Source organism: Procambarus clarkii, chromosome 91 (genome assembly GCF_040958095.1).
Source record: "Procambarus clarkii isolate CNS0578487 chromosome 91, FALCON_Pclarkii_2.0, whole genome shotgun sequence".
Taxonomy (NCBI): Eukaryota; Metazoa; Arthropoda; class Malacostraca; order Decapoda; family Cambaridae; genus Procambarus; species Procambarus clarkii.
The window spans coordinates 15,117,290-15,261,468 of NC_091240.1; the positions used below are offsets into that span (position 1 = coordinate 15,117,290).

Consider the following 144,179-nt stretch of genomic DNA (forward strand, 5'->3'; position numbering starts at 1 on the left):
CATGACCGTCCTGGTGGTAGGGAACACGGGCCAGGACAGCTGCCCCCCCTGACCGTCCTGGTGGTAGGGAACACGGGCCAGGACAGCTGCCCCCCCTGACCGTCCTGGTGGTAGGGAACACTGGCCAGGACAGCTGCCCCCCCTGACCGACCTGGTGGTAGGGAACACTGGCCAGGACAGCTGCCCCCCATGACCGTCCTGGTGGTAGGGAACACTGGCCAGGACAGCTGCCCCCTGACCGTCCTGGTGGTAGGGAACACTGGCCAGGACAGCTGCCCCCCCCTGACCGACCTGGTGGTAGGGAACACTGGCCAGGACAGCTGCCCCCCCTGACCGTCCTGGTGGTAGGGAACACTGGCCAGGACAGCTGCCCCCTGACCGTCCTGGTGGTAGGGAACACTGGCCAGGACAGCTGCCCCCCCTGACCGACCTGGTGGTAGGGAACTCTGGCCAGGACAGCTGCCCCCCCTGACCGTCCTGGTGGTAGGGAACACTGGCCAGGACAGCTGCCCCCCCTGACCATCCTGGTGGTAGGGAACACTGGCCAGGACAGCTGCCCCCCCTGACCATCCTGGTGGTAGGGAACACTGGCCAGGACAGCTGCCCCCCCTGACCGTCCTGGTGGTAGAGAACACTGGCCAGGACAGCTGCCCCACTGGCCAGGACAGCTGCCCCACTGGCCAGGACAGCTGCCCCACTGGCCAGGACAGCTGCCCCACTGGCCAGGACAGCTGCCCCCCTGACCGACCTGGTGGTAGGGTACACTGGCCAGGACAGCTGCCCCCCCCTGACCGTCCTGGTGGTAGGGAACACTGGCCAGGACAGCTGCCCCCCCTGACCATCCTGGTGGTAGGGAACACTGGCCAGGACAGCTGCCCCCCCTGACCATCCTGGTGGTAGGGAACACTGGCCAGGACAGCTGCCCCCCCTGACCATCCTGGTGGTAGGGAACACTGGCCAGGACAGCTGCCCCCTGACCATCCTGGTGGTAGGGAACACGGGCCAGGACAGCTGCCCCCCCTGACCGTCCTGGTGGTAGGGAACACTCGCCAGGACAGCTGCCCCCCCTGACCATCCTGGTGGTAGGGAACACTGGCCAGGACAGCTGCCCCCTGACCATCCTGGTGGTAGGGAACACTGGCCAGGACAGCTGCCCCCCCTGACCATCCTGGTGGTAGGGAACACTGGCCAGGACAGCTGCCCCCCCTGACCATCCTGGTGGTAAGGAACACTGGCCAGGACAGCTGCCCCCTGACCATCCTGGTGGTAGGGAACACTGGTCAGGACAGCTGCCCCCCCCTGACCATCCTGGTGGTAGGGAACACTGGCCAGGACAGCTGCCCCCCCTGACCATCCTGGTGGTAGGGAACACTGGCCAGGACAGCTGCCCCCCTGACCATCCTGGTGGTAGGGAACACTGGCCAGGACAGCTGCCCCCCCTGACCATCCTGGTTGTAGGGAACACTGGCCAGGACAGCTGCCCCCTGACCATCCTGGTGGTAGGGAACACGGGCCAGGACAGCTGCCCCCCCTGACCGTCCTGGTGGTAGGGAACACTGGCCAGGACAGCTGCCCCCCTGACCATCCTGGTGGAAGGGAACACTGGCCAGGACAGCTGCCCCCTGACCATCCTGGTGGTAGGGAACACTGGCCAGGACAGCTGCCCCCCCTGACCATCCTGGTGGTAGGGAACACTGGCCAGGACAGCTGCCCCCCCTTACCATCCTGGTGGTAGGGAACACTGGCCAGGACAGCTGCCCCCCCTGACCATCCTGGTGGTAGGGAACACTGGCCAGGACAGCTGCCCCCCCTGACCATCCTGGTGGTAGGGAACACTGGCCAGGACAGCTGCCCCCCCTGACCATCCTGGTGGTAGGGAACACTGGCCAGGACAGCTGCCCCCCTGACCATCCTGGTGGTAGGGAACACTGGCCAGGACAGCTGCCCCCCCTGACCATCCTGGTGGTAGGGAACACTGGCCAGGACAGCTGCCCCCCCTGACCATCCTGGTGGTAGGGAACACTGGCCAGGACAGCTGCCCCCCCTGACCATCCTGGTGGTAGGGAACACTGGCCAGGACAGCTGCCCCCTGACCATCCTGGAGGTAGGGAACACTGGCCAGGACAGCTACCCCCCCTGACCATCCTGGTGGTAGGGAACACTGGCCAGGACAGCTGCCCCCCCTGACCGACCTGGTGGTAGGGAACACTGGCCAGGACAGCTGCCCCCCCTGACCATCCTGGTGGTAGGGAACACTGGCCAGGACAGCTGCCCCCCCCCCCTGACCATCCTGGTGGTAGGGAACACTGGCCAGGACAGCTGCCCCCTGACCATCCTGGAGGTAGGGAACACTGGCCAGGACAGCTGCCCCCCCTGACCATCCTGGTGGTAGGGAACACTGGCCAGGACAGCTGCCCCCCCTGACCGACCTGGTGGTAGGGAACACTGGCCAGGACAGCTGCCCCCCCTGACCATCCTGGTGGTAGGGAACACTGGCCAGGACAGCTGCCCCCCCCCCTGACCATCCTGGTGGTAGGGAACACTGGCCAGGACAGCTGCCCCCCCCCCTGACCATCCTGGTGGTAGGGAACACTGGCCAGGACAGCTGCCCCCCCCCTGACCATCCTGGTGGTAGGGAACACTGGCCAGGACAGCTGCCCCCCCCCCTGACCATCCTGGTGGTAGGGAACACTGACCAGGACAGCTGCCCCCCCTGACCATCCTGGTGGTAGGGAACACTGGCCAGGACAGCTGCCCCTCCTGACCATCCTGGTGGTAGGGAACACTGGCCAGGACAGCTGCACCCCCTGACCATCCTGGTGGTAGGGAACACGGGCCAGGACAGCTGCCCCCCCCCCCTGACCGTCCTGGAGGTAGGGAACACGGGCCAGGACAGCTGCCCCCCCTGACCATCCTGGTGGTAGGGAACACTGGCCAGGACAGCTGCCCCCCCTGACCGTCCTGGTGGTAGGGAACACTGGCCAGGACAGCTGCCCCCCCTGACCATCCTGGTGGTAGGGAACACTGGCCAGGACAGCTGCCCCCTGACCATCCTGGTGGTAGGGAACACTGGCCAGGACAGCTGCCCCCCCTGACCATCCTGGTGGTAGGGAACACTGGCCAGGACAGCTGCCCCCCCTGACCATCCTGGTGGTAGGGAACACTGGCCAGGACAGCTGCCTCCCTGACCGACCTGGTGGTAGGGAACACTGGCCAGGACAGCTGCCCCCCCTGACCATCCTGGTGGTAGGGAACACTGGCCAGGACAGCTGCCCCCCCCCTGACCATCCTGGTGGTAGGGAACACTGGCCAGGACAGCTGCCTCCCCCCTGACCATCCTGGTGGTAGGGAACACTGGCCAGGACAGCTGCCCCCCCCCCTGACCATCCTGGTGGTAGGGAACACTGGCCAGGACAGCTGCCCCCCCCTGACCATCCTGGTGGTAGGGAACACTGACCAGGACAGCTGCCCCCCCTGACCATCCTGGTGGTAGGGAACACTGGCCAGGACAGCTGCCCCCCCTGACCATCCTGGTGGTAGGGAACACTGGCCAGGACAGCTGCACCCCCTGACCATCCTGGTGGTAGGGAACACGGGCCAGGACAGCCCCCCCCCCTGACCGTCCTGGAGGTAGGGAACACGGGCCAGGACAGCTGCCCCCCCTGACCATCCTGGTGGTAGGGAACACTGGCCAGGACAGCTGCCCCCCCTGACCGTCCTGGTGGTAGGGAACACTGGCCAGGACAGCTGCCCCCCCTGACCATCCTGGTGGTAGGGAACACTGGCCAGGACAGCTGCCCCCTGACCATCCTGGTGGTAGGGAACACTGGCCAGGACAGCTGCCCCCCCTGACCATCCTGGTGGTAGGGAACACTGGCCAGGACAGCTGCCCCCCCTGACCATCCTGGTGGTAGGGAACACTGGCCAGGACAGCTGCCCCCCCTGACCATCCTGGTGGTAGGGAACACTGGCCAGGACAGCTGCCCCCTGACCATCCTGGTGGTAGGGAACACTGGTCAGGACAGCTGCCCCCCCCTGACCATCCTGGTGGTAGGGAACACTGGCCAGGACAGCTGCCCCCCCTGACCATCCTGGTGGTAGGGAACACTGGCCAGGACAGCTGCCCCCCCTGACCATCCTGGTGGTAGGGAACACTGGCCAGGACAGCTGCCCCCCCTGACCATCCTGGTGGTAGGGAACACTGGCCAGGACAGCTGCCCCCTGACCATCCTGGTGGTAGGGAACACGGGCCAGGACAGCTGCCCCCCCTGACCGTCCTGGTGGTAGGGAACACTGGCCAGGACAGCTGCCCCCCCTGACCATCCTGGTGGTAGGGAACACTGGCCAGGACAGCTGCCCCCTGACCATCCTGGTGGTAGGGAACACTGGCCAGGACAGCTGCCCCCCCTGACCATCCTGGTGGTAGGGAACACTGGCCAGGACAGCTGCCCCCCCTTACCATCCTGGTGGTAGGGAACACTGGCCAGGACAGCTGCCCCCCCTGACCATCCTGGTGGTAGGGAACACTGGCCAGGACAGCTGCCCCCCCTGACCATCCTGGTGGTAGGGAACACTGGCCAGGACAGCTGCCCCCCTGACCATCCTGGTGGTAGGGAACACTGGCCAGGACAGCTGCCCCCCCCTGACCATCCTGGTGGTAGGGAACACTGGCCAGGACAGCTGCCCCCCCTTACCATCCTGGTGGTAGGGAACACTGGCCAGGACAGCTGCCCCCCCTGACCATCCTGGTGGTAGGGAACACTGGCCAGGACAGCTGCCCCCTGACCATCCTGGAGGTAGGGAACACTGGCCAGGACAGCTACCCCCCCTGACCATCCTGGTGGTAGGGAACACTGGCCAGGACAGCTGCCCCCCCTGACCGACCTGGTGGTAGGGAACACTGGCCAGGACAGCTGCCCCCCCTGACCATCCTGGTGGTAGGGAACACTGGCCAGGACAGCTGCCCCCCCCCCTGACCATCCTGGTGGTAGGGAACACTGGCCAGGACAGCTGCCCCCTGACCATCCTGGAGGTAGGGAACACTGGCCAGGACAGCTGCCCCCCCTGACCATCCTGGTGGTAGGGAACACTGGCCAGGACAGCTGCCCCCCCTGACCGACCTGGTGGTAGGGAACACTGGCCAGGACAGCTGCCCCCCCTGACCATCCTGGTGGTAGGGAACACTGGCCAGGACAGCTGCCCCCCCCCCCCTGACCATCCTGGTGGTAGGGAACACTGGCCAGGACAGCTGCCCCCCCCTGACCATCCTGGTGGTAGGGAACACTGGCCAGGACAGCTGCCCCCCCCCCCTGACCATCCTGGTGGTAGGGAACACTGGCCAGGACAGCTGCCCCCCCCCCTGACCATCCTGGTGGTAGGGAACACTGGCCAGGACAGCTGCCCCCCCCCCCCCCTGACCATCCTGGTGGTAGGGAACACTTGCCAGGACAGCTGCCCCCCCTGACCATCCTGGTGGTAGGGAACACTGGCCAGGACAGCTGCTTTCCCCCCCCCTGACCATCCTGGTGGTAGGGAACACTGGCCAGGACAGCTGCCCCCCCCTGACCATCCTGGTGGTAGGGAACAGTGGCCAGGACAGCTGCACCCCCTGACCATCCTGGTGGTAGGGAACACGGGCCAGGACAGCTGCCCCCCCTGACCGTCCTGGAGGTAGGGAACACTGGCCAGGACAGCTGCCCCCCCCTGACCATCCTGGTGGTAGGGAACAGTGGCCAGGACAGCTGCACCCCCTGACCATCCTGGTGGTAGGGAACACGGGCCAGGACAGCTGCCCCCCCTGACCGTCCTGGTGGTAGGGAACACTGGCCAGGACAGCTGCACCCCCTGACCATCCTGGTGGTAGGGAACACGGGCCAGGACAGCTGCCCCCCCTGACCGTCCTGGAGGTAGGGAACACTGGCCAGGACAGCTGCCCCCCCTGACCATCCTGGTGGTAGGGAACAGTGGCCAGGACAGCTGCACCCCCTGACCATCCTGGTGGTAGGGAACACGGGCCAGGACAGCTGCCCCCCCTGACCGTCCTGGTGGTAGGGAACACTGGCCAGGACAGCTGCACCCCCTGACCATCCTGGTGGTAGGGAACACGGGCCAGGACAGCTGCCCCCCCCCCCCTGACCGTCCTGGTGGTAGGGAACACTGGCCAGGACAGCTGCCCCCTGACCATCCTGGAGGTAGGGAACACGGGCCAGGACAGCTGCACGCGGCTGGTGCACAACGAGTCAATAAACAAGATGGTGGGTGTTTCTCGCCCTTGTCTGCGTCACGTCCCGCCTCTTCCATGATATAAAATAAACTGTAAATAAAAAACTAAATTTAAAATAAAATGCCCAACCACTTGGGGAGGACGGTAGAGCGACGGTCTTGCTTCATGCAGGTCGGCGTTCAATCCCCGACCGTCCGAGTGGTTGGGCACTATACCTTGCCATATTCAAATCCTTATCCTGACCCCTCTATCCTGACCCCCCCGTCCGTCCAAGTGCTGAAGATGACCCCTGTCCGTCTCCTGCCTCCCCTTCCCTCTAGCACACCTCTCAACCCCCGCCCGTGACCCCACCCGCCCACTCACACCCACGCCCGTGACCCCACCCGCCCACTCACACCCCCGCCCGTGACCCCACCCGCCCACTCACACCCCCGCCCGTGACCCCACCCGCCCACTCACACCCCCGCCCGTGACCCCACCCGCCCACTCACACCCCCGCCCGTGACCCCACCCGCCCACTCACACCCCCGCCCGTGACCCCACCCGCCCACTCACACCCCCGCCCGTGACCCCACCCGCCCACTCACCCCCCCGCCCGTGACCCCACCCGCCCACTCACACCCCCGCCCGTGACCCCACCCACCCACTCACCCCCCCGCCCGTGACCCCACCCGCCCACTCACACCCCCGCCCGTGACCCCACCCGCCCACTCACACCCCCGCCCGTGACCCCACCCGCCCATACACACCCCCGCCCGTGACCCCACCCACCCACTCACACCCCCGCCCGTGACCCCACCCGCCCACTCACACCCCCGCCCGTGACCCCACCCGCCCACTCACACCCCCGCCCGTGACCCCACCCGCCCACTCACACCCCCGCCCGTGACCCCACCTGTTAGAAACAAACCAACATATAATCACCATTGTATGCTAGTCATGGCATTTACTAAACCTACTAATTTGTAGAACTAACAGAAATTAATATTTTCCTATGTACGCGTCATTTACCAAATTCTTGCTACTGAGAATGGCGGTATTGCGTCAGATAACACCCAACAGAGGTATAAATACCATCAACATGCCAGACAATTGAATAATAAACAACTACTAATCTAATAACAACGTGTTATCAGCTAAAGGATCACTACATAACAGTTTATCTGTTATCTTAAGTTGACATGGAGGAATTAGAAATTTCTCTCTATTTCTCGTTTAAGATGTCAGGGGGGAGGAGGTTATTACCGGTGTCTCAAGTTTCTGGAGGTGTAGACTCTGCCACATGTCCTGATAAGCCACTATCTGTATTCATTTAAGCTGCAGGAGAACCTAGAGTTGTTTTGGGAAACTACTGAGTGGGGATATAGAGAGTGTTCAGGTGTCCCTAATATATTCCCATGTGACTCTCAACACTAACCATGCCTGTGTGATTACTCCTTAAACCTAACATTATCAGAGTAACGTGTTTAGGCTTAATATCCTGCCTATGTTACTAGCGACCCGCAAACCACATTGGTGACTCTGAGTGTTAGTGTGTTAGTGCCCAGGTACATGAAGGATATGCAGAGTTTCCCCTGAATAACTAATCATGTTAAATATTTTTATTAAATTATAAAAATATATTTATTTTATTACTCGATCTAGGTGTTTCTATGCTTCTTTAGGGATTCCCCTGGGTCTTACCAGCAGGTTAATATCCACCACACATCCCTAGCCACACTCATGACGGGACACTAAGGGGCAGGCCGTGACACCTTCATCAGTGGGTTTACCATACATGTCTGTCATGACTCTACTAGAGCAGTATTCTCTCTCCTACACTTTTCTCGAAGGTGATCCTCAAGCTTGAGACTTCTCGAAGCTTGCTTCGAAGCCTCTCTAATATGTTATCATCATCTCCACATATGAATATGTCGTCGATGTATCCACAGTATAAACTAGGGGTCCATGTGTGTGGGTAAAAATGTCGGGATTTATGTATGAAGAGAACTACTTAGGACTTGAACTGCACTAAATTAAAAATTACTGTATGTAAAATTAATACAAATAAAAGTCCTTAACCAGGGTTGCTCTTCTTGTTCTAATGACCACGGACTGTTGGGGGCAGGTGGGACTCTAAGGGTGAATGGTGTGGCTGATTGGAGATCGTCATCCACTTGCAGACATTTCAACACATCACCATGTTTTGTTATATAAGGATAAGATCAAACAACTCAGTACTATAACTGAACACTGGTTCTGTTCAAGATCAGGGATCTGAACAGGTACATAGTCTAGCCAAGCACTATTATTATTATTATTACAACAGCCAATAATCACTTTAGTATTAAACAACAATTTGTATGAATTATTCAATTATGATATATGTAAATATGCAATTAAAGAACCTTAAATTTGGTCCAAGTACTGTTATCTAGGTACAAGAGATTATATTCAGTAAGATCAACTAATATGATTTAGTTAACATTTGTTAACTTAATGCATGTGATCAATTGTATATATACAGATATATACAAATTTATATCAATAGGTTCACTCAAGCATTGAATGACTTTCAATGAATGAGTGTCCAGATTCAAGAAAAGATTCAGTTGCTGAAAGATTAATCAAAATTTACTGAAATTTGGGGCTTTGCCCCCCCCCCCCCCAGTGTAACGATTAACAATTTATATGGACATATTAAGGTTATGTTATAATGCATGTAAATTGACCAATCAACATACTACAAACAATACCCAATACTCATCTTAAAATTGAGAATCGGTGCATGGCGGTGTTGCCAGACTGTATAATCTCTCTTGTAGAGTTTAGGAACTTTATTTTCATGTCACAGCTTTGCTGTTTAGTATTCTGGTATCTTTGCTAGTGGATAGTGTCCTTACTTGCGTTTACAGTAGGATAAGATTGTTTGCATGTAGACAATAAATGAATGTGAAGTGATTCTGATATGATTTTGATAATATTTTGATGTGATATAGAAATAATACATTTCTCGGATAATAATGTTGATAAAGTGGGTAAAGTTTCCCCACACCCTGAGGATGGCGGACGACTCAACATGCTACATAAATGTCTGGGCGAACAAGACCCATAATGGGGACGCCATTGTCACACCATCAAGCTGCAGGTAGAGTTTACCCTCTGGGCACAGAAAAGGAGCTTCAGTGGTGCTGGCCTTATCCTGCATGATTACTCGAGGTACCTTGTGTGTGTGGGGGGGGTGGGGGGGGGGGAGTGCTCTTGTTGATACACTAGTCCAGTACTGTATTGATGGTCCGTTCCACTGGTACAGAATTGAACAGATTTTCGAAGTCAAGGGAAGCTATAATCCCACCGGGTTCTCTCATTTTAAGAACATCGATGAATTCATCTCTTGATTTAGGAGAGAATTTGGTGGGGATTAGCTTTTGTACGAAAATATTATTTAGTTCAATCTCTGCCAGTTTAAGTAGGCGTGGGGATCCGCGAGATTATAGGCCTAAGGGGGGCATCCAGGTGTGTGGGCTTCACGTTACTGTAGAAGTAACCTCGTTTAAAAATCACCTGTTACTATTTCGAATTTATTTATGACCTTCAATTCAGTGTTTTTTTAAGCCTGTCGATGGTCGGGTTTCTCCTGATAACCACTAATTTCAATGTGTCTTTTTGGATGGTTTTAACTTTCTTATAATAGACGAGTATGACATATGTGTTAAACTCTTCTGCTCTCCTCACTGTTAGGTTAATATTATTATGCAAGTCCTGAGCTGCTTGGTTCAATTAAGGGGAGTTATGACTTATTATTATTGTAGAATATCCAAAATCTAGATGAGAACTTGCAGTAATAAATAATTACTTCAGGAATGAATGGAGAGCTTTGTGAGGGAAGACTTGGTAACGCCCAGAACACTGTAGGGGGCGCCGGGGCCGCTACCTGCAGCTCGATACTCTGTATTTACACCTCCCACCATTGTTCTTATTAATTAAACCCACGTGTCAGCCAATTAGCGTTATGCTTTCACAACACTTTGTAAAGGCATCGAACCCTCGCTGCTTTCCACCGTCGGATTCGTCGGGCTCAGTGTTTTATTGTAGGTGTGCCAGAGTTAATGCCTAATCCTCGTACGCTCAATAATGACCCTGTTTCGGAGGACATTATGTTACTTTGGGAGGCGTATTGCATTCGATTCCCGGCGAAGAGTGGCCGGACAAGTATGAGATCTTTTCGTAGTCTGTGTGCTTGCTGTGTGTTTGGTGTGTGCTTGGACCTGTGGTTTGTTTGTACTGTGTTGTACCTATTGTGCGCCCTTCAGGCTGGTGTTATGTTTGTTCTCTTGATCGTTGTTTTGTTGTATTTTTCATTTGTTTTTGTTGTCGGCCCTTCAGGCCGGTGTTTAGTGTCTTTGTATGGATGTGTATTGATTTGTTTTGTGCTGAAGTGTCTTGTTCTGTTTCTTGATGTACTTGTTTCATTCTCGGTCCTTCAGGCCAGTGCATGTATGTTGTTGTGTTTGTGCCTGTTTTGTTTACAGGTGTGCGTGGTTTGCTTGCTTCTTGTTACTGTTTATTTTGGCCTCGCCTTTTGTTTACGGGGCGGATGGCTTGGTGTGTGTTTTTTGTTAATGTATTGTTTTTATATTGCTTTACCTGTTGTACGTGTTTGTTGTTTATGTTTTGTTTGGACAGTATTGTGTTTGTCCTGTTATGTTTACTGCTATGCCTCTTGATGTATGTTTTGTTTGGACAGTATTGTGTTTGTCCTGTTATGTTTACTGTTATGCCTCTTGTTGTATGTTTTGTTTTTCTGGAGGTGTTGTTTTTTGATGTTACTGTGATTGCTAGTTTGCCAATGTATTCTGTTTTGTGCTTTGATGTATGCTGTATTTTTCATGTTTTTCTTGTGTATGTGTTTTGTTGTGCTATGCTGTCGGCCCTTCTAGCCGGTGGTCTATTGCTTTCCTTTATGTATTCTGTATTTTAATTGTATTTAAATTGCATGCTTTGCATGTAAAAATAAAAAAAAATAAAAAAACACTACTGCAATCATTTTCGTTTTGGGAAAGATTGTTCGTAGCCCCAAGAGTTTTTAACACACTTGGAAGTGATTGCTTGTATTCCAGTTTTTTTACGAACTTGAGAGAGAGAGATTGCTCGTAGACACAGTGGGTTTTTAACGACCTTGGGAGAGATTGTTTATAGCATGAGTCGTTTTTAATGAAATTGGGAGAGATTGGTTGTAGCCCCAGTTTTTTAACGAGCTTGGCCAAGATTGCTAATAGCCCCCAGGGTTATTTAATTACCTCACCAATTAGGATGAAGGAAACTGTAGAAGGCGTATTGAGATATAAAGCCACAAGTCATTGTGACCAATGTCTTGACCACACTTGATTCTGGAAATTGACTGTTATCGACACTGCACTCGAAAGAAACTAATCACATTCACCCAGAATGTATTTGTTTCTGGGCGACTTTGATAGTTTTACTTATCAAAGTTTCTGGGTTCACATACTGGGTCAAACAAGCACAAATTCAAACATACAGGAATGATTATGTGAATCTCCTGCCAAAGACCATTCAAGACTTTGGTCTTTGGATCGACCCAGACAATATCAACATATTGCGTTGTAGGTGAAGATGGCTCGTGAAACATCCCTGGTTCGTCCTCCGATGAAATCACTGGGCGAGTAGAGTCCTTGTGTTGCATATAGATGAACACTGCACACATTACAGTGGTGTTCTTGATGCTCTAACCTCATTAAGACAACAGTACTAACTTCCACGGGGACCTCAAACTGTTAAATCCCTAATTAAATCATATGTTGTCTGTAGGAGGTATGATGATCGGGTGTGCTCTGACCCAGGACCTTCACCACTCCCGAGTAGTGAGCCTTCGAATTTTTGAGACCATTGTTATGGACTTCACCGGTTAATAATATAATTATTATTGGGCTGATGTAATTCTTTCTCTAGATGTCGTCAGCTGTTAACATGTCACCACGTGTAACTGATATAATGTGCTTATATCTCGTTAATGAACTAAGGTGCGGAGATTAAATCCAATATCTTATATATCAATCAAATTAACATACTTAACTCAAATTCTGTAATAATTCGAATTTAAAGGCCCACCTTCCAATTTATTAACTATTTATTCCCACTCGAATGAAAATGTGAGTGTGGGAGGGAGACGACGCCATGTGGTGTGGACGCAAGAGTTGGAGCAGAACCTCCGCCGTGTTTACCATATATCAACAACCACAAATTCCTGCTTAAGCTGCCACAAAATCAACGGACTTAGTTCAGGCCAGCATTAATGTCTCTTTCTCACAGTTTAGTCAAGTACCTCATGAAATTAGTTGTTATTGCCCATTAACAGTAATAAATGCGTGATAATGAGATGTTAGTTTGGGGGATAAACCCACAACCCCAAGTAAGAACCCAGATTTATTCAGAGTTCTTGCTTGTTGACATTGTGTCAACACATGTGTCAAAGGTGAGGTGGCCAGTTAATCTAGAAGGCTGCTCTGTTTTATGGATACCCATCCAAAGTTTAGGCTGTTAAAGAAGTCCTCTAGACAACTAAGATAGAATATATTTACTAATCCCAATTCAGATAGCGTAGGGAAATTAAATAATAGTTATGATATGATTATATGAAATCCGCATTAACCTTTAATACAAATTTAATTTATAATTAAATAATCCTGTTTTATCTTAGCTCTAATTAAGTAAATCCCCCACTGTGGGAATTGAGAAACTGGTCCGCTGGCCGCTAGAGAGAGCGGACGTTTTTACTGTCGGCTCCTCAGTTGGTGCACACACCTAGGTGGTGGAGGTCGTGCGGATGGGTCGGGCCTGGTTTGGTGCCCTCCCTGCATGGAATGGGAGTCCTCTAACATGGAGTCTACCTCGTTACCCTTGAAGAGGGTTGCTTTGGCTAGTTTGGAGTTTTTCTCACCTGTGGACCACACGTTGCTTGGAACTGCGATAGTGGATGTGGTATGTGTCCAGCTACCCGACGTAGTGAGCGTTCGGCCCCTTCAAGACCATCCTGCGGTGGTGGAATTTATACATCAAAATGTGTTCCTCGGTCGGTGTAATGAGCGATTTTTCCCTCTGCCTGACGGTGCGGGCACCGTTTGCGTCGTCAACCTGAGTGACATTAAGGAATGTGAGTGTGCATGGAACTCCTTTTGAAATAACTGATGGGCTGTTGATCCGTTTTTTGGGCAGTTTGGAAGTCTTAAGCATTCGATGGAATAAGGTCTATGCTGGCCACTGTCAGGGGATGATTGCTGGAATCGTCACAGACTGTGACGATGTCCCTGGAGCGGAGTGTCCCATCTTCGTTATCCCTGATGGGGTTAACACTCCTCTTTCTGTATGAAGGTCAGCCCCATACTTGTTACAAATGTGGTCAGCAGAGTTATCTGGTGGCAGCTTGCTCCGTGGGGGACCCCATCCCCATCCGGCCCGTTGGAGCCATCAGGGGGCTTAGTGGACGGCTACCGGAGTGTGATGCTCCGTGGGACAGTCCTCTGTCCTTTAGTGGTCTTGCACTCCTGCTGCTGTCTTCTCTAATTGTGCCGGATCGCTTTTCCTTTTCCTTATGTTTCGTTTTTCTCTCCCCTCTTCTCCTATCTGCTTGTCGTTTCCTGCCGACCTTTTGCTTGTTTTGGCTATTCCTTTGGACTTCTTCTCTTTTGACGCCCGGGTGCTTGAGGAGGCATACTCTTGCACCCGTAGAACTGTAGTACCCAACGTCTCGAGCGAGGGGAACCTTTTATCGTCAATCCCCCTTTCATCGCTGAACCCGATCTCGACGGACTGACGGTTCTTAAGGTGGCGTTTGTGGGGCGTATACTCACGACGCACCCCTGAGGGGGCCCCCGGCATGATCGGCGATAGCTTCCTGTTGGGTGTCCTGCCTCTAATTGTGGCTCCATGGTGGGTACGGGGGCACATTCGTGGATGAATTTATCACTCTTCGTCTGTATGTCATTGAATGTTTCTGTTGTACCCTCTCGGGTGTTACGTACTCCTAGCAGAATACGTATATAAATGTAAAATAACTGGTTTTATTTTATTATATCATTGCCTGTATATGTACACACATTGTGTTTTAGTAAATTATCGTGTGGTGTGGCAGCGTTAGTGGACAGGAGCGCGGTTGCTTTTACACACGTCTAGTACCTGTCAGATACGGGAAAGCTGGACCTGTTCAGTTTGGGAGTTCCAGATGTCACTTTTATTTAGTTAGGTAATTGTTTATATTCTGTAATTAAACAGGTGGCATTATACTTATATATTTTGTAAGTAACTATTATATGTAATTTGCAGTCTTATGTGTTTTGAGAACAAGTGGTTGTTCAATTAGTTTTAAATACTAAAAAGTCCTTAGTTTCCATCCCTCATCCTGGGATGAGGCAGATGGGAGGTGAGAATGTGGGTAGCGACAGAGCGTGAGTTCAGTAGCTTCGGGGAACCAGGAGGAGTAACATGTGGGAGATAAGTCTGTTACTTCTTGTTGTGCCATATTTTATTTTGTTATATTTAGTGATATGACAATACTTTCGTTTGTTGTATAAGTTACTTGACCATCTGTATTTTTATATTATACTGTCTTGAATATATATCTATATAATATTTTGTATCTATTCTTCAGTCCTAAAGGAAGAGTTTTATTTATGTGCTCATTACTTATCAAGGGGTTATACTGGTGACGCGCTTTAGAGAGCAGCAGTGGTATCCCTAGACGTAATTAAAGCTTGGCTGCTGTAGGGTCACGAGCCGTAACGAACGATAGGTAACAAAGAGTTATGGGGGCCTGTGCCGGGAAATATTGTTCCCACTTAACCTTAATTATGCTAATCTAACCTTGCCTTCCTAGGTAACAGTGTGTTAAGTGTCTGTGTGTTTCTTAAGGACTATTCCATGTGCCAAGCAAGCCTTCCTGTGTGTCAAGTAACAACGTTTCACGATTTTGAGGTAAGTCATCCTATATATTTTGTTTGTGCAGTGAGGCCAAGCGAATTTTCAGTGTGGTGACAATTTTACAGTGAAGTGTAGTGCACTGCCATTGTTTTTAATTATTGTTGTGAATCAAGTGCCAAGTGTTAGTAACGATGGAGGAGAAAGTTGCAGCGTTGGTGGCTCACCCAGACTTTGAAAGGATTCAGAGCCTTAAAAAGACTGAGTTAATACAAATGGCAAATCAGTTGGATTTGACCGCCAACAATAGAATGGTTAAAGCCCAAATATTGAAAGTCATTGTGACACATTTTGTTGAGAAGGGAGAGTTAGATGAAGAAATTCTAGAAGAGTTAAGAAAGGAGTCGAGTGATCAGATGACGTTAAAGCGTCTTGAGTTAGAAGCTCGCCAATTAGAGCTTGAAGCTCAAAAAGAACAGAAAATATTAGAGGCTGAAGCTCGTCAAAGAGAATTTGAAGCTCAAAAGGAACAGAAACAATTAGAGCTTGAAGCTCAAAAAGAACAGAGAATATTAGAACTTGAAGTTCAAAAAGAACAGCAAATATTAGAGGCTGAAGCTCAGCAAAGGGAGCTTGAGACTAGACGTTTAGAAATTGAGGCACAGTTGCAAATAGAAGCCACAAAAAGGCAACAATTAGAGATTCAACAACAAATGGCTGACACTAACTTCAGGCTTGAAACACAGCGTATGGCAGCTGGGCATGGAAATACTAGTAATGTTTCAATAAATAGTGATAATAATCCCATCAGGATGCATAAGTATATAGAGTTACCAAAGTTCAATGAGGAGGATCCTGAGGTTTTCTTTGCACATTTTTATAAAATTGCCATCAGTATGAACTGGCCAAGGGATCAGTGGGTAGCCATTATGCAGTCTCAATTTAAGGGGCGTAGTCAGGAGGTTTTCACATCCCTACCTGACGCTCATAGCTTTGATTACGAATTTGTAAAGAAAAGCATCTTAAATGCTTATCAGTTAAATCCAGAGGCACACAGGCAAAAGTTTAGGAATCTAAGGAGGATAAGTGATCAGACAATAGCAGATTTTACTCGTCAGAAGACGAATTTTTGCAACAGATGGTTAAAGTCACTTTCAGTCACTGACTTTGATGCTCTAAAGAATCTTCTTATAATGGAAGAAGTATTGTCATGTCTCCCAGACCAGTTGTCTACTTTTATGGCAGAACAAAAGAATGTAACAGACATTTATGAGCTGTCAAAGCTCGCGGATGAGCATGAGTTGTTGACTAAGGCCCAGTTTACGGCCACTTCACCTAAGTCTAGTCGTAGAGTAAATTATAATGCTCACCGAACTCCTTATCAGAATCCATCCCGTCCTAGTGCTCCAGTTACTCCCATGAGCTCTTCTCTTACAAAACCTAATCCTGTTACTTCCTTGTCAGGAATGTCAAATAATAATAAGGTTATTTCTAAACCTACAGTTGGTTCTACCAGTGTGTCCACTGTAAGGTTCTGTTCCCATTGTAAGAGAAAAGGCCATGGAATTAATTCCTGTTTTATATTGCACCCTGAGTTACGACCAACTGGTCTCATTTATTGCAGAGGTGTGCAAAATAAACTTACTAATAAACATGTAACTGTAAACCCCAATTGGGTGAAACAGTATTCACCATATATGTCTTCAGGTGAAGTTTTGTGTATTAATGGGAAGTGGAAGCCAGTGGTTATTCTTCGTGATACAGGTGCTTCCCAAACCATAATTTCATCCAGTATTCTTTCTGATGTTGAAAAGAAAGAGACAGGAAAGTTTGTTGTTCTTCAGAGTGTTGCAGGATGTAAAACTGTACCTCTAATAGACATTAATTTCAGATCCACCATTACACCACGTTTATGCACTGTGGGTGTTAGTACACAGTTGCCCATCCCAGGTGTGGATGTTATATTGGGTAATGATGTGGCCATAAATCATGTTGTGGGAGAGATTGATCCCCGTTTGTGTAAACAGCCAGTTGCAGACCATGTTTATTCTACCTGTGCTGAAGTTAGTTCTATGAATGAACCTGTTGTAGAAGATGGTTTTGTCCATTCTACCTGTGCTGATGTGAGTACTAATATAAATCCAGTTGTCAGTTCTGATGTTGTTACTCAAGCATTTGTGCCAGTAACCAGTACCCCTTCAGTGGAGAAGTGGGATGTGGTTGTTCCAGATTCCTGTGTGGCCGATTTAGTTGTTGAGAGTAAGCCTGATACTATGACTCTGCTTTATTCCAATAAATTGGGAAAGGATGTCCATGTACCATTGTCTTGCCCGCTCACTACGAACGTTGTGCCAGGAGTTGAGAGAAACTTAAAAGCCACGACTCTGTATTCCAGCCAAGTGAATGGTTTAGGACAAGATGTTGGGTTGGCAGAAGTATTCCCGCTCACTCCAAGTTTAGAATCAGTTGTCGAGAGTAAGTCCGTTGTAGAGGCCCCGCCTCACCCTAGTCAAGGTGATAAAATAGGGGAGGAGGTCAAACTACCTGTTACTTGCCCGCTCGCTTCAGATTCCCTTCATTTAAGTGCTTTGAGTAGAACTGACCCTAAGATTTCAGAGAGAAGCAAGGAGACAGTCTGTACTGTAGATCCAGTTTTGGAGAGTGTGGGAAAGCAGCCAGAGGATCAGCTTCTGTTGAGTAGATGGAGACCCATTGAGCCTCCCTCTTCAGTTGTCTGTGAGGATGTGACCCAGCTTGGTAGTGATATTATTGATTGTGAGCAGACAGTACTCCAAGCAGCTCCAGAAGTCATGGGAGGAAATTTTGGTAAAATCATTAAGAGTGGTAAAGTAGCATTTGGATCTAAGTTGCGGAGTTGTGATTCTTATTCTATGTGGAGTAAGTATTTCTCATTGTGTACATTGAGTCAGAGTGTGTGTAGGATGTTGAAATCTACTTTTGTTCTGCAGGAGCCATTTTCTTGTGAAGTAATGGACTGTGGGACATCTTTGTCAAGCCTTGTGGTGGAGCAGAGAGAGTTTACTCAAGTAGGTTGTGCATCCAGTTCTGAGGAAGTGGTGAGTTATACTAGAGCAGTGTCTCTATATTCAGATCCAGTTCATTTTGATGCACGAGTGATAAAAGTGTATGTTCCACTCAAGTGTGGTGTTGACTTTCAGAGTCATATTGGAGTTGATTTTCAGAATCATATTGTGGGTGAAGGATTAAATCATACTGGGGAGCGGATGTTTGAGGCTCCAGAGGTGTATTTCATGTTGGAGGATAAGGTTATCCTACCTAGAGCTAATCATTGTGAAGGGTTTCAGATTGTCCTTGGGTGTTTCCCAGGTAATCTGCTGTTCATCTTCAAGATGTTAAGACCCTTAAACCTCTTGGTTGATTGGTTGTCATCAGACGTAAATCACTTGGGAAGTGATGGTGAGGGTTGTAAAGTTTTCGGCATGTTTTATTTAGTCTTTTGGAAGACTAGACGGTTGATGAAAGTGTGTGTTGTGTTCAAGTTCACCATCAGGGGGTGTGAACTTGTCTTGAGAGTTCTGATTGAGATGTGGTGCCTAGGCATATGCCTGTTTTCTTTCACTGATCGTTATGACAGAGTTATGAGGCAATTGATTTCTGTGTTCCTTATGGATCATCTGAGTCAGTTCGATCAGGTAGTCTTTGCACTTATCTTGGGTTGTATTTCTTGGTTTGAAGGTCAAAGGTTTGCTAAGTCGGTGTCTTGTGTTTTGGAAGGTTCTATGAAGGGGAAAATCTTATGCATAATTGTGAGGTTTAATGCTAATTTCTCTAATTTTAGTATCCATTGGGCGAGAGTATGTGTTCCACAGAGGATCAAGAGTGATGAAGAGCAGATGTCTGTGTCAGAGCATACCCAGGAGAAGTCCCAAATCTACTCAACATCCAGTCAGCTTCAATTAAGCAGTTCAGCTCCAGAAAAAGGGAGTAATGGAAAATGGAGTCTGTCTTGGAAAAATTCACCATGTGGAAAAGGAATCACATGGAAATACGGAACTGATCTTGGAGAAATAGTAGAAACAAATGAAAAGCTAAATTGCCATGATAACTGTGTGAATGCAGCTACCTTTATTGACAATTCTATTCATGCTAATAATGATAATGTTGTAGATAGGAGTGTGAAATATGATCTGAAACAAAGTGAAATAAATGAGATAGTACCTTGGAGAGATAAATTTGCATACTCCAGTGACACATATGTAGAACATAGTCAAAAGACTGAAATTTCTGAGTTTCCTGTAAGACTATATTTGGAGTGTTTTCATATTTGTCCAGAAATGTGTTCTTATTACTTATACATGTTTGGTGTAACTAATACCATAAATCTCAAGTGTCATACCTTTTACTTTGAAAAAATGCCATTGATCTTCAATCTATTGCATTTTTTTCTTGGAGGTGGAAGTGTTACGTAATCCTAGCAGAATACGTATATAAATGTAAAATAACTGGTTTTATTTTATTATATCATTGCCTGTATATGTACACACATTGTGTTTTAGTAAATTATCGTGTGGTGTGGCAGCGTTAGTGGACAGGAGCGCGGTTGCTTTTACACACGTCTAGTACCTGTCAGATACGGGAAAGCTGGACCTGTTCAGTTTGGGAGTTCCAGATGTCACTTTTATTTAGTTAGGTAATTGTTTATATTCTGTAATTAAACAGGTGGCATTATACTTATATATTTTGTAAGTAACTATTATATGTAATTTGCAGTCTTATGTGTTTTGAGAACAAGTGGTTGTTCAATTAGTTTTAAATACTAAAAAGTCCTTAGTTTCCATCCCTCATCCTGGGATGAGGCAGATGGGAGGTGAGAATGTGGGTAGCGACAGAGCGTGAGTTCAGTAGCTTCGGGGAACCAGGAGGAGTAACATGTGGGAGATAAGTCTGTTACTTCTTGTTGTGCCATATTTTATTTTGTTATATTTAGTGATATGACAATACTTTCGTTTGTTGTATAAGTTACTTGACCATCTGTATTTTTATATTATACTGTCTTGAATATATATCTATATAATATTTTGTATCTATTCTTCAGTCCTAAAGGAAGAGTTTTATTTATGTGCTCATTACTTATCAAGGGGTTATACTGGTGACGCGCTTTAGAGAGCAGCAGTGGTATCCCTAGACGTAATTAAAGCTTGGCTGCTGTAGGGTCACGAGCCGTAACGAACGATAGGTAACATCGGGCTCGTGGGGTGGGCGACCAAGCCCCCGAGTCGGCCTGTATTGGAAGACCGGGCTCTGTAGCTTCCGCTGCGTTGGGCCCCGACCTTGCTCCTCCTTTGACTCTCCTGACTTCTTCCCCCAGCTCCCCTCTCTCCTCTGTGGTTGGGTCGAGCCTCAAGCCCCCAGTGGTGACCACTTCGTCCCCTGGTGCAGCGAAGTCTCTCGTTGTGACTACTGCGCCCTTTGACCCCTCTCTCTCTGGGGGTTCTCAATGCCGTCTGCGCCACGGCCGCACTCGCTTGATTCCTTCCCGTACTGATGCGTATCAGGCCTTGTTTGGTCCCGCTTCGTGGGCCAAATACTTTGCTCTCCTCCCTCTTGATTCTGCGCCTCCTGACGATTTCTCCCTACATCGGCAGCTTGTTGATTCCGAGGATGCGTCTGTTACCTTCAACCCCACTCATCCTGGCACACGTGTCGTTGCTGCTCCTTCTCAGGATGCAGCTTCCCGCTTGGCTGCCTTATCCTGCCTTGGCGAGATCCCTGTTCGGGTCTCAAAGAACGCTCGGTTGAATGCCAGTGTTGGCACTATTTTGCTCCCGCCCCATGTTGCGACCGGTGTTCGGAATCTGCAAGGACTGCCGCGATGACATTCGGCATATCCTTGATGCCCAAGGCCATTCTGTCCTCCAGGTAGACTCGTTTACTCGTCCCCGTCGTGGTCGTCGCCGTCAACCCCTTCGGGTTGTGAAGATCACCTTTGATGGTAGGACCCTTCCATCCTCTGTCATTCTTGCTGGTGCCAGGTGCTCTGTCCAGGAGTATATTCCTTCTCCTCGGCATTGTAACAAGTGCTGGAGGTTTGGGCATGGTGCCCTCCGCTGCTCTGGGACTGTCTCTCTCTGTCCTTTGTGTGGGGCGAAGGCCACTCTAAGTCGGAGTGCACTTCTCCCCAGGCTCGCTGCCTCAACTGCGGTGAGGCCCATCCTACCTTCTCCCGTGCGTGTATTCATTACAAGCTTGAGGCAGGCGTCCTCAACTTGAAGCACCGGGAGCGTTTATCTTTTCCTGAGGCGAGGCGCCAGGTTCGCCAGCTCCCGCCTTATTCTAACGTCTCTTATGCTCATGTGTTGCGCTCTTCCTCTCCTCGTCCTTCCCACCTTCATCAGACTCACAACCATTTCCGGGCCTTAGACCCAGACACGCCCACCGCCACAACCACTGTTCCTTTGAGTTCTGTCCCGAAGGGTCCCCCTCCTGGTCCTCTGTCTGGGGTTCCCCTTCTTTCTACCCGGTCTGTCATGTCTCCTGTGTCTTCTTCCTTGTCTCCCTCCGATCCTCCTCCCCATCCTTCTCCTCCATCTATTGACTCTCCCCGCCGCCTGTCGGTGCAGGCAGATGTCCATCGCTCTCCTAACGGCCGTCGTGTGTGCTCTCGTTCGGCTTCTCCTGTTGAGACGCTAGAATCCGTTGCCCGGTACTTAGATGCTGGGACACCTGTCTCAGAAGCGTGTCAGAAGCGTAAGCCTGGCTCCTCTCCTCCCCGGCGGGTAAGAAGGCTTCGCTTTCTTCCTCGGTCCTTACTACTGGCTCTATTGCTCCTTCCCATCCCATTTCAGTGGTTGCGCCCCCTGTTCCTGATATGGAGGTTTCATTGGCTCCCGCTTCCCTCTCGGTTGCTGCCATTGCTGAGGTGCGCTCCCCTCTTTCTACTCCCCCTCTTCCTGCTGCGGTCTTTGACTGCTCCTCTCCGTTGTCTCCTCCTTTTCCTCCTCCTCCGGACCCCGCCCGCCCACCTCTGGTCTGTTCTCCCGCTTCCTTCCCTCCGTCTTTGCTCAGTTTACCCATGCCCCCTAACCCTGACTTTCCTGACCCTGATCCCGACCCTGATATTCTTTAATGTGCTATGATGCTCTTTCGCCTTTGATTCTTCCTTGTTCTCTGTTGTTGTCCTCCCTCTTCTCGTCGATGTCTATTCTTCAATAGAACGTTCGAGGCTATTACGCAAATTTCCTCGAACTCCAACTTCTGATTTCGCGGTTTTCACCCCTTTGTGTCTGTCTCCAGGAGCCGGTGCTTGGTGTGCTTCCTGGTCGCTTTTGTGGCTATTCCTTTCTCTCTCCTAATTCTTCTGCTCTCTTGATTCGCTCTGATGTTCCCCTATGTCCCCTTACTTTTTCCTTTGCCTCTCCATTGTTCTACTGCTCGTATCTTTGTGGAGAAATGGTACACAGTTTGTTCCATTTATCTCCCCCTAAGTGTCCTGCTTTCTCTTCCTGATCTGAAACACCTCTTGGACTCCTTGCCGGACCCTGTGCTCCTGCTGGGTGATTTCAATTGTCGTCATTCTCTTTGGGGTGACGTTCTGACGAATCCCCGAGGTCGCCTTCTTGAGCCGTGTATCCTCTCTTCTTCCGTTTCTCTTCTGAATTCTGGTGAGCCCACTCATTTGGACTCTCGGATTCGCACCCTTTCCTGTCTTGATCTTTCTCTTTGCTCTTCTTCTCTTTACTTAGATTTCACGTGGCAGGTTCTTGATGACCTCCATGGCGGTGACCATTTCCCCATCCTTGTTTCCTTTTTCTCTTTTCGCCCTTCCCTCTCCTTCCCTAGGTGGCAGTTTACTAAAGCGGATTGGAACCTATTTACCCTCAGTGCTGCTCTCTCTGACCTCTCCCTCGCGCTCTCCTCCTTTTTCATGACACTGTCTTCGACGCTGCCCTCCGCTCTATTCCTCGCTCTTCCTCTCGGGGCCCACAGAAGTGCGTTCCCTGCTGGAATGCAGACTGTGCTCGGGCTGTCCGCTGTAAGCATGCAGCCTGGAAGAGGCACCGCCGTCGGCAGACGGCCGATTCTTTTCTTTTCTTTCGGAAAGCGAGTGCGGTGGCCCGAAGGGCCATCCGTACGGCTAAACGTGAATGTTGGGCATCTTATGTCTCCACCATTACGTCCAAAACTCCCCTGCCGCAGATATGGAAGCGTATCTGCAAGATAGGGGGTAAGTTCGTTCCCGATGTTTCACTGGTCCTTCACCTCCATGGTACTCTTGTGGCGAACCCGTTGCAGGTTGCTACCGAACTGGGTTCCCACTTCTCTTCTGTTAGCTCTGGTCTTCATCTTCCCCCAATCTTTCCTTCTTCGTAAAACTGTCCTTGAGTCTCGTCCTTTAGATTTCTGCACTCGTCTTCGACTTCCCTATAACGATCCCTTCTCTCTCTCTCTCTGAACTTCGTTCTGCCCTGGCCCTCTGCCGTTCTACGGCGGCGGGCTCCGATGGTATTCATTATGAGATGCTTTGCCATCTCCCTCCGTGCACATCTCAGTATTTACTGAGTCTGAATAATCGGATCTGGGAGTCGTCGTCAGTCCCTGAAGACTGGCTCGATGCCGTTGTCCTCCCTGTTCGCAAACCGGGGTCTCTGGGAACATCCCCTAAGGACTTTCGCCCTATTGCCCTCACAAGTTGTGTCTGCAAACTCTTTGAACGCATGGTTAACGTTCGTCTGATGTGGTTCCTGGAACACCATCACCTCCTCTCCCCTTCTCAATTTGGTTTCCGCAAGTGCCGCAGCATGACAGATGTCCAGGTGAACTTGGAGGTCTATATTCGTACTGCTTTTGCTGCGAGAACCTCCACTGTTGCCATCCTTTTTGACCTGGAAAAGGCTTACGACACCAATTGGCGGTATCACATTCTATCCCAGCTTCATTCTTTTGGCCTTCGTGGTCATCTCCCTCTCTTTCTCTGCAGCTTCCTCTCTCGTCGTTCCTTTCGGGTGCGCCTTGGTACCGCTCTCTCTGCCTCTTTTCAGCAATATGAAGGTGTGCCCCAGGGTAGTGTTCTGAGCACTACTCTTTTTCTGGTTGACCTCAACGGTCTTCTTTCCTCTCTTTCTTCAGGTGTCTTCTCTGCTCTCTATGTCGATGATCTTGCCCTTTGCTATCAGGGTGATGATTTGCCTCTTCTTCAGCGCCGGCTTCAACTTGCGATTGATGCCGTGTCGTCTTGGGCCACCGATCATGGCTTCAAGTTCTCTACTTCTAAGACTTGTGCCATGACTTTTACTCGGAAACGGGTCGTTCTTCGTCCCTCTTTGTCACTTTATGGTCATCCCCTTGAGTACAAAGATTCCACGAAGCTTTTGGGGTTATTCCTTGACACTCGTTTGTCTTGGTCTCCCCATATCTCTTACCTCCGTGTTGAGTGCGCTAAGGCAAGGCCCTTACCCTCCTCCGGGTATTGTTCCATACTTCTTGGGGAGCGGATAGGCGCACTCTCCTTGCTTTACATTCCTCTCTTGTCCTGTCTAAGCTCAATTATGGTTGCCCTGCTTACTCGTCTGCTTCTCCTTTTACTCTTCGTCGTCTTGATGCTTTGCACCATACTGGGTTGCGCCTCAGTTCTGGTGCCTTTTGTTCGACTCCCGTCCTTAGCTTGTATGTTGACACTGGCTTCCTGTCCCTCCAGGACCGCCATGATCGGTACTGTCTTCGCTATCTTGCGAAGATAGGGATGAGTTACTGTGTGGGATGGGGATGTTATGGGGATGAGTTACTTTGTGGGGGTGTTCTGCTGGTGGAGATGGCCGTGCATTGTGTGTGGTATTGAAGGAGGAGCTTGTCGCCCCCTACGCTAGGGGATTCCTCCCTTCTTAAGCCATCCCCCCCCCCTGAATGTTCAGGGTTCGGCCAGTGATTCCCAGTGTGAGTATCCGGTACCTTCAGGGCTGCCGCCACACAGATGGACTTGTTGATCCGGAACTGTTGAACCATTACTCGCCCCCTGGACGTGTAAATGGTTTGTGGGCTGTGTTACGAACCCGATTCCATCGTCGGAGCATGGAGCAGCGACGTCAACGCCATCTGTGAGTCCGCTCCCGAAACCCCCACAAAAATGGACGATGCCATCTAGTGGTGGCAGGAAGATACCAGCAAGAGGCACTAGATTCCTGTCATGGTCAGCTCGAGAGGTCGCTGGTGCTGACCTCTGGTGAGTTGGCGCCCAGAAAATCAGCGCCATCTGTTATAGGAGGAGTTGTATGTCTATGTCAGAGTACGTAAGTGATGTTTCCTAGTGCCCCCATGTACTTTCCAGTGTACTGATGACGTGTCTGTATCCACAGAGTCAACGTAGGGCTGCTGTGGTACGTGGACAGTCAGTCTACCCAAGGCAGCAAATAGCTCTCTACTTCATTCTGCTTTACGGAAGCAGTGAGACGCCGCCGGAGAAGAACTGTGTAGTGTTCTACTGTCTTCCTGTGAAGTGACAGTGACAGAATTCGGCGTACCCGGGACTGGCTAGAGGAAGAGACGACTGACAGCAAGGTGCTACGGAGGAGTGTAACCAGCGAGTTGCAAGAAGTTCCTGCCAGGGGTTTGCTACCCTTGTATTTGTACGTGAAGAGGCCCAGCAGCGCGAGGCTGATGTTCTCTGCCAGCACCAGGCTGGAGAGTGGTTGTGGGCGTGCACGAAGAGCACCTGGTGAGACTGTAGACAGGCTGGCCCATGGCTAGGGTAGAGTCGTTGGTGTTTCCCAGTACTGGTTGAGGATGGTACTGTGTGTTGAGGAAACACGGTAGCTGACAAGACTGCATCGATTGAGCATCGAGGAGCGCTTAGTGTCCTATGAGAGAGACACTTGTGTACATATTAAGTGTAGTAATACTTCCTTTAGGATTATATATGAGGTGATGGGAAAGTGTTTATATGTGAATATATTGATAATTGATGAAGTGTTGCATTCAATGCACTGCCCCCATTGTGTTTTACTTGCATTACCGAGCTCACTCCTTGAAAGCCACTACTAACTTGGGGCCGAATACCAGAACTTTAGTTCCACCAGCAAAGAACCCGGTTGCGACCCATTGTGGTCGTAACAGGCTTGAACTGCAATTTTGCTTGGGCGTGCTTGTGTGTATTCTCTAGTGTTTGTTGTAAAGTTTGAATGTTTGTGCATTTGTTGATTGCGGTTCAAATGTATTTTTATGTGTTGCCTTTGTTCTTGTCGACCCCTTCTGTTTATGTGGGCCTACTGTGTGTGTGTGTGTGTGTGTGAGTCTTGTAGCAAAGTTCAGAGGAGTCTCCCCTCCTTGCTTGTGCCGATTGTTTTGGGTATGTGTTGTGTGATGGGTTCCGTCTGAGAGAGAGAGAGATAGAGAGAGAGATCTTTGTCTCAAAGATAAGCTTAATTGTCGGTCGTTGGTATATATATTTTTTATTGTTTTAAAGATTGTAACTGATGTCAATGTTGAGTTCTCTCAATTGCAGATGATGAGTCACAATAACGTGGCTGAGGAATGCTGACCAAATCACACACTAGAAGATGAAGAGATGACGACGTTTTGGTCCGTCCTGGACCATTATCAAGTCGACTGTGACGAGACGAGGGAGGCACAGGTATAAGTAAGTCAAGAGAAAGGTGAGGAGGGGGAACACCTCCGAATTAAGTTTATCAGATATGCTGTCAAGTGTGTGCTTAGCAAAGATTAGGTTGAATCTTTTAACGAAAATCATCCAATCAGCTTGATATCGATCAAGTGGGATAGGGACGAGGTTGACTTCCCATTGAAAAAGAACTTTTTGTGGGTTTTCCAGGCTGTGGCAGAGAGCTTGGCGGTGCAGGATGAGGACACCGCCATTGGTGAGAATGATCTCCACGAGACACTCCTGCCAGTCTTACTACAGTGTTAGTCACTTACTGATGCTCTTTCTCTTAAACAACATTTTCCCCCCATCCTCTTGCAGGAACACCATTTCTCAACCACAGTCCTGCCACAGTCACACCACAGCCCTGCCACAGTCACACCACAGTCCTGCCACAGTCACACCACAGTCCTGCCACAGTCACACCACAGTCCTGCCACAGTCACACCACAGTCCTGCCACAGTCACACCACAGTCCTGCTACAGTGACACCACAGTCCTGCCACAGTCACACCACAGTCCTGCTACAGTGACACCACAGTCCTGCCACAGTCACACCACAGTCCTGCTACAGTGACACCACAGTCCTGCCACAGTCACACCACAGTCCTGCTACAGTCAAACCACAGTCCTGCCACAGTCACACCACAGTCCTGCTACAGTCACACCACAGTCCTGCTACAGTCACACCAGTCCTGCTACAGTGACACCACAGTCCTGCCACAGTCACACCACAGTCCTGCCACAGTCACACCACAGCCCTGCCACAGTCACACCACAGTCCTGCCACAGTCACACCACAGTCCTGCCACAGTCACACCACAGTCCTGCCACAGTCACACCACAGTCCTGCTACAGTCACACCAGTCCTGCTACAGTGACACCACAGTCCTGCCACAGTCCTGCCACAGTCACACCACAGTCCTGCCACAGTCACACCACAGTCCTGTCACAGTCACAACACAGTCCTGCCACAGTCCTGCCACAGTCACAACACAGTCACACCACAGTCCTGCCACAGTGACACCACAGTCCTGCCACAGTCACACCACAGTCCTGCCACAGTGACACCACAGTCCTGCCACAGTGACACCACAGTCCTGCCACAGTCACACCACAGTCCTGCCACAGTCACACCACAGTCCTGCCACAGTCACACCACAGTCCTGCCACAGTCACACCACAGTCCTGCCACAGTCACACCACAGTCCTGCCACAGTCACACCACAGTCCTGCCACAGTCACACCACAGTCCTGCCACAGTCCTGCCACAGTCACACCACAGTCCTGTCACAGTCACACTACAGTCCTGTCACAGTCACAACACAGTCACACCACAGTCACACTACAGTCCTGTCACAGTCACACTACAGTCCTGTTCCAGTCACAACACAGTCATACCACAGTCCTGTAACAGTCACACCACAGTCCTGCCACAGTCCTGTCACAGTCGCACCACAGTCCTGTCACAGTCGCACCACAGTCTTGCCACAGTTACACCACAGTCCTGCCACAGTCCTGCCACAGTCACACCACAGTCCTGCCACAGTCACACCACAGTCCTGTCACAGTCACACCACAGTCCTGCCACAGTCATACCATAGTCACACCACAGTCCTGCCACAGTCCTTCCACAGTCCTGCCACAGTCACACCACAGTCCTGCCACAGTCACACCACAGTCACACCACAGTCCTGCCACAGTCATACCACAGTCCTGCCACAGTCACACCACAGTCCTGTCACTGTCCTGTCACAGTCAAACCACAGTCCTGCGACAGTGACACCACAGTCACACCACAGTCGCACCACAGTCCTGTCACAGTCCTGCCACAGTCATACCATAGTCACACCACAGTCCTGCCACAGTCCTTCCACAGTCCTGTCACAGTCACACCACAGTCCCGTCACAGTCACACCACAGTCCTGTCACAGTCACACCACAGTCCCGTCACAGTCACACCACAGTCCTGCCACAGTCACACCACAGTCCTGCCACAGTCACACCACAGTCCTGCCACAGTCACATCACATTCCTGCCACAGTCACACCACAGTCCTGTCACAGTCACACCACAGTCCTGCCACAGTCACATCACATTCCTGCCACAGTCACACCACAGTCCTGCCACAGTCACACCACAGTCTTGCCTCAGTCATGCCACAGTCACACCACAGTCCTGTCACAGTCACACCACAGTCCTGCCACAGTCACACCACAGTCCTGCCACAGTCCTGTCACAGTCACACCACAGTCCTGCCACAGTCACACCACAGTCCTGCCACAGTCACCACAGTCCTGCCACAGTCACACCACAGTCACACCATAGTCCTGCCACAGTCACACCACAGTCCTGCCACAGTCACACCACAGTCCTGCCACAGTCACACCACAGTCCTGCCACAGTCACACCATAGTCCTGCCACAGTCACACCACAGTCCTGCCACAGTCACACCACAGTCCTGCCACAGTCCTGTCACAGTCTCACTACAGTCACACTACAGTCCTGCCACAGTCACACCACAGTCCTGCCACAGTCCTGCCACAGTCCTGCCACAGTCACACCACAGTCCTGCCACAGTCACACCACAGTCCTGCCACAGTCCTGCCACAGTCCTGCCACAGTCACACCACAGTCACACCACAGTCCTGCCACAGTCCTGCCACAGTCACACTACAATCACACTACAGTCCTGCCACAGTCCTGCCACAGTCACACTACAGTCCTGCCACAGTCCTGCCACAGTCACACTACAGTCCTGCCACAGTCCTGCCACAGTCACACGACAGTCACACTACAGTCCTGCCACAGTCACACTACAGTCCTGCCACAGTCACACCACAGTCCTGCCACAGTCACACCACAGTCCTGCTACAGTCACACCACAGTCCTGCTACAGTCACACTACAGTCCTGCCACAGTCACACCACAGTCCTGCCACAGTCACACTACAGTCCTGCCACAGTCACACCACAGTCCTGCCACAGTCACACTACAGTCCTGTCACAGTCACACTACAGTCCTGCTACAGTCACACCACAGTCCTGCCACAGTCACACCACAGTCCTGCCACAGTCACACTAGAGTCCTGCCACAGTCACACCACAGTCACACTACAGTCCTGCCACAGTCACACCACAGTCCTGCTACAGTCACACCACAGTCCTGCCACAGTCACACTACAGTCCTGCCACAGTCACACCACAGTCCTGCCACAGTCACACCACAGTCCTGCCACAGTCACACCACAGTCCTGCCTCAGTCCTGTCACAGTCACACCACAGTCCTGCCACAGTCCTGCCACAGTCACACCACAGTCCTGCCTCAGTCCTGTCACAGTCACACCACAGTCCTGCCACAGTCCTGCCACAGTCCTGTCACAGTCACACCATAGTCCTGCCACAGTCACACCACAGTCACACTACAGTCCTGTCACAGTCCTGCCACAGTCACACCACAGTCCTGCCACAGTCACACCACAGTCCTGCCACAGTCACACCACAGTCCTGCCTCAGTCCTGCCACAGTCACACCACAGTCCTGCCACAGTCACACCACAGTCCTGCCACAGTCACACTACAGTCCTGCCACAGTCACATCACAGTCCTGCCACAGTCACACTACAGTCCTGTCACAGTCCTGCCACAGTCACACCACAGTCCTGCCACAGTCACACCACAGTCCTGCCACAGTCACACTACAGTCCTGCCACAGTCACACCACAGTCCTGCCACAGTCACATCACAGTCCTGCCACAGTCACACTACAGTCCTGCCACAGTCACACTACAGTCCTGCCACAGTCACACCACAGTCCTGCCACAGTCACACCACAGTCCTGCCACAGTCACACTACAGTCCTGCCACAGTCACACCACAGTCCTGCCACAGTCACATCACAGTCCTGCCACAGTCACACTACAGTCCTGCCACAGTCACACTACAGTCCTGCCACAGTCCTGCCACAGTCACACTACAGTCCTGCCTCAGTCCTGTCACAGTCACACCACAGTCCTGCCACAGTCACACCACAGTCCTGTCACAGTCCTGCCACAGTCACACTAGAGTCCTTCCACAGTCCTGCCACAGTCACACCACAGTCCTGCCACAGTCACACCACAGTCCTGCCACAGTCACACCACAGTCCTGCCACAGTCACACCACAGTCCTGCCTCAGTCCTGTCACAGTCACACCACAGTCCTGCCACAGTCCTGCCACAGTCCTGCCACAGTCACACCACAGTCCTGCCTCAGTCCTGTCACAGTCACACCACAGTCCTGCCACAGTCCTGCCACAGTCCTGTCACAGTCACACCATAGTCCTGCCACAGTCACACCACAGTCACACTACAGTCCTGTCACAGTCCTGCCACAGTCACACCACAGTCCTGCCACAGTCACACCACAGTCCTGCCACAGTCACACCACAGTCCTGCCTCAGTCCTGCCACAGTCACACCACAGTCCTGCCACAGTCACACCACAGTCCTGCCACAGTCACACTACAGTCCTGCCACAGTCACATCACAGTCCTGCCACAGTCACACTACAGTCCTGTCACAGTCCTGCCACAGTCACACCACAGTCCTGCCACAGTCACACCACAGTCCTGCCACAGTCACACTACAGTCCTGCCACAGTCACACCACAGTCCCGCCACAGTCACATCACAGTCCTGCCACAGTCACACTACAGTCCTGCCACAGTCACACTACAGTCCTGCCACAGTCACACCACAGTCCTGCCACAGTCACACCACAGTCCTGCCACAGTCACACTACAGTCCTGCCACAGTCACACCACAGTCCTGCCACAGTCACATCACAGTCCTGCCACAGTCACACTACAGTCCTGCCACAGTCACACTACAGTCCTGCCACAGTCCTGCCACAGTCACACTACAGTCCTGCCTCAGTCCTGTCACAGTCACACCACAGTCCTGCCACAGTCACACCACAGTCCTGTCACAGTCCTGCCACAGTCACACTACAGTCCTTCCACAGTCACACCACAGTCCTGCCACAGTCACACCACAGTCCTGCCACAGTCACACCACAGTCACACCACAGTCCTGCCACAGTCCTGCCACAGTCACACCACAGTCCTGCCACAGTCACACTACAGTCCTGCCACAGTCACACTACAGTCCTTCCACAGTCACACTACAGTCCTTCCACAGTCCTGCCACAGTCACACTACAGTCCTGCCACAGTCACACCACAGTCCTGCCACAGTCACACCACAGTCCTGCCACAGTCACACCACAGTCACACCACAGTCCTGCCACAGTCCTGCCACAGTCACACCACAGTCCTGCCACAGTCACACCACAGTCCTGCCACAGTCACACCACAGTCCTGCCACAGTCACATCACAGTCCTGCCACAGTCACACTACAGTCCTGCCACAGTCACACCACAGTCCTGCCACAGTCACACCACAGTCCTGCCACAGTCACACTACAGTCCTGCCACAGTCACACCACAGTCCTGCCACAGTCACATCACAGTCCTGCCACAGTCACACTACAGTCCTGCCACAGTCACACTACAGTCCTGCCACAGTCACACTACAGTCCTGCCTCAGTCCTGTCACAGTCACACCACAGTCCTGCCACAGTCACGCCACAGTCCTGTCACAGTCCTGCCACAGTCACACTACAGTCCTTCCACAGTCACACTACAGTCCTGCCACAGTCACACCACAGTCATGCCACAGTCACACCACAGTCCTGCCACAGTCACACCACAGTCCTGCCACAGTCACACCACAGTCACACCACAGTCCTGCCACAGTCCTGCCACAGTCACACCACAGTCCTGCCACAGTCATACTACAGTCCTGCCACAGTCACACTACAGTCCTTCCACAGTCACACCACAGTCCTGCCACAGTCACACCACAGTCACACCACAGTCCTGCCACAGTCACACCACAGTCCTGCCACAGTCACACCACAGTCCTGCCACAGTCACACCACAGTCCTGCCACAGTCACACCACAGTCACACCACAGTCCTGCCACAGTCCTGCCACAGTCACACCACAGTCCTGCCACAGTCACACCACAGTCCTGCCACAGTCACACCACAGTCACACCACAGTCCTGCCACAGTCACACCACAGTCACACCACAGTCCTTCCACAGTCCTGCCACAGTCACACTACAGTCCTGCCACAGTCACACCACAGTCCTGCCACAGTCACACCACAGTCCTGCCACAGTCACACCACAGTCACACCACAGTCCTGCCACAGTCCTGCCACAGTCACACCACAGTCCTGCCACAGTCACACCACAGTCCTGCCACAGTCACACCACAGTCCTGCCACAGTCACACCACAGTCACACCACAGTCCTGCCACAGTCACACTACAGTCCTGCCACAGTCACACTACAGTCCTGCCACAGTCACACCACAGTCCTGCCACAGTCACACCACAGTCCTGCCACAGTCACACCACAGTCCTGCCACAGTCACACTACAGTCCTGCCACAGTCACATCACAGTCCTGCCACAGTCACACTACAGTCCTGCCACAGTCACACTACAGTCCTGCCACAGTCACACCACAGTCCTGCCACAGTCACACCACAGTCCTGCCACAGTCACACTACAGTCCTTCCACAGTCCTGCCACAGTCACACTACAGTCCTGCCACAGTCACACTACAGTCCTGCCACAATCACATCACAGTCCTGCCACAGTCACACCATAGTCCTGCCACAGTCACACCACAGTCCTGCCACAGTCACACTACAGTCCTGCCACAGTCATTCCACAGTCCTGCCACAGTCACACTACAGTCCTGCCACAGTCACACTACAGTCCTGCCACAGTCACACTACAGTCCTGCCACAGTCACACTACAGTCCTGCCACAGTCACATCACAGTCCTGCCACAGTCACACCACAGTCCTGCCACAGTCACACCACAGTCCTGCCACAGTCACACTACAGTCCTGCCACAGTCACATCACAGTCCTGCCACAGTCACACCACAGTCCTGCCACAGTCACACCACAGTCCTGCCACAGTCACACCACAGTCCTGCCACAGTCACACCACAGTCCTTCCACAGTCCTGCCACAGTCACACTACAGTCCTGCCACAGTCACACTACAGTCCTGCCACAGTCACACTACAGTCCTTCCACAGTCACACTACAGTCCTGCCACAGTCACACCACAGTCCTGCCACAGTCACACTACAGTCCTTCCACAGTCACACTACAGTCCTGCCACAGTCACACCACAGTCCTGCCACAGTCACACTACAGTCCTGCCACAGTCACACTACAGTCCTGCCACAGTCACACTACAGTCCTGCCACAGTCACACTACAGTCCTGCCACAGTCACATCACAGTCCTGCCACAGTCACACCACAGTCCTGCCACAGTCCTGCCACAGTCACACCACAGTCCTGCCACAGTCACACCACAGTCCTGCCACAGTCACACTACAGTCCTGCCACAGTCCTGCCACAGTCACACTACAGTCCTTCCACAGTCCTGCCACAGTCACACCACAGTCCTGCCACAGTCCTGCCACAGTCACACCACAGTCCTGCCACAGTCACACCACAGTCCTGCCACAGTCACACCACAGTCCTGCCACAGTCCTGCCACAGTCACACTACAGTCCTGCCACAGTCCTGCCACAGTCACACCACAGGCTTGCCACAGTCACACCACAGTCCTGCCACAGTCACACTACAGTCCTGCCACAGTCACACCACAGTCACACCACAGTCCTGCCACAGTCACACCACAGTCCTGCCACAGTCACACTACAGTCCTGCCACAGTCCTGCCACAGTCCTGCCACAGTCACACCACAGTCCTGCCACAGTCACACTACAGTCCTGCCACAGTCACACCACAGTCCTGCCACAGTCACACCACAGTCCTGCCACAGTCCTGCCACAGTCACACTACAGTCCTGCCACAGTCACACCACAGTCCTGCCACAGTCACACCACAGTCCTGCCACAGTCACACCACAGTCCTGCCACAGTCACACTACAGTCCTGCCACAGTCACACCACAGTCCTGCCACAGTCCTGCCACAGTCACACCACAGTCCTGCCACAGTCACACCACAGTCCTGCCACAGTCACACCACAGTCCTGCCACAGTCACACTACAGTCCTGCCACAGTCACACCACAGTCACACCACAGTCCTGCCACAGTCACACTACAGTCCTGCCACAGTCCTGCCACAGTCACACTACAGTCCTTCCACAGTCCTGCCACAATCACACCACAGTCCTGCCACAGTCACACCACAGTCACACTACAGTCCTGCCACAGTCACACCACAGTCCTGCCACAGTCACACTACAGTCCTGCCACAGTCACACTACAGTCCTGCCACAGTCCTGCCACAGTCACACTACAGTCCTGCCACAGTCCTGCCACAGTCACACTACAGTCCTGCCACAGTCCTGCCACAGTCACACTACAGTCCTGCCACAGTCCTGCCACAGTCACACTACAGTCCTGCCACAGTCCTGCCACAGTCACACCACAGTCCTGCCACAGTCACACTACAGTCCTGCCACAGTCACACTACAGTCCTGCCACAGTCACACTACAGTCCTGCCACAGTCCTGCCACAGTCACACTACTGTCCTGCCACAGTCCTGCCACAGTCACACTACAGTCCTGCCACAGTCCTGCCACAGTCACACCACAGGCTTGCCACAGTCACACCACAGTCCTGCCACAGTCCTGCCACAGTCACACCACAGTCCTGCCACAGTCCTGCCACAGTCACACCACAGGCTTGCCACAGTCACACATGAACACCAAGGCAAGAATAAGCAGCATGTTGCTATCTATCGAAGTAAGTATTGAGGGTGAACCATCGCTTGTGTGGTAGAGAGGCCAGACTCCTGAGTGGCAAATACATCGGCTCCCAGTCCTCTGAGTGCACATCCTCCCCGTCCATGACAGCTCCCAGTCCTCTGAGTGCACATCCTCCCCTCCACGGCGGCTCCCAGTCCTCTGAGTGCACATCCTCCCCGTCCATGACAGCTCCCAGTCCTCTGAGTGCACATCCTCCCCCTCCACGGCGGCTCCCAGTCCTCTGAGTGCACATCCTCCCCTCCACGGCGGCTCCCAGTCCTCTGAGTGCACATCCTCCCCGTCCATGACAGCTCCCAGTCCTCTGAGTGCACATCCTCCCCTCCACGGCGGCTCCCAGTCCTCTGAGTGCACATCCTCCCCGTCCATGACAGCTCCCAGTCCTCTGAGTGCACATCCTCCCCCTCCACGGCCACTCCCAGTCCTCTGAGTGCACATCCTCCCCGTCCATGACAGCTCCCAGTCCTCTGAGTGCACATCCTCTCCTCGGCGGCTCCCAGTCCTCTAAGTACACATCCTCCCCTCCACGGCCGCTCCCAGTCCTCTAAGTGCACATCCTCCCCCTCCACGGCCAGAGCACACACAAAAAATCGCAAAACCTCGCACAAAAATGTCTTTTTGTCGGAAATGTGAATGCTTCTCTCTCTCATTCCTGGTCCAGGCCGCGAGTGAGACGAGAGGAGGAGAGAGGGTGGGAGTGGGAGAGAGAGGGGATAGATAGGGGGAGAGAGAGGAAGAGCTGGAGAGTGGAAGAGAGAGGGGACGGGTAGATAAATGGAGGCGAGGAAAGAGAGAGAGAAAGAGAGGGTGAGAGGGAGATGGAGGGAGTCGAGAATAAAAAAAACGAAAGAATAAAAATCAGTTGGAGAGAGAGGTAGAGGAAGAGAGAGGTAGAGGGAGACGATGTGGTATATGCGAGAAGGAAGACGGGGATGTGGGAGAATGGAGAGGAAGGGTGGGAATGGGAGGGATGGGTGAGGATGTAAGGATTTTAGTAAGGATGGGTTGGGAGGGAGTGGGGGGGGGAAGGATGTAAACAATGATTGTAAGGATGTAAGGATGGAGGGAGGGAGGGGTAAGGATGTAAGCATGGGGTGAGAGAGAGGAAGGAGAGAGGATTTAGGAAGTGTGGAGTAAGGATCCGGGGCTACAAGATAGAGACGCTTGGTAAACAGCAGTGGTCCACCTCACCACTGTGGTTGGTAAACAGCAGTGGTCCACCTCACCACTGTGGTTGGTAAACAGCAGTGGTCCACCTCACCACTGTGGATGGTAAACAGCAGTGGTCCACCTCACCACTGTGGATGGTAAACAGCAGTGGTCCACCTCACCACTGTGGTTGGTAAACAGCAGTGGTCCACCTCACCACTGTGGTTGGTAAACAGCAGTGGTCCACCTCACCACTGTGGATGGTAAACAGCAGTGGTCCACCTCACCACTGTGGATGGTAAACAGCAGTGGTCCACCTCACCACTGTGGTTGGTAAACAGCAGTGGTCCACCTCACCACTGTGGTTGGTAAACAGCAGTGGTCCACCTCACCACTGTGGTTGGTAAACAGCAGTGGTCCACCTCACCACTGTGGTTGGTAAACAGCAGTGGTCCACCTCACCACTGTGGATGGTAAACAGCAGTGGTCCACCTCACCACTGTGGTTGGTAAACAGCAGTGGTCCACCTCACCACTGTGGATGGTAAACAGCAGTGGTCCACCTCACCACTGTGGATGGTAAACAGCAGTGGTCCACCTCACCACTGTGGATGGTAAACAGCAGTGGTCCACCTCACCACTGTGGATGGTAAACAGCAGTGGTCCACCTCACCACTGTGGATGGTAAACAGCAGTGGTCCACCTCACCACTGTGGATGGTAAACAGCAGTGGTCCACCTCACCACTGTGGATGGTAAACAGCAGTGGTCCACCTCACCACTGTGGATGGTAAACAGCAGTGGTCCACCTCACCACTGTGGTTGGTAAACAGCAGTGGTCCACCTCACCACTGTGGATGGTAAACAGCAGTGGTCCACCTCACCACTGTGGATGGTAAACAGCAGTGGTCCACCTCACCACTGTGGTTGGTAAACAGCAGTGGTCCACCTCACCACTGTGGATGGTAAACAGCAGTGGTCCACCTCACCACTGTGGATGGTAAACAGCAGTGGTCCACCTCACCACTGTGGATGGTAAACAGCAGTGGTCCACCTCACCACTGTGGATGGTAAACAGCAGTGGTCCACCTCACCACTGTGGATGGTAAACAGCAGTGGTCCACCTCACCACTGTGGATGGTAAACAGCAGTGGTCCACCTCACCACTGTGGATGGTAAACAGCAGTGGTCCACCTCACCACTGTGGTTGGTAAACAGCAGTGGTCCACCTCACCACTGTGGATGGTAAACAGCAGTGGTCCACCTCACCACTGTGGATGGTAAACAGCAGTGGTCCACCTCACCACTGTGGTTGGTAAACAGCAGTGGTCCACCTCACCACTGTGGATGGTAAACAGCAGTGGTCCACCTCACCACTGTGGATGGTAAACAGCAGTGGTCCACCTCACCACTGTGGATGGTAAACAGCAGTGGTCCACCTCACCACTGTGGATGGTAAACAGCAGTGGTCCACCTCACCACTGTGGATGCCTTAACGACTATAATGCTGTGAGTGGCTGTTACCGGAGGCTGGTGACTCCTCCTTCTGCATACTGTTGTTCTGGCTGTTATTTAGAATTGCTTATTTAGTGTATATTGCTTGTTTAGTGGCTGTACTTGTTGGGTCTGTATCAAGGTTGACGTCTTCACTGCTCTCAGCGTCGTCCGTACGGATCCTTAATATTAGATAAGTTATCTAATATCTTTTTCCTGGGTATAGGTGTTGATAAAGAGTGGTTCATGCATGCTTCAGTGGTTGAGGTGGTTGTCTGATTCACTTTCTTCACTTGTTCTTGTTTCACGGTGTGGCAGTAGAGTTCTGTAGGTATGGGTGGCTCAGCTAAGACGCCTGGAGAAGGCGTCATTGTATGTGCTTGATCTGTGTGTTTGAGAAACCACTGAGACCTGGTAATCTTGGGTCTTGTTTATGATCTTCCTACATTAGTCGAGTCTTTTGCTTGTCGGCACTTGTGACCGTTGTAGACCTCATGCGACTAGTATCTGGCGCTCATGACTCATGGACTTGTGTTGTGGCTGCCAGACTGTAGACTCGGGTGCGGAAAGGGTTTCTCTACGGAGATGGACTGCTGGCTGTTGGCTCTCGAGGCTCTCAGTTCCAGTTGTGAGTCGAGGATGCCTGTGTTGGTGCTGTGGACGGTGCTACGACATCCTCCTGAATGTCTGCCACCCCAAGATTATGTGTCAGTCAGAGATTATTCATTGTCTGGATGAGTGTTGGGTCGCTTTTAGCGTTTCTGTCTGTGATGTCTCTGAGCACTTGTGCTGCATTGGTTGAAGTGTTGGTAGTTGTGGATGTCGTCTGAGGCACAGCCGCGTTGCCCGAGTAAATACAATACATGCCAACTTCTGTGTTATTGTTTGTAAAGTGGTCCCGCTTGAAACACCTTGAACATTTTGTGCATTATAAATAGCATCCACTTTGATATTTGGGTCGGTATAATGTGATACCGGAGCACTGGAATTCATTTTACTCAGCTTGCCTAGCTTATTCTCGGGCCTCAAATGTTAGTTGGAACACGGGGGCGTTTCTTCCCTCATATGGCCATCTGGAATCCCAAAATTGCATTTAGGTTTGATTGGTTTTAGTGATAATGGTTTTGTTAGACATGCTAGGTATTTAGGATGAGTCATTTGACAAAGACTGGCTTGTTAGGTCGGAATCCAATAAAGGTAAATTGGTGGTATATTGACCCTCATCAAGTGAGGCCAGATTTACCCTGGTTATAAAACATTAATAGATCATCACTGGAGACCATTGTTACCAACTCATCATTGGAACTGATGACGTTAACATTACCGCAGCCTCTAGAACATCCGGTTCATTTAGTGCGTCGGCTCCTCGGACCCAGACTATTATCTTGAGAATGATACTGGTGACATGACCAGGACCCACACGGAGCTCAGGCTGGCCAGGGCCCATACGGAGCTTAGGCTGGCCAGGACCCACACGGAGCTCAGGCTGACTAGGGCCCACACGAGGCTCAGGCTGACCAGGACCCACACGGGGCTCAGGCTGGCCAGGACCCACACGGAGCTCAGGCTGACTAGGGCCCATACGGAGCTCAGGCTGGCCAGGGCCCATACGGAGCTTAGGCTGGCCAAGGTCCACACGGGGCTCAGGCTGGCCAGGGCCCACACGGGGCTCGGGCTGGCCAGGGCCCACACGGGGCTCAGGCTGGCCAGGGCCCACACGGGGCTCAGGCTGACCAGGACCCACACGGGGCTCAGGCTGACCAGGACCCACACGGGGCTCAGGCTGACCAGGACCCACACGGGGCTCAGGCTGACCAGGACCCACACGGGGCTCAGGCTGGCCAGGGCCCACACGGGGCTGAGGCTGACCAGGACCCACACGGGGCTCGGGCTGGCCAGGGCCCACACGGGGCTCGGGCTGGCCAGGGCCCACACGGGGCTCGGGCTGGCCAGGGCCCACACGGGGCTGGGGCTGGCCAGAGCCCACACGGGGCTGAGGCTGGCCAGGGCCCACACGGGGCTCAGGCTGGCCAGGGCCCACACGGGGCTGAGGCTGGCCAGGGCCCACACGGGGCTCAGGCTGGCCAGGGCCCACACGGGGCTGAGGCTGGCCAGGACCCACACGGGGCTGAGGCTGGCCAGGACCCACACGGGGCTCTGGCTGGCCAGGGCCCACACGAGCTCAAGGGATGTCTTCCTGATTGCCCTTCCTTCCTGGTGGCTCTTCCTTCCTTCCTGGTGGCTCTTTCTTTCTTCCTTGTGGCTCTTTCTTCCTTGTGGCTCTTTCTTCCTTCCTTGTGGCTCTTTCTTCCTTGTGGCTCTTTCTTCCTTGTGGCCCTTTCTTCCTTGTGGCTCTTTCTTCCTTGTGGCTCTTTCTTCCTTGTGGCTCTTTCTTCCTTGTGGCTCTTTCTTCCTTGCGGCTCTTTCTTCCTGGCGGCTCTTTCTTCCTTCCTGGCGGCTCTTTCTTCCTTCCTGGCGGCTCTTTCTTCCTTCCTGGCGGCTCTTCCTTCCTGGCGGCTCTTCCTTCCTTCCTGGTGGCTCTTCCTTCCTTCCTGGTGGCTCTTCCTTCCTTCCTGGTGGCTCTTCCTTCCTTCCTGGTGGCTCTTTCTTCCTTCCTGGTGGCTCTTTCTTCCTTCCTGGTGGCTCTTTCTTCCTTCCTGGTGGCTCTTTCTTCCTTCCTGATGGCTCTTTCTTCCTGATGGCTCTTTCTTCCTGATGGCTCTTTCTTCCTGATGGCTCTTTCTTCCTGGTGGCTCTTCCTTCCTGGTGGCTCTTCCTTCCTGGTGGCTCTTCCTTCCTGGTGGCTCTTCCTTCCTGGTGGCTCTTCCTTCCTTCCTGATGGCTCTTTCTTCTTGGTGGCTCTTTCTTCCTGGTGGCTCTTTCTTCCTGGTGGCTCTTTCTTCCTGGTGGCTCTTTCTTCCTGGTGGCTTGTATACTTGTATACCATGACTTGTATACCATGCAAGGTGATGGAGAAGATCGCGAGAAAACCCTAGTAACACATCTGGAGAGAAGGGACTTCGTGACAAATCGCCAACTTGGTGATTTGTCGCGGTGCAGACTGCATATTTTTGGATTGCCAGAATGCCTTTGATACAGTACCACAGAAGAAGCTAGTGAAAGAGGTGAAGGTGCAGGCTGGAGTGAAAGGGAAGGTACTCCGTTGGATAAGGGAGTATCTAAGCAACAGAAGACAACGAGTCACTGTGAGGGGTGAGGTCTCAGATTGGCGTGACGTCACAGGTGGAGTCCCGCAGGGGTCAGTACTTGGACCTATACTGTTTCTAATATATGAAACGATCTTCCGGAGGGTATAGACTCGTTCCTCTCAATGTTTACTGATGACGCAAAAATTATGAGAAGAATCAAGACGGTTGAAGATAGACAGAGACTAGAGGATGACCTGGACAAACTGGAGGAATGGTCTAGAAAATGGCTGCTAACGTTCAACTCAGGAAAGTGTAAAGTAATGAAATTAGGCGAAGGGCGCAAGAACCTGAACACAAGGTACCATCTGGGAGGTGAAATCCTGCAAGAGTCAAATAGAGAAAGATCTGGGGGTTGATATCACACCGAACCTGTCCCCAGAGGCCCACATCAAAAGGATATCATCAGCGGCATATGCTAGATTGGCCAACATAAGAATTGCCTTTAGAAACTTGTGTAAGGAATCGTTCAGGACCCTGTATACCACTTATGTAAGACCAATCCTGGAGTATGCAGCTCCAGCCTGGAATCCATACCTAGTTAAACACAAGACAAAGTTAGAGAAGATTCAGAGGTATGCAACCAGACTAGTCCCAGAATTGAGCGGTATGAGCTACAAGGAAATTCTACTGGAGCTAAACCTCACGTCCCTGGAATACAGAAGAGTAAGGGGAGACATGATAACCACCTACAAAATTCTCAGAGGATTTGACAGTGTGGACAAAGACAAACTCTTTAGCACGGGTGAAACTCGAACCAGGGAACACAGGTGGAAACTTAGCACCCAAATGAGCCACAGAGACTTTAGAAAGAACTTTTTCAGTGTTAGAGTAGTTAACAAATGGAATGTATTAGGAAGTGATGTGATGGAGGCTGACTCCATACACAGTTTCAAATGTAGATATGATAGAGCCCAGTAGGCTCAGGAATCGGTAGACCAGATGATTGACATTTGAGAGGCGGGATCAAAGAGCCAGAGCTCAACCCTCTCTAGCACTACTGGATGAGCACAACTAGGTGAGTACACACACACTAGGTGAGTACACACACACACACACACACACAGGGGCCTCGTAGCCTGGTGGATAGCGCGCAGGACTCGTAATTCTGTGGCGCGGGTTCGATTCCCGCACGAGGCAGAAACAAATGGGCAAAGTTTCTTTCACCCTAAGTGCCCCTGTTACCTAGCAGTAAATAGGTACCTGGGAGTTAGTCAGCTGTCACGGGCTGCTTCCTGGGGTGTGTGTGTGGTGTGGGAAAAAAAATAAAAAAAATAGTAAGTTAGTAGTTAGTTAGTAAACAGTTGATTGACAGTTAAGATGCGGGCCGAAAGAGCAAAGCTCAACCCCCGCAAAAACACAACTAGTAAACACAACTAGTAAACACACACACACACACACACGTACCTCCCCCCTCAGCATAGAAACCCTCCCTTCCCCTTACCCTACATGCCCCCACCCAACCCCCCTCCCTCCCCCCCACCCCATTTTTCCTGTCACCCCTTCCCCATTTCCATCATGTCCCCCCTCCCACCTTTCCCCCGCTGTCCCCCCCTCCCCCTTCATCCCATACCCTCCCTATCCCTCCCCCCCCCTCACCCCGTATCCTCCATGTCTCCCCTATCTCCTTAACCCACACCCTACCTGTCTCCCCCTTCCATTAAACCCCCACCCCCCACCCCAAAATCCTCTGAGACCCTGCAAACCACCTCACAGATCTTCTCACCCACGAAACAGCTTCCCACACCAGCAGAATGCTCGCCAAGAAAGGGACAAGAAAATGAACAGAAGAAAGTGAGCTTCAAGGCAATGTACACTAACACAGATGGGATTACAAATAAAACAAGTGAACTCGGAGAATGGGCACTAGAAGAAAACCCAGACATAATAGCACTCACAGAAACAAAGCTTACGAAAACTATAACAAACGCAGTGTTTCCACAGGGCTACTATGTAGTGAGGAAAGAGAGAGAAGGGAGAGGAGGAGGTGGTGTAGCTTTGCTACTAAGAGAAGGTTGGAGTTTCGAAGAGATGGTAATTCAGAACTGTGAAGGTTTCAGTGACTACATATCAGGCACCATAGCAACTGGAGGACAGAAAATTATAATAGTAGTCATATATAACCCCCCACCGAATGACAGAAGACCCAGACAGGAATATGATAGAAACAACTTGGCCACCATCAATATAATAGAGAGAGCAGCTTATGTGGCTAGCAGGAACGGATCCAGGCTACTAATCATGGGAGACTTCAACCATGGGAAGATAGATTGGGGGAACAGAGACCCACATGGAGGCCCCAGACACATGGAGAGCTAAGCTGCTGGATGTGGCAACAAGAAACTTTCTAAGTCAACCCGTCAAGGGACCGACACGAATGAGAGGAGGGGATGAACCAGCCTTGCTTGATCTGATATTTACCCTAAATGAATCGGATATAAGGGAAGTTAAGTTGGAAGCCCCGTGGGAATGAGTGATCATAGTGTAATGAGCTTTGAGTACCTGGTTGAGCTAGGAATTATCTCCCCCCAAAAAAGAACTGGGAAACAAAGGGCTGGCGTACCGAAAGGGAAACTATGAGGAGATGAATAAATTCCTATGGGATATACATTGGGACACAGAACTCGGAACCAAGTCCGTACAAGACATGATGGACTATGTCACCCAAAAATGTCAGGAGGCTGTAAGCAGGTTTGTCCCAGTCCGATAGGAAAAAACAGAGAAGCAAAGGAAGAATCCGTGGTTTAATAGGGAATGTATGAAAGCAAAGGAGCTGAACAAAAGGGCAGAAGAAGACTGCTAATGTAGTACCAATATACAAAATGGGTGATAGACAAGAGGCACTGAACTACAGGCCAGTGTCCTTAACTTGTATACCATGCAAGGTGATGGAGAAGATTGTGAGAAAAAACCTAGTAACACATCTGGAGAGAAGAGACTTCGTGACAACCCATCAACATGGGTTCTGGGAGGGTAAATCTTGCCTTACAGGCTTGATAGAATTCTATGATCAGGTGACAAAGATTAAGCAAGAAAGCGAAGGATGGGCGGACTGCATTTTTTGGGACTGTCGGAAAGCCTTTGACACAGTACCCCATAAAAGGTTGATGCATAAGCTGGAGAAACAGGCAGGAGTAACTGGTAGGGCGCTCCAGTGGATAAGGGAGTACCTAAGCAATAGGAAGCAGAGAGTTATAGTGAGGGGTGAGACCTCAGAATGGCGGGAAGTCACCAGTGGAGTCCCACAGGGCTCTGTGCTTGGACCTATCCTGTTTCTGATATACGTAAATGATCTCCCAGAGGGTATAGACTCATTCCTCTCAATGTTTGCTGACGACGCCAAAATTATGAGAAGGATTAAGACAGAGGAGGACAGCTTGAGGCTTCAAGAAGACCTGGACAAGCTGCAGGAATGGTCGAACAAATGGATGTTAGAGTTTAACTCAAGCAAATGTAATGTAATGAAGATAGGAGTAGGAAGCAGGAGACCAGATGCAAGGTATCACTTGGGAGATGAAATACTTCAAGAGTCAGAGAGAGAGAAAGACCTGGGGGTTGATATCACGCCAGACCTGTCCCCTGAAGCTCATATCAAGAGGATAACATCAGCAGCATATGCCAGGTTGGCTAACATAAGAACGGCCTTTAGAAACTTGTGTAAGGAATCTTTCAGAACATTATATACCACATATGTCAGACCAATCTTGGAGTATGCGGCTCCAGCATGGAGTCCATATGTAGTCAAGCATAAGACTAAACTGGAAAAGGTTCAAAGGTTTGCCACCAGACTAGTACCCGAGCTGAGAGGTATGAGCTACGAGGAGAGACTACGGGAATTAAACCTCACTTCGTTGGAAGACAGAAGAGTTAGGGGGGACATAATCACCACATTCAAGATTCTCAAGGGAATCGACAGGGTTGATAAAGACAGGCTATTTAACACAAGGGGCACACGCACTAAGGGACACAGGTGGAAACTGAGTGCCCAAATGAGCCACAGAGATATTAGAAAGAACTTTTTTAGTGTCAGAGTGGTTGACAAATGGAATGCATTAGGAAGTGATGAGGTGGAGGCTGACTCCATACACAGTTTCAAGTGTAGATATGATAGAGCCCAATAGGCTCTGGAACCTGTACACCTGTTGATTGACGGTTGAGAGGCGGGACCAAAGAGCCAGAGCTCAACCCCCGCAAGCTCAACTAGGTGAGTACACACAGAAGTGAAGCGAAGAAAAGTAGAGAAGCAGAGAAAAGTTTTGAAAATGATATAGCAAACAAAGCCAAGACCGAACCAAAGCTACTCCACAGTCACATCAGAAGGAAAACAACAGTGAAAGAACAGGTATTGAAACTTCGAACAGGCGAGGACAGGTATACAGAGAATGACAGAGAGGTGTGTGAAGAACTCAACAAGAGGTTCCAGGAGGTCTTCACAATAGAACAAGGTGAGGTCACTGTGCTAGGAGAAAGGGAGGTAAACCAGGCGGCCTTGGAAGAGTTCGAAATTACGAGAGAGGAGGTCAAGAGACACCTGCTGGATCTGGATGTTAGAAAGGCTGTTGGTCCAGATGGGATCTCACCATGGATATTGAAAGAGTGTGCAGAGGCACTTTGCTTGCCACTCTCCATAGTGTATAGTAGGTCACTAAAGACAGGAGACCTACCAGAAATATGTAAGACGGCTAATGTAGTCCCAATATACAAAAAGGGTGACAGACGTGGTCCTGGACGTGGCCCTGGACGTGGTCCTGGACTTGACCCGGGACGTGGTCCTGGACGTGGCCCGGGACGTGGTCCTGGACGTGGCCCGGGACGTGGTCCTGGACGTGGCCCGGGACATGGTCCTGGCACTGAACTACAGGCCAGTGTCCTTGACCTGTATACCATGCAAGGTGATGGAGAAGATCGTGAGAAAAAACCTGGTAACACATCTGGAGAGAAGGGACTTCGTGACAAATGGCCAACATGGGTTACAGGAAGGGTAAATCTTGCCTTACAGGCTTAATAGAATTCTACGATCAGGTGACAAAGATTAAGCAAGAAAGAGAAGGCTGGATGGACTGCATTTTCTTGGACTGTCGGAAAACCTTTGACACAGTGCCCCATAAGAGGCTGATACATAAGCTGGAGAAACAGGCAGTATGATCACCACATACAAGATTATCAGAGGAATTGATAGGGTAGATAAAGACAGACTTTTTAACACAAGGGACACACGCACTAGGGGACACAGGAGTAAACTGTGTACCCAAATGAACCACAGAGACGTTAGAAATAATTTTTTCAGTTTCAGAGTAGTAGACAAATGGAATGCATTAGGCAGTGATGTGGTGGAGGCTGACTCCATACACAGTTTCAAGTGTAGATATGATAGAGCCCAGTAGGCTCAGGAACCTGTACACATGTTGATTGACGGTTGAGAGGCGGGATCAACGAGCCAGAGCTAAACCTCCGCAAGCACAACTAGGTGAATACACACACACACACACACACACCACGGCATGTGGGGGGCCGTGGCTGAATGAACAGCGCTTGGGTCTCGTAATCCCAAGGTCCGGGTTCGATCCCAGCCGCAGGCGGAAACAGATGGGGCAAAGTTTCTTTTACCCTGATGCTCCTGTTACCTAGCAGTAAATGACGTGGCCCTGGACGTGGCCCTAGACCTGGCCCTGGACGTGGCCGTGGACGTGGTCCTGGACGTGGCCGTGGACGTGGCCCAGGACTTGGCCCGTGACGTGGTCCTGGACGTGGTCCTGGACGTTGCCGTGGACGTGGCCGTGGACGTGGTCCTGGACGTGGCCCGGGACGTGGCCCGGGACGTGGTTCTGGACGTGGTCCTGGACGTGGCCGTGGACGTGGCCCGGGACGTGGCCCGGGACGTGGCCCGGGACGTGGCCCGGGACGTGGTTCTGGACGTGGTCCTGGACGTGGACGGGGCCCGTGACGTGGCCCGGGACGTGGTCCTGGACGTGGCCCGGGACGTGACCCTAGACCTGGCCCTGGACGTGGCCCGGGACGTGGACGTGACCATGTCGTGGCGCAGTGGCCTATAGCAACCCGTCTTCGACTCAAGTCCATTCCATCCGCCTGTCGACCCCACAGACGCATTCATCAATTTTTACATGCTGTTCAGTCAAACCTGGAATTTTCTCAAATGTAAATTAATATTATAATATATTAGCATATTGTGCATATATAGGCATATGTTAGGTTAAGGGCTTTGTATTTGTGGCACGTCGGTGAAGCAATTCAACCCGTCCTCGACTCAAGTCCATTACATCCAGCGGTCAACCCCACAGACGCATTCATAAATTTTAACATGCTGTTCATTAAAAACGGGAATTTTCTCAATTATAAATTAATATTATAATATATTAGCATATTGTGCATATATAGGCATAGGATAGGTTAGGTCAGGTGTTTAGGTTCTGTTGGCGATTATTTGTATTTGTAGTACGTGGGTGAAGCATTTACAGCGTTGTGATTCGAACAAAATTCGTCAGTGAAGCACTTGTTCCGGATATGTTCGAACGTCAGCAGTTGTGAGTCGTGTGTAAAGCGCTTTTCATTCATAAACAGGGGGTTTGGCGGGTGCATGGAATCACTTTTGGATCTTTGTTTGGAGGACGGGCTGCATTTACAACGTTGTGGTTCGAACACAAGTCGTCAGCGAAGCACTTGTTCCGGAAGTGTTCGAACTTCATCAGTTGTGAGTCGTGTGTAAACCGTTTTTCATTCATAAAGAGCGGGGTTGGCGGGTGCATGGAATGGTGTTTGGGGCTTTGTTTGGAGGCCGGGCTGCAGGCGGAGAACCCAGCACACAAGACTCCAGTCCGCCTCATTACTCATACTGGTTAATGACTTTCTCATTATTGTTAATTATAATTAGAACTCGATTTTTACATGTAAAATTTATATTTCAATAAAGTTACGACTCACAAAGTGTTCTAGCGATGACGTCTACGAGCACTACTACATTTGTTTACATCCGTTAAGGGGGACGAGCCCCCCCCCCCCAGGTACAGTCCGGGGCGGCCTTGGCGCCAGTTTCGAGTCCCACTTGGCTCAAGACACACTTAAAGGATTTTGCAACACTCAAAAAGTATTAGAAAAGTGAGGAGGATGAGGGCGAGTGGTGGAGGAGTAGGTGGTGGAGGAGCAGGTGGTGGAGGAGCAGGTGGTGGAGGAGCAGGTGGTGGAGGAGCAGGTGGTGGAGGAACAGGGGGTGGAGGAGCAGATGGTGGAGGAGCAGGGGGTGGAGGAGCAGGTGGTGGAGGAGCAGGTGGTGGAGGAGCAGGTGGTGGAGGAGTAGGTGGTGGAGGAGCAGGTGGTGGAGGAGCAGGTGGTGGAGGAGCATGTGGTGGAGGAGCAGGTGGTGGAGGAGCAGGTGGTGGAGGAGCAGGGGGTGGAGGAGCAGGTGGTGGAGGAGCAGGGGGTGGAGGAGCAGGTGGTGGAGGAGCAGGGGGTGGAGGAGCAGGGGGTGGAGGAGCAGGTGGTGGAGGAGCAGGTGGTGGAGGAGCAGGTGGTGGAGGAACAGGGGGTGGAGGAGCAGGTGGTGGAGGAGCAGGGGGTGGAGGAGCAGGTGGTGGAGGAGCAGGTGGTGGAGGAGCAGGTGGTGGAGGAGCAGGTGGTGGAGGAGCAGGTGGTGGAAGAGCATGTGGTGGAGGAGCAGGTGGTGGAGGAGCAGGTGGTGGAGGAGCAGGGGGTGGAGGAGCAGGTGGTGGAGGAGCAGGTGGTGGAGGAGCAGGTGGTGGAGGAGTAGGTGGTGGAGGAGCAGGTGGTGGAGGAGCAGGTGGTGGAGTAGGTGGTGGAGGAGCAGGTGGTGGAGGAGCAGGTGGTGGAGGAGCAGGTGGTGGAGGAGCAGGTGGTGGAGGAGCAGGTGGTGGAGGAGTAGGTGGTGGAGGAGCAGGTGGTGGAGGAGCAGGTGGTGGAGGAGCAGGTGGTGGAGGAGTAGGTGGTGGAGGAGCAGGTGGTGGGGTAGGTGGTGGAGGAGCAGGTGGTGGAGTAGGTGGTGAAGGAGCAGGTGGTGGAGGAGCAGGTGGTGGAAGAGCAGGTGGTGGAGGAGCAGGTGGTGGAGTAGGTGGTGGAGGAGCAGGTGGTGGAGGAGCAGGTGGTGGAAGAGCAGGTGGTGGAGGAGCAGGTGGTGGAAGAGCAGGTGGTGGAAGAGCAGGTGGTGACGGAGCTGGAGGTGGAGGAGCAGGTGGTGGAGGAGCAGGTGGTGAAGGAGCAGGTGGTGGAGGAGCAGGTGGTGGAGGAGCAGGTGGTGGAGGAGCAGGTGGTGGAGGAGCAGGTGGTGGAGGAACAGGGGGTGGAGGAGCAGGTGGTGGAGGAGCAGGGGGTGGAGGAGCAGGTGGTGGAGGAGCAGGTGGTGGAGGAGCAGGTGGTGGAGGAGTAGGTGGTGGAGGAGCAGGTGGTGGAGGAGCAGGTGGTGGAGGAGCATGTGGTGGAGGAGCAGGTGGTGGAGGAGCAGGTGGTGGAGGAGCAGGGGGTGGAGGAGCAGGTGGTGGAGGAGCAGGGGGTGGAGGAGCAGGTGGTGGAGGAGCAGGGGGTGGAGGAGCAGGGGGTGGAGGAGCAGGTGGTGGAGGAGCAGGTGGTGGAGGAGCAGGTGGTGGAGGAACAGGGGGTGGAGGAGCAGGTGGTGGAGGAGCAGGGGGTGGAGGAGCAGGTGGTGGAGGAGCAGGTGGTGGAGGAGCAGGTGGTGGAGGAGTAGGTGGTGGAGGAGCAGGTGGTGGAGGAGCAGGTGGTGGAAGAGCATGTGGTGGAGGAGCAGGTGGTGGAGGAGCAGGTGGTGGAGGAGCAGGGGGGTGGAGGAGCAGGTGGTGGAGGAGCAGGTGGTGGAGGAGCAGGTGGTGGAGGAGCAGGTGGTGGAGGAGCAGGTGGTGGAGTAGGTGGTGGAGGAGCAGGTGGTGGAGGAGCAGGTGGTGGAGGAGCAGGTGGTGGAGGAGCAGGTGGTGGAGGAGCAGGTGGTGGAGGAGTAGGTGGTGGAGGAGCAGGTGGTGGAGGAGCAGGTGGTGGAGGAGCAGGTGGTGGAGGAGTAGGTGGTGGAGGAGCAGGTGGTGGAGTAGGTGGTGGAGGAGCAGGTGGTGGAGTAGGTGGTGGAGGAGCAGGTGGTGGAGGAGCAGGTGGTGGAAGAGCAGGTGGTGGAGGAGCAGGTGGTGGAAGAGCAGGTGGTGGAAGAGCAGGTGGTGACGGAGCTGGAGGTGGAGGAGCAGGTGGTGGAGGAGCAGGTGGTGAAGGAACAGGTGGTGGAGGAGCAGGTGGTGGAGGAGCAGGTGGTGGAGGAGCAGGTGGTGAAGGAGCAGGTGGTGGAGGAGCAGGTGGTGGAGGAGTAGGTGGTGGAGGAGCAGGTGGTGGAGTAATTGGTGGAGGAGTAGGTGGTGGAGGAGCAGGTGGTGGAGGAGCAGGTGGTGGAGGAGCAGGTGGTGGAGGAGCATGTGGTGGAGGAGTAGGTGGTGGAGGAGCAGGTGGAGGAGGAGCAGGTGGTGGAGGAGCAGGTGGTGGATGAACAGGGGGTGGAGGATCAGGTGGTGGAGGAGCAGGGGGTGGAGGAGCAGGTGGTGGAGGAGCAGGTGGTGGAGGAGTAGGTGGTGGAGGAGCAGATGGTGGAGGAGCAGGTGGTGGAGGAGCATGTGGTGGAGGAGCAGGTGGTGGAGGAGCAGGTGGTGGAGGAGCAGGTGGTGGAGGAGCAGGGGGTGGAGGAGCAGGTGGTGGAGGAGCAGGGGGTGGAGGAGCAGGTGGTGGAGGAGCAGGGGGTGGAGGAGCAGGTGGTGGAGGAGCAGGTGGTGGAGGAGCAGGTGGTGGAGGAGCAGGTGGTGGAGGAACAGGGGGCGGAGGAGCAGGTGGTGGAGGAGCAGGGGGTGGAGGAGCAGGTGGTGGAGGAGCAGGTGGTGGAGGAGCAGGTGGTGGAGGAGTAGGTGGTGGAGGAGCAGGTGGTGGAGGAGCAGGTGGTGGAGGAGCATGTGGTGGAGGAGCAGGTGGTGGAGGAGCAGGTGGTGGAGGAGTAGGTGGTGGAGGAGCAGGTGGTGGAGGAGCAGGTGGTGGAGTAGGTGGTGGAGGAGCAGGTGGTGGAGGAGCAGGTGGTGGAGTAGGTGGTGGAGGAGCAGGTGGTGGAGGAGCAGGTGGTGGAGTAGGTGGTGGAGGAGCAGGTGGTGGAGGAGCAGGTGGTGGAGGAGCAGGTGGTGGAGGAGCAGGTGGTGGAGGAGTAGGTGGTGGAGGAGCAGGTGGTGGAGGAGCAGGTGGTGGAGCAGGTGGTGGAGGAGTAGGTGGTGGAGGAGCAGGTGGTGGAGGAGTAGGTGGTGGAGGAGCAGGTGGTGGAGGAGCAGGTGGTGGAAGAGCAGGTGGTGGAGGAGCAGGTGGTGGAGGAGCAGGTGGTGGAAGAGCAGGTGGTGGAGGAGCTGGAGGTGGAGGAGCAGGTGGTGGAGGAGCAGGTGGTGAAGGAGCAGGTGGTGGAGGAGCAGGTGGTGGAGGAGCAGGTGGTGGAGGAGCAGGTGGTGAAGGAGCAGGTGGTGGAGGAGCAGGTGGTGGAGGAGTAGGTGGTGGAGGAGCAGGTGGTGGAGTAATTGGTGGAGGAGTAGGTGGTGGAGGAGCAGGTGGTGGAGGAGCAGGTGGTGGAGGAGCATGTGGTGGAGGAGTAGGTGGTGGAGGAGCAGGTGGAGGAGGAGCAGGTGGTGGAGGAGCTGGAGGTGGAGGAGCAGGTGGTGGAGGAGCAGGTGGTGGAGGAGTAGGTGGTGGAGGAGCAGGTGGTGGAGGAGTAGGTGGTGGAGGAGCAGGTGGTGGAGGAGCAGGTGGTGGAGGAGTAGGTGGTGGAGGAGCAGGAGGTGGAAGAGCAGGTGGTGGAAGAGCAGGTGGTGGAGGAGTAGGTGGTGGAGGAGCAGGTGGTGAAGGAGCAGGTGGTGGAGGAGCAGGTGGTGGAGGAGCAGGTGGTGGAGGAGCAGGTGGTGAAGGAGCAGGAGGTGGAAGAGCAGGTGGTGGAAGAGCAGGTGGTGGAAGAGCAGGTGGTGGAGGAGCAGGTGGTGGAGGAGTAGGTGGTGGAGGAGCAGGTGGTGGAGGAGCAGGTGGTGGAAGAGCAGGTGGTGGAGGAGCAGGTGGTGAAGGAGCAGGAGGTGGAAGAGCAGGTGGTGGAAGAGCAGGTGGTGGAAGAGCAGGTGGTGGAGGAGCAGGTGGTGGAGGAGCAGGTGGTGGAGGAGCAGGAGGTGGAAGAGCAGGTGGTGGGAGAGCAGGTGGTGGAAGAGCAGGCGGTGGAGGAGCAGGTGGTGGAAGAGCAGGTGGTGGAGGAGCAGGTGGTGGAGGAGTAGGTGGTGGAGGAGCAGGAGGTGGAGGAGCAGGTGGTGGAGGAGCAGGTGGTGGAGGAGCAGGTGGTGGAAGAGCAGGTGGTGGAGGAGCAGGTGTTGGAGGAGCAGGTGGTGGAAGAGCAGGTGGTGGAGGAGCAGGTGGTGGAGGAGCAGGTGGTGGAGGAGCAGGTGATGGAAGAGCAGGTGGTGGAGGAGCAGGTGGTGGAGGAGCAGGTGGTGGAGGAGCAGGTGGTGGAGGAGCAGGTGGTGGAAGAGCAGGTGGTGGAGGAGCAGGTGGTGAAAAAGCAGGTGGTGGAGGAGCAGGTGGTGGAGGAGCAGGAGGTGGAAGAGCAGGTGGTGGAGGAGCAGGTGGTGGAGGAGCAGGTGGTGGAAGAGCAGGTGGTGGAGGAGCAGGAGGTGGAAGAGCAGGTGGTGGAGGAGCAGGTGGTGGAGGAGCAGGTGGTGGAGGAGCAGGTGGTGGAAGAGCAGGTGGTGGAGGAGCAGGTGGTGGAGGAGCAGGTGGTGGAGGAGCAGGTGGTGGAAGAGCAGGTGGTGGAGGAGCAGGTGGTGGAGGAGCAGGTGGTGGAGGAGCAGGTGGTGGAGGAGCAGGTGGTGGAAGAGCAGGTGGTGGAGGAGCAGGTGGTGGAGGAGCAGGTGGTGGAAGAGCAGGTGGTGGAGGAGCAGGTGGTGGAGGAGCAGGTGGTGGAGGAGCAGGTGGTGGAGGAGCAGGAGGTGGAGGAGCGCCGTTTCTCATTCTTCAACAAACGATGAGAAAGAACAGTGAGATATGAAGGAGGAAAGAGAGAAAGGAAGAATAGGAAGGGAAAGAACGGGAGGATAGATGTGGTCACCACTATGGACATGAGAACACGTGTGGTGGTAAATGATATGGTGGAAGTGCTCATAGTCAAAATACAGATCCTAAATGTAGTTGTTGTCCTTGTATATAAGTCACCGGAGGCAAACCCTCAGCAGTTTAAAGACCAACTGATGAAAATTGCAATCTCCGTGGTGTAGTGGTAAGACACTCGCCTGGCGTTCCGCGAGCGCTATGTCATGGGTTCGTATCCTGGCCGGGGAGGATTTACTGGGCGCAATTCCTTAACTGTAGCCTCTGTTTAACGCAACAGTAAAATGTGTACTTGGATGAAAAAACGATTCTTCGCGGCAGGGGATCGTATTCCAGGGACCATAGGATTAAGGACTTGCCCGAATCGCTACGCGTACTAGTGGCTGTACAAGAATGTAGAGCCAGAATGTTCTGGCTCTACCAGAACAAGATCTTCCTTCAGTACCCAGGGGCAAGATCTTCCTTCAGTACCCAGGGGCAAGATCTTCCTTCAGTACCCAGAACAAGATCTTCCTTCAGTACCCAGGGGCAAGATCTTCCTTCAGTACCCAGGGGCAAGATCTTCCTTCAGTACCAAGAACAAGATCTTCCTTCAGTACCTAGGGCAAGATCTTCCTTCAGTACCCAGGGGCAAGATCTTCCTTCAGTACCAAGAACAAGATCTTCCTTCAGTACCCAGAACAAGATCTTCCTTCAGTACCCAGGGGCAAGATCTTCCTTCAGTACCAAGAACAAGATCTTCCTTCAGTACCCAGGGGCAAGATCTTCCTTCAGTACCAAGAACAAGATCTTCCTTCAGTACCCAGGGGCAAGATCTTCCTTCAGTACCAAGAACAAGTTCTTCCTTCAGTACCCAGGGGCAAGATCTTCCTTCAGTACCAAGAACAAGATCTTCCTTCAGTACCCAGGGGCAAGATCTTCCTTCAGTACCCAGGGGCAAGATCTTCCTTCAGTACCAAGAACAAGATCTTCCTTCAGTACCAAGAACAAGATCTTCCTTCAGTACCCAGGGGCAAGATCTTCCTTCAGTACCAAGAACAAGATCTTCCTTCAGTACCCAGGGGCAAGATCTTCCTTCAGTACCCAGGGGCAAGATCTTCCTTCAGTACCTAGGGCAAGATCTTCCTTCAGTACCCAGAACAAGATCTTCCTTCAGTACCCAGGGGCAAGATCTTCCTTCAGTACCAAGAACAAGATCTTCCTTCAGTACCCAGGGGCAAGATCTTCCTTCAGTACCAAGAACAAGATCTTCCTTCAGTACCAAGAACAAGATCTTCCTTCAGTACCCAGGGGCAAGATCTTCCTTCAGTACCAAGAACAAGATCTTCCTTCAGTACCCAGGGGCAAGATCTTCCTTCAGTACCAAGAACAAGATCTTCCTTCAGTACCCAGGGGCAAGATCTTCCTTCAGTACCAAGAACAAGATCTTCCTTCAGTACCCAGGGGCAAGATCTTCCTTCAGTACCCAGGGGCAAGATCTTCCTTCAGTACCTAGGGCAAGATCTTCCTTCAGTACCCAGGGGCAAGATCTTCCTTCAGTACCAAGAACAAGAACTTCCTTCAGTACCCAGGGGCAAGATCTTCCTTCAGTACCTAGGGCAAGATCTTCCTTCAGTACCCAGGGGCAAGATCTTCCTTCAGTACCCAGAACAAGATCTTCCTTCAGTACCCAGGGGCAAGATCTTCCTTCAGTACCCAGGGGCAAGATCTTCCTTCAGTACCCAGGGCAAGATCTTCCTTCAGTACCCAGGGCAAGATCTTCCTTCAGTACCCAGGGGCAAGACCTTCCTTCAGTACCCAGGGGCAAGATCTTGCCTGATAACGGTCATCCATCACTCTCAGGGCGAGTCTTGGGTAACGTGTAGTGTTGCAGGGGCTCCGTCTCTCAGCTCCGGGACCGTGCAGTGTTGTAGGACTCCGTCTCTCAGCTCCGGGGCCGTGCAGTGTTGCAGAGCTCCGTCTCTCAGCTCCGGGACCGTGCAGTGTTGCAGAGCTCCGTCTCTCAGCTCCGGGACCGTGCAGTGTTGCAGAGCTCCGTCTCTCAGCTCCGGGACCGTGCAGTGTTGCAGGGCTCCGTCTCTCAGCTCCGGGACCGTGCAGTGTTGCAGAGCTCCGTCTCTCAGCTCCGGGACCGTGCAGTGTTGCAGGGCTCCGTCTCTCAGCTCCGGGACCGTGCAGTGTTGCAGAGCTCCGTCTCTCAGCTCCGGGACCGTGCAGTGTTGCAGAGCTCCGTCTCTCAGCTCCGGGACCGTGCAGTGTTGCAGGGCTCCGTCTCTCAGCTCCGGGACCGTGCAGTGTTGTAGGACTCCGTCTCTCAGCTCTGGGGCCGTTCAGTGTTGCAGAGCTCCGTCTCTCAGCTCCGGGACCGTGCAGTGTTGCAGAGCTCCGTCTCTCAGCTCCGGGACCGTGCAGTGTTGCAGAGCTCCGTCTCTCAGCTCCGGGACCGTTCAGTGTTGCAGAGCTCCGTCTCTCAGCTCCGGGACCGTGCAGTGTTGCAGAGCTCCGTCTCTCAGCTCCGGGACCGTGCAGTGTTGCAGAGCTCCGTCTCTCAGCTCCGGGACCGTGCAGTGTTGCAGAGCTCCGTCTCTCAGCTCCGGGACCGTGCAGTGTTGCAGAGCTCCGTCTCTCAGCTCCGGGGCCGTGCAGTGTTGCAGAGCTCCGTCTCTCAGCTCCGGGGCCGTGCACTGTTGCAGAGCTCCGTCTCTCAGCTCCGGGACCGTGCAGTGTTGCAGAGCTCCGTCTCTCAGCTCCGGGACCGTGCAGTGTTGCAGAGCTCCGTCTCTCAGCTCCGGGGCCGTGCAGTGTTGCAGAGCTCCGTCTCTCAGCTCCGGGGCCGTGCACTGTTGCAGAGCTCCGTCTCTCAGCTCCGGGACCGTGCAGTGTTGCAGAGCTCCGTCTCTCAGCTCCGGGACCGTGCAGTGTTGCAGAGCTCCGTCTCTCAGCTCCGGGACCGTCCCCATTCAGCTGTGATAACTCGTAAAATCTTTTGGCAAGTTCCTCGGAAACTTTCTTGTAATATCTTCTGAGCTCTTCTGATCCTTCACTTAGGCTAATTACTCGGTCATCCACTGGCATGTTGCTCCTTATGTGGATGTGAAGGGCTTGAGGCAGCTCCTCTGCCCCTCTCTCACACATTGGTCAGTAAAAGGACACTTTTGTCTCTTTCTTACTTCTCTCTCTCTCTTGTTCTTCATAGCTCTGGGTTTTTGCTTCATGCCTTTGTTTACCTGTGTATGCTTCCTTGTCTCTAGGGTCCTGCATGCCACCGTCTCTTCCTTGCTGCTGTCTACAACGCCTTAACACTGTTGATAGTAATGTGTTGCATTATGTGGTGTAGTTAGGTGGGGGCAGTTACCGCTCCTCCTGCAGGTGAATGTCTTCATACGTCTATGACACACTCGCCCTTCCTCTCTCCGCCTTTATATTCTTCTATATGGAAGACAGATAAAGTAATTATGAGCAAGAAGATGTAAATCAGTATGAGGATGTGGTGCTTGGAAGGAGTATGAGGACAAGGAGTATAAGGATGTGGTGAAGCAGGCGGCCAGTGACCTGCACCATCAGGGTATGAGCAGCGGTGGTGTACTCACCGCCCCATGCCAACTACACTCTCACTGCCCATCTTGTCTACCGGACTCACCATCCTGAGCGGTGTGATGGTGAGTCGTCTGGTACTATCTTCCCGTGGTCCTGGCTGATCACCATCCCTTAAACTGTCTCCAGAGCTCAGCTCTCTTGTCTGAAACCCTTCCATCTCAAAGTATTTGTATCAGTCCAATTTTGTTGATCTTCCCACGTTCTGATCTTTCTCTTGCTCTGATCTTTCTCTTGCTCTGATCTTTCTCTTGCTCTGATCTTCCTCTTGTTCTGAACTTTCTCTTGCTCTGGACTTTCTCTTGCTCTGATCTTCCTCTTGCTCTGAACTTTCTCTTGCTCTGATCTTTCTCTTGCTCTGATCTTTCTCTTGCTCTGATCTTCCTCTTGTTCAGAACTTTCTCTTGCTCTGAACTTTCTCTTGCTCTGATCTTCCTCTTGTTCTGAACTTTCTCTTGCTCTGGACTTTCTCTTGCTCTGATCTTCCTCTTGCTCTGATCTTTCTCTTGCTCTGATCTTTCTCTTGCTCTGGACTTTCTCTTGCTCTGATCTTCCTCTTGCTCTGAACTTTCTCTTGCTCTGAACTTTCTCTTGCTCTGATCTTCCTCTTGCTCTGAACTTTCTCTTGTTCTGATCTTTCTCTTGCTCTGATCTTTCTCTTGCTCTGATCTTCCTCTTGCTCTGAACTTTCTCTTGCTCTGATCTTTCTCTTGCTCTGATCTTCCTCTTGCTCTGAACTTTCTCTTGCTCTGATCTTCCTCTTGCTCTGAACTTTCTCTTGCTCTGATCTTCCTCTTGCTCTGATCTTCCTCTTGCTCTGAACTTTCTCTTGCTCTGATCTTCCTCTTGTTCTGATCTTTCTCTTGCTCTGATCTTCCTCTTGCTCTGAACTTTCTCTTGTTCTGATCTTTCTCTTGCTCTGATCTTTCTCTTGCTCTGATCTTCCTCTTGCTCTGAACTTTCTCTTGCTCTGAACTTTCTCTTGCTCTGATCTTCCTCTTGTTCTGATCTTTCTCTTGCTCTGATCTTCCTCTTGCTCTGATCTTCCTCTTGCTCTGAACTTTCTCTTGCTCTGAACTTTCTCTTGCTCTGATCTTCCTCTTGTTCTGATCTTTCTCTTGCTCTGATCTTCCTCTTGCTCTGATCTTCCTCTTGCTCTGAACTTTCTCTTGCTCTGAACTTTCTCTTGCTCTGATCTTCCTCTTGTTCTGATCTTTCTCTTGCTCTGATCTTCCTCTTGCTCTGAACTTTCTCTTGCTCTGAACTTTCTCTTGCTCTGATCTTCCTCTTGCTCTGATCTTCCTCTTGCTCTGAACTTTCTCTTGCTCTGAACTTTCTCTTGCTCTGATCTTCCTCTTGTTCTGATCTTTCTCTTGCTCTGATCTTCCTCTTGCTCTGACTTTCTCTTGCTCTGATCTTCTCTTGCTCTGATCTTCTCTTGCTCTGATCTTCCTCTTGCTCTGATCTTTCTCTTGCTCTGATCTTTCTCTTGCTCTGATCTTCCTCTTGCTCTGAATCTTTCTCTTGCTCTGATCTTCCTCTTGCTCTGAACTTTCTCTTGCTCTGATCTTCCTCTTGCTCTGATCTTCCTCTTGCTCTGAACTTTCTCTTGCTCTGATCTTCCTCTTGCTCTGAACTTTCTCTTGCTCTGAACTTTCTCTTGCTCTGATCTTCCTCTTGCTCTGAACTTTCTCTTGCTCTGAACTTTCCTCTTGCTCTGATCTTCCTCTTGCTTCTGATCTTTCTCTTGCTCTGAATCTTTCTCTTGCTCTGATCTTTCTCTTGCTCTGAACTTTCTCTTGCTCTGATCTTTCTCTTGCTCTGAACTTTCTCTTGCTCTGATCTTCCTCTTGCTCTGATCTTTCTCTTGCTCTGATCTTCTCTTGCTCTGAATCTTTCTCTTGCTCTGATCTTTCTCTTGCTCTGATCTTCCTCTTGCTCTGATCTTCCTCTTGCTCTGATCTTCCTCTTGCTCTGAACTTTCTCTTGCTCTGATCTTTCTCTTGCTCTGATCTTTCTCTTGCTCTGATCTTTCTCTTGCTCTGAACTTTCTCTTGCTCTGATCTTCCTCTTGCTCTGAACTTTCTCTTGCTCTGAACTTTCTCTTGCTCTGATCTTCCTCTTGCTCTGAACTTTCTCTTGCTCTGAACTTTCTCTTGCTCTGATCTTCCTCTTGCTCTGAACTTTCTCTTGCTCTGATCTTCCTCTTGCTCTGATCTTTCTCTTGCTCTGATCTTCCTCTTGCTCTGAACTTTCTCTTGCTCTGATCTTTCTCTTGCTCTGATCTTTCTCTTGCTCTGATCTTTCTCTTGCTCTGAACTTTCTCTTGCTCTGATCTTCCTCTTGCTCTGAACTTTCTCTTGCTCTGATCTTCCTCTTGCTCTGATCTTCCTCTTGCTCTGAACTTTCTCTTGCTCTGATCTTCCTCTTGCTCTGATCTTCCTCTTGCTCTGAAATTTCTCTTGCTCTGATCTTCCTCTTGCTCTGAACTTTCTCTTGCTCTGAACTTTCTCTTGCTCTGATCTTTCTCTTGCTCTGATCTTTCTCTTGCTCTGAACTTTCTCTTGCTCTGAACTTTCTCTTGCTCTGATCTTCCTCTTGCTCTGAACTTTCTCTTGCTCTGAACTTTCTCTTGCTCTGATCTTCCTCTTGCTCTGAACTTTCTCTTGCTCTGAACTTTCTCTTGCTCTGATCTTCCTCTTGCTCTGATCTTTCTCTTGCTCTGATCTTCCTCTTGCTCTGAACTTTCTCTTGCTCTGATCTTTCTCTTGCTCTGATCTTCCTCTTGCTCTGATCTTCCTCTTGCTCTGAACTTTCTCTTGCTCTGAACTTTCTCTTGCTCTGATCTTTCTCTTGCTCTGAACTTTCTCTTGCTCTGAACTTTCTCTTGCTCTGATCTTCCTCTTGCTCTGAACTTTCTCTTGCTCTGAACTTTCTCTTGCTCTGATCTTCTCTTGCTCTGAACTTTCTCTTGCTCTGACTTTCTCTTGCTCTGATTCCATTCCTCTTGGCTCTGAACTTTCTCTTGCTCTGATCTTCCTCTTGCTCTGAACTTTCTCTTGCTCTGATCTTCCTCTTGCTCTGAACTTTCTCTTGCTCTGATCTTTCTCTTGCTCTGATCTTCCTCTTGCTCTGAACTTTCTCTTGCTCTGATCTTCCTCTTGCTCTGAACTTTCTCTTGCTCTGATCTTCCTCTTGCTCTGAACTTTCTCTTGCTCTGATCTTCCTCTTGCTCTGAACTTTCTCTTGCTCTGATCTTCCTCTTGCTCTGAACTTTCTCTTGCTCTGATCTTTCTCTTTTAACCACTTGTTCTCTCTAAATTCTGTTGTAAAGGAATTAAATTCCTAGTTAGTTTTTCTAGATTATGTAAGAGTGTGTGGCAGGACTCCAGCACTCTCTGAGAGCAGTCTTCCCTTATGAGGCCCTTGTGTGGGGTGTGGAGAACGCCCAGGCTCAGGGCTGGTCAATAAGACTACAAGAAAGTCTGTAACTGCTCTATGGAAGGAATTATAGCAATTTACTACAAGAAAGTCTGTAACTGTTCTATGGAAGGAATTATAGCAATTTACTACAAGAAAGTCTGTAACTGCTCTATGGAAGGAATTATAGCAATTTACTACAAGAAAGTCTGTAACTGTTCTATGGAAGGAATTATAGCAATTTACTACAAGAAAGTCTGTAACTGCTCTATGGAAGGAATTATAGCAATTTACTACAAGAAAGTCTGTAACTGCTCTATGGAAGGAATTATAGCAATTTACTACAAGAAAGTCTGTAACTGCTCTATGGAAGGAATTATAGCAATTTACTACAAGAAAGTCTGTAACTGCTCTATGGAAGGAATTATAGCAATTTACTACAAGAAAGTCTGTAACTGCTCTATGGAAGGAATTATAGCAATTTACATGTTGTACACATTAGATGTGTTGGGAGAGAGAGTGGAGGGAGGTACTTGAAACTGTGCCCAACGGTTTCGGAGCGAGGGGGAGGGAGGGAATTATCAGGGAAAAGCGCCGCCAAGCCTTTACGACTATATAGCACTAGGAAGTGATCAGGATAAAGATTAGGGATGGGACGGAGGGAAGGAATGGTGCCCAACCACTTGGACGGTCGGGGATTGAACCTTCTGCTCCTCTACAATAAGAGTTGTTCTCTAGTTATGGGTGACCATGGTGGTGGTCTCTAGTTATGGGTGACCATGGTGGTGGTCTCTAGTTATGGGTGACCACGGTGCTGGTCTCTAGTTATGGGTGACCACGGTGCTGGTCTCTAGTTATGGGTGACCATGGTGGTGGTCTCTAGTTATGGGTGACCATGGTGGTGGTCTCTAGTTATGGGTGACCATGGTGGTGGTCTCTAGTTATGGGTGACCACGGTGCTGGTCTAGTTATGGGTGACCATGGTGGTGGTCTCTAGTTATGGGTGACCATGGTGCTGGTCTCTAGTTATGGGTGACCATGGTGGTGGTCTAGTTATGGGTGACCATGGTGGTGGTCTCTAGTTATGGGTGACAATGGTGGTGGTCTCTAGTTATGGGTGACCACGGTGCTGGTCTAGTTATGGGTGACCATGGTGGTGGTCTCTAGTTATGGGTGACCATGGTGGTGGTCTCTAGTTATGGGTGACCACGGTGCTGGTCTAGTTATGGGTGACCATGGTGGTGGTCTCTAGTTATGGGTGACCATGGTGCTGGTCTCTAGTTATGGGTGACCATGGTGGTGGTCTCTAGTTATGGGTGACCATGGTGGTGGTCTCTAGTTATGGGTGACCACGGTGCTGGTCTAGTTATGGGTGACCATGGTGGTGGTCTCTAGTTATGGGTGACCATGGTGGTGGTCTCTAGTTATGGGTGACCATGGTGGTGGTCTCTAGTTATGGGTGACCATGGTGGTGGTCTCTAGTTATGGGTGACCACGGTGCTGGTCTAGTTATGGGTGACCATGGTGGTGGTCTCTAGTTATGGGTGACCATGGTGGTGGTCTCTAGTTATGGGTGACCACGGTGCTGGTCTCTAGTTATGGGTGACCACGGTGCTGGTCTCTAGTTATGGGTGACCATGGTGGTGGTCTCTAGTTATGGGTGACCATGGTGGTGGTCTCTAGTTATGGGTGACCATGGTGGTGGTCTCTAGTTATGGGTGACCATGGTGGTGGTCTCTAGTTATGGGTGACCATGGTGGTGGTCTCTAGTTATGGGTGACCATGGTGGTGGTCTCTAGTTATGGGTGACCATGGTGGTGGTCTCTAGTTATGGGTGACCACGGTGCTGGTCTAGTTATGGGTGACCATGGTGGTGGTCTCTAGTTATGGGTGACCATGGTGCTGGTCTCTAGTTATGGGTGACCATGGTGGTGGTCTAGTTATGGGTGACCATGGTGGTGGTCTCTAGTTATGGGTGACAATGGTGGTGGTCTCTAGTTATGGGTGACCACGGTGCTGGTCTAGTTATGGGTGACCATGGTGGTGGTCTCTAGTTATGGGTGACCATGGTGGTGGTCTCTAGTTATGGGTGACCACGGTGCTGGTCTAGTTATGGGTGACCATGGTGGTGGTCTCTAGTTATGGGTGACCATGGTGCTGGTCTCTAGTTATGGGTGACCATGGTGGTGGTCTCTAGTTATGGGTGACCATGGTGGTGGTCTCTAGTTATGGGTGACCATGGTGCTGGTCTAGTTATGGGTGACCACGGTGCTGGTCTAGTTATGGGTGACCACGGTGCTGGTCTAGTTATGGGTGACCACGGTGCTGGTCTAGTTATGGGTGACCACGGTGGTGGTCTAGTTATGGGTGACCACTGTGCTGGTATCTAGTTATGGGTGACCACGGTGGTGGTCTAGTTATGGGTGACCACGGTGGTGGTCTCTAGTTATGGGTGACCACGGTGCTGGTCTCTAGTTATGGGTGACCATGGTGGTGGTCTAGTTATGGGTGACCATGGTGGTGGTCTAGTTATGGGTGACCATGGTGGTGGTCTAGTTATGGGTGACCATGGTGGTGGTCTCTAGTTATGGGTGACCATGGTGGTGGTCTAGTTATGGGTGACCATGGTGGTGGTCTAGTTATGGGTGACCATGGTGGTGGTCTAGTTATGGGTGACCATGGTGGTGGTCTCATTGTGGCTCAGGCTACCGTGGTATATCAGTTATGCCAGGCGGTCGGTGCTTTTGTATTGAGATGGGTATTTGACTATGGTATGTGATTGTTACTGTGTTGTAGTACGTTACTAATCCCCCCCCCCCGTTACTTATTAATGTGTGACACCACCAACCTGTTACTAACCCCCCCCCGTTACTTATTAATGTGTGACACCACCAACCTGTTACTAACCCCCCCCCGTTACTTATTAATGTGTGACACCACCAACCTGTTACTAACCCCCCCCCCGTTACTTATTAATGTGTGACACCACCAACCTGATACTAACCCCCCCCCCGTTACTTAATAATGTGTGACACCACCAACCTGTTACTAACCCCCCCCGTTACTTATTAATGTGTGACACCACCAACCTGTTACTAACCCCCCCCCCCGTTACTTATTAATGTGTGACACCACCAACCTGTTACTAACCCCCCCCCCGTTACTTATTAATGTGTGACACCACCAACCTGTTACTAACCCCCCCCCCCGCTACTTATTAATGTGTGACACCACCAACCTGTTACTAACCCCCCCCCCCGCTACTTATTAATGTGTGACACCACCAACCTGTTACTAACCCCCCCCCCGTTACTTATTAATGTGTGACACCACCAACCTGTTACTAACCCCCCCCCCCGCTACTTATTAATGTGTGACACCACCAACCTGTTACTAACCCCCCCCCGTTACTTATTAATGTGTGACACCACCAACCTGTTACTAACCCCCCCCCGTTACTTATTAATGTGTGACACCACCAACCTGTTACTAACCCCCCCCCCCCCGCTACTTATTAATGTGTGACACCACCAACCTGTTACTAACCCCCCCCCCCGTTACTTATTAATGTGTAACACCACCAACCTGTTACTAACCCCCCCCCCCCGCTACTTATTAATGTGTGACACCACCAACCTGTTACTAACGCCCCCCCCCGCTACCTATTAATGTGTGACACCACCAACCTGTTACTAACCCCCCCCCGTTACTTATTAATGTGTGACACCACCAACCTGTTACTAACCCCCCCCCCCCCCGTTACTTATTAATGTGTGACACCACCAACCTGTTACTAACCCCCCCCGTTACTTATTAATGTGTGACACCACCAACCTGTTACTAACCCCCCCCCCCGTTACTTATTAATGTGTGACACCACCAACCTGTTACTAACCCCCCCCCCCGTTACTTATTAATGTGTGACACCACCAACCTGATACTAACCCCCCCCCCCGTTACTTAATAATGTGTGACACCACCAACCTGTTACTAACCCCCCCCCCGTTACTTATTAATGTGTGACACCACCAACCTGTTACTAACCCCCCCCCGTTACTTATTAATGTGTGACACCACCAACCTGTTACTAACCCCCCCCCGCTACTTATTAATGTGTGACACCACCAACCTGTTACTAACCCCCCCCCCGCTACTTATTAATGTGTGACACCACCAACCTGTTACTAACCCCCCCCCCGTTACTTATTAATGTGTGACACCACCAACCTGTTACTAACCCCCCCCCCGTTACTTATTAATGTGTGACACCACCAACCTGTTACTAACCCCCCCCCCCCGTTACTTAATAATGTGTGACACCACCAACCTGTTACTAACCCCCCCCCCGCTACTTATTAATGTGTGACACCACCAACCTGTTACTAACCCCCCCCCCGTTACTTATTAATGTGTGACACCACCAACTTGTTACTAACCCCCCCCCCCCGCTACTTATTAATGTGTGACACCACCAACCTGTTACTAACCCCCCCCCGCTACTTATTAATGTGTGACACCACCAACCTGTTACTAACCCCCCCCCCGCTACTTATTAATGTGTGACACCACCAACCTGTTACTAACCCCCCCCCCCCGCTACTTATTAATGTGTGACACCACCAACCTGTTACTAACCACCCCCCCCCGTTACTTATTAATGTGTGACACCACCAACCTGTTACTAACCACCCCCCCCCGTTACTTATTAATGTGTGACACCACCAACCTGTTACTAACCCCCCCCCCGTTACTTATTAATGTGTGACACCACCAACCTGTTACTAACCCCCCCCCCCCGCTACTTATTAATGTGTGACACCACCAACCTGTTACTAACCACCCCCCCCCGTTACTTATTAATGTGTGACACCACCAACCTGTTACTAACCCCCCCCCCGCTACTTATTAATGTGTGACACCACCAACCTGTTACTAACGCCCCCCCCCCGCTACCTATTAATGTGTGACACCACCAATCTGTTACTAACCCCCCCCCCCCGTTACTTATTAATGTGTGACACCACCAACCTGTTACTAACCCCCCCCCCCCGTTACTTATTAATGTGTGACACCACCAACCTGTTACTAATCCCCCCCCCGTTACTTATTAATGTGTGACACCACCAACTTGTTACTTGGGTTAGTGGACCACAGCGCCGGGATGGAGCCTGGTGTCTCCTAGTCCCTAGTGTGGACAGTTAATGCCTGGGACTGATCCCTAGAGTTGTCTTAAGTTCCTTGATGTGATTATGAGAGCCCTGTTAATGCTCCTTGTTGGGAGTAGAGTATCAGCTGTATACTACCTGTATATCAGTTGTTGTATACTACCTGTATATCAGTTGTTGTATACTACCTGTATATCAGTTGTTGTATACTACCTGTATATCAGTTGTTGTATACTACCTGTATATCAGTTGTTGTATACTACCTGTATATCAGTTGTATACTACCTGTATATCAGTTGTTGTATACTACCTGTATATCTGTTGTATACTACCTGTATATCTGTTGTATACTACCTGTATATCAGTTGTTGTATACTACCTGTATATCAGTTGTTGTATACTACCTGTATATCTGTTGTATACTACCTGTATATCTGTTGTATACTACCTGTATATCAGTTGTTGTATACTACCTGTATATCAGTTGTTGTATACTACCTGTATATCTGTTGTATACTACCTGTATATCTGTTGTATACTACCTGTATATCAGTTGTTGTATACTACCTGTATATCAGTTGTTGTATACTACCTGTATATCTGTTGGTGTATACTACCTGTATATCTGTTGTTGTATACTACCTGTATATCTGTTGTATACTAGCTGTATATTATATAGAGAGCTTTAGTTTCTCATTGGTTTACGGTGACGTGTTTTATATGTGCCAGTCAACTGGGGTTGTTATAACGCGCCTTTTTCACTGTAGCCGAGACACTTAGTGACACTGGGCCAGGCTATGGTTGGCCAGCGAGGGCGGGGGTCGTGACGTCATGACACTGGGCCAGGCTATGGTTGGCCAGCGAGGGCGGGGGTCGTGACGTCATGACACTGGGCCAGGCTATGGTTGGCCAGCGAGGGTGGGGGTCGTGACGTCATGACACTGGGCCAGGCTATGGTTGGCCAGCGAGGGTGGGGGTCGTGACGTCATGACACTGGGCCAGGCTATGGTTGGCCAGCGAGGGTGGGGGTCGTGACGTCATGACACTGGGCCAGGCTATGGTTGGCCAGCGAGGGTGGGGGTCGTGACGTCATGACACTGGGCCAGGCTATGGTTGGCCAGCGAGGGTGGGGGTCGTGACGTCATGACACTGGGCCAGGCTATGGTTGGCCAGCGAGGGTGGGGGTCGTGACGTCTGGACACTGGGCCAGGCTATGGTTGGCCAGCGAGGGTGGGGGTCGTGACGTCATGACACTGGGCCAGGCTATGGTTGGCCAGCGAGGGCGGGGGTCGTGACGTCATGACACTGGGCCAGGCTATGGTTGGCCAGCGAGGGCGGGGGTCGTGACGTCTGGACACTGGGCCAGGCTATGGTTGGCCAGCGAGGGTGGGGGTCGTGACGTCATGACACTGGGCCAGGCTATGGTTGGCCAGCGAGGGCGGGGGTCGTGACGTCATGACACTGGGCCAGGCTATGGTTGGCCAGCGAGGGTGGGGGTCGTGACGTCATGACACTGGGCCAGGCTATGGTTGGCCAGCGAGGGTGGGGGTCGTGACGTCATGACACTGGGCCAGGCTATGGTTGGCCAGCGAGGGTGGGGGTCGTGACGTCTGGACACTGGGCCAGGCTATGGTTGGCCAGCGAGGGTGGGGGTCGTGACGTCATGACACTGGGCCAGGCTATGGTTGGCCAGCGAGGGCGGGGGTCGTGACGTCTGGACACTGGGCCAGGCTATGGTTGGCCAGCGAGGGTGGGGGTCGTGACGTCATGACACTGGGCCAGGCTATGGTTGGCCAGCGAGGGCGGGGGTCGTGACGTCATGACACTGGGCCAGGCTATGGTTGGCCAGCGAGGGTGGGGGTCGTGACGTCATGACACTGGGCCAGGCTATGGTTGGCCAGCGAGGGTGGGGGTCGTGACGTCATGACACTGGGCCAGGCTATGGTTGGCCAGCGAGGGTGGGGGTCGTGACGTCTGGACACTGGGCCAGGCTATGGTTGGCCAGCGAGGGTGGGGGTCGTGACGTCTGGACACTGGGCCAGGCTATGGTTGGCCAGCGAGGGTGGGGGTCGTGACGTCTGGACACTGGGCCAGGCTATGGTTGGCCAGCGAGGGCGGGGGTCGTGACGTCATGACACTGGGCCAGGCTATGGTTGGCCAGCGAGGGTGTGGGTCGTGACGTCATGACACTGGGCCAGGCTATGGTTGGCCAGCGAGGGTGGGGGTCGTGACGTCATGACACTGGGCCAGGCTATGGTTGGCCAGCGAGGGTGGGGGTCGTGACGTCTGGACACTGGGCCAGGCTATGGTTGGCCAGCGAGGGTGGGGGTCGTGACGTCTGGACACTGGGCCAGGCTATGGTTGGCCAGCGAGGGTAGGGGTCGTGACGTCATGACACTGGGCCAGGCTATGGTTGGCCAGCGAGGGTGTGGGTCGTGACGTCATGACACTGGGCCAGGCTATGGTTGGCCAGCGAGGGTGGGGGTCGTGACGTCATGACACTGGGCCAGGCTATGGTTGGCCAGCGAGGGTGGGGGTCGTGACGTCATGACACTGGGCCAGGCTATGGTTGGCCAGCGAGGGTGGGGGTCGTGACGTCATGACACTGGGCCAGGCTATGGTTGGCCAGCGAGGGTGGGGGTCGTGACGTCAGGATACTGGGCCAGGCTATGGTTGGCCAGCGAGGGCGGGGGTCGTGACGTCAGGACACTCCCACACCCTCACACATGTCAGGTATGAGGAGACGACCAGCAACAACACCTAAGATAAATACAAGATGAAGCGGCGGCAAACTTCCTACACCAGCAGGATAACGAGGTCAACACAGCAGCAGGATAACGAGGTCAACACAGCAGCAGGATAACGAGGTCAACACAGCAGCAGGATAACGAGGTCAACACAGCAGCAGGATAACGAGGTCAACGAGGAATCGGAAGCGCTGTCCACTCAGCTGTCAGGGCCCTATGGTTGGCCCAAAATGGTTGTGGTAATGGTTGTGGTAATAGTTGTGGTAATGGTTGTGGTAATGGATGTGGTAATGGTTGTGGTAATGGATGTGGTAATGGTTGTGGTAATGGTTGTGGTAATGGTTGTGGTAATGGATGTGGTAATGGATGTGGTAATGGTTGTGGTAATGGATGTGGTAATGGTTGTGGTAATGGTTGTGGTAATGGTTGTGGTAATGGTTGTGGTAATGGTTGTGGTAATGGATGTGGTAATGGTTGTGGTAATGGTTGTGGTAATGGTTGTGGTAATGGATGTGGTAATGGTTGTGGTAATTGTTGTGGTAATGGATGTGGTAATGGTTGTGGTAATGGTTGTGGTAATAGTTGTGGTAATGGTTGTGGTAATGGTTGTGGTAATGGTAGTGGTAATTGTTGTGGTAATGGATGTGGTAATGGTTGTGGTAATGGTTGTGGTAATGGTTGTGGTAATGGTTGTGGTAATGGTAGTGGTAATGGTTGTGGTAATGGATGTGGTAATGGTTGTGGTAATGGTTGTGGTAATTGTTGTGGTAATGGATGTGGTAATGGTTGTGGTAATGGTTGTGGTAATGGTTGTGGTAATGGTTGTGGTAATGGTTATGGTAATGGTTGTGGTAATGGTAGTGGTAATGGTTGTCGTAATGATTGTGGTAATGGTTGTGGTAATGGATGTGGTAATGGTTGTGGTAATGGTAGTGGTAATGGATGTGGTAATGGTTGTGGTAATGGTTGTGGTAATGGATGTGGTAATGGATGTGGTAATGGTTGTGGTAATGGATGTGGTAATGGTTGTGGTAATGGTTGTGGTAATGGATGTGGTAATGGTTGTGGTAATGGTTGTGGTAATGGTTGTGGTAATGGATGTGGTAATGGTTGTGGTAATGGTTGTGGTAATGGATGTGGTAATGGATGTGGTAATGGTTGTGGTAATGGATGTGGTAATGGATGTGGTAATGGATGTGGTAATGGATGTGGTAATGGTTGTGGTAATGGATGTGGTAATGGTTGTGGTAATGGTTGTGGTAATTGTTGTGGTAATGGTTGTGGTAATTGTTGTGGTGGTGGTTGTGGTAATGGTTGTGGTAATGGTTGTGGTAATGGTTGTGGTAATGGTTGTGGTGGTGGTTGTGGTAATGGTTGTGGTAATTGTTGTGGTAGTGGTTGTGGTAATGGTTGTGGTAATGGTTGTGGTAATTGTTGTGGTGGTGGTGGTAATGGATGTGGTAATGGTTGTGGTGGTGGTTGTGGTAATGGATGTGGTAATGGTTGTGGTAATGGTTGTGGTAATGGATGTGGTAATGGTTGTGGTAATGGATGTGGTAATGGATGTGGTAATTGTTGTGGTAATGGTTGTGGTAATGGTTGTGGTAATGGTTGTGGTAATGGATGTGGTAATGGTTGTGGTAATGGTTGTGGTAATGGTTGTGGTAATGGATGTGGTAATGGTTGTGGTAATGGATGTGGTAATGGTTGTGGTAATGGTTGTGGAAATGGTTGTGGTAATGGTTGTGGTAATGGTTGTGGTGGTGGTTGTGGTAATGGTTGTGGTAATGGTTGTGGTGGTGGTTGTGGTAATGGTTGTGGTAATGGTTGTGGTAATGGATGTGGTAATGGATGTGGTAATGGTTGTGGTAATGGTTGTGGTAATGGTTGTGGTGGTGGTTGTGGTAATGGTTGTGGTAATGGATGTGGTAATGGATGTGGTAATGGTTGTGGTAATGGTTGTGGTAATGTATGTGGTAATGGTTGTGGTAATGGTTGTGGTAATGGTTGTGGTTGTGGTAATGGTTGTGGTAATGGTTGTGGTAATGGTTGTGGTAATGGATGTGGTAATGGATGTGGTAATGGTTGTGGTAATGGTTGTGGTAATGGTTGTGGTAATGGTTGTGGTGGTGGTTGTGGTAATGGTTGTGGTAATGGTTGTGGTAATGGTTGTGGTAATGGTTGTGGTAATGGATGTGGTAATGGATGTGGTAATGGTTGTGTTAATGGTTGTGGTAATGGTTGTGGTGGTGGTTGTGGTAATGGTTGTGGTAATGGTTGTGGTAATGGATGTGGTAATGGATGTGGTAATGGTTGTGGTAATGGTTGTGGTAATGGTTGTGGTAATGGTTGTGGTGGTGGTTGTGGTAATGGATGTGGTAATGGTTGTGGTAATGGTTGTGGTAATGGATGTGGTAATAGTTGTGGTAATGGTTGTGGTAATGGATGTGGTAATGGTTGTGGTAATGGTTGTGCTAATGGTTGTGGTAATGGTTGTGGTAATGGTTGTGGTAATGGATGTGGTAATGGTTATGGTGGTGGTTGTGGTAATGGTTATGGTAATGGTTGTGGTTGTGGTAATGGTTGTGGTAATGGATGTGGTAATGGATGTGGTAATGGTTGTGGTAATGGTTGTGGTAATGGATGTGGTAATGGTTGTGGTAATGGTTGTGGTGGTGGTTGTGGTAATGGTTGTGGTAATGGATGTGGTAATGGTTGTGGTAATTGTTGTGGTGGTGGTTGTGGTAATGGATGTGGTAATGGTTGTGGTAATGGATGCGGTAATTGTTGTGGTGGTGGTTGTGGTAATGGATGTGGTAATGGTTGTGGTAATGGATGTGGCAATGGATGTGGTAATTGTTGTGGTAATGGTTGTGGTAATAGTTGTGGTAATGGTTGTGGTAATGGATGTGGTAATGGTTGTGGTAATGGTTGTGGTAATGGTTGTGGTAATGGATGTGGTAATGGTTGTGGTAATGGATGTGGTAATGGATGTGGTAATGGTTGTGGTAATGGTTGTGGAAATGGTTGTGGTAATGGATGTGGTAATGGTTGTGGTAATGGATGTGGTAATGGTTGTGGTAATGGTTGTGGTAATGGATGTGGTAATGGTTGTGGTAATGGTTGTGGTAATGGTTGTGGTAATGGATGTGGTAATGGTTGTGGTAATGGTTGTGGTAATGGTTATGGTAATGGTTGTGGTAATGGATGTGGTAATGGTTGTGGTAATGGTTGTGGTAATGGATGTGGTAATGGTTGTGGTAATTGTTGTGGTAATGGATGTGGTAATGGATGTGGTAATGGTTGTGGTAATGGTTGTGGTAATGGATGTGGTAATGGTTGTGGTAATGGTTGTGGTAATGGATGTGGTAATGGATGTGGTAATGGTTGTGGTAATGGTTGTGGTAATGGATGTGGTAATGGTTGTGGTAATGGTTGTGGTAATGGTTGTGGTAACTTGTGGTAATGGTTGTGGTAATGGTTAAGAACATAAGAACATAAGAACAAAGGCAACTGCAGAAGGCCTGTTGGCCCATACGAGGCAGCTCCTATTTATAACCACCCAATCCCACTCATATACATGTCCAACCCATGCTTGAAACAATCGAGGGACCCCACCTCCACAATGTTACGCGGCAATTGGTTCCACAAATAAACAACTCTGTTACTGAACCAGTATTTACCCAAGTCTTTCCTAAATCTAAACTTATCCAATTTATACCCATTGTTTCGTGTTGTGTCTTGTGTTGCTGCACCTAACACCTCACTGTGTCAGGTGCAGTCACAGTGAGAGGTTGTGTTAGCTGGATCTCTGATTCTAATAACATTATTATTGCAATAATGGAAGGATTAGTAAAGGATTTGGTGAGTCTGGTTGGAGCTCTGAGAGCAGAGATGGATTCCCTGCGGGAGGAGGTACGACGGCTGAGACTTCGGGAGGAAACGAAGGAGGAGGCCAGTGTTGACGGGACCTCATTAAGAAGGACTGACGGGACCAGTATTAAGAAGTCCTCGTCTTGGCAAGTTGTGAAAGACAGGGGTCTTAAGAAGACCTTGGCAAAACCGACTACTAATAGCCTACACCTAAGGACTTTCAACGCATTTGACGTATTAGGGGACGAGTGCTGTGTTGAACCTGTTGTTCAACGAGGTGGCAAAGACAAAGTAACGAGGAGCATTGAAGCGCAGGTCCCTCAAACTGCTCGAAAGGAAAAGGGAGAATAGAAGCGAATTTTGGTTGTGGGAGATTCCCAGGTGAGGTATATAGACAGAACGTTTTGTGCCAGAGATAGGGGGAACAGATTAAGGGTTTGCTATCCGGGAGCTGGAATTGGTGATATTGTTGGAAACATGAATGATATTATGACAGGAAATGGGAACAAACCCATTATTTGTATTAGTGCCGAGGGTAATGATGTTGGACGAGTTAGGAGTGAGGAACTAATACAGAGATTCAGGACAGCCATTGAATTAGTTAGGAGCAAGGGAGGACTCCCGATCATATGTGGCATTCTTCCAAGAAAGGGAGTGGGAAATGAATGGATGTCGAGGGCAATTGGTGTCAATTGCCGGCTGGAAAGATATTGGATACTGAAAGAGTGTGCAGAGGCACTTTGCTTGCCACTCTCCATAGTGTATAGTAAGTCACTGGAGACGGGAGACCTACCAGAAATATGGAAGACGGCGAATGTGGTCCCAATATACAAAAAGGGCGACAGGCAAGAGGCACTGAACTATAGGCCAGTGTCCTTGACTTGTATACCAAGCAAGGTGATGGAGAAGATCGTGAGAAAAAACCTGGTAACACATCTGGAGAGAAGGGACTTCGTGACAAATCGCCAACATGGGTTCAGGGAAGGTAAATCTTGCCTTACAGGCTTGATAAAATTCTACGATCAGGTGACAAAGATTAAGCAAGACAGAGAGGGCTGGGCGGACTGCATTTTCCTGGATTGTTGGAAAGCCTTTGACACAGTACCGCATAAGAGGCTGGCACATAAGCTGGAGAGACAGGCAGGTGTAGCTGGTAAGGTGCTCCAGTGGATAAGGGAGTATCTAAGCAATAGGAAGCAGAGAGTTGCAGTGAGGGGTGAGACCTCCGATTGGCGTGAAGTCACCAGTGGAGTCCCACAGGACTCTGTACTCGGTCCTATCTTGTTTCTGATATATGTAAATGATCTCCAAGAGGGTATCGATTCATTTCTCTCAATGTTCGAGGACGATGCTAAAATTATGAGAAGGATTAAAACAGAAGAGGACTGTTTGAGGCTTCAAGAAGACCTAGACAAGCTGAAGGAATGGTCGAACAAATGGTTGTTAGAGTTTAACCCAACCAAATGTAATGTAATGAAGATAGGTGTAGGGAGCAGGAGGCCAGATACAAGGTATCATCTGGGAGAGGAAATTCTTCAGGAGTCAGAGAAGGAAAAAGACTTGGGGGTTGATATCACGCCAGACCTGTCTCCTGCAGCACATATCAAGCGGATAACATCAGCGGCATATGCCAGGCTGGCCAACATACGAACGGCATTCAGAAACTTGTGTAAAGAATCATTCAGAACTTTGTATACCACATATGTCAGGCCAATCCTGGAGTATGCAGCCCCAGCATGGAGTCCATATCTAGTCAAGCATAAGACTAAACTGTAAAAGGTTCAAAGGTTTGCCACCAGACTAGTACCCGAGCTGAGAGGTATGAGCTACGAGGAGAGACTACGGGAATTAAACCTCACTTCGCTGGAAGACAGAAGAGTTAGGGGGGACATGATCACCACATTCAAGATTCTGAAGGGAGTTGATAGGGTAGATAAAGACAGTCTATTTAACACAAGGGGAACACGCACAAGGGGACACAGGTGGAAACTGAGTGCCCAAATGAGCCACAGAGATATTAGAAAGAACTTTTTTAGTGTCAGAGCGGTTGACAAATGGAATGCATTAGGAAGTGATGTGGTGGAGGCTGACTCCATACACAGTTTCAAGTGTAGATATGATAGAGCCCGATAGGCTCAGGAATCTGTACACCTGTTGATTGACGGTTGAGAGGCGGGACCAAAGAGCCAGAGCTCAACCCCCGCAAACACAACTAGGTGAGTACAACCAGGTGAGTACACACACACACACACACACACACACACACACACACACACACACACACACACACACACACACACACACACACACACACACACACACACACACACACACACACACACACACACACACACACACCTGATCTTTCAGGCATCCCTGTGTACAGGAATCGTAGCAGACGTGTGGAAACAGGCTAACATAGTTCCAATCTACAAAAGTGGCAGCAGGGAAGACCCCCTCAATTATAGACCTGTATCATTGACAAGTGTAATAGTGAATGTATTGGAAAAACTAATCAAAACTAAATGGGTAGAACACCTGGAGAGAAATGATATAATATCAGACAGACAGTATGGTTTTCGATCTGGAAGATCTTGTGTATCGAATTTACTCAGTTTCTATGATCGAGCAACAGAGATATTACAGGAAAGAGATGGTTGGGTTGACTGCATCTATCTGGACCTAAAAAAGGCTTTCGACAGAGTTCCACATAAGAGGTTGTTCTGGAAACTGGAAAATATTGGAGGGGTGATAGGTAAGCTTTTAACATGGATGAAAAATTTTCTGACTGATAGAAAAATGAGGGCAGTGATCAGAGGCAATGTATCGGACTGGAGAAATGTCACAAGTGGAGTACCACAGGGTTCAGTTCTTGCACCAGTGATGTTTATTGTCTACATAAATTATCTACCAGTTGGTATACAGAATTATATGAACATGTTTGCTGATGATGCTAAGATAATAGGAAGGATAAGAAACTTAGATGATTGTCATGCACTTCAAGATGACCTGGACAAAATAAGTATATGGAGCACCACTTGGCAAATGTAATTTAATGTTAATAAATGCCATGTTATGGAACGTGGAATAGGAGAACATAGACCCCACTCAACCTATATATTATGTGAGAAACCTTTAAAGAATTCTGATAAAGAAAGAGATCTAGGGGTGGTTCTAGATAGAAAAATATCACCTGAGGACCACATAAAGAATATTGTGCGAGGAGCCTATGTCACGCTTTCTAACTTCAGAATTGCTTTTAAATACATGGATGGTGGTATACTAAAGAAATTGTTCACGACTTTTGTTAGGCCAAAGCTAGAATATGCAGCGGTTGTGTGGTGCCCATATTTGAAGAAGCATATCAACAAACTGGAAAAGGTACAAAGACATGCTACTAAGTGGCTCCCAGAACTGAAGGGCAAGAACTACGAGGAGAGGTTACCTTGAGGTTACCTTGAGGTGCTTCCGGGGCTTAGCGTCCCCGCGGCCCGGTCGTCGACCAGGCCTCCTGGTTGCCGGACTGATCAACCAGGCTGTTGGACGCGGCTGCTCGCAGCCTGACGTATGAGTCACAGCCTGATTGATCAGGTATCCTTTGGAGGTGCTTATCCAGTTCTCTCTTGAACACTGTGAGGGGTCGGCCAGTTATGCCCCTTATGTGTAGTGGAAGCGTGTTGAACAGTCTCGGACCTCTGATGTTGATAGAGTTCTCTCTCAGAGTACCAGTTGCACCTCTGTTTTTCAACGGGGGTATTCTGCACATCCTGCCATGTCTTCTGGTCTCATGTGATGTTATTTCTGTGTGCAGGTTTGGGACCAGCCCCTCTAATATTTTCCACGTGTAAATTATTATGTACCTCTCCCGTCTGCGCTCAAGGGAGTACAGTTTTAGGCTCTTTAGTCGGTCCCAATAGTTTAGATGTTTTACTGAGTGGATTCTAGCAGAATCTAGATTCTTTTTTTCCTCCTTTATGAAGTGGTGTTATCTCTGCTGTTTTTAGTATATCAGGAATAACGCCAGTATCTAGGCTTTGTCTCCACAGAATGTGGAGGGCCTGCGATAGTGGTTTTTTACAGTTCTTTATGAATATGGAGTTCCAAGAATCCAGGCCTGGTGCAGAGTGAATAGGCATACTGTTTATGGCTTCTTCAAAATCCAGTGGGGATAGGGTGACGTCTGATATATGATTTGATGTTGGTATCGTATCCATGAAAAATTCATTTGGGTTAGAGGCATTAAATATGCCAAAACTAGAAGACAGAAGAAAAAGAGGTGATATGATCACTACATTCAAAATAGAAACAGGAATTGATAAAATCGATAGGGAAGATTTCCTGAGACCTGGAACTTTAAGAACAAGAGGTCATAGATTTAAACTAGCTGAACACAGATGCCGAAGAAATATAAGAAAATTCACTTTCGCAAACAGTGGTAGACGGTTGGAACAAGTTAGATAAGAAGGTGGTGGAGGCCAAGACCGTCAGAAGTTTCAAAGCGTTATATGACAAAGAGTGCTGGGAAGACGGGACACCACGAGCGTAGCTCTCATCCTATAACTACACTTAGGTAATTACACACTTGGACTATTGTAATTGGACTGAAGGAAACAAAACTCTCAGGAATCATAACGAATGGCGTGTTTCTCCAGGACTACTCTGTGATAAGGAGAGAGAAGGAAGGAAGGGGATGAGGCGGAGTAGCACTTACTAATGAGAAAGGATATGAGCTTCAAGGAGATGGTCATCCCGGGCTGCGAGGGGTTTAGAGAGTACATAACAGGCACCATGACAATGGGAGGACCAAGAGTAGTAGTAGCAGTGATATATAACCCTCCACCCAATGACAGAAGACCCAGGCAAGAGTATGACAACAACAACATGGCAGTTAACACTATAATTGAGAGGGCAGCCTCAGCTGCCTGTAGAAATAGATCCCATCTGCTCATCATGGGGGACTCCGATCACTGAAGGACAGACTGGGAGACTGAGACCAAGGAACCGCATGGAGGTGAGGAAATATGGACAACTCAACTATTAGCTCTCAGAGAAGGTGGAGGTGGCGACAAGAAACGTTTTAAGCCTGCATGTCAGGCCTCCACATGAATGAGATTGACCAGTTGATTGACGGTTGAGAAGCAGGACCAAAGAGCCGAAGCTCAAACCCCGCAAGCATAACTAGGTGAGTATACACACACACACACACCGCAAGCATAACTAGGTGAGTATACACACACACACACACACACACACACACACACACACACACACACACACACACACACACACACACACACACACACACACACTGTAATTTAATAAAACAGAAAGCCAATGACAGGCGTCAAAAGTTTGTGTTTAATTAGTATCGGTAAACGAATTCCACGAGCTCTCCAGCCCTTAATCCCCCCCCCCTTGATCCACCCGCTGATCTCCACCCTCCAACCCCTGATCCACTCCCTCATCTCCACCCTCCAACCCCTGATCCACCCCCTGATCTCCACCCTCCAACCCCTGATCCACCCCCTGATCTCCACCCTCCAACCCCTGATCCACCCTCTGATCTCCACCCTCCAACCCCTGATCCACCCCCTGATCTCCACCCTCCAACCCCTGATCCACCCCCCTGATCTCCACCCTCCAACCCCTGATCCACCCTCTGATCTCCACCCTCCAACCCCTGATCCACCCCCTGATCTCCACCCTCCAACCCCTGATCCACCCCCTGATCTCCACCCTCCAACCCCTGATCCACCCTCTGATCTCCACCCTCCAACCCCTGATCCACCCCCTGATCTCCACCCTCCAACCCCTGATCCACCCCCTGATCTCCACCCTCCAACCCCTGATCCACCCCCTGATCTCCACCCCCAACCTCTGATCCACCCCCTGATCTCCACCCTCCAACACCTGATCCACCCCCTGATCTCCACCCCCAACCCCTGATCCACCCCCTGATCTCCACCCTCCAACCCCTGATCCACCCGCTGATCTCCAACCCCCCCCTTGATCCACCCCCTGATCTCCACCCCCCCCCCCTTGATCAACCCACTGATCTCCACCCCCCCCCTTGATCCACCCCCTGATCTCCAACCCCCCTTGATCCATCCCCTGATCTCCACCCCCCCTTGATTTACCCCCTGATCTCCACCCCCCCCTTGATCCACCCCCTGATCTAAACCCCCCCCCTTGATCCACCCCCTGATCTCCACCCCCCCCTTGATCCACCCCCTGATCTCCACCCCCCCCCTTGATCCACCCTCTGATCTCCACCCCCCTTGATCCACCCCCTGATCTCCAACCCCCCCTTGATCCACCCCCTGATCTCCACCCCCCACCCCCTGATCCACCCCTACCCCCTGATCTCCACCCCCACCCCCTGATCCACCCCTACCCCCTGATCCACCCCTACCCCCTGATCCACCCCCAGATCTCCACCCCTCAACCCCTGATCCACCCCCAATCAATTGGTACACCAGTTGATTGACAGTTGAGAGGCGGGACCAAAGAGCCAGACCTCAAACCCCGCAAACACAACTAGATGAGTACACCCAAATCCCCCCCTCCCGACCCCCAGATCTACGATCACAATACCCCCCCCCCGCCACCAGTCCCCACCTTCACCCCACACCAGTCCCCACCTTCACCCGCCCCACCAGTCCCCACCTTCACCCCCCCAACAGTCCCCACCTTCACCCCCCCAGTCCCCACCTTCACCCCCCACCAGTCCCCACCTTCACCACCCCACCAGTCCCCACCTTCACCCCCTCCACCAGTCCCCACCTTCACCCCCCCACCAGTCCCCACCTTCACCCCCCCACCAGTCCCCACCTTCACCCCCTCCACCAGTCCCCACCTTCACCCCCCACCAGTCCCCACCTTCACCCCCCAGTCCCCACCTTCACCCCCCACCAGTCCCCACCTTCACCCCCCCACCAGTCCCCACCTTCACCCCCCCACCAGTCCCCACCTTCACCCCCCCACCAGTCCCCACCTTCACCCCCTCCACCAGTCCCCACCTTCACCCCCCACCAGTCCCCACCTTCACCCCCCCAGTCCCCACCTTCACCCCCACCAGTCCCCACCTTCACCCCCCCACCAGTCCCCACCTTCACCCCCCCACCAGTCCCCACCTTCACCCCCTCCACCAGTCCCCACCTTCACCCCCCCACCAGTCCCCACCTTCACCCCCCCACCAGTCCCCACCTTCACCCCCCCACCAGTCCCCACCTTCACCCCCCCACCAGTCCCCACCTTCACCCGCCACCAGTCCCCACCTTCACCCCCCACCAGTCCCCACCTTCACCCCCCCCCACCAGTCCCCACCTTCACCCCCCCCCAGTCCCCACCTTCACCCCCCCAGTCCCCACCTTCACCCCCCCAGTCCCCACCTTCACCCCCCCACCAGTCCCCACCTTCACTCCCCCCCACCAGTCCCCACCTTCACCCTCCCACCAGTCCCCACCTTCACCCCCCCAGTCCCCACCTTCACCCCCCCCACCAGTCCCCACCTTCACTCCCCCCCACCAGTCCCCACCTTCACCCTCCCACCAGTCCCCACCTTCACCCCCCCAGTCCCCACCTTCACCCCCCCAGTCCCCACCGTCACCCCCCACCAGTCCCCACCTTCACCCCCCACCAGTCCCCACCTTCACCCCCCACCAGTCCCCACCTTCATCCCCCACCAGTCCTCACCTTCACCCCCCCCCACCAGTCCCCACCTTCACCCCCCCCAGTCCCCACCTTCACCCCCCCCAGTTCCCACCTTCACCCCCCCAATCCCCACCTTCACCCCCCCAGTCCTCACCTTCACCCCCCCCAACAGTCCCCACCTTCACCCCTCCACCAGTCCCCACCTTCACCCCCCACCAGTCCCCACCTTCACCACCCCACCAGTCCCCACCTTCACCCCCCCCACCAGTCCCCACCTTCACCCACCCCAGTCCCCTCCTTCTCCCCCCACCAGTCCCCACCTTTACCCCCCCACCAGTCCCCACCTTCACCCCCCCCCCAGTCCCCACCTTTACCCCCCACCAGTCCCCACCTTCACCCCCCCACCAGTCCCCACCTTCACCCCCCCACCAGTCCCCACCTTCACCCCCCCCACCAGTCCCCACCTTCACCCCCCCACCAGTCCCCACCTTCACCCCCCCACCAGTCCCCACCTTCACCCCCCCACCAGTCCCCACCTTCACCCCCCCCACCAGTCCCCACCTTCACCCCCCCCAGTCCCCACCTTTACCCCCCACCAGTCCCCACCTTCACCCCCCCACCAGTCACCACCTTCACCCCCCCCAGTCCCCACCTTCTCCCCCCACCTGTCCCCACCTTCACCCTCCCACCAGTCACCACCTTCACCCCCCCCAGTCCCCACCTTCTCCCCCCACCTGTCCCCACCTTCACCCCCCCACCAGTCCCCACTTTCACCCCCCCACCAGTCCCCACCTTCACCCCCCCACCAGTCCCCACCTTCACCCCCCACCAGTCCCCACCTTCACCCCCCCACCAGTCACCACCTTCACCCCCCCCTACCAGTCCCCACCTTCACCCCCCCACCAGTCCCCACCTTCACCCCCCCCAGTCCCCACCTTCACCCCCCCCAGTCCTCACCTTCATCCCCCCCACCAGTCCCCACCTTCACCCCCCCCCAGTCCCCACCTTCACCTCCCAACAGTCCCCACCTTCACCCCCCCACCAGTCCCCACCTTCACCCCCCCACCAGTCCCCACCTTCACCCCCCCCCACCAGTCCCCACCTTCACCCCCCCACCAGTCCCCACCTTCACCCCCCCCACCAGTCCCCACCTTCACCCCCCCACCAGTCCCCACCTTCACCCCCCCAGTCCCCACCTTCACCCGCCACCAGTCCCCAAGTCCCCACCTTCACCCCCCCCACCAGTCCCCACCTTCACCCCCCCACCAGTCCCCACCTTCACCCCCCCAGTCCCCACCTTCACCCGCCACCAGTCCCCAAGTCCCCACCTTCACCCCCCCCACCAGTCCCCACCTTCACCCCACCAGTCCCCACCTTCACCCGCCACCAGTCCCCACCTTCACCCCCCCCACCAGTCCCCACCTTCACCCGCCACCAGTCCCCACCTTCACCCCCCACCAGTCCCCACCTTCACCCCCCCCCACCAGTCCCCACCTTCACCCGCCACCAGTCCCCACCTTCACCCGCCACCAGTCCCCACCTTCACCCCCCCCCACCAGTCCCCACCTTCACCCGCCACCAGTCCCCACCTTCACCCCCCACCAGTCCCCACCTTCACCCGCCACCAGTCCCCACCTTCACCCCCCCACCAGTCCCCACCTTCACCCCCCACCAGTCCCCACCTTCACCCGCCACCAGTCCCCACCTTCACCCCCCCCCCACCAGTCCCCACCTTCACCCCCCCTCCACCAGTCCCCACCTTCACCCCCCCACCAGTCCCCACCTTCACCCCCCCAGTCCCCACCTTCACCCGCCACCAGTCCCCACCTTCACCCCCCCCCCACCAGTCCCCACCTTCACCCCCCCAGTCCCCACCTTCACCCGCCACCAGTCCCCACCTTCACCCCCCACCAGTCCCCACCTTCACCCCCCCCCACCAGTCCCCACCTTCACCCGCCACCAGTCCCCACCTTCACCCGCCACCAGTCCCCACCTTCACCCCCCCCCCACCAGTCCCCACCTTCACCCGCCACCAGTCCCCACCTTCACCCCCCACCAGTCCCCACCTTCACCCGCCACCAGTCCCCACCTTCACCCCCCCACCAGTCCCCACCTTCACCCCCACCAGTCCCCACCTTCACCCGCCACCATTCCCCACCTTCACCCCCCCCCCACCAGTCCCCACCTTCACCCGCCACCAGTCCCCACCTTCACCCCCCACCAGTCCCCACCTTCACCCGCCACCAGTCCCCACCTTCACCCCCCACCAGTCCCCACCTTCACCCGCCACCAGTCCCCACCTTCACCCCCCCAGTCCCCACCTTCACCCGCCACCAGTCCCCAAGTCCCCACCTTCACCCCCCCCACCAGTCCCCACCTTCACCCCCCCACCAGTCCCCACCTTCACCCCCCAAGTCCCCACCTTCACCCGCCACCAGTCCCCAAGTCCCCACCTTCACCCCCCCCACCAGTCCCCACCTTCACCCCACCAGTCCCCACCTTCACCCGCCACCAGTCCCCACCTTCACCCCCCCCACCAGTCCCCACCTTCACCCGCCACCAGTCCCCACCTTCACCCCCCACCAGTCCCCACCTTCACCCCCCCCCACCAGTCCCCACCTTCACCCGCCACCAGTCCCCACCTTCACCCGCCACCAGTCCCCACCTTCACCCCCCCCACCAGTCCCCACCTTCACCCGCCACCAGTCCCCACCTTCACCCCCCACCAGTCCCCACCTTCACCCGCCACCAGTCCCCACCTTCACCCCCCCACCAGTCCCCACCTTCACCCCCCACCAGTCCCCACCTTCACCCGCCACCAGTCCCCACCTTCACCCCCCCCACCAGTCCCCACCTTCACCCCCCCTCCACCAGTCCCCACCTTCACCCCCCCCCCAGTCCCCACCTTCACCCCCCCAGTCCCCACCTTCACCCGCCACCAGTCCCCACCTTCACCCCCCCCCACCAGTCCCCACCTTCACCCCCCCAGTCCCCACCTTCACCCGCCACCAGTCCCCACCTTCACCCCCCACCAGTCCCCACCTTCACCCCCCCCCACCAGTCCCCACCTTCACCCGCCACCAGTCCCCACCTTCACCCGCCACCAGTCCCCACCTTCACCCCCCCCCACCAGTCCCCACCTTCACCCGCCACCAGTCCCCACCTTCACCCCCCACCAGTCCCCACCTTCACCCGCCACCAGTCCCCACCTTCACCCCCCCACCAGTCCCCACCTTCACCCCCACCAGTCCCCACCTTCACCCGCCACCATTCCCCACCTTCACCCCCCCCCACCAGTCCCCACCTTCACCCGCCACCAGTCCCCACCTTCACCCCCCACCAGTCCCCACCTTCACCCGCCACCAGTCCCCACCTTCACCCCCCACCAGTCCCCACCTTCACCCGCCACCAGTCCCCACCTTCACCCCCCCCACCAGTCCCCACCTTCACCCCCCCCCCACCAGTCCCCACCTTCACCCCCCCCCCCACCAGTCCCCACATTCACCCGCCACCAGTCCCCACCTTCACCCCCCACCAGTCCCCACCTTCACCCGCCACCAGTCCCCACCTTCACCCCCCACCAGTCCCCACCTTCACCCCCCACCAGTCCCCACCTTCACCCCCCCACCAGTCCCCACCTTCACCCCCGCCACCAGTCCCCGCCTTCACCCGCCCCACCAGTCCCCACCTTCACCCCCCCACCAGTCCCCACCTTCACCCCCCCACCAGTCCCCACCTTCACCCCCCCCACCAGTCCCCACCTTCACCCCCCCCACCTGCCCTTCACAACCTTCCCTGTCCTTCACCACCTTCCCTGCCCTTCACCACCTTCCCTGCCCTTCACCACCTTCCCTGCCCTTCACCACCTTCCCTGCCCTTCACCACCTTCCCTGCCCTTCATCACCTTCCCTGCCCTTCACCACCTTCCCTGCCCTTCACCACCTTCCCTGCCCTTCACCACCTTCCCTGCCCTTCACCACCTTCCCTGCCCTTCACCACCTTCCCTGCCCTTCACCACCTTCCCTGCCCTTCACCACCTTCCCTGCCCTTCACCACCTTCCCTGCCCTTCACCACCTTCCCTGCCCTTCACCACCTTCCCTGCCCTTCACCACCTTCCCTGCCCTTCACCACCTTCCCTGCCCTTCATCACCTTCCCTGCCCTTCACCACCTTCCCTGCCCTTCACCACCTTCCCTGCCCTTCACCACCTTCCCTGCCCTTCACCACCTTCCCTGCCCTTCACCACCTTCCCTGCCCTTCACCACCTTCCCTGCCCTTCACCACCTTCCCTGCCCTTCACCACCTTCCCTGCCCTTCACCACCTTCCCTGCCCTTCACCACCTTCCCTGCCCTTCACCACCTTCCCTGCCCTTCACCACTTTCCCTGCCCTTCACCACCTTCCCTGCCCTTCACCACCTTCCCTGCCCTTCACCACCTTTCACCACCTTCCCTGCCCTTCACCACCTTCCCTGCCCTTCACCACCTTCCCTGCCCTTCACCACCTTCCCTGCCCTTCATCACCTTCCCTGCCCTTCACCACCTTCCCTGCCCTTCACCACCTTCCCTGCCCTTCACCACCTTCCCTGCCCTTCACCACCTTCCCTGCCCTTCACCACCTTCCCTGCCCTTCATCACCTTCCCTGCCCTTCACCACCTTCCCTGCCCTTCACCACCTTCCCTGCCCTTCACCACCTTCCCTGCCCTTCACCACCTTCCCTGCCCTTCACCACCTTCCCTGCCCTTCACCACCTTCCCTGCCCTTCACCACCTTCCCTGCCCTTCACCACCTTCCCTGCCCTTCACCACCTTCCCTGCCCTTCACCACCTTCCCTGCCCTTCACCACCTTCCCTGCCCTTCACCACCTTCCCTGCCCTTCACCACCTTCCCTGCCCTTCACCACCTTCCCTGCCCTTCACCACCTTTCACCACCTTCCCTGCCCTTCACCACCTTCCCTGCCCTTCACCACCTTCCCTGCCCTTCACCACCTTCCCTGCCCTTCACCACCTTCCCTGCCCTTCACCACCTTCCCTGCCCTTCACCACCTTCCCTGCCCTTCATCACCTTCCCTGCCCTTCACCACCTTCCCTGCCCTTCACCACCTTCCCTGCCCTTCACCACCTTCCCTGCCCTTCACCACCTTCCCTGCCCTTCACCACCTTCCCTGCCCTTCACCACCTTCCCTGCCCTTCACCACCTTCCCTGCCCTTCACCACCTTCCCTGCCCTTCACCACCTTCCCTACCCTTCACCACCTTCCCTGCCCTTCATCACCTTCCCTGCCCTTCACCACCTTCCCTACCCTTCACCACCTTCCCTGCCCTTCACCACCTTCCCTGCCCTTCACCACCTTCCCTGCCCTTCACCACCTTCCCTGCCCTTCACCACCTTTCACCACCTTCCCTGCCCTTCACTACCTTCCCTACCCTTCACCACTTTCCCTGCCCTTCACCACCTTCCCTGCCCTTCATCACCTTCCCTGCCCTTCACCACCTTCCCTACCCTTCACCACCTTCCCTGCCCTTCACCACCTTCCCTGCCCTTCATCACCTTCCCTGCCCTTCACCTTCCCTACCCTTCACCTCCTTCTCTGCCCTTCACCACCTTCCCTGCCCTTCACCACCTTCCCTGCCCTTCACCACCTTCCCTGCCCTTCACCACCTTTCACCACCTTCCCTGCCCTTCATCACCTTCCCTGCCCTTCACCACCTTCCCTGCCCTTCACCACCTTCCCTGCCCTTCACCACCTTCCCTGCCCTTCATCACCTTCCCTGCCCTTCACCACCTTCCCTGCCCTTCACCACCTTCCCTGCCCTTCACCACCTTCCCTGCCCTTCACCACCTTCCCTGCCCTTCACCACCTTCCCTACCCTTCACCACCTTCCCTGCCCTTCACCACCTTCCCTGCCCTTCACTACCTTCCCTGCCCTTCACCACCTTCCCTGCCCTTCACCCCCTTCCCTACCCTTCACCACCTTCCCTGCCCTTCACCACCTTCCCTGCCCTTCACCACCTTCCCTGCCCTTCACTGCCCTTCACCACCTTCCCTGCCCTTCACCCCCTTCCCTACCCTTCACCACCTTCCCTGCCCTTCACCACCTTCCCTGCCCTTCACCACCTTCCCTGCCCTTCACTGCCCTTCACCACCTTCCCTGCCCTTCACCACCTTCCCTGCCCTTCACCACCTTCCCTGCCCTTCACCACCTTCCCTGCCCTTCACCACCTTCCCTGCCCTTCATCACCTTCCCTGCCCTTCACCACCTTCCCTGCCCTTCACCACCTTCCCTGCCCTTCACCACCTTCCCTGCCCTTCATCACCTTCCCTGCCCTTCACCACCTTCCCTGCCCTTCACCACCTTCCCTGCCCTTCACCACCTTCCCTGCCCTTCACCAACTTCCCTGCCCTTCACCCCCTTCCCTACCCTTCATCACCTTCCCTGCCCTTCACCACCTTCCCTGCCCTTCACCACCTTCCCTGCCCTTCACCACCTTCCCTGCCCTTCATCACCTTCCCTGCCCTTCACCACCTTCCCTGCCCTTCACCACCTTCCCTGCCCTTCACCACTTTCCCTGCCCTTCACCACCTTCCCTGCCCTTCACCACCTTCCCTGCCCTTCACCACCTTCCCTACCCTTCACCACCTTCCCTGCCCTTCACCACCTTCCCTGCCCTTCACCACCTTCCCTGCCCTTCACCACCTTCCCTGCCCTTCACCACCTTCCCTACCCTTCACCACCTTCCCTGCCCTTCACCACCTTCCCTGCCCTTCACTACCTTCCCTGCCCTTCACCACCTTCCCTACCCTTCACCACCTTCCCTGCCCTTCACCACCTTCCCTGCCCTTCACCACCTTCCCTGCCCTTCACCACCTTCCCTACCCTTCACCACCTTCCCTGCCCTTCACTACATGCTTAAGGATTCATATTGTGTGTAGAGAATGTTTATGAGTGAGATTGGGAATTTATATCGTTGGCTATTTCATGCAAATAGGGAATGGGGGGTCTGCCCAAGTTCCCCGCTGACCATCGCCAGTCATTTATGAGTTCATGACTCTCATTAATGAGACTAGCCCTAAGCTTTTGGCCCACAACTTCGAATAGACAGAAAAAACTAGATGTAAATATGTAGATATATATAATACACACAGGGCTATGTTTATAAATACGGTCAACTAGGCAAGGTGAGGTCAAAGCAACAGTGTCGCCGGGTTGAAGCGCTGGAGATAACATGATGCACTTTACATTTCTTAGATAATAATTTAGCAAGGTATTTCAATATTCAATCTTCATTGGTTATGTTTGAACTCTGCACTACGCCAGTTACTTGTGTTAGATGTTAGAGGAGCTTATCATGAGGTGCGCAGTCCTTGCTGTGTAAGAAGAGTTAGAACATAAGAAAATAAGAACAAAGGCAACTGCAGAAGGCCTATTGGCCCATACGAGGCAGCTCCTATTTATAACCACCCAATCCCACTCATATACCTGTCCAACCCATGCTTGAAACAATCGAGGGACCCCACCTCCACAATGTTACGCGGCAATTGGTTCCACAAATCAACAACCCTGTTAGTTTTGGGTGTCGTCAACTCTACCTGTATATTTATGTCCATAACGCCTGACATCTGAGCCTCAGCAGGCTTCACCTCTGGATACTTTGCTTCAGTAACTCTCACAAGTGAAGCCTGGCCTCGGGGCGGGCTTGGGGAGTAGAACAACTCCCAGAACCCCATCAACCAGGTATCAACCAGTTGTTGCAAGGTTTAGTGCAACCTTCTGCTCCTGAGGAGAGTGTTGATTGTATTGGATCTCTTCAAGACAAACTGTGTACTGGTTGTGTTAGATGTGATGATGTCTGTGTTGTGTTGTGTCTGGCGGGGGGGGGGAGTGTTGGCTTCGTCTCCTGCGTGATGGTCTATGTTGCGTGCCTTCTGCGCTCCTCAGAGAAGCCCAACATGTTACGGCATATTATGGAACAAACCTCATGCCTCTGGCACTCGTCTTTAAGTCCTAAGAAACATAAGAAACACTCCAATTACTATGCCTCGTTCTGTCCTCTTATTATAGCCAGGCTGAAAGCTTTGAACTTAAGTGCCTCATCATCCTTCATTATTAGAGTGGCTACAAGAGGAAGGGAATCACCCTTATTTCTAAAGTAAAGCGAATAGTAAATTAAGCTTCATTTTGTTTCTAATAATATCCCGGCTGAGAGTGAGTGCTGTGATCAACATGACACCATCAACTCAGCAAAGCTAAGTGCTGAGAAATTACGTCATGTGAAAGAATGACACAATTTGAGTAATTCCAGGAATAAATCTGCACGCAGAGTACTAATTGGAGAACCCATTTCCATAAGAAATTGCTCACACGAGAATTTAAAGCAGCACCAGAAGTAATTTTGTGCATGTTCTGGGTGTTGTCGGGGTTATCTTGAGGTTATCTTGAGATGATTTTGGGGGATTTAGTGTCCCCGCGGCCCGGTCCTCGACCAGGCCTCCACCCCCAGGAAGCAGCCCGTGACAGCTGACTAACTCCCAGGTACCTATTTACTGCTAGGTAACAGGGGCATTCAGGGTGAAAGAAACTTTTCCCATTTGTTTCTGCCTCGTGCGGGAATCGAACCCGAGCCACAGAATTACGAATCCTGCGCGCTATCCACCAGGCTACGAGGCCCCCGTAGGGGTCGTCTGGTGGTCTGGTGGGGTCGACGGAACACCGCCACCAAACACCAGTGTTCCACCCCAACACCTCAGTATTCTGAACAAACCAATGCACTTATTTAATACATATATTTGATTCATCTAATTCTGAGAACTTTTGTAGTTATTAGTGTTTTTACTCTTTCAACATATACAAATCTCCACTATAGTTACATAACAAGACATCGAGCTTTATAATATATAATTCAACCATATGAACACTATTTGTAAAGTTAAAAGTTTAACTGAATGAGCAAATTATTATTTTCAAAGAATGTAAATTAAGTAATTAAGATAATCGTCAATTCGTACGGCACACCGTCTATACTAACAAGTCCACATATCATCTATATACAAATGATAAAAACTAAGCACGTAATTGGTGAAGGAATGATGAGGTTGCAGTTAATGAAGACTAATGTATTGGCAGTTCGCCCTGGTTACCCGTCACATATGCTGCTGGTTATTTTATTATAGAAACTGCAGCAAGAGAATTTGTTTGAAAATCGAACAAAAATTATGTTTTAATATTTTTGTTTTTTATATTTATGACTCCTATTCATGGTATTTAAATGCTCTTAATAGATTTAGGTCACAGTGCGCAAAAACGTTATCTCTGACATCCAAATTAGATTGATCCGTTTGAGCGCGGCTCATCAACACGCTTTCACCATGACATAAAACTGAGGACATTAAAGCGGTCTGTGTTCAAGAGTCATTCAACAATGGTTACAAACGATGGCTCGACCATTGTGATGACATGTTAGGGCAATCATCACAACGACCACTCTCATGATTATGGCCAGACTGCTTGTGATGATCACAATCATCACTCCTTTTAAAAGAGTTAGCAATGCAGCGCTCCATCACCCACTGTGATGGAGCGCTCTGTCGGGGATGAGGTGACTCACAAACGATTGTATTCACCGGTTACTCATGTTCCAACGTTCTCCAAATTTCCTGGAGATGTTTACCAGACCTGTAAATGTGTCTAAGATCAGTCGTCTAGCATTGTGCTGGAGATCACCACGGCAGACCTCATCCTCGCTCTTACACGCGGCGCTCCTCTCTTACCTCTCACAGTTACCCCTCATGGTTACCTCTCACTGTGAGAGGTAACCTCACTGTTATCTCTCACAGTTACCTCTCACTGTTATCCCTCACTGTTATCCCTCACTGTTACCCCTCACTGTTATCCCTCTGTTACGGCCTTACTGGGTCGCAACCGGGTTCTTTTCTGATGTTATTAGAAATTGGGAATCCGGCCCCAAGCTAGTAGAGGCTTTCAAGGGATGTGTTCCGTAGCGCAAGTTAAATTAAAGGGGGAGGGATACACATGCTCTGAATTATATATATATTCTCACCACCACCATATAAATAAATAACACACGGGGTTTATAACTACACAAAAATATACAGAGTTGTCTTCCTCTGAAGACACAGGATGCTCCAAGGTGCACACTTTGAGTAGCCCTGGTTCCTTCCTCCGTGGCCCACGATGAATCCTCTTGGCTTCTCTCGGCGAATCTACCCTGGCCACAGGCCAGCCAAATCACAGTCCCACTGGGTGCTCCGTCGTGGAGGCCTTCAACCACAATGCAGCCTGTAGCTGGCAGGTTCCGATCAGCTCCGCTGTGTAGGCCACTCCACGACCGATACTAGGGTTGCGAGCCTTAGGCAGGAGTCTCGTGTGATTCCGCTGATCACTCTCCTCTCTCAGTACCACAGTGGCTAGTCTCTTCCACCAGCCAGCCCCGGATAAGGCGATTCCTGACACTGCCACGTCACAGGCAGGCTAACACTCTCAACAGTGTTCGTACGGGAGAGACTCACAGCTTCTTCAGAGCAAACTCGTGGAGAGACTTTGGCTGCCTTGGGTAGACTGATCCATCGTCTAATACAGCAGTCCCAGGTCGACTCTGTAATCAGACACGTCATTAGTACTGGGACTAGGGAACCTCACTTACAGGCTTAGACACAAACGTCCACATCTCTGCTCCATAGATGGCGTTGCTGTCTAAGCGCCACCTCACCAGAGGTCAGCAGCGGCTATGTTTTGAGCTGATTAAGACGGGAATCCAGCACCTGTGGCCAGTATATCCCGTCCTCACTAGATGGCGTCGTCCATTTGGAGGGGGTTTCGGGAGCTGACTCACAGATGGCGTGGTCGTCACTGCCCCGTGCTACGACGCTGGACTCAGGCCCGTAACACCCTCACTGTTACCGCTCACTGTTACCTCTCACTGTTACCTCTCACTGTTACCCCTCACTGTTACCCCTTACTGTTACCCCTCACTGTTACCTCTCACTGTTACCTCTCACTGTTACCTCTCACTGTTACCTCTCACTGTTACCCCTCACTGTTACCTCTCCCTGTTACCTCTCACTGTTACCTCTCACTGTTACCTCTCACTGTTACCCCTCACTGTTACCTCTCACTGTTACCTCTCACTGTTACCCCTCACTGTTACCTCTCACTGTTACCCCTCACTGTTACCTCTCCCTGTTACCTCTCACTGTTACCCCTCAGTGTTACCCCTTACTGTTACCTCTCCCTGTTACCTCTCCCTGTTACCTCTCACTGTTACCTCTCACTGTTACCTCTCACTGTTACCCCTCACTGTTACCTCTCACTGTTACCTCTCACTGTTACCCCTCACTGTTACCTCTCACAGTTACCCCTCACTGTTACCTCTCCCTGTTACCTCTCACTGTTACCCCTCACTGTTACCTCTCACTGTTACCTCTCACTGTTACCCCTCACTGTTACCTCTCCCTGTTACCTCTCACTGTTACCCCTCACTGTTACCTCTCACTGTTACCCCTCACTGTTATCCCTCACTGTTACCTCTCACTGTTACCCCTCACTGTTACCTCTCACTGTTACCTCTCACTGTTACCCCTCACTGTTACCTCTCACTGTTACCCCTCACTGTTACCTCTCCATGTTACCACTCACTGTTACCCCTCACTGTTACCCCTTACTGTTACCTCTCCCTGTTACCTCTCCCTGTTACCTCTCACTGTTACCTCTCACTGTTACCTCTCACTGTTACCCCTCACTGTTACCCCTCACTGTTACCTCTCACTGTTACCTCTCACTGTTACCCCTCACTGTTACCCCTCACTGTTACCTCTCACTGTTACCCCTCACTGTTACCTCTCACTGTTACCTCTCACTGTTACCCCTCACTGTTACCTCTCACTGTTACCCCTCACTGTTACCCCTTACTGTTACCTCTCCCTGTTACCTCTCCCTGTTACCTCTCACTGTTACCTCTCACTGTTACCTCTCACTGTTACCCCTCACTGTTACCTCTCACTGTTACCCCTCACTGTTACCTCTCACTGTTACCCCTCACTGTTATCCCTCACTGTTACCTCTCACTGTTACCCCTCACTGTTACCTCTCACTGTTACCTCTCACTGTTACCTCACTGTTACCTGTTAATTCGCCTTCATCAGAGCAAAGTAGAATGAAGATAAGATTGCTGATCAGACCTTTATATCCGCCTGGGCAGATCACCTCACCTGGTGATGATAGTGGTGGTGATGATGGTGGTGGTGATGATGGTGGCGGTGATGATGGAGGCGGTGATGACAGTGGTGGTGATGATGATAGTGGTGGTGATGATGGTGGTGGTAGTGGTGATGATAGTGGTGGTGGTGATAGTGGTGGTGGTGATGGTGGTGGTGATGATGGTGGTGGTGGTGATGGTGGTGGTGATGATGGTGGTGATGATGATGGTGGTGATGACGATGGTGGTGATGGTGGTGGTGATGACGGTGGTGGCGATGATGGTGGTTGTGATGATGGTGGTGGTGATGATGGTGGTGGTGATGATGATTATGGTGGTGATGATAGTGGTTGTGATGATGGTGGTGGTGATGATGGTGGTGGTGATGATGATTATGGTGGTGATGATAGTGGTTGTGATGATGGTGGTGGTGATGATGGTGGAGGTGATGATGATTATGGTGGTGATGATAGTGGTTGTGATGATGGTGGTGGTGATGATGGTGGTGGTGATGATGATTATGGTGGTGATGATAGTGGTTGTGATGATGGTGGTGGTGATGATGGTGGAGGTGATGATGATTATGGTGGTGATGATAGTGGTTGTGATGATAGTGGTTGTGATAATGGTGGTGGTGATGATGGTGGTGGTGATGATGATGATGGTGATGGTGATGATAGTGGTGGTGATGATGGTGGTGGTGATGATGGTGGTGGTGATGATGATGGTGGTGATGATGATAGTGGTGATGATGATGGTGATGATGGTGATGGTGATGATAGTGGTGGTGTTGATGGTGGTGGTGATGATGGTGGTGGTGATGATGATAGTGGTGATGATGATGATGATTGTGGTGATGATAGTGGTTGTGATGATAGTTGTGGTGATGATGGTGGTGGTGATAATAGTGGTAGTAATGATGGTGTTGGTGATGATGATAGTGGTTGTGATGATTGTGGTGGTAATGATGATGGTGGCGGTGATGATGACAGTACTTGTGAAGATGGTAGTGCAGGGTGTTGATAGTGGTGATGACGATGATAGTTATTGTGAGGATGATGGTGGTGGTATTGATAGTGGTTGAGATGATGGTTGCAGTGATGATAATAGTGGTGGTGATGATAGATGGTGGTGGTAATGGTCATGCGTGATGGTGATGGCTTTACAAAGGAAGAACGACGATGGTGAAACTGGTGGTATTTAAGGGCCCGACAATGTTGATGATGACGGCGACGATGACAATGAAGGCGATGAAGGTAATAATGATAATGATGGTGAAGCTGGACATAACATCACTATAAAAGGTGATGAGTATGAATATCACCCTGGAGATAATGACCTTTACTCGTGATATGACAAAGCTGGCCAGGCATACTAATGCTACCCACGATACACTCCAACGATACACTGGTCACTTAACGCTTATAATGAACCTAAGAAAACTATTCCATATGTTTTGGCGTTAATTTTTTTTTTTTTTTTTTTTAACATATTAGGTACATCTGCATTAGTGCAGCTACCCTAGACTATATGAAGTGGAGTACAGTGTGTCAAAAAGAAGCTAACTAGGTGATGCTAAAAAATCCCCATCACACAGGATGGTTAGTCATACAGAGCCATGTGTTTAGTAGCCGGCACTGACAAATTTTGGGTATACTGTGAGGATATCTTCAAGAATACGAGAGTAAATAAAGTAATTGCAAAGCTCCAGGTACCTCATGCCAGCTGGTCTGAAAGGTCTAATAACTGGGCATTCAGTGATGTAGTGCGGGAGATCATGCCGTAGTTCCTGCTCACAGAGTTTGCAACTGGAGTGCTCAGGATTGGGAGACCCGTCACCTGCAGCCACCTGCCACAGGTAACGGTAACCCAACCTGATCCTTGCAACCACTGTGTCGCACAGTCTAGTGGACGTTTTGTGCTGTCCATAGATGTAGGTTTCAGATCTGAACAAATCATAGCTTTTTATACTAGTACTTTCAGGTCGTTGGGAGTCAAGTAGAGGTTCTGAATAATTAACTCTATGGGAATTTCGACCCACGTTTAACTTACAGGCGGAGGACGAGGGACGTGATAAATGGTTCTGGTGATACACAGTCCTGGGAATGGAGGATACATTATGCATAACGAGTTCTTCGTAGGCAGGAGTGAATAAATAAGAGATCAAACAATGATGTTGACAAACATGTTATCCATCAGCACCAGGGGTGCCACATCAGGATAGCACATGTTATCCATCAGCACCAGGGGTGCCACATCAGGATAGCACATGTTATCCATCAGCACCAGGGGTGCCACACCAGGATAGCACATGTTATCCATCAGCACCAGGGGTGCCACACCAGGATAGCACATGTTATCCATCAGCACCAGGGGTGCCACACCAGGATAGCACATGTTATCCATCAGCACCAGGGGTGCCACATCAGGATAGCACATGTTATCCATCAGCATCAGGGGTGCCACACCAGGATAGCACATGTCAGCCATCAGCACCAGAGGTGCCACACCAGGATAACACATGTCAGCCATCAGCACCAGAGGTGCCACACCAGGATAGCACATGTTATCCATCAGCACCAGGGGTGCCACATCAGGATAGCACATGTCAGCCATCAGCACCAGGGGTGCCACATCAGGATAGCACATGTTATCCATCAGCACCAGGGGTGCCACATCAGGATAGCACATGTTATCCATCAGCACCAGGGGTGCCACACCAGGATAGCACATGTTATCCATCAGCACCAGGGGTGCCACACCAGGATAGCACATGTTATCCATCAGCACCAGGGGTGCCACATCAGGATAGCACATGTTATCCATCAGCACCAGGGGTGCCACATCAGGATAGCACATGTTATCCATCAGCATCAGGGGTGCCACACCAGGATAGCACATGTCAGCCATCAGCACCAGAGGTGCCACACCAGGATAACACATGTCAGCCATCAGCACCAGGGGTGCCACACCAGGATAGCACATGTCAGCCATCAGCACCAGAGGTGCCACACCAGGATAACACATGTCAGCCATCAGCACCAGAGGTGCCACACCAGGATAGCACATGTTATCCATCAGCACCAGAGGTGCCACACCAGGATAGTACATGTCAGCCATCAGCACCAGGTGTGCCACACTATGTTGGCACACCTCATGGCATTGGTAACCTTGCCGGAACAAAACTGGAAGTCTTTAACTGAGGACGAGGGAGGTTCAGGCAGCAAGTGGCAGATCAACAAGATTGTGATGGCTATGTGAGGCTGTGCGTCCCTTCCCCATACAGCTTCACTCGTCAGAAATTTTCTGGGACAACTTAGTTTTAAATCGGTGCCTAATGAAGCCCAAGTTCAACCAGTTAACCATTGCCAGTTACATTTCCCAGTTATGTGTACCATATTATGTCGTCCAGTTAGGTTTTGTCAGTTTCTCTCTACTAGTTACACTTGCCGGTGACCGGTGGATGTTTTACAGATAATATTGTTATCAAACAACAACGCAGCAGCTGCAAAAGTGACAACGTTTCGGTCCGTCCTGGACCATTAACATGTCTTGATAATGGTCCAGGACGGACCGAGACGTCGCCGTCTCTCCATCTTCTGAGTTGTGGTCTGTACATCATTATTGTGACTCATCGTCTGCAATATTGCGGTCTAGTGCACAAAGTTAAGGTTCACAAGGACTGGTCTCGCCTGCTCCTCTCCCCTATCATGGACCTGTTAGACATGTTCTCTATGCATAGAGAACAATATGTTCTCCAGTTATGTCACTCTCACTTCCCAGTTAATTGTTCGAGATTAACATGTCAGTCAAATTTACCCTTTAAGGTTTCAAGTTATTTTTTCCAAAATGCATCCAAAGGTGTTGATCCCGTATAATTTGCAGGTTTTCACATTATGCAATTTCCCAGTTACATTTCCCACATCCTGTCAGTGAGACAGGTCTCCAGTGACAGTCACCCGTCATTGTATGGGGCGACGACCACCCATCCGTCTCCAGCTGCTGGTGATGTAATGACATCACTGTAGTGAGGCGTCACTAAGGTGATGTCCAGTTTGCGACACGTCTGAGGTACATCTCAGTCATCATTATCTATATATATTCACAGCCCTGGAACTGTGTTATAGAGAGTTGCTTCACGTGATTGGCCGAGCTCCGTGTTCGATCTGCAGTGGAAGTCCCACACCTCGCCCAAGTTGAATGGTCATTTCACGCACCGTAAGTATCAGTGAAATCGCTATATATGGCACCGCAAGTTCCAGCGGAAGTTTGTGTAGCAGTAAGACAACCTGAGGTGATAGGTTACTTACCTCTGACAACTATGAAACGCAAACATTAACAAATGGTCAACTACGCATATAATTATTGTTCAATTGGCATTGTAATTCATATTTCAATAATAATATTTATTATTATTATACATTAATTATTCGGGCAGTAGTAAGACAACCCAATATATGATATATATGTATATATATATATATTTATATATATATATATATATATATATATATATATATATATATATATATATATATATATATATATATATATATATGTCGTACCAAGTAGCCAGAAGGCACTTCTCGGCCTACTATGCAAGGCCCGATTTGCCTAATAGGCCGAGTGATTTTCTTTATTTACAATAAAAATTGGTTCCAATTAGTTAATTTTAATTATTATTTATATATTATATTAAGAACATACATTATTGACTTAGTTGTGTTAGTTTAGGTTAGATTAAGATAGGTTAGGTTAGGTTAGGTTAGGTTAGGTAGGGCTGGTTAGGTTCGGTCATATATGTACGTTAGTTTTAACTCAAATTTAAAAAAATTAGCACACACATAATGAAATGAATAGCTTTATAATTTCACAAGAAAAAAATTAGAAAAATATTGAAATTCAGGAAAACTTGGCTTATTAGGCAAATCGGGCCTTAGAATTAGGCAAATTAGGCCAAGACCGAAAAAGTAAGATTAATAATTCTAACATTTTCTCAATATTTCTTGTTTCTTTTCACTGTCGATGGTAATTGAAAAATCAATTCTCCAAAATTCATTTTTATTTCTCGTCTGACTCGACACTTAAACGCGTTTCGTAATAACTTATTGCATTTTCAAAGACTTTAGTTTACACACACACACCTATAACCTGCAAACACTAAACAGAGTTCTACTATGCTATCATGAAAACAGCTTTTATCTTATATACCCGCATTTGGGTGAGGTGATATGTTACAACAGTTTTGGATGAGGTGAATAAAACTTTCAACACAAGACAGAACACGAAACAATGGGTATACATTCGGTAAATTGAAGGTAAGAATGGAAGTAACTGCAGAGGGCCTATTGCCCGAAACATGCCCGAAACGCTTTGCGTAATAGTGGCTTTAGGCATTGTATGTACTAGCTCTACCTATAAGTCAAACAATCCTTGTAAATATTTATTGTATGTATGTACCTTACCTAAATAAAAATTGTATTGTATTGTATTGTATTGTATTGTATTGGCCCATATTTCTTGATGCTTCTATATTGGTGCGCAGTCTTGAAGTGGGTAGAATATAGTTGTGCATTAATTGACTGTTGATTGCTGGTGTTGACTTCTTGATGTGTAGTGCCTCGCAGATGTCAAGCCGCCTGCTATCGCTGTATCTATCGATGATTTCTTTGTTGTTTGTTAAGACTTCTCTGGTGATGGTCTGGTTGTGGGAAGAGATTATATGTTCCTTAATGGAGCCCTGTTGCTTATGAATCGTTAATCACCTGGAAAGAGATGTTGTTGTCTTGCCTATATACTGAGTTCTTTGAGGCTTACAGTCTCCAAGTGGGCATTTGAAGGCATTGATGCATGAGTAGGTTGGCCGTGTTTTTGGTTTTATAGTAAATCGTCAATTGTATCTTCTGATTTTTGTCTGTAGAGATAACGTTCCTATTAACAATATCTTTCAGGACCCTTTCCTCCGTTTTATGAGCTGTGGAAATAAAGTTCCTGTAAAATAGTCTAATAGGGGGTATAGGTGTTGTGTTAGTTGTCTCTTCAGAGGTTGCATGGGTTTCACCTTCCTTCTTATGATGTCTTCAACGAAACCATTGGAGAAGCCGTTGTTGACTAGGACCTGCCTTACCCTACAGAGTTCTTCATCGACTTGCCTCCATCCTGAGCTGTGGCTGAGAGCACGGTCGACATAAGCGTTAACGGCACTCCTCTTGTATCTGTCTCGGCAGTCACTGTTGGCATTGAGGCACATTCCTATGCTTGTTTCCTTAGTGTAGACTGCAGTGTGGAAACCTCCGCTCCTTTCCATGACTGTTACATCTAGAATGGGCAGCTTCCCATCCTTCTCCATCTCGTAAGTGAAACGCAACACAGAATTCCGCTCAAATGCCTCCTTCAGCTCCTGCAGATGTCTGACATCAGGTACTTGTGTAAAAATACCTGCAGCATATGGCCGGTTTCAAGTTCATGTCGACTAAGACCTTTTGTTCGATGGTACCCATGTAGAAGTTCGCAAACAGGACACCTAGGGGAGAACCCATGGCGTCCCCATCTACTTGCTTATACATGTGCCCATCCGGGCTCAAGAAGGGTGCCTCTTTAGTACAAGCTTGGAGTAGTTTCCTTAGAATGTTTTCTGGTATGTCAAGAGGAGTACAGGCCGGATCACGATACACTCTATCCGCTATCATCCCGATTGTTTCATCCACAGGTACGTTGGTAAACGGTGATTCTACGTCCAACGAGGCTCTAATCCCCGCGGCCCGTGTTCCCCGCAGTAAGTCAACAAATTCTTTTGGAGACTTCAGGCTGAAGGCGCATGGGACGTAAGGAGTCAGCAAGCCATTGAGTCGCTTCAGCAGACTGTACGTGGGTGTGGGTATCTGGCTGATGATTGGCCGAAGTGGGTTTCCAGGCTTGTGTGTCTTGACATTTCCATATGCATATCCAGGTTTGTATTCCCCAATAATCTTTGGCAGGTGGAATCCGGATTTCTTGGACTCCATGCTGAGGCTACATACTCCAGAATTGGCCTGACATATGTGGTATACAAACTTCTGAATGATTCTTTACACAAATTTCTGAATGCCGTTCGTATGTTGGCCAGCCTGGCATATGCCGCTGATGTTATCCTCTTGATATGTGCTGCAGGAGACAGGTCTGGCGTCATATCAACTCCCAAGTCTTTTTCTTTCTCTGACTCCTGAAGAATTTCCTCTCCCAGATGATACCTTGTATTTGGCCTCCTGCTCCCTACACCTATCTTCATTATATTACATTTGGTTGGGTTAAACTCTAACAATATACCACAATTCACTGTATGGAATAATATTACTGCAAAAAAACTAAGAAAAAATCAATCAGAGACATTGAAATAATTAGGTAATAATATATTTGTGGCAACTGCCGTCTGACAGCTCGGGCGGAGTAGACCTCGTCTGGCGAAGGCTCTGCCAACGCCCCTTTATTGCCACACTTCCCTACCCTATTGCGGCTAAAATATGCCACCTACGATTTTTTTGTTATTTTTTCCGTGATCAGGGAACAAAAATGAACACTTCTATGAGACGAAAGAATTTTTTTTATTTATTTTTTTTTTTTTGCGCCTGTGGGTGTGAATTCCATTTGGGCCCCCTAGCAGTTTGAGGGTTAAAGGTCATTTAACCAGACTGATTAATAAGTCTGAAACTATATCTAAAGCAACTCCCAATTATTACCATCAATTAGAAATATCATTGAGAGCAGCTAATCTCAAATTTGATCAAGTCAGATCTACAATCAGGTCTTATCTTGACATACTGAATGCAGCAGAAACTGATCCTGATGAAATAGATCAAACTCTAGCAGAAACTTCTCAGTATGAAGATGGCACTCAAGATAAGCTTAATGTACTATGTAATACAGTAAGTCTACATAAATTTGATGCAAATAATACTGTCTCAATCCAGTGTACAATTACCTGAGGTTCGTCTATCTACTTTAGACTTACCCACATTTGCAGGACCGGATGAAGAAAATTGGGACACATTTTGGACTTCATTTGAAGTTCATATACATAAAAAAACTTTCTCTTGATAAGGTTTGTAAATTCTCGTACCTAAACAGTCTTCTCAAAGGGGAGGCTAAAAAGGTTATAAATAACCTAGCTCTCACTGAGAGAAATTATGAAGAAGCTATAAAACTACTAAAATTGAACTATTGCAACAAAGAGTTGAATATATCTAACCTGTATTATCAGTTACTGGATCTGAATGCACCAAGTAACCGACCAGACTCACTTCAAAGCTTCAGGCCAGAAGTAGAGTCTCTAGTGAAGGCCTTAGGTACTAAAGTTGATGTACCAGCCTCCGAATGGTCAATTAAGTTACTTTTACAGAGGAAATTACCTCGAAATATTTTAGCAGAAATCTGCTAACACTATAAAACCGAGTTTCTCACTCTCGAGCAAATATTCGAGGGGTTAAGAATAACAGTCAACAGGTTGAAAACTCATGATAAGATTAAACCTGAGCCTAAGCAACCTAATATTGACAATTCAGTCAAACCAAAATCGACTTTGAACAAGTCTAATAAATTCAAGCCTAGGACTGCTCCATCCACTGGAAAGAAGAGTGGTAACATAGGTATTTATTCGGTATCTCCTTCTGAGACTGTAGTTGATGTGTCTGCCAAGAAGACAAACTCAGCAAGAGAGAGAAAGTGTCTGTTCTGTGAGCAGGAGCATGTCACTTACAAATGTAATGTTTATCCTAACTTTAATACCAGGATTAAACGACTACAAGAATTACATAAATGCACCAAGTGCATGGGTTCTCATGACCCAAGTAAATGTGTAGTCCATCTACGGTTGTGCAGCCGATGCAACAAAGGTATGCATCATTATGCCTTATGTAGAAAGACATCATCACAATCTATAACACCTCGGGAGGATTCTATGAATTCTACCACAGTACATTATTGCAATGTACACCAAGAAATCAATGTACTTGCAACTGAGTCAGGCAAAAATACTACTCTGCCTACAGCTCAGCTTAAACTAATTAATAGGAAGTATAGAGTTAATTCTAGAGGTCTCTTTGAGCAAGGATCACAGAAGACTTTCATCACACAACAATTAGTTGAGCAGTTGAAATTAAAACCTCCCAAACGTGTGAAATTGAATATCTCTGGGTTCTTGACTAATAGTGGACCTAGTGAATACCAAATAGTCAAGGTGTTAGAAAGACTTGGATCTTCCACTAATTCCATATAAGCGGTAGTAGTAGATAAGCTTCCTTCAGACCTGCAGGTCACAGGACTAGCTCGCACTGCAAAATATCTCAGACGTAGCTGCATGAGGCTAGTGGATCACAAAATAAATTCTGATTGCCTCACAGACGTTGGTATCCTAATAGGTGCTAACTATTATTATAGATTTATAACGGGATGCACCCGACAACTAGGAATGAATTTGTTGTCATCTGCTGTAAGCAAATTGCTAACAGGACCGGTGCTTTTCCAGCCAAAATCTGTATCAACCAACAAACAAGCCAACAATTCAATAGTGGCGTGACTAGGCTTGGAACAGTCACCCCTACATTTCAGAGAAATATCTGAAGATAATGAGTCTGATCCACCTGTACATCGTCTGTGGGATTTAGACACTTTAGGTATTGTCCCTGATAAACCAAGCCTTGATGATATGTGGACTTACCAGCAATATCTGGACACAGTTATCTATAAAGACAAACAATACTGTGAGACTGCCATGGAAGTTGAATCATCCGCAACTTCCCGTTAATTATTTCATGGCAACCTCCCAATTAAAGTCTCAATTAATACGGCTGAAGAAACAGCCAGATAAATTGAACATGTATCATCAATTAATTTAACAACAACTCGACAGTTGTTGTTGTTGACAAATTTATCGAAGTTCTTGATAATGATGACCGAAAAATAGGTCACTATCTACCCCATCACGCTGTAATGAAAGACTCAGTGACGACACCAATACGTGTCGTTTTTAATTGTAGTGCCAAAGTGAAGGCAAACAGCGTGTCCTTGAATGAGTGTCTCCAAACGAGATCTAGCCTAACACAAAGGCTATACGACGTATTGTTATGATTCCGAAAATGGTATTTTTACTTATACTGCTGTTATCAGTAAAACTTTCCTTAGAGTAGGCTTACAAGAGGAGGATTGTGATTATACCAAATTTCTCTGGATTAAGGACCCACTGGATCCTGACAGTGATGTCGTAACCTACAGGTTTGCCTCTGTGCTATTCAGCGTGACTTCTTCACTGTTTCTACTTCAAGTAACGTTAGATACACATTTGAAGAAGTCAAATAGCCCTTATAAGGCAGAAATTAACGACAACTTGTATGTAGACAACTTCCAAGGAACCACTAATGACAAATTTAAATTGGTAGAAATCTACCATGAGGCTAATCGTGAGTTGCTAAGAGCCAATATGCCGCTACAATCATGGGCCTCAAACAATAAATTATAAAAACAGATAATCGAGAAAGAATTTCCTGGTTATCAGGTACCTGATCAATTAAAAGTTCTGGGCGTGGAATGGAACACAGTTACAGACGAGATGAATGTCAAGTCAGTACAAACAAATAATTCAACCCTTACCATAATAAAATTACTCTCGTATGTTAGTCAATCAGTTGACCCTTTGGGCTTACTTAGTCCTATTTTAATAAGGGGCAAACTCCTCATGCAGGAATGCTGGCAGAAACATATGGGATGGGATGATCCGTTGCCAATTGAGTTGCAAGATAAATGGCAAATACTCACAACGGATTTCAATCAATTAGGTGTTTTGAAATTTCCTCGTAATGCTTCAGGACAAAATTTACCCACTAATTTGCACGTCTTTTGCGATGCCTCTGGCAAAGCGTATGGCGCTGCAGCCTACTTAGTTAGCAATAATGTACAATTATTTTTACTCACATCAAAAGCAAGAGTTGCTCCAATCAAGAAGAGATCTTTACCTCAAATGGAGTTGACTGCATTGCTGGTGGGAGAAAGATTGGCTCATTGCCTGACCAAGACACTCAACAATATTCACTTTGGTGAGATCGTAGTGTAGTCAGACAATGAGGCAGTCTTACAATGGGTAAGAAACAATAATAATAAAACTCCCTACATCAGCAATCGTGTTAGGGAAATCCATGAATTATTTGCTGGATATAAACTTAGACATGTTCCTACCAAGGACAATCCAGTAGATTACCTTCCAAGAGGTTTATCATTAAAACAACTGATTAAGTCTCCATTGTGGTTTAATGGACCTTCATGGCTTGTTAGTGGTCAGTGGCCTAAACAGAAACCACAAGTCATAGTGACCAATATCACTACTCCCATGACAGACCCTGAACCTCATCAGACCTTAGCTATTAACCCTCATAATTATTCCAACTTGAGTAAGTTAGTAAGAGCACATGTATTTGATTTTCTTGCGAAGATAGGAATCAGACATAAGTTTCCCAATCCTATCCTCTTTTGGATGAAATGTGCACAACAAGAGAGAGAGTATGGAAGTGAATATGAAAATCTTCCAGATAAATTAACCAAATCTCTAGGTATCTGGTATGATGCCAACACCTATAATATATTAAGGTGTGGAGGACGTCTGCTTCATGCAGAAATAGATTTGGATACAAAAAATCCAATACTACTACCACGTCACCACATTACCATAAAACTTCTTGTTTTGCACTACCATCAATATGGTACTTTACTTGTTGGAGTGTTAGACACTCTCACCGACCTTAGACAGAAATATTGGCTTCCCCAAGGTCGTCAAACTGTCAAATCACTTATTAAGTCTTGTGTAATCTGCAGAAGATACGACGCTCGAGTGTGTCCTTACCCAGGCCCTTCACTACTCCCTAAGGAGATAGTAGTCTACCTTTGTCCTTTTGAGACCACTGGTGTCGATTACACAGGAGCCTTACTTCTCACTGGCACTCCAGATAAGGTACAAGTGAAAGTTTATATTTGCCTCTTCACGTGTGCAATCACACGAGGCGTACACCTAGAAGTGACTTCTGACATGGGTGCAGAAGCCTTTATCCAAGCTTTTCGTAGATTTGCAGCTCGCAGATCCTGCCCCAAAATAATGATATCCGATAATGGATCAAATTTTGTGGCATGAGAAGCCTGCCTACGAGAGATATGGAATCACCCAGAAGTGCAGTCTGTATTGCAAAGAAGACAATGCCACTGGAAATTTATACCTCCTAGAGCCTCCCCCCCCCTGGCAAGATGGTTTCTACGAACGTATGATAGGGACTGTCAAGAAATGTTTAAGGAAGACCTTGCATCGACAGAAAATTAGTTTCCACTAATTTTCTGTCGATGCCAAACACTCGTCGTAGAAATTGAGGCGCGAGTCAACAACCGCCCCTTGACTTACCAATCAGATGACTTCTCTCAGAGAGAACCCCTGAGTCCCTCACATTTAATCTATGGAAGCCTACTGAGCCCTCTGATACCTTTGGCAGAAGAGGATCTAGTCGACCCTTCACATGTGACTAGGAGTGATTTAGTGGAGAGTTATCAACATCTTTCGAGGGTAGTCGAAAGGTGAAATGAGGTGTGGACTCGAGAGTACCTCACAGCTCTAAGGGAATACCACTATGGAGCATCGAGTCCCCTATAATAAGGTTCAACTCAAACCAGGAGACCTAGTGTTGATTGATAGTGATGGACCCAGGTTAGAATGGCCTAGCCAAGATAACGAAAGTCCTCGTCGTGAGAAGGAGTGCGTGTTGAAGACATTCCAGGGCGCCACAGGGGTGACGACCAGGCAGTGTAGGTGGACCGGAGGGCGTGGTGACCGCCGGCCAGGTCGGACGTTCCTGAGGTCTCTCTGCTTCTGGCTAGTGTTTACGTTGGGTGATCGCTTGTTTGCCCTGCTGGTGGTGGTTTGCCACTGACAGGGTGACGTTTGCTTAGCCATGGGGACGTCTCGCCCTCCAATGACGAGGACGCTGTCAGCTGGTCTGGCGTTTACGGTGCCGGTGGACCATCCATTGGTTGGTGTCACCCTGGTGGACGTGCTGCATGTGGAACTGTCGGACCTGGTGGGCATCCAGCTGCTTCAGGGCAACCGTGCTGTAGTCAAGTTCCGCCTCCAGGCTGCCTTTCAGGCGTTTCTCGAGCGGTGTGAGGGGCGTGTTTACCCTCTCCCTGATACTGATGCATGGTGCCCCGTTCGAATTTCAGGACGACTTTTTAACCTCCTGTTTCGAACGGTTTGGGGCTGTGTTAAGTGTTCGATGGAATAAGGTCGTTGCTGGGCACTGTGTTGGTATGCTTGACGGCTCTTGCACCCTGACGATGTCGCTGAAGTGTAGTGTACCGTCGTCGATGTCCGTATTGGGTTACACGCTCCGCTGCCAATACCGGGGTCAACCGCGCACCTGTTATCTGTGTGGTCACGAGGGTCATCTGGCTGCGGCGTGCGACGTGGGAGCAACTGGTCGGGTGCATGTTCTTCGCGCGGAGGATTTTCCGCCCCTGTTGCGTTCGGACGGTGTGGGTGCTGTGCCTGAGGCGCCTGACTGCCTGTCTGCTGCTCCGCCTGTTGAGGCGAGTTCTCTGGCCCGTGCGACACGTCAGGTTACTGCTGTGGCCCCTGGGGTTGTTGAGCCGGTGTGTGAGGGTGACGGGGCGTCGCCTGCGCTGCGTGTAGTGAAGGGTGTCCCGGTGGAGGTTCATGTCCCACCCCCGCCTGTGGATGTGGTAACGGCTCCCGGGGACGTGGGTTCTGCTGTTTTGGAGGGGGTGCTTCGGCAAGGTGAGGTGCCTGCCGTGCCTGTGTGTGTTAACGACTGTAGTTCTGCTCTTTCCATTCCTTTGCAGAAGCGTGCACGTCGGTGTTCTGAGGCTGTTTCCGTGGATGATGTAGACAGTGTGGGTGATGTGGCCTCTGTGGACTCTTCGGACGTGCGGGTGTGGCCTGTGTGGATGTAAAGATGGTGGCCGTGCCTGCGGAGGGGCCTGCTGGGCGTGGTGTGGTGCGGCCTGTCTCGAAGCGTTCGCGGCGGGCTCGGAGTGTGTCTCCCCTTCGTGGTGTGCCTTGGGAGGAGGTGGGGGAGTATGTTATCTTGAGGTTATCTTGAGATGATTTCAGGGCTTTTTAGTGTCCCCGCGGCCCGGTCCTCGACCAGGCCTCCACCCCCAGGAAGCAGCCCGTGACAGCTGACTAACACCCAGGTACCTATTTTACTGCTAGGTAACAGGGGCATAGGGTGAAAGAAACTCTGCCCATTGTTTCTCGCCGGCGCCTGGGATCGAACCCAGAACCACAATATCACAAGTCCAGCACCGACCGGTGCTCAGCTGGCGTCCCCCGCCGTGGATGATGGTGCTGTGCGGGGCTCCGAAGTTGCTACCTGTGTCCCCCTTCCTGTGTCACCTGCTGTTGGATCCCCGCAGTGGGGGTTGTCCCTGATGATCGGGACCTCGTCGTGATGTTGCGGAAAGATGTGCGCCGGAGGGCCTCGGCTCCTGTGCCCTGTGGTGGGGTCGCTGCCGCACCTGCCTCCCCTGCTGTTCCCCCTCCTTCATTGCCCCGGTCTGGTGGTTGCCTAGTCCCGTCTGCTGGGGTCGTGCCCTGTGAGGTCCGGAGTTGGGCCCTTATCGGGATGCCCGGGTGCTTCCGATCCCATGGTGCTCGTCCACTATCTGGGTATCGTCTGAGAAGGTGTTTGTTTATAGGGTGCCGGATAGGATGTCTCAGCCGAGGGTACTGCCTGATGGCCGGCTGCCCGCCGACCTGTGGGCGATTTGGGAAGCGTACTGCTTGCGCTTTCCGATACGCAAGTTTCCGGAGAAGTATTAGTTCCCATCTTGCGCACACGGCTATGCCGTGCCTGGATCAGCTGCCGCCGTGACCACGACTCCCCGCCCCCCGGTGCGGGGAGTCTCCCTCTAACGTTCGCCTCTGTTTTCGTCGCCACTCCCCTCTCTACGGCCCATCACATCTACCGCTTTTGACTTTCTTCTCCTCCTCACCATCAACGCATCTCCTTACATCTGTCTTGGTGCAGTCATCGGGAGGGTTACCCCTTCATGCAAACTGCACCCATTCTCAAGAAGAAGAAGAAGAATAGCCTATAGGCAAGATTGTCTCTGTTCACCCAGATCACCAAGGCATCCTGAGAGTAGTATGGGTTTTGTGCCGAGGCACTACTACCCTAAAAACATTAGAGATGTTGGTACCTCTCGAAATAGCTGAACGAGAGTGTTCTACAGAACCAACTTTACCTACAGTTTCCGAGGACGACAATTCTGATCCACCGAGCACCTGACCACTTAGAGCCGCTGCTCAACAATGCAAACGGAAACTACAGCAATATTATAGCTCTGACTAAGAGCAAATAATTTACCATCCAATTTAAGGTAGTCATGATGATACCGTGTTGTGATGTCCAGTAACTAATCAGTTACAAGTCACAGTGACCCTGGGCGTTCACCTCACTGTAGATTCTAAGTCTACTTAAATTGCATGATTTAACCATTAATTTATTTGTGTAGGCTACAGACTACACCATTATTACATCTAGATAATCTATCTGAGTTTACAAGACTTTAAGATTTAGTAATATAACCGTTAAACGTCATAGCGAAACCAGTCGTTGAGTATATTGTAAGCTTTAGTAGTTATTAACTTTAGATGATTTAACAATTCCATGTTTTACATTTAACATGAGTTCCCTTACAAGACTTGGAGTCTTATCTGTCTTTAACAAATACGGGACATCCGTTATGTGCGTACTAACGTACTAACATACGAATAACTTCGGAATGGGTACGTCAGCACTCAACATTGAACTGCGACCCAAGTTCCCCCCCCCCCCCCGGAGTTATGTTGGAAAGTTTCAACACTGATACATCCCTTTTGTATCATAATACATCACTATTGTATACTAAGTACAGTATCTATTAATCCTACTAACCGTAGAACTAATATAAATTAATATTTTCCTATCTGCGTGTCATTTACTAAAATTCTCCCCACATCGAGGGGCAGTATTGCGTCAGATAATATCCAGCAAGACATAATTATTGTCAACATGCCAGAGAATTGAATAATATTCTCAACCTTTATCAGTATTCTTTACAAGAATTAATATCTGATAATATAACAACTAGTGATTCAATAACAACGAGTTATCAACTAAAATATTACTTTGTTATCTCAAACCGTTATGGAGGAAACACAAATTCTCTCCATTTCTCGTTTAATAAGAACACTGTTTATAATTATTATCATCCAACGAGAATATAAACAATATTTAATTCCCTACAATTGCGGCCCTATTCTCATTAACGTATTAAGTAGAGTAATTACAACGAAAAGAATTTTCCGTTTCTACTAAAATATGTTTGGAATGCGTCAGAGAGTGTTGAGGGAGACGGAGGTGTAGCGACGCCATCACTAGTGACGCAACTGGCAAGAGAGTCGGACGCGAGACAACGTGGCGTCCATTAGACCAGGGAGAGGCGAAACTTTCAACAAATCTACGACAGGCCCTTGCTATTACTCGGCCTTGGAGTGTGCAACTACTCCAGTAGCAATCTAAAGATTGCATCGGTGGACAACCAGCAGGTTAAGTGTTCTAGTACTTTTATACGAGCTCGCTATAATTTTTACTGTGCACTTGTCCATCGTTATTTGATTGTCCCTTCCATTGAATCGTAATGACATAATCTAATTTGTGTAGACAATTTTTACATTCTATTGGGTTTCCAGCGTGTGTTGGAGCTGCCGTGGTCGCAACATTTCCCACGCTACGCTAGTGGATCACTGTTCCAGCAAGTCCCAGATGACGCCATCTCGACACCCCAGCTCTGTTCGCTGTCACAGCTAAGCAGCTGAACTCATTCTAATTTAGTTCCTATTTACTAATGAACGGTTGAAACCTAACAATAATTTGAGAATATATTTCATTTACGTGATTTAGGAAATCACGTATAATTTGATAGCCTCATGTACTTCAGATGAGAATAATTTTCTTGTTTAATCATTATCCAATATATTCTTGCTACTAACCAAATTATCAAATGTCTATTTTATTTATATCTTAGTAAGAGTTACTAATTTTATTTGAGGAAGAACCAGTCTTGATGAAGTGTACTGGGAGTACTTTACTTCTAGTATTAACCACCATTTGTGAAGGACGGAAAGTTTACCTTTTGAATAGTAATTTAATTTACAATCCATTAATATTTAAGGAATAACTCTTAATAGTTACATTATCCACAGGCATTGGTATATCAATCCTTTTCAATTTTTCATTTACCTGTTTCTTTTTCAGTGAAAATAGGGTGGTCCTTTGAGTAATTTAAAACAGTTAAATAAATATCAATATATTGTGTGTAAGCTTTCCTTCACGACAGAGACAGATAGGAGGTGCTCGGGCACAGGAAGAGCCTGCTAGGAGGTGCTCGGGCACAGGAAGAGCCTGCTAGGAGGTGCTCGGGCACGGAAGAGCCTGCTAGGAGGTGCTCGGGCACAGGAAGAGCCTGCTAGGAGGTGCTCGGGCACAGGATGAGCCAGCTAGGAGGTGCTCGGGCACAGGAAGAGCCAGCTAGGAGGTGCTCGGGTACAGGAAGAGCCTGCTAGGATGTGCTCGGGCACAGGAAGAGCCAGCTAGGAGGTGCTCGGGCACAGGAAGAGCCTGCTAGGAGGTGCTCGGGCACAGGATGAGCCAGCTAGGAGGTGCTCGGGCACAGGAGGAGCCTGCTAGGAGGTGCTCGGGCACGGAAGAGCCTGCTAGGAGGTGCTCGGGCACAGGACGAGCCAGCTAGGAAGTGCTCGGGCACAGGAAGAGCCTGCTAGGAGGTGCTCGGGCACAGGAAAAGCCAGCTAGGAGGTGCTCGGGCACAGGAAGAGCCAGCTTGGAGGTGCTCGGGCACAGGAAGAGCCAGCTAGGAGGTGCACGGACACAGGAAGAGCCTGCTAGGAGGTGCTCGGGCACAGGAAGAGCCAGCTAGGAGGTGCTCGGGCACAGGAAGAGCCTGCTAGGAGGTGCTCGGGCACAGGAAGAGCCAGCTAGGAGGTGCTCGGGCACAGGAAGAGCCAGCTAGGAGGTGCTCGGGCACAGGAAGAGCCTGCTAGGAGGTGCTCGGGCACAGGAAGAGCCAGCTAGGAGGTGCTCGGGCACAGGAAGAGCCTGCTAGGAGGTGCTCGAGCACAGGAAGAGCCAGCTAGGAGGTGCTCGGGCACAGGAAGAGCCTGCTAGGAGGTGCTCGGGCACAGGAAGAGCCTGCTAGGAGGTGCTCGGGCACAGGAAGAGCCAGCTAGGAGGTGCTCGGGCACAGGAAGAGCCTGCTAGGAGGTGCTCGGGCACAGGAAGAGCCAGCTAGGAGGTGCTCGGGCACAGGAAGAGCCTGCTAGGAGGTGCTCGGGCACAGGAAGAGCCTGCTAGGAGGTGCTCGGGCACAGGAAGAGCCTGCTAGGAGGTGCTCGGGCACAGGAAGAGCCTGCTAGGAGGTGCTCGGGCACAGGAAGAGCCTGCTAGGAGGACACTCACACAGACTCTTAAAGCTGTGGCCCACTGAGAGGGAACAGCACGCCGCGCTCAACACCTAATCATTTTAAAGGAGAAGACCTATAACAAATATAGCTTTCCTGGTAAGGGATATATATATATATATATATATATATATATATATATATATATATATATATATATATATATATATATATATATATATAATATATATATATATATATATATATATATATATATATATATATATATATATATATATATATATGTATATATATATATATATATATATATATATATATATATATATATATATTATTTTGGTAGCAGTCTTTCCTGTAGACATATATTATCAAATATGACCGAAAAAGTAAGATTAATAATTCTAACACGAATTTTCTCGTTCTTTCTTATGTTTCTTTTCACTGTTGATGGTAATTGAAAAATCATTTCTCCAAAATTCATTTTTATTTCTAGTCTGACGCGACACTTGAACGCGTTTCGTAATAACTTATTACATTTTCAAAGACTTTTAGTTTACACACACACAACTATTAACTGCAAACAATAAACAGAGTTCTTACTTATGCTATGATTTATACAGCGAGAAAATTCGTGTTAGAATTATTAATCTTACTTTTTCGGTCATATTTAATATATATATATATATATATATATATATATATATATATATATATATATATATATATATATATATATATATATATATATATATATATATATATATATATATATATGTCGTACCTAGTAGCCAGAACGCACTTCTCTGCCTACTATGCAAGGCCCGATTTGCCTAATAAGTTAAGTTTTCATGAATTAATTGTTTTTGACTACCTAACCTACCTAACCAAACCTAACCTAACTTTTTCGGCTACCTAACCTAACCTAACCTAAAAAGATAGGTTAGGTTAGGTTAGGTAGGGTTGGTTAGGTTCGGTCATATATCTACGTTAATTTTTACTCCAATAAAAAAAAATTGTCCTCATACATAATGAAATGGGTAGCTTTATCATTTCATAAGAAAAAAATTAGAGAAAATATATTAATTCAGAAAAATTTGGCTTATTAGGCAAATCGGGCCTTGCATAGTAGGCCGAGAAGTGCGTTCTGGCTACTAGGTACGACATATATATATATATATATATATATATATATATATATATATATATATATATATATATATATATATATATATATATATGTCGTACCTAGTAGCCAGAACGCACTTCTCAGCCTTCTATGCAAGGCCCGATTTACCTAATAAGCCAAGTTTTCATGAATTAATATATTTTCTCAAATTTTTTTCTTATGAAATGATAAAGTTACCCATTTCATTATGTATGAGGTCATTTTTTTTTATTGTAGTTAAAATTAACGTAGATATATGACCGAACCTAACCAACCCTACCTAACCTAACCTAACCTATCTTTATAGGTTAGGTTAGGTTTGGTAGCCGAAAAAGTTAGGTTAGGTTAGGTTAGGTAGGTTAGGTTGTCGAAAAAACATTAATTCATGAAAACTTGGCTTATTAGGCAAATTGGGCCTTGCATAGTAGGCTGAGAAGTGCGTTCTGGCTACTAGGTACGACATATATATATATATATATATAACTGAAAACTCACACCCCAGAAGTGACTCGAACCCATACTCCCAGAAGCAACGCAACTGGTATGTACAAGACGCCTTAATCCACTTGACCATCACGACCGGACATAATGAGGTGATAGCCGAGGCTATTTGAACCACCCCACCGCCGGCACTCGGATAGTAATCTTGGGCATAGCATTTTACCAAATCACCTCATTCTTTGGGGCACACGTGAGGAACACAAATGCGAACAAGCCTGAATGGTCCCCAGGACAATATGCAACTGAAAACTCACACCCAGAGTTGCATATTGTCCTGGGGACCATTCAGGCTTGTTCGCATTTGTGTTCCTCACGTGTGCCCCAAAGAATGAGGTGATTTGGTAAAATGCTATGCCCAAGATTACTATCCGAGTGCCGGCGGTGGGGTGGTTCAAATAGCCTCGGCTATCACCTCATTATGTCCGGTCGTGATGGTCAAGTGGATTAAGGCGTCTTGTACATACCAGTTGCGTTGCTTCTGGGAGTATGGGTTCGAGTCACTTCTGGGGTGTGAGTTTTCAGTTGCATATTGTCCTGGGGACCATTCAGGCTTGTTCGCATTTGTGTTCCTCACGTGTGCCCCAAAGAATGAGGTGATTTGGTAAAATGCTATGCCCAAGATTACTATCCGAGTGCCGGCGGTGGGGTGGTTCAAATAGCCTCGGCTATCACCTCATTATGTCCGGTCGTGATGGTCAAGTGGATTAAGGCGTCTTGTACATACCAGTTGCGTTGCTTCTGGGAGTATGGGTTCGAGTCACTTCTGGGGTGTGAGTTTTCAGTTGCATATTGTCCTGGGGACCATTCAGGCTTGTTCGCATATATATATATATATATATATATATGCATATATATATATATATATATATATATATATATATATATATATATATATATGCATATATATATATATATATATATATATATATATATATATGTCGTACCTAGTAGCCAGAACTCACTTCTGAGCCTACTATGCATGGCCCGATTTGCCTAATAAGCCAAGTTTTCATGAATTAATTGCTTTTCGACTACCTAACCTACCTAACCTAACCTAACCTAACTTTTTCGGCTACCTAACCTAACCTAACCTATAAAGATAGGTTAGGTTAGGTTAGGTAGGGTTGGTTAGGTTCGGTCATATATCTACGTTAATTTTAACTCCAATAAAAAAAAATTCACCTCTTACATAATGAAATGAGTTGCTTTATAATTTGATAAGAAAAAAATTAGAGAAAATATATTATTTCATGAAAACTTGGCTTATTAGGCAAATCGGGCCTTGCAGTGTAGGCTGAAAAGTGAGTTCTGGCTACTAGGTACGACATATATATATATATATATATATATATATATATATATATATATATATATATATATATATGTCGTACCTAGTAGCCAGAATGCACTTCTCGGCCTACTATGCAAGGCCCGATTTGCCTAATAAGCCAAATTTTTCTGAATTAATATATTTTCTCTAATTTTTTTCTTATGAAATGATAAAGCTACCCATTTCATTATGTATGAGGACAATTTTTTTTTATTGGAGTAAAAATTAACGTAGATATATGACCGAACCTAACCAACCCTACCTAACCTAACCTAACCTATCTTTATAGGTTTGGTTAGGTTACGTAGCCGAAAAAGTTAGGTTAGGTTAGGTTAGGTAGGTTAGGTTGACGAAAAAAAATTAATTCATGAAAACTTGGCTTATTAGGCAAATCGGGCCTTGCATAGTAGGCTGAGAAGTGCATTCTGGCTACTAGGTACGACATATATATATATATATATATATATATATATATATATATATATATATATATATATATATATATATATATATATATATATATATATATATATATATATATATATATATATATCAGTTATATCATGAATGATTTAACTGATCAATCAAAAATGTATCTATATTATACTAACCACTGCTAATGTTCATATTATATGATTTTTAATCTGTGTTAAATCAGATTCAATAACGTTCCGAAGAAAATGCTTCTACAAATTCGTTATTGAAGAAGCCTTTTCCCAGTCAATTTGGTGAGAACTTTCTGACAAATGAACAGAGCTGCAGACCATGTCTAACAGGGTATTTAGGTTGCGAAATTCTAAATTTAAAATACTTCGATGTTTTTCCAACAAAGAACAAATTACACTCTATTCAAGGTATTTTGTTTATAACTTAGACCTGGCTAGGTACCGGGCCGTCAACCAGTAGACCTGGCTAGGTACCGGGCCGTCAACCAGTAGACCTGGCTAGGTACCGGGCCGTCAACCAGTAGACCTGGCTAGGTACCGGGCCGTCAACTAGTAGACCTGGCTAGGTACCGGGCCGTCAACTAGTAGACCTGGCTAGGTACCGGGCCGTCAACCAGTAAACCTGGCTAGGTACCCGGCCGTCAACCAGTAGACCTGGCTAGGTACCCGGCCGTCAACCAGTAGACCTGGCTAGGTACCCTGCCGTCAACCAGTAGACCTGGCTAGGTACCGGGCCGTCAACCAGTAGACCTGGCTAGGTACCCGGCCGTCAACCAGTAGACCTGGCTAGGTACCATTCCGTCAACCAGTAGACCTGGCTAGGTACCGGGCCGTCAACCAGTAGACCTGGCTAGGTACCCTGCCGTCAACCAGTAGACCTGGCTAGGTACCGGGCCGTCAACCAGTAGACTTGGCTAGGTACCCGACCGTCAACCAGTAGACCTGGCTAGGTACCCTGCCGTCAACCAGTAGACCTGGCTAGGTTCCGGGCCGTCAACCAGTAGACCTGGCTAGGTACCCGACCGTCAACCAGTAGACCTGGCTAGGTACCCTGCCGTCAACCAGTAGACCTGGCTAGGTACCGGGCCGTCAACCAGTAGACCTGGCTAGGTACCGGGCCGTCAACCAGTAGACCTGGCTAGGTACCCTGCCGTCAACCAGTAGACCTGGCTAGGTACCGGGCCGTCAACCAGTAGACCTGGCTAGGTACCCTGCCGTCAACCAGTAGACCTGGCTAGGTTCCGGGCCGTCAACCAGTAGACCTGGCTAGGTACCCGACTGTCAACCAGTAGACCTGGCTAGGTACCCTGCCGTCAACCAGTAGACCTGGCTAGGTACCCGGCCATCAACCAGTAAACCTGGCTAGGTACCCTGCCGTCAACCAGTAGACCAGGCTAGGTACCGGGCCGTCAACCAGTAGACCTGGCTAGGTACCCTGCCGTCAACCAGTAGACCTAGCTAGGTACCCGGCCGTCAACCAGTAGACCTGGCTAGGTACCCTGCCGTCAACCAGTAGACCTGGCTAGGTACCCGGCCGTCAACCAGTAAGCCTGGCTAGGTACCCGGCCGTCAACCAGTAGACCTGGCTAGGTACCCTGCCGTCAACCATTAGACCTAGCTAGGTACCCGACTGTCAACCAGTAGACCTGGCTAGGTACCCTGCCGTCAACCAGTAGACCTGGCTAGGTACCCGGCCATCAACCAGTAAACCTGGCTAGGTACCCTGCCGTCAACCAGTAGACCAGGCTAGGTACCGGGCCGTCAACCAGTAGACCTGGCTAGGTACCCTGCCGTCAACCAGTAGACCTGGCTAGGTACCCGGCCATCAACCAGTAAACCTGGCTAGGTACCCGGCCGTCAACCAGTAGACCAGGCTAGGTACCGGGCCGTCAACCAGTAGACCTAGCTAGGTACCCGGCCGTCAACCAGTAGACCTGGCTAGGTACCCGGCCATCAACCAGTAGACCTGGCTAGGTACCCTGCCGTCAACCAGTAGACCTGGCTAGGTACCCGGCCGTCAACCAGTAAGCCTGGCTAGGTACCTGGCCGTCAACCAGTAGACCTGCCTTGGTACCCGGCCGTCAACCAGGTAACCTGGCTAGGTACCCGGCCGTCAACCAATAGACCTGGCTAGGTACCGGGCCGTCAACCAGTAAGCCTGGCTAGGTACCCGGCCGTCAACCAGTAAGCCTGGCTAGGTACCCGACCGTCAACCAGTAAGCCTGGCTAGGTACCCGGCCGTCAACCAGTAGACCTGGCTTGGTACCCGGCCGTCAACCAGTAGACCTGGCTAGGTAACCGGCCGTCAACCAGTAGACCTGGCTAGGTACCCGGCCGTCAACCAGTAGACCTGGCTAGGTACCCGGCCGTCAACCAGTAAGCCTGGCTAGGTACCCGGCCGTCAACCAGTAGATCTGGCTTGGTACCCGGCCGTCAACCAGTAGACCTGGCTAGGCACCCGGCCGTCAACCAGTAGACCTGGCTAGGTACCGGGCCGTCAACCAGTAGACCTGGCTAGGTACCCGGCCGTCAACCAGTAGACCTGGCTAGGTACCCGGCCGTCAACCAGTAAACCTGGCTAGGTACCCGGCCATCAACCAGTAGACCTGGCTAGGTACCCTGCCGTCAACCAGTACGCCTGGCTAGGTACCGGGCCGTCAACCAGCAGACCTGGCTAGGTACCCGGCCGTCAACCAGTAGACCTGGCTAGGTACCCTGCCGTCAACCAGTAGGCCTGGCTAGGTACCCGGCCGTCAACCAGTAAGCCTGGCTAGGTACCCGGCCGTCAACCAGTAGACCTGGCTTGGTACCCGGCCGTCAACCAGGTAACCTGGCTAGGTACCCGGCCGTCAACCAGGTAACCTGGCTAGGTACCCGGCCGTCAACCAGTAGACCTGGCTAGGAACCCGGCCGTCAACCAGTAGACCTGGCTAGGTACCCTGCCGTCAACCAGTAGACCTGGCTAGGTACCGGGCCGTCAACCAGTAGACCTGGCTAGGTACCCGGCCGTCAACCAGTAGACCTGGCTAGGTACCCGGCCGTCAACCAGTAGACCTGGCTAGGTACCCGGCCGTCAACCAGTAGACCTGGCTAGGTACCCGGCCATCAACCAGTAGACCTGGCTAGGTACCCTGCCGTCAACCAGTAGGCCTGGCTAGGTACCGGGCCGTCAACCAGTAGACCTGGCTAGGTACCCGGCCGTCAACCAGTAGACCTGGCTAGGTACCCTGCCGTCAACCAGTAGGCCTGGCTAGGTACCCGGCCGTCAACCAGTAAGCCTGGCTAGGTACCCGGCCGTCAACCAGTAGACCTGGCTTGGTACCCGGCCGTCAACCAGGTAACCTGGCTAGGTACCCGGCCGTCAACCAGGTAACCTGGCTAGGTGCCCTGGCGTCAACCAGTAGACCTGGCTAGGAACCCGGCCATCAACCAGTAGACCTGGCTAGGTACCCGGCCGTCAACCAGTAGACCTGGCTAGGTACCCTGCCGTCAACCAGTAGACCTGGCTAGGTACCCGGCCGTCAACCAGTAGACCTGGCTAGGTACCCTGCCGTCAACCAGTAGGCCTGGCTAGGTACCCGGCCGTCAACCAGTAAGCCTGGCTAGGTACCCGGCCGTCAACCAGTAGACCTGGCTATGTACCCGGCCATCAACCAGTAGACCTGGCTAGGTACCCGGCCGTCAACCAGTAGACCTGGCTAGGTACCCTGCCGTCAACCAGTAGACCTGGCTAGGTACCGGGCCGTCAACCAGTAGATCTGGCTAGGTACCCTGCCGTCAACCAGTAGATCTGGCTAGGTACCCTGCCGTCAACCAGAAGAACTGGCTAGGTACCCGGCCGTCAACCAGTAGACCTGGCTAGGTACCTGGCCGTCAACCAGTAGACCTGGCTAGGTACCGGGCCGTCAACCAGTAGACCTGGCTAGGTACCCTGCCGTCAACCAGTAGACCTGACTAGGTACCGGGCCGTCAACCAGTAAACCAGGCTAGGTACCCTGCCGTCAACCAGTAGACCTGGCTAGGTACCGGGCCGTCAACCAGTAGACTTGGCTAGGTACCCGACCGTCAACCAGTAGACCTGGCTAGGTACCCTGCCCTCAACCAGTAGACCTGGCTAGGTTCCGGGCCGTCAACCAGTAGACCTGGCTAGGTACCCGACCGTCAGCCAGTAGACCTGGCTAGGTACCCTGCCGTCAACCAGTAGACCTGGCTAGGTACCGGGCCGTCAACCAGTAGACCTGGCTAGGTACCGGGCCGTCAACCAGTAGACCTGGCTAGGTACCCTGCCGTCAACCAGTAGACCTGGCTAGGTACCGGGCCGTCAACCAGTAGACCTGGCTAGGTACCCTGCAGTCAACCAGTAGACCTGGCTAGGTACCCGGCCGTCAACCAGTAGACCTGGCTAGGTTCCGGGCCGTCAACCAGTAGACCTGGCTAGGTACCCGACTGTCAACCAGTAGACCTGGCTAGGTACCCTGCCGTCAACCAGTAGACCTGGCTAGGTACCCGGCCATCAACCAGTAGACCTGGCTAGGTACCCTGCCGTCAACCAGTAGACCTGGCTAGGTACCGGGCCGTCAACCAGTATACCTGGCTAGGTACCCGGCCATCAACCAGTAAACCTGGCTAGGTACCCTGCCGTCAACCAGTAGACCAGGCTAGGTACCGGGCCGTCAACCAGTAGACCTAGCTAGGTACCCGGCCGTCAACCAGTAGACCTGGCTAGGTACCCGGCCATCAACCAGTAGACCTGGCTAGGTACCCTGCCGTCAACCAGTAGACCTGGCTAGGTACCCGGCCGTCAACCAGTAAGCCTGGCTAGGTACCTGGCCGTCAACCAGTAGACCTGGCTTGGTACCCGGCCGTCAACCAGGTAACCTGGCTAGGTACCCGGCCGTCAACCAGTAGACCAGGCTAGGTACCGGGCCGTCAACCAGTAAGCCTGGCTAGGTACCCGGCCGTCAACCAGTAGACCTGGCTTGGTACCCGGCCGTCAATTAGTAGACCTGGCTAGGTACCCGGCCGTCAACCAGTAGACCTGGCTAGGTACCCGGCCGTCAACCAGTAGACCTGGCTAGGTACCCGGCCGTCAACCAGTAAGCCTGGCTAGGTACCCGGCCGTCAACCAGTAGACCTGGCTTGGTACCCGGCCGTCAACCAGTAGACCTGGCTAGGTACCCGGCCGTCAACCAGTAGACCTGGCTAGGTACCGGGCCGTCAACCAGTAGACCTGGCTAGGTACCCGGCCGTCAACCAGTAGACCTGGCTAGGTTCCCGGCCGTCAACCAGTAAACCTGGCTAGGTACCCGGCCATCAACCAGTAGACCTGGCTAGGTACCCTGCCGTCAACCAGTACGCCTGGCTAGGTACCGGGCCGTCAACCAGTAGGCCTGGCTAGGTACCCGGCCGTCAACCAGTAAGCCTGGCTAGGTACCCGGCCGTCAACCAGTAGACCTGGCTTGGTACCCGGCCGTCAACCAGGTAACCTGGCTAGGTACCCGGCCGTCAACCAGGTAACCTGGCTAGGTACCCGGCCGTCAACCAGTAGACCTGGCTAGGTACCCGGCCGTCAACAAGTAGACCTGGCTAGGTACCCTGCCGTCAACCAGTAGACCTGGCTAGGTACCCGGCCGTCAACCAGTAGACCTGGCTAGGTACCCGGCCGTCAACCAGTAGACCTGGCTAGGTACCCGGCCATCAACCAGTAGACCTGGCTAGGTACCCTGCCGTCAGCCAGTAGGCCTGGCTAGGTACCGGGCCGTCAACCAGTAGACCTGGCTAGGTACCTGGCCGTCAACCAGTAGACCTGGCTAGGTACCCTGCCGTCAACCAGTAGGCCTGGCTAGGTACCCGGCCGTCAACCAGTAAGCCTGGCTAGGTACCCGGCCGTCAACCGGTAGACCTGGCTTGGTACCCGGCCGTCAACCAGGTAACCTGGCTAGGTACCCGGCCGTCAACCAGGTAACCTGGCTAGGTACCCTGGCGTCAACCAGTAGACCTGGCTAGGTACCCGGCCATCAACCAGTAGACCTGGCTAGGTACCCGGCCGTCAACCAGTAGACCTGGCTAGGTACCCTGCCGTCAACCAGTAGACCTGGCTAGGTACCCGGCCGTCAACCAGTAGACCTGGCTAGGTACCCTGCCGTCAACCAGTAGGCCTGGCTAGGTACCCGGCCGTCAACCAGTAAGCCTGGCTAGGTACCGGGCCGTCAACCAGTATACCTGGCTAGGTACCCGGCCATCAACCAGTAAACCTGGCTAGGTACCCTGCCGTCAACCAGTAGACCAGGCTAGGTACCGGGCCGTCAACCAGTAGACCTAGCTAGGTACCCGGCCGTCAACCAGTAGACCTGGCTAGGTACCCGGCCATCAACCAGTAGACCTGGCTAGGTACCCTGCCGTCAACCAGTAGACCTGGCTAGGTACCCGGCCGTCAACCAGTAAGCCTGGCTAGGTACCTGGCCGTCAACCAGTAGACCTGGCTTGGTACCCGGCCGTCAACCAGGTAACCTGGCTAGGTACCCGGCCGTCAACCAGTAGACCAGGCTAGGTACCGGGCCGTCAACCAGTAAGCCTGGCTAGGTACCCGGCCGTCAACCAGTAGACCTGGCTTGGTACCCGGCCGTCAATTAGTAGACCTGGCTAGGTACCCGGCCGTCAACCAGTAGACCTGGCTAGGTACCCGGCCGTCAACCAGTAGACCTGGCTAGGTACCCGGCCGTCAACCAGTAAGCCTGGCTAGGTACCCGGCCGTCAACCAGTAGACCTGGCTTGGTACCCGGCCGTCAACCAGTAGACCTGGCTAGGTACCCGGCCGTCAACCAGTAGACCTGGCTAGGTACCGGGCCGTCAACCAGTAGACCTGGCTAGGTACCCGGCCGTCAACCAGTAGACCTGGCTAGGTTCCCGGCCGTCAACCAGTAAACCTGGCTAGGTACCCGGCCATCAACCAGTAGACCTGGCTAGGTACCCTGCCGTCAACCAGTACGCCTGGCTAGGTACCGGGCCGTCAACCAGTAGGCCTGGCTAGGTACCCGGCCGTCAACCAGTAAGCCTGGCTAGGTACCCGGCCGTCAACCAGTAGACCTGGCTTGGTACCCGGCCGTCAACCAGGTAACCTGGCTAGGTACCCGGCCGTCAACCAGGTAACCTGGCTAGGTACCCGGCCGTCAACCAGTAGACCTGGCTAGGTACCCGGCCGTCAACAAGTAGACCTGGCTAGGTACCCTGCCGTCAACCAGTAGACCTGGCTAGGTACCCGGCCGTCAACCAGTAGACCTGGCTAGGTACCCGGCCGTCAACCAGTAGACCTGGCTAGGTACCCGGCCATCAACCAGTAGACCTGGCTAGGTACCCTGCCGTCAGCCAGTAGGCCTGGCTAGGTACCGGGCCGTCAACCAGTAGACCTGGCTAGGTACCTGGCCGTCAACCAGTAGACCTGGCTAGGTACCCTGCCGTCAACCAGTAGGCCTGGCTAGGTACCCGGCCGTCAACCAGTAAGCCTGGCTAGGTACCCGGCCGTCAACCGGTAGACCTGGCTTGGTACCCGGCCGTCAACCAGGTAACCTGGCTAGGTACCCGGCCGTCAACCAGGTAACCTGGCTAGGTACCCTGGCGTCAACCAGTAGACCTGGCTAGGTACCCGGCCATCAACCAGTAGACCTGGCTAGGTACCCGGCCGTCAACCAGTAGACCTGGCTAGGTACCCTGCCGTCAACCAGTAGACCTGGCTAGGTACCCGGCCGTCAACCAGTAGACCTGGCTAGGTACCCTGCCGTCAACCAGTAGGCCTGGCTAGGTACCCGGCCGTCAACCAGTAAGCCTGGCTAGGTACCCGGCCGTCAACCAGTAGACCTGGCTTGGTACCCGGCCGTCAACCAGGTAACCTGGCTAGGTACCCGGCCGTCAACCAGGTAACCTGGCTAGGTACCCTGCCGTCAACCAGTAGACCTGGCTAGGTACCCGGCCATCAACCAGTAGACCTGGCTAGGTACCCGGCCGTCAACCAGTAGACCTGGCTAGGTACCCTGCCGTCAACCAGTAGACCTGGCTAGGTACCGGGCCGTCAACCAGTAGATCTGGCTAGGTACCCTGCCGTCAACCAGTAGACCTGGCTAGGTACCCGGCCGTCAACCAGTAGACCTGGCTAGGTACCTGGCCGTCAACCAGTAGACCTGGCTAGGTACCCGGCCGTCAACCAGTAGACCTGGCTAGGTACCCTGCCGTCAACCAGTAGACCTGGCTAGGTACCGGGCCGTCAACCAATAGACCTGGCTAGGTACCCGGCCGTCAACCAGTAGACCTGGCTAGGTACCGGGCATTGAGTACTTCCTTGCAGTAAGCCAGAAGTACTTCCTTGCAGTAAGCCAGGAGTACTTCCTTGCAGTAAGCCAGAAGTACTTCCTTGCAGTAAGCCAGGAGTACTTCCTTGCAGTAAGCCAGGAGTACTTCCTTGCAGTAAGCCAGAAGTACTTCCTTGCAGTAAGCCAGAAGTACTTCCTTGCAGTAAGCCAGGAGTACTTCCTTGCAGTAAGCCAGAAGTACTTCCTTGCAGTAAGCCAGGAGTACTTCCTTGCAGTAAGCCAGAAGTACTTCCTTGCAGTAAGCCAGAAGTACTTCCTTGCAGTAAGCCAGGAGTACTTCCTTGCAGTAAGCCAGAAGTACTTCCTTGCAGTAAGCCAGAAGTACTTCCTTGCAGTAAGCCAGGAGTACTTCCTTGCAGTAAGCCAGGAGTACTTCCTTGCAGTAAGCCAGGAGTACCTGCTTGCAGTAAGCCAGGAGTACTTCCTTGCAGTAAGCCAGGAGTACCTGCTTGCAATAAGCCAGAAGTACTTCCTTGCAGTAAGCCAGAAGTACTTCCTTGCAGTAAGCCAGGAGTACTTCCTTGCAGTAAGCCAGAAGTACTTCCTTGCAGTAAGCCAGAAGTACTTCCTTGCAGTAAGCCAGAAGTACTTCCTTGCAGTAAGCCAGGAGTACTTCCTTGCAGTAAGCCAGGAGTACTTCCTTGCAGTAAGCCAGGAGTACCTGCTTGCAATAATCTAGATGCACCTGTTGGCGTGGTGTGGGAAGACTTGACTCATATAATTCATTTAAATTGATGGTATATTTCGATAGCTGGGAAGGACCACCACTTTGTAAAGGAAAAGTGGAAACTGGGTAGAGCAAGTGGTTTACTATTACATCCGTGAACTAGTGTTGTATGGATATGGTGATTAATTTTATATTGAATATTAAAGGGACTGTAATTTATGACTCAAATCTTCTCACACAAAATGGGGGTTAAATGTCAAAAGACTATTGCATCCCTGACACCATTTCAGTGTGGTTCGATCACTGAAGTAAATGAGATAATTAATTGCAAAATTGTGCAATGATAATTAGAGGCGAATGGGCCTCAAGATACTACAATAGACTATATTACTACCAATGTTTATTAACATGAATATATTGAATAATGGTTAGACAAGAAATTATTCTCATCTAAATTGCATGTTGACAATAATTATGTCTTGCTGGATATTATCTGACGCAATACTGCCCCTCGATGTGGGGAGAATTTTAGCAAATGACGCGCAGATAGAAAAAATATTAATTTATATTAGTACTGCAGTTAGTAGGGTTAAAGATATTGTAATTAGTATACAATAGTGATGTATTATGATACAATAAGGATGTATCAGTGTTGGAACTTTCCAACACGTAGAGCCAGGCTGGAGTGCTTGCAGTAGGGAAGGTGACACTCTCCACTCTCACGACAGTCAAATGGAGGTCGGCTCTCAGCGCCCCAGGCCGAGGAGAAGGCCGCCACACACGCCCTCAAGACCAGTCATATCACTGACGCAGAATATTGTGTATAGCGGCGGATAGTTCCCCCACACTGTGTCCCACCCCGCCTCCCTGCCACACACGGAGCAGGCCAGGTTCTTCAGGGAACACCTGGTGTACCCTTGGTGTGGTGGTGAACCGTTGGTGAGGTGGTGTACCCTTGGTGTGGTGGTGTACCGCTGGTGAGATGGTGTGACCTTGGTGTGGTGGTGTACCGTTCGTGAGGTGGTGTACCCTTGGTGTGGTGGTGTACCGCTGGTGAGGTGGTGTGTTCTTGGTGTGGTGGTGAACCGTTGGTGAGGTGGTGTACCCTTGGTCTGGTGGTGTACCCTTGGTGTGGTGGTGAACCGTTGGTGAGATGGTGTACCGTTGGTGTGGTGGTGTACCGTTGGTGAGGTGGAGTACCGTTGGTGAGGTTGTGTACCGTTTGAGAGGTGGTGTACCGTTGGGGAGGTGGTGTACCGTTGGTGAGGTGTTGTACCGACGTTGAGATGGTGGACCGTTGGTGAGATGGTGTACCGTTGGTGAGGTGGAGTACCGTTGGTGAGGTTGTGTACCGTTTGAGAGGTGGTGTACCGTTTGAGAGGTGGTGAACCGTTGGTGAGGTGGTGTACCGTTAGTGAGGTGGTGTACCGTTGGGGAGGTGGTGTACCGGTGGGAAGGTGGTGTACCGTTGGTGAGATGGTGTACCGTTGGTGAGATGGTTTACCGTTGGTGAGGTGTTGTACCGACGTTGAGATGGTGGACCGTTGGTGAGGTGGAGTACCGTTGGTGAGGTGGTGTACCGTTGGTGATATGGTTTACCGTTGGTGTGGTGGTGTACCGTTGATGAGCTGGTGTACCGTTGGTGTGGTGGTGTACCGTTGGTGTGGTGGTGTACCGTTGGTGAGGTGGTGTACCGTGTGTGAGGTGGTTTACCGTTTGAGTTGTGGTGTACCGTTTGAGGTGGTGAACCGTTGGTGTGGTGGTGTACCGTTGATGAGCTGGTGTACCGTTGGTGTGGTGGTGTACCTTTGGTGAGGTGTTGTAACGATGCTGAGATGGTGTACCGTTGGTGAGATGGTGTACCGTTGGTGAGGTGTTGTACCGTTGGTGAGGTGGTGTACCGTTAGTGAAGTGGTGTACCGTTGGTGAGATGGTGTACCGTTGGTGAGGTGGTGTACCGTTGGTGAGGTGGTGTACCGTTTGTGAGGTGGTGTACAGTTTGAGTGGTGGTGTACCGTTGGTGAGGTGGTGAACAATTGGTGTGGTGATGTACCGTTGGTGAGGTGCATGCAAAGGGCATATGCAGACATAGATATGCTGGTAATAAGAAAGGATTAGAATGCAGTTACCAACGTCCCAAAAAATGTTTAAATGTGCTTAGGAAAGGTGAGTGTCGATTTGGATCAATATGTAGGTTTTTCCATCCTGACATGTGCCAAACCTCACTGGAGGACAGAAAATGCTATGACCTCAGCTGCCCACACTTTCACGTGAAAGGCACGGAACGCTACATAAAGAGTGGCAAGCAGGATAATGAATTTGGAGCAAACTCTATAAATTTTTTATACCAGACCGAAAGAAAATTCAAAAGGAGAAGCATGGAGAATGTATGGAACTGGATGCCAGATCCACTTGTGTTACGGCTCTATTCGGTCGTAACTGGGGTTCTTCTCTGATGTTGTTAGAGTTTGGGTATCCGGCCCCAAGTTAGTAGTGGCTTTCAAGGGGTGTATTCTGTAACGCAAGTAAATTAAAGGGGAAGGGATACAAATACACTAATTTAATATATATATTAACCACCACCATAAATAAATATCTCACAGTCACTCGCTGGGACTATAACTACACTTATATACAATAACCTGTCTTCCTCCGAAGACACAGGATGCTCTACGGTGCTCAAGATGAGTAACCCTGGTTCTCTTCTCGTGGCCTCACAATGAATCCTTTGATTCTCTAGGCGAATCTACCCTGGCCACAGGCCAGCCAAATCACAGTCCCACTGGGTGCACCGTCGTGGAGGCCTTCAACCACAAATCCAGCCTGTAGCTGGCAGGTTCCAATCAACTCCACTGCGTAGGCCACTCCACGACCGATACTAGGGTTGTGAGCTCTAGGCAGGAGCCTCGTGTGATTCCGCTGATCACTCTCGTCTCTATAGCACCACAGTGGCTAGTTCCTTCCACCAGTCAACCCCCGGGTACGACGATTCCTCAACTCTGCCACGTCACAGGCAGGCTAACACTCTCAGCAGTGTTCGTTCGGGAGCAACTCACAGCTTCTGCAGCAAACACGTGGAGAGACTTTAGCTGCCTTGGGTAGACTGCCCCACCATCCAATACAGCAGTCCCAGGTCGACTCTGTAATCAGACACGTCATCAGTACTAGGGACACTCAAGGGCTCCTCATTTACAGGCTTAGACACAAACGTCCACCTATCCACTCCATAGATGGCATTGCTGTCTAAGCGCCACCTCACCAGAGGTCAGCAGCGGCTATGTTACGAGCTGATCAAGACGGGAAACCAGACCCTGTGGCCGGTATACCCCGTCCTCACTAGATGGCGTCGTCCATTTGGAGGGGGTTTCGGGAGCTGACCCACAGATGGCGTTGTCGTCACTGCTTCGTGCTACGATGCTGGGCTCGGGTCCGTAACAACTTGCAATCCAGAATTACAGATACAATTACACACCGAAAGGGAACTACAACTACGACAGACAACTGCCCTACAACAATCAGTACTGGTCAGAACAAACTCATTATGTCCACGCATAATGGGCTTGTCGAAAAAGTCTCCCAGTCAAACTATCACTAATAGAGTAACCTCATTCATCTTTGCCAATATACAAGGACTGAAAACAAGAACAAACAACAAAGTACAGTTCATAAATGGCCTCCTCACGGAGTCAAATGCAGTATTTGGAGCTTTCACAGAAACCCATGCAGGGGAATTGTTGGACAGTGAGATCTGGATTCCAGGATATAACCTATACAGGTGTGATAGGAAAATTAGGTCACATGGAGGAGTGGGTCTGTATATTAGGGAAGACTTTGTATGCTCGGAGCTCCTAAACGTTACAAATGATGTGGTAGAGGTACTGGGATTAAAAATAGAGAAAATAAATTTAGTGATTATTCTAATATACAAACCGCCAGATGCAACGGCTGAGGAATTCACAAAACAGATAAACAAAATAGAGAATAGCCTTGATAATTTGGAGAACCCGATACCTGATATTATTTTCCTAGGTGACTTCAACTTGCCTAGTCTCAGGTGGAGAATAGCAAACAATAATATTATACCAGGAAATCTATCAGGACCTAACCAACCACAGAGTAGAGAACTACTTAGATTCTGTGAAAAATTTTCACTCAATCAGCAGATATCGGAGCCAACGAGAAATGAAAATATTCTAGATCTGGTCTTTACGAACAATGACGACATTATCAGAGGCATTACGATATCAGATACCACATACTCAGATCACAAGCTTATTGAAGTGCAAACAACCTTCAATACTCAGAATAGATCTTAAACGTTGATAAAGCGAGAGGGGCTATTCAGTAAATTCAATTTTAATAATAAAAGGATAGACTGGGAGATAATAAACAGGGAACTTACAAACATTCCATGGGAAACTGTTCTAAGTAATACAAGTCCTACAGAAGGAATAGAAAAACTGACTTCGGAAGCGTATGAAGTCTGTCCGAAACATGTTCCTTTGAGGAAAGCTAGAAAGAGATCCATCGTAGAGAGAGAACGCAGACGACACTATAAACGCAGGAAAAAATAACGGAACTGCTTATGCAGACACGAATTTCCCGTCAAAGAAGAAATAATTTAAATAGGGAGATTGAAGAAATCGAGCGGAAATTGAAACACTCATATGAAACTGAAGAAAGGCAGTTAGAACAGAAAACAATTCAGGAAATAAAGAAAAATCCAAAATATTTCTTCACATATGCGAAATCAAAAGCAAAAACCACTGCCAGTATTGGACCTATTCGTACAAGTGAAGGTTCATACACGGAGGATGACAAAGAAATTAGTGAAATCCTAAAAAAGCAGTATGAGGACATGTTTAGCTCTCCAATAAACAACATGAAAGTGGAAGATCCAGACAATTTCTTTATGCGGGATATTCAAACCCCTGTAAATATAACTGATATCAATACGAGCGCACAAAATTTTGAAAGAGAAATTGAAAACATGCCTATGCACTCGGCCCCAGGTCCAGACTCATGGAACTCAATATTTATAAAGAAATGCAAAGTGCCGGTAGCACAGGCACTCAGTATAGTGTGGAGGAAGAGCTTGGACACGGGGGAGATACCAGATGCACTTAAAGTAGCAGACATAGCGCCTCTACACAAGGGAGGGAGCAAAGCATTGGCAAAGAATTATAGACCAGTTGCACTAAGATCGCACATCATAAAAGTATTTGAGAGAGTGATTAGGAGTCAGGTCACCAATTTCATGGAGACCAATGACCTTCACAACCCAGGCCAACATGGATTTCGAGCGGGAAGATCGTGCCTCTCACAGCTACTTGAGCACTACGACAAAGTCACTGAGGCATTAGAAGAGAAACAGAATGCTGATGTGATATACACGGACTTCGCAAAGGCTTTCGATAAATGTGACCATTACGTGATAGCACACAAAATGAAGTCAATGGGAATAACCGGTAAAGTAGGACGCTGGATACTCAGTTTTCTGTCAAACAGGACTCAGCGAGTAACTGTCAACCATATAAAATCTAGTCCAAGTGCAGTTAAAAGCTCTGTACCTCAGGGTACAATCCTTGCACCGCTGCTTTTCCTTATTCTCATATCAGATATAGACAAAAATACAAGTCACAGCTTCGTATCATCCTTTGCAGATGACACAAAAATCAATATGAAAATTACCTCGGCTGAGGACATTGAAAAACTTCAAGCTGATATTAATAAAGTTTTCGACTGGGCATCAGAAAATAACATGATGTTTAACAGTGATAAATTCCAGGTACTCAGGTACGGTAAAAATGAGGACCTTAAACATAATACAGAGTACAAAACACAATCAAATGTACCCATAGTAGGAAAACAGCATGTAAAGGATTTGGGAATAATAATGTCTGACGACCTAACGTTTAAGGAGCATAACCAAGCAAATAATGCGACAGCCAGAAAAATTATAGGATGGATTACGAGAATTTTCAAATCCAGGGATCCCATCACAATGGTTGTACTCTTTAAGTCACTTGTGTTGTCCCGTCTCGAGTACTGCTCAGTACTCACTTCCCCCTTCAGAGTAGGAGAGATTGCTGAAATAGAGGGAATGCAGAGAACATATACGGCACGCATAGACGCGATAAAGCACCTAAATTATTGGGATCGTCTCAAAGCCCTCCAAATGTACTCAGTAGAAAGGAGACGAGAGAGATATCAAATAATATACTCCTGGAAGATACTGGAGGGCCAAGTACCAAATCTACACAGTAAAATAACAACGTACTGGAGTGAACGATATGGAAGAAAATGCAGAATAGAACCAGTGAAGAGCAGGGGTGCCATAGGCACAATCAGAGAACACTGTATAAACATCAGATGTCCACGGTTGTTCAACACCCTCCTAGCAAGCATAAGAAATATTGCCGGAACAACCGTGGACATTTTCAAGAGGAAACTAGATTTATTCCTCCAAGGAGTGCCGGACCAACCGGGCTGTGGTGGGTATGTGGCCCTGCGGGCCGCTCCAAGCAACAGCCTAGTGGACCAAACTCTCACAAGTCAAGCCTGGCCTCGGGCCGGGCTTGGGGAGTAGAAGAACTCCCAGAACCCCATCAACCAGGTATCAACCAGGTGGTGTACCGTTGGTGTGCCGGTGTACCGTTGGTGAGATGGTGTACCGTTGGTGAGATGGTGTACCGTTGGTGAGATTGTGTACCATTGGTGAGGTGGTGTACCGTTGGTGAGGTGGTGTACCGTTGGTGAGGTGGTGTACCGTTGGTGGGGTGGTGAACCATTGGTCAGGTGGTGTACCGTTTGTGAGGTGGTGTACCGTTGGTGAGGTGGAGTACCGTTGGTTAGATGGTGTACCGTTGGTGAGGTTGTGTACCGTTGGTGAGGTGGTGTACCGTTAATAAGATGGTGTACTGTTGGTGAGATTGTGTACTATTCGTGACGTTGTGTACCGTTGGTGAGGTGGTGTTCCGTTGGTGAGGTGGTGAACCGTTGGTGAGGTGGAGTACCGTTTGTGAGGTGGAGTACCGTTGGTGAGGTGGTGTACCGTTTGTGAGGTGGTGAACCGTTGGTGAGGTGGTGTACCGTTTGTGATGTTGTGTACCGTTGGTGAGGTGATGTACCGTTTGTGAGATTGTGTACTGTTGGTGAGATTGTGTACCGTTGGTGAGATGGTGTATCGATGGTGAGATGGTGTACCGGTGGTGAGATTGTGTAACGTTGGTGAGATGGTGTACCGTTGGTGAGATTTTTACCATTGGTGTGGAGGTGTACCGTTGGTGAGATGGTGTACCGTTTATGGTGTGGTGTAGCGTTGGTGAGGTGGTGTACCGTTGGCGAGGTGGTAAACCGTTAGTGAGGTGGTGTACCGTTGGGAAGATGGTGTACCGTTAGTGAGGTGGTGTACCGTTGTGGAGGTGGTGCACTCCTTGGTGAGGTTGTGTACCGTTTGTGAGATATTGCCGTGCTTAATGTACACGTGTACACAGCCTATGTGCGTTTCGTCATAAACTATGCTGCACCTGTTTTGTGCACCTACTCCCAAAGCGATATGAAAAGTCTCGAAAGCATTCAAAATGAAGCCATGACAATCATTCTTGGAGTTCCAAGAACTGCCAAAACGTCTAATCAACGAGAGGAGTTGTCTCTCCTTAGTGTTAAAAGCAGAATTAAGGAACTGAATGCTACGCTTGCAATTCGGATAGCCAGAGATCCCCATTTCAATGACATTGCTAAGAAAAAACTAAGTTCTGTGCTACTTTCAGGGGGAAATAGGATAAGCCAAAAATGGCATCACAGATCAGTCTGCTACCTGGAAGAGCTTCACCTGCTTGAGCAAGCCCGTGAGCTCCTGCCTGTAGAGAGGTTACCTCCCTGGGAGGATGACTCAAGCAAGATTATCATCAATGAAATGGCTACGAAAAAATCCAACATGATACCACAAGAAATGAGGCACAAGTATCTCGAGGAAATTTATAGAGAAGCCGGAGATGAACTAGATCAAATCTACACTGACGGGTCATCTAATCCTGTGAATGGTAGGGCTGGTGCAGCATACACGGTAATTAAGGATAACGCTTTCCAACGCAGAAATGAAGAAAAAGCGCGTATTGAGAACTATGCCTCTTCAACGCAAGCAGAACTAACTGCCATTGTTATTGCGTTTAGGATTCTTGAACGGAACACTAATGGTTCAGTGATTTGCACTGATTTAAAAGCAGCACTGCAAAGCCTAAGTAGAAATGGGGCAGAAAATTTTGCAACAGTCGCTGAAATTTAGGGAGCTGTGAGAGTACTTACCAATCAGGGAAGAGTCATCTAGTTTCTGTGGATCCCCTCCCATGTTGGAATATGTGGGAATGAACGAGCAGATGTGCTGGCTGCTGAAGGCGCTGAAGGAGACCATACTGAATACTTCATACCCAAGACTCTACTACAAAATTAGAGTTATTATCAGGCAGCATCACCGTGACAAAGTTACTTAGGAAAGGAGGATAGAAGCACAAACCAGTGAATCTGTACGATGGTACAACATGGTTGCAGCTGGCAATCCCAATCATTATGGACGAAGAGGAGGAGGACGCGGGAGAGAATCAGTAATAGTGAGAATTCGTCTTGTATACAAATATCCATGGAGAATGGAAACAACAGTTGATCAGCGAAGTTGCAGAATCTGTGGTGAGAGTGATGGACACCGCCTTGACCACTATCTACGTGAATGTGAACACCTGAGAGACATTAGAAATATGTGTTAGAATAATAAACTGCACATTGTTTGAGTTAGAAAAAAACTATTTGTCATATAATGATACTGTTCTTAAAAGATTCCCCCATTTTGCATCAGCAAGATAACGTAAGCTTTTAAGACTTTACAGATGTTAATCTTCTTATTTGAGGAGCTGTTCACTTGCGATAGTTAAGCAAGTCCCAGCTGGTTCTGGGTACAAGTGACAGGATGAACAACCCAGCGGGTTTTCTTCCTATTGGGGAGTGTTGTACATGCTGCTATGGCGGTGTGTCCACTCACAGGATGAGTGGCGCTGCCCAGTAAACTCGCCCCTGGGGCAAAATCTAAATAAATGGTGTACCGCTGGTGAAGTGATGTACCGTTGGTGAGGTGGTGTACCGTTGGTGAGGTGGTGAACCGTTGGTGAAGAGGTATACCGTTGGTGAGGTGATGTACTGTTGGTGAGAGCGTGTACCGTTGGTGAGATGGTGTACCGTTGGAGAGGTGATTTTTTCAGGAATATTCCTGCCCGGGCCCTAAGCCTCTGGCTGGCCCACTAAGTGTTGCTTGTTTCTGTTTTACTTGGGCGGAGTATGAGTATTTATGACTCGTATGGTCGCTTCAGTAAGATTTTGTCATATGTGTTTAACAACTTCTTCTGCTAAAGAGGTGGTGTACCGTTGGTGAGATGGTGTACCGTTGGTGTGGTAGTGTTCCGTTGGTGAGGTGGTGTACCGTTGGTGACATGGTGTATCGGTAGTGGTGTTCGCCTCACACTGACCGCGGCCTCGGCAGTATAACAACCATGTGTATGGTGGTAACATTATTATTTATATATATTAAATATATTACAAGGCCTATAAGAACAATACCTTACTGACCACTATTTATTCCGACCACAAATAATATGTCTGAACAGTCCAGGCAACACTGCACCAAAGTGTTGTGTATCCCAGCACAGTGTTGGGAGAGGGAGGGGGGGGGGGAGGTGCACGAGCACCAGGGAGAAGAGGGAAGTGGTGAAGGTGGGAGAGGAGAAGTGGAGGAGCGGGAGGAGAGAAAGAGAGCGGCTCTCTTCCTACCTCCAGCCGACAAGAGATAACCAAATATGGTGATGATGAAGATAGGTGCACCGCCTGCACCTATCTCTCTCACCAGTGTGTGGGAGAGAGAGAGAGAGGGGGGGGGGGGAGGGAGGTGGAAATCTACTTAAGTGTAAGTAAGTCATGGTCTATAAGTATATTATGGAACAAAATACCACATGGTCCCCGTCTGGAAGCAGGAAGACTTGGGACCACTCATACATCCCAGACCAGGAAGACTTGGGACCACTCATACATCCCAGACCAGGAAGACTTGGGGCCACTCTTACATCCCAGACCAGGAAGACTTGGGACCACTCATACATCCCAGACCAGGAAGACTTGGGGCCACTCTTACATCCCAGACCAGGAAGACTTGGGGCCACTCATACATCCCAGACCAGGAAGACTTGGGACACTCTTACATCCCAGACTAGGAAGACTTAGGGCCACTCTTACATCCCAGACCAGGAAGACTTGGGTCACTCTTACATCCCAGACCAGGAAGACTTGGGACCACTCTTACATCCCAGACCAGGAAGACTTGGGGCCACTCTTACATCCCAGACTAGGAAGACTTTGGGTCACTCTTGCATCCCAGACCAGGAAAACTTGGGACAACTCTTACATCCCAGACCAGGAAGACTTGGGTCACTCTTGCATCCCAGACCAGGAAGACTTGGGACACTCTTACATCCCAGACCAGGAAGACTTGGGACCACTCTTACATTCTAGACCAGGAAGATTTGGGACAACTCTTACATCCCAGACCAGGAAGACTTGGGACACTCTTACATCCCAGACCAGGAAGACTTGGGACACTCTTACATCCCAGACCAGGAAGACTTGGGGCCACTCTTACATCCCAGACTAGGAAGACTTTGGGTCACTCTTGCATCCCAGACCAGGAAGACTTGGGGCCACTCATACATCCCAGACTAGGAAGACTTTGGGCCACTCTTACATCCCAGACCAGGAAGACTTGGGGCCACTCTTACATCCCAGACCAGGAAGACTTGGGACACTCTTACATCCCAGACCAGGAAGACTTGGGACACTCTTACATCCCAGACCAGGAAGACTTGGGGTCACTCTTACATCCCAGACCAGGAAGACTTGGGACACTCTTACATCCCAGACCAGGAAGACTTCGGGCCACTAACAAACGTTGATGTCCGACGTCATGATGTCCGTGACGTCCTCAACAAACGATGATGTCCGTGACGTCGGATGTCCGACGTCACTCAGATCAGTGAGGCCTCAGGATGGCTCCCTATCGTAAACAAGACAAATTACCACTATAACGTTACTTGAATTGTTTACTATAAATAATTCTTTAGGAAGTTAACTGTTAGCTGGGAAACGTTCGCTTGTCTTGAGTAAATATCAAACGTTTAAAGGAAAGTGGGAACCCCAGCCCGTCTCCAAGAGCCCAGACTATTTTAGTGCACCTTGGCAGAACCCGTTATAAAGTGAACTCAATGTCCATTATAAAGTGAACTTAATGTCCATTATAATGTGGGCTTAATGTCCGCCAGGACGTTTGTTTAAAGTGCAGATTAGTACTAATAACCACATTAGCTAGGTCAATGAATAATGGTCAATAGGTCAATAACCAAATATGGTGATGATGAAGATAGGTGCACCGCCTGCACCTATCTCTCTCACCAGTGTGTGGGAGAGAGAGAGAGAGGGGGGGGGGAGAGAGGTGGAAATCTACTTAAGTGTAAGTAAGTCATGGTCTATAAGTATATTATGGAACAAAATACCACTGTTATTTACTGTTACTGTTAATTACTGTTACCAAACAGTAATTCTTGCAGCATTACTTAATATTTGGGGAAATATAGAGTAATACTTTACTTCAAGCAATCCATATAAATGATAATTAATGTACCAATATTTCAATTTAATAGTGTTAATATTTAAAACACTGACTAGACACAAACTGACTTAACTGTGTAAGACTTTTTTCTGTGCCTACCTCCCTTAGGACGTGGACCTCAAGCATGAAGAACTGCACACTGAAGATATTTCTACTCTAAGCATGAGACCAATAGAAAAAGGAAAAGCGGGAGCAAACCGCCAGGCTTCCACCACTAGGGGTGAAAACCTGTCCACAATAGGCCGCTGGCTCCTCCTAGTTAAAAGAACGTTAAAACCAATAAAGGGTAACCGACGGGTTCTCACAATCAAATATTTATATTTGATGTGGCGCTATGAATTGGAATTGGAATTCCCAAGAACAGCCGCCTTATCAAGATCACATCAACATTTAATAATATGCAGAAATATGGTGGAATAATATGGTTGAAGGGTTGACATCAAAGACCGTTTTCTATAACATAACAATTTATTAATAACAAGAGACTAACTACTACATTACCGAGTTTACGTTACGTTAATGTCAATCCAGTGGCACGATAACAAACAGCTAAATAGCAACCCTTGCTGTGAGGCTGCATACTGAACTAACCTGAACACAGGTGTGCCCACTGATGATGCAATATTGCAAAACAAAGAAAAATATCACAGACTAAGTTACACCACAGCGAATGGTTACGTTATTGTACATCAAGTGGCATTTGCAACACAGCTATTCAACAGTCCCTCGAGAAGTGACAGCAGGCTCCATCTTGCTGACACTTCGGGCTGACAACATGAACTAACTGAACAAATGAAGGTTCCACTGAAACAAAGACACAAGCAGGCAATCAATAGTGTCACGGTTTCCCCGACAGCTACTATAATCACAAACGTAGGGGTCCTCCTGCCCCCCAGGAGAGACCCACGTAACTAGGCGGGAGTCCAACAGTGACTCCCCCCTATCACAACCCAGTGTGAACACTCTTTGCAACTCCCAATAAGAAGTTGCCCTGTTGTAACCAGATACACAGACAGGCAAGGCGGGATTCTGGGACACAGCTCCACAGATCCCTAGATGACTCTACTCTCGTCACCAGACGACAACCAAAAGAAATTGCCTTAAGTGATTAATTACGTTAATTGACTGATCGCAGCAGTCAGCAACAAAGTACTACGGTAATCACAAACAATTGTCTCCCACTAGACAACAACAGGATGATACTCTACGTTAATCTTTAACACTTGTCTCTCTCTTGTTAACAATAACTCAACATATTACATTACACTTGACTCCTTGCAAGTATTCAGTGAGTAATTCTCAATTAAGGTCAAACGGACCACTAATTACATCCCCATTGAGTTACGTTAACTAAGCCTACCCTAACTTGGTAGCTTCTCCACAGTCTGTGTCAAAAAATTACTAGTGAGTGTTAATTACCCTAATTAGGGCACTAATTACTGCTGAGCCATTAATTAACTGTCACCAGGACCGATAATTAATCATCCAGAAATACGTCTCACTCCGCACTGCCTAAGCAGGTCTCATCAAACACTGTGAATTCACGGGAAAGGAGTTAATTACCCTAATTAACAAGCTGTGCCACTAATCCACTGTCCTCAGACAGGATATGATTAATACAACGATTTATGCTAGCTCCATGACCTCGCTTTACCGAGTCACCGGAGCTCTCCAATGTTAATTACTTCACTAATTAACATGAGCCACTAATTGCTATACCCCTGAAAGGTAATTAGTCTCGAGCATATTACGTTAACACAAGTACTGACAGCCACTGACAGATCCTCTCCCACTACGTGAATTCATGATGAGAAGGCTAATTACATAATTAGCTAGAGTGGTCAATTAGTTGTCACATGGACAATTAATTGCTCCCGAGACGTATCTCATTCTCGCTCAACACTGTTTCTCTCATAACAGCCCCCCCACTCACTCCACAATACTAAGTGTGCACCCCTTATCCAGTTAATTACCCCTTACTTAATTAACTCACTGAATCCTTAAGTCCTCAACACAACTTAAAGAAACAAAGTAACCCCAGCATTACATAGGTCACACTATAATGGCATGCAACATCATAACAGCACTGCCCACATATGGTTGCGGCTACTGCAACTCGCTAATTACTGTGCCCACACAATAATGACACACGGTTGTGCAACACACACAAGTATACTAATATTACTGCCCCCCCTCTTTTCTTCTTGCACTTGATTGCAAAGGAATACTGTGAACACACACACACTTGCCTCAGCAAGTCAATTAACCCATCAATTGCCTGCTTTCAATAAGTACTGTGAATTCCCCTGAATAATCCTAGAGGTCCCTTAAACCCTCAACACAGTTCCTGGGGCAATAATATTGTATAAACTGATAACAACACTGCACAAACCTGTAACATAATGATGCCGTCAGCATACCCCACATGCTAATGACATCATTAGGCAATCAGTCAGCAATCACACCTACTGACTTACCACACAACACAGTACATAAACATGCAAATGAACACATAGAAATGGCATTCACATAATCAATGAAAATTATATCACCAAGTAATGTGCTAATGTGCAACTAATTACACAGACTTTAGGGGTCCCCACTGACATCCCTGCCTACATCTAATGATTATAATCTTACGGTACTCTATGGCATTAATCCAGTCTGAACGATTATATAGAATCGACAGGCTGGATCACTTATATGGTAAATCTCTACCCTGACTGGTTACATACTCTAGTCAGTCTACTAACATACTAACATACAGTGTGGTCCCGTGTATAATATCTATCTCCAGGTACCGCCCCTATCCAACACCTGGATCCCCTGACAGCTGCCACTCAGCTGCTTTTCTAGCCTGGCGAGGCTCTGAGATAACACTTACCGGGAATTCCACCGGTACCCATCACACTGTAATAGTATTTATTTCCACTGCCCTCTTTCCCTTATTTTTCCTTATTTCCCCAAGTTACTACCACACTAGTTGACAACACTTAGCTGGCTTGCTCCTCATGCGTCGACAAGATGTGGCCCTAGGCTGTCCCGGGAAAGTGGCCAAGGCATGTGGCCAAGGCTTGTGGCCACAGCGCCCCTCCCGAGCTGAGAGAGGGGGTTGGGTGGCCTGGGGTGGCCGGCGCGCGGGTGGCCTGGGAGGCCACGGGTAGCGCATGACGTCATAGCACCCCACCGGCTCAGCTGGCGGGCGGGGTGGGGTTTGGCCAGGCGGGTGGCCTAGGTGGGTGGCCTCCACCCGCGGGCGGGCGCGCACATGGGTGCCGCCCACAGGAGTACCCACACGGCTGGGGAATCACAACCCCATCAGACAAGGGCCTGCCTTGCTCTACACTGGGGTGATAATGGCCGGCGGCGTCCTCATACTGACGCAGCCTGGCGGAATGCAAAGTCCAACATGGGCCTGTAATATCACACCCGCTTACACTGCCCAACACCAATTGTCCATTGCCAATAGACAGGATACTCGACCCACCTGTTACACCATGAGGCTCCAGCTGCCCCATTGGTGAACACAGTCAACTGTCTCTCTAGCCTTATTACTGTTCCTTCTGTAAATCCTTGGCCCCAATTCACTTAATTGGGCCTTGACACAACCCCTGATGGCAGGAGTGCCACCAATCGAGTAATTTGGACGACAGAAGCGATTAACAGGGGGTGGAGGTGGCTGGCGTGCCACCTCCACCAACACCTCTTCCTTCCCTGGCCGCAAAATTCCAACTGCCTCCCTGGCGGGCGGGAAAACTCAAATACCCATACCTTCTCCCTACAATGCCTAGACCAATCAGCTTGAAGCCGGCACGGCTCCTCGTGCCTCGACCAGTCACAGGCCTCCATCACCCTCGGGCGTCCTGTGACGTCACAAGGAGGGAGAGGCCTACGAGTGGCGTGATGTCTCCCATGTGGGGGGGAGAGGCAGCGTTCACCCCACTCACCCCCCACCTCTAACGGTTTTAGTCCAAGTAACTCACATCCTACTTCACAGAAACAGGAAAATCCATGTAATTCTCTCTACAGAGCAATCACAGACTTCTAACTACTCACAAATGATAGTCCATAACATAAGCTTTCATTCAACACCCAACAAGCATATGTTATTTTGAAAGCTTCAGTTTCTAGAGTGACTAGCCTAATCTAGAAACTAGGAAAACTAGCTGAGGGATCTAGATCCCTCACACATAAGAGTGTCCCAAGTCTTCCTGGTCTGGGATGTAAGAGTGTCCCAAGTCTTCCTGGTCTGGGATGTAAGAGTGTCCCAAGTCTTCGTGGTCTGGGATGTAAGAGTGTCCCAAGTCTTCGTGGTCTGGGATGTAAGAGTGTCCCAAGTCTTCCTGGTCTGGGATGCCTTTACTCTCTCTCTCTCTCTCTCTCATGCAACAACATGTAAAACAATAACGTGTAAAACAATAACGTGTAAAACAATAACATGTAAAACAATAACATGTAAAACAATAACATGTAAAACAATAACATGTAAAACAATAACATGTAAAACAATAACATGTAAAACAATAACATGTAAAACAATAACATGTAAAACAATAACATGTAAAACAATAACATGTAAAACAATAACATGTAAAACAATAACATGTAAAACAATAACATGTAAAACAATAACATTAGTGACGGGAAACGTTGGTGGTCGTGCAGTCTCTGTAATGCCAGTCAAAATATTAAAAAAAAAAAAGTTAAGCTGCAAAGGTGTCTTCACAGTGAGAAACTGTAGGATAAAGTAGAGGGAAAAAACATTTAAAAATACTTTACTTTAAAAATAAATTAAACAAATTACATAAATATCCAGGCTTGGCTTTAATACAAAGTGTGCAAGACAAACAAGATGAATAATCAAATTTACGTTTACGTTAAAGTGCAAAATAAAATATGGTGCAGAATACTGTTAGCTAGTCTGACTAACTCCGCTACCACACCAAGATGTGCTAACGGGTCTACTCAGTTGAGCACACAGGAGTATTCTAACTCATAGTGGGCGAGGACGCTCTATTTATACAGAATATCAGCCGGGCAGATGGTGCTGGTGACTTCTTTAACTATTAACCGGCTGTTAAATGGCTTGTTTCAGAGGACGTGGTCTCCCAGCGACCCAGGTGAAAGGTTGGGTGATGGGCAGTGGGGCAGGTAGACTGCTGGTATTGTCTAGACGTCTGGAAGTTGTTGTTGTTTTTCTTGGCTGCAGTTCTTGATTAAATAGACGTGAATGAGTAGAATTGGTGATAATGGAGTAGGTCGAATCTCTTCCTAGAGATTTTACCGTGACAGCTCTCCCCCTAAAGCCTGCTCTTATTGCCTATTCGACTGCAGTGAAGTGTAGAATAGTAGGAGTGGACGAGTCCACCTCGTGGACTCTGGAAAGTGCGTCGGCGACGGCGTTGTCCGAGCCCTTGATAAAATAGAGGTAATGTTGAAGTTCTGCAGGTACAGGGCCCAGTGAAGCAGATGTTGGTTGGTGAACTGGGTTTGCTGCAGAAGCTGGAGCAGATGGTGCTTGAAGATGTTGAGGTAGCACTGCAGGACTCTGTGAAGTATGAATTTGCTATAGAATCGCGCCTGCTGAAAGGATCGACGAGAATAGTGATCCAAGGAGAGGGTGAGATTGTTCTTTTGATGCAAGGCCCAGCATAGTAACTGCTGATTGGAGAACTGGGGTTGCAGTAGAAACTGAAGGAGATTGTGATACATGATGATCACATGGTGATGCAGGATTCAGCAAAGTTTGGAGAACTGATCCTGATGGAGGGACTGAAGAATGTTGAAGTCTGATGAGAGGTTGAAGTTGTAACCTAGAAGATTGGATGATACGTTGTATTGCACGTCGGGTAGGATGTCGAGTGGCTCTTCTCTGATGACTGTAGCTATAGTTCATGATCCCATTTCGCGGTGGTGTGATGGTGTTCCTATCGCCAGGGTGGAAGACTGAAGGTTTCCTAATACCTGGCAGGGCGAGAATGGAGTAAGTACTAGACAAGGATTTACGCCTCTCAAATATACTGGAAGGCAAGTTTGTCTTACACTATTTTAGCTGAGGGCTGAGAAAGTTGTCTGGAGGAGCACGTTTATTTGGATTTGGTTCGTAGAGAGAAGGATCTTTCCTGGTGTTGGAATAGATTGAGAATGTAGAACCATTGATGTCAGGCCGAGTACAACGAGAAGGATAAGACAATACCTTGGTGATAGTGGTTGTCTTACTCAGGTCGTTGGAGAAGATGGCATCACACTTTTCCTGACTTTCCTGACGGTGTCCGTACTGCGGGTACTGTTTTCCGAGGAGTTTCACAACGTTAGCAGCCGTACTGTTCTGGATGGAAACTGCTGTAGAATACCTGATGGTAGAACACGGGACAGTATATAAAGGAATATTACCTGAGCTTGTCTGGGACAGAAGCTCGTCATAGTTGTTGATATGGCTGAACGGCTCAGAAGACACTGGTACCTGTATTAGGGATGCCTTTAATAGAGCGTTCGGCTTACCTGTCATCTGAAAGATGCGGCAATTCTTGACATGGTGTTTAGTATCTCGAATCATACCTGAAACAGTAGTACTCCTGTTTCAGGGTCTTGTAGGTCTTGTAGAAGCCGTAGTGTGAGCGAGATCCCCGGACCAGACGCAAGATATCTGATCTTAGGCTGTAGGGAACTACCAGTTGTTTGATGTTGGCCCGATCGTCGTTCACCTTCAATTTCCTGGTTCTATAGTGCCGATACAACACTTTATTTTCTACAAAGAAACCAGGGATAGAGTTAGGTCGGGTCTCAGCCTGTAAGAATAAAGATGTTAAGGAGGGATACTTTCTCTGCAACTTACGGAACTCCAGTACTGTGAGATTCGGTGGGAGGCTCGCAGGATCTTGAGGAACAGCTGTGGCCAGCTTCGTCACCATAACAGGAGGGAAGACGTTGTCAGAATCTGTTGCTTGGACCTCTTCAACCAACCGCAAAACAGGATTTTCCACTGCCGAGTCACATACCTGGGGATCTTCCTTGATGTTGATTCGCAGGTTGTTCATTCGCAGGTTGTTGATCTTCTGCCAAGTCGTTGCCCAGGAGAAGTTGAACTCCTGACATGGGAAAAGGCTTTTCTCGGATGGCGACTTGGACTTCACCTTGTATAAACGGACAATCCAGGCGGACTCTGGCAAGTGGATATGATGTAGTAGCAGTTAGGTCCGTGGTGAGAACAGTTTCCCCGGTGTAGGTGACGTTGGGTACAGATGATTTCAGAAGAATGTACTGTAGAGCAGCTGTGTCCCTCAATATCTTCACTTTGAACCTTTCCTCCGAATTTCCACGGCTGGTAGAGACTGTTCCAGAGTACAAGTGTCTGTTGAAGAGAGAGAGAGATCAGGAAAGAAACAAAAATATTCATTACAGGCTTAGGACTCTTGTGAATTTTAGGCGGAGGTGATTTGGGCTTATTTTCACTGCTGACCTTACAGTGAGGATTGGTACACTTTTCTATGGTATGCCCATAGTCTTTGCAATAATTGCAATACAACGAGGAGTTCACATTACTGGTACTCACTTTCTCAGGACTAAACCAGGAGGGCTTACTAGATGGCGGGTCAACTGGTACTCTATGAATAAGACTGTAAGAGTCAGCCAATTGAGCACACCTGGTAAGATCGCTTTCTTCCTTGTCGGCCAGGTAGAGACGTATTGCATTAGGTACACACCTGAGGAATTCTTCCACTAAGATGAGATTGACAAGATCTGTAAAGGTGGAGATTTGTGCGACTTTCAGCCACTTCATAAAATATCTCTTTTTGTTATTTGTAAACTCTAGATAAGAGATAGCACTTGCTTTAAGGTAATCCCTGAACTTACGTCTGTAGGTCTCGGTGGAGAGTAGGCAGGCATCGAGCACTGCTTGCTTCAGTACCTTGTAGTCGGTTTCAGACGCTATATTACTGAGTCACCGCAGCTCTAACTGTTAAATGAGACCTGAGAAGCACAGACCACTGATCCTGAGGCCAGCTAAGTTGGGTAGCTAGAGCCTCAAATGAAGTAAAAAAGACATCTACTTCTGCCTCAACAAAAGATGGCATTAACTTAATTGCATGTGTAAGGTTAAAAGGTACCAGAAGTTTAGCTTCAGCTTGTTGGCGCCGAGTGTGGTGTGTGGTTTCCAAGTCGAGTTCTTTCTTACGGTGGTCCAGAGCACTGGCGGCTTGCTTCCAATCGTGTTCACGTTGTATCTCCAGATCGCGTTTTTTTACTTCGAGCTGTTCCCTCTCACGTTGTAGGGCAGCTTGTTCTCTCTGGAGCTGAAGAATTTCTCTCTGAAGAGCAGCTTGTTCCTTCAAACGTTCGCGTTCAGCGTTAGCGAGTTCTAGCTTCAATTTCATGGGTGCCAAGGCGTTCTTGTCTGCAATTAAGTAATGTTCATGAGATCAGGAGTAATAGCATCATTGTCTAATAAGTGGTCCAGGATGAGGTTGTGCAAATCAGTTTTAGTGGCTCCATGTGGGGCTGTAAGGTGGTACTCATTTACTAGAGTCAGCATCTCCGCCTTGGTGGCACGAACTAGTGTGCTCAATTCATCGTTTGGATTCTGTCGGAATGTGGAAAGACGAAACATGGTGAATAATAGTAAATATATGCAAGAGAATACCCAGGTGAATGTTCCAAAATATGAAATGTCAGAGTGACAGGATGACGTGGCAACGGTAAACTATCCTGTTAAACTTAATAGTCAAGGTTACATTCAAGATCAAAAATTAAACTAAACGTTTCAAGAAAGTAGGGAATCTTGTACCCGGTACTCTATATGACGAGGATAAGGGCAAGAGGGATCCTACTTGATTGTTGAGACAATTGTCTCGAAGGTAGTCCCTCAAAAAATGTAGGGATTTCTTACCTTGTCTCTAATGACGAGAGCAAAGGTAAGATGTTTCCTTCTAAAACTAGATAGTACTTACAGAATTAACAATCTTTGTGCTCTGGAAAAGAATGTTAACTCCCTACCTGTGTAAGTACCATATCTCTGACCGACGTGTAGGGGTCCGAAGAATCAATTAATGACGAGAACTGCTTGTAGGGGTCCCAACCTTACAGCATAGTCTGTGCGAGAGGAACTTTGACCCTCTATACCCTGCTATGTTTGGGTCGCAAAGATGTGGGTGTACTTGACCCGAAGACATACCAAAGTACCAGGATATCAAAGGGGGTGATCTGTCTGAATGAGAACTCTCCTGTAGGGACGATAATAAGG

General features: G+C 50.3%; 4 protein-coding genes across 4 annotated transcripts; 2 read left to right on the forward strand and 2 right to left on the reverse strand.

Annotated features, from left to right (window-relative positions):
- Positions 1-40,455: 40,455 nt before the first annotated feature.
- On the reverse strand, positions 40,456-41,220 carry LOC138359578 (uncharacterized). The gene has a single exon (XM_069318927.1). It carries the CDS (start codon positions 41,218-41,220, stop codon positions 40,456-40,458), a length of 765 nt encoding a protein of 254 aa, XP_069175028.1.
- Positions 41,221-41,705: 485 nt separating this feature from the next.
- On the forward strand, positions 41,706-47,532 carry LOC138359579 (protein DR_1172-like). The gene is made up of 3 exons (XM_069318928.1): positions 41,706-41,734; positions 46,188-46,357; positions 47,111-47,532. Exons 1-3 carry the CDS (start codon positions 41,706-41,708, stop codon positions 47,530-47,532), a joined length of 621 nt encoding a protein of 206 aa, XP_069175029.1.
- Positions 47,533-57,325: 9,793 nt separating this feature from the next.
- Positions 57,326-68,506, reverse strand: LOC138359580 (trichohyalin-like). Its single transcript, XM_069318929.1, has 2 exons — positions 68,497-68,506; positions 57,326-60,516 (listed from the first exon to the last, which is right to left on the reverse strand). Exons 1-2 carry the CDS (start codon positions 68,504-68,506, stop codon positions 57,326-57,328), a joined length of 3,201 nt encoding a protein of 1,066 aa, XP_069175030.1.
- A 26,898-nt stretch (positions 68,507-95,404) lies between these two features.
- Positions 95,405-101,513, forward strand: LOC138359581 (uncharacterized). Its single transcript, XM_069318930.1, has 3 exons — positions 95,405-95,520; positions 99,930-100,164; positions 100,707-101,513. Exons 1-3 carry the CDS (start codon positions 95,405-95,407, stop codon positions 101,511-101,513), a joined length of 1,158 nt encoding a protein of 385 aa, XP_069175031.1.
- The last annotated feature ends 42,666 nt before the right edge of the window (positions 101,514-144,179 follow it).

Bases quoted from the DNA above. Each gene is read 5' to 3' on its own strand.
- LOC138359578 (XM_069318927.1), bottom strand. From the start codon at position 41,220: ATGGTATACAAGTATACAAGCCACCAGGAAGAAAGAGCCACCAGGAAG.
- LOC138359579 (XM_069318928.1), top strand. From the start codon at position 41,706: ATGGCTGCTAACGTTCAACTCAGGAAAGT. The intron at 41,735-46,187 runs GTAAAGTAATGA...ATATACAAAAAG, and splicing joins AACGTTCAACTCAGGAAAGT to GGTGACAGACGTGGTCCTGG. The intron at 46,358-47,110 runs GTATACCATGCA...GTTACCTAGCAG, and splicing joins CAGGCCAGTGTCCTTGACCT to TAAATGACGTGGCCCTGGAC.
- LOC138359581 (XM_069318930.1), top strand. From the start codon at position 95,405: ATGTTGGCACACCTCATGGCATTGGTAACCTTGCCGGAACAAAACTGG. The intron at 95,521-99,929 runs GTGAGGCTGTGC...TCATTTAACCAG, and splicing joins AACAAGATTGTGATGGCTAT to ACTGATTAATAAGTCTGAAA. The intron at 100,165-100,706 runs GTAAGTCTACAT...CTCACTCTCGAG, and splicing joins TTAATGTACTATGTAATACA to CAAATATTCGAGGGGTTAAG.